The sequence below is a fragment of the Phodopus roborovskii genome, unplaced genomic scaffold, assembly GCF_943737965.1.
Source record: "Phodopus roborovskii unplaced genomic scaffold, PHOROB, whole genome shotgun sequence".
Classification (NCBI taxonomy): Eukaryota; Metazoa; Chordata; class Mammalia; order Rodentia; family Cricetidae; genus Phodopus; species Phodopus roborovskii.
Genome location: NW_026126567.1, coordinates 7991282 through 8113003, shown reverse-complemented (window position 1 = coordinate 8113003; position 121722 = coordinate 7991282). Strand labels below are relative to the sequence as shown.

Genomic DNA, 121722 nt, shown 5'->3' with positions numbered 1-121722 from the left:
AGCTAGCCAATAAGAAGCCTGAGCTATCAGCAGAACAGTTTGATTAATACAAGCTTCAGTGTTTATTTGGGGCTAATAGGCAGCAAGACCAGGTGGGAAAAAACTCCGTCTACACATCGGAACATGGGATGGTCAGGAGAGGAGTCTTCAACAACAAAATAGAAACTAAACCTTTCCCTGATAAAAGAGAGGGAGGGAGGGAGGGGACAGACTGACAGACAGACTCTTACAGACTTGGAGGATGGTACCCAGGGAAGTCACAGCTCAGAGGAGCAACGGGCTGGAACCTGTATTGTGGTACCTCCTCTGCCTGGACAATCCAGCTAGCCCTCTCATGTCCCTGTGGGTGGTCCCTGCTGACTATAATAATTTCCCCAACCTATTTTCCACTTGCACTTACCCTTCCAGGCACTCAGGCCAAAGGTCCAGTTTATTCTTCACTTTGTCCCTCACTGCCAGTTTACTGGGGAAGCCTATTGCCCTCACCTTCAAATCACATCCTGTACTTGGTCACTTTTCACACTTATTGCCAAACTAAGTTTTTGCCTCGATGATATCAACTACTTAACCGGCCCCTGCCATGCTCCCTCGGTGCCCTCTTGGGACTGCTGCGATGAGATGCCCTCTTGCTCAAGGCTGCCAAGTGAGCCTGCTCATCTACCCAGGGCAGGTGCTGGCAGATTCCGTTCAGGGCCAGTACATACTTTGGCCTCTAATGGCCATATGATCTTTGTCACAATTCTGCTCCTACAATGAACAAATAGCCATAAATAATATACATACATACATACATACATATATACAAATGAGACTGTTCAATAAAATTTTATTTATGAACACTGGAGTTTAAGTTTCATATACTTTTCCCATGCTACAAAATATTTTTTCAACTCTTAAAAAAACATTTGTTATCCTTATTCCCCCAACCTTTTAAAAATCATTCTTAATTCACAGGCTGTGTAGGTACAGAAGGTGGAGCCTGGGTACTGACCCCTAGGCTAAAGATTTTTTCCCCCACTGAATCTTCAACATGCAGAGTGTGAACCGCACTGCCTGAAAAGGCCCCAGCAGCATTACACCTTTCCATTTACTTGTACTCATTCACTCCATCCAAGCACTCACTTGGCAGCTATTGTGTAAGATCCCTCCTTGGGACACTGGAGGAATAGCACGGCTCTTCTCTCAAGCCTCGGTCCGCACAGCATCTCAACACTGTAATTCCTCAAGAGTTTCAGAAAAGATCCGTAAGTGTGAAGTATCAGGCTGTTTGTGAGACAGCTGTAGTCAGTGCTTAAGCTGACTGAAACAAATTGCTACCAACTAGGTGGCTTAGAACAGAAATGTATTTTCCCACCGTCATAGAAGGTGAAGTTGAAGATGAGAATAGCTCAGGGCCAGGCCCTCCTGGAGACCCTGATGGGAAATGTCCCATGACCCTCTTCCAAGTTCTGTGGCTCAGGAAATTTCAAGACATGTTCGCCTTTGCCTCTACCCTCCCATGACCTCCATCCAGGGTGTTTGGGGTCCCCTTCTTTTCTCTTACAAGGACTTGTCAGTGGGGTTAGGGCCCACCCTAATGCAGGATGATGTCATCCACAGGTCCATACATTCTCCTGAAAATGCTCTTCTTCCAAACGAGGCTTTATGCACGGGCTGTAGACAAACATGATGCAGAGTGCACTATTTCGCCCATTATAATACTGTTAGAGTACTCCTAGAAAACAGCCAGGATCATCCAAATGATGTTCAGGAGGAAGTAATCGAAGCTGACTTGTAAAAGATGAAAGCTGGTGTGTTGGTCAGACAGCCATGAGGGAGAAAAGGGAAATCAGAATCAGGTTGTAGCCAGACCAGAGTCACGAAGCAACACCCAATGGACAACTGCAAACCACAAGTATTCAGGCTTGGCTGGAAAGGGGTGTGAAGTGAAGCAGGGGTGAGCAGGAAGCCAGGGAGGTCCACGGCAGCTTTACCCAGTGCTGTGCGCTCCCACAGAGGTCTGAGGGAAGCCTGTGGTCCATTCCTTCCACGGCTAACCACCTTAACAGGCCACTGTGTCATTTAACCCCAGATAAGACTGAGCTAGACACCTGCAAGCTCCTTCTCTCAAGCACAACAGATTCCACGACTCAGGTTTTACCATTTAAACCGATGGGCTTCGCCTTCCTCTAGGAGGCGCTCCTACTGCTCAGTGTCCTCCACTGTCAAGGGCTCATCTCGCTCCTCAGAAACCCTGTGCTTCCTGTTGCTGCCCTTTCACTCCTGAAACTGAGAAAATGTGGTTCTTTCTACGACTACACTCACCCAGGATTAAATCAAAAGAGAATTCAAGTTAATGGCACAATCACTGGTCATCTTATATACAACAGTTATAAGCAGTTACACTTATGTACATAGACAAAAGTAAAGAAAAATACAACTGAAAAAGACAGAGCTATCCCCTAAGAGAAAGAAAAGTCATGTAATGTGTATATGCATTCCACAGAAATATATACAGGGGAAACTTCCAGAAACCTCAGTAAACAAGCCACACTTAGAAAAAGGAAAGCTGATTTTTATTTTATCAACAGCCATTCTTAAACAGGAACATGCATACGTAATATTCTACGCACACATCACAGTTTTTAACATTAGTTAATAAAGGTTAAACACACAACATACATCCTTACAAAAAAAAAAGTCAAAATGCAAACTTAAAACTTTAAACAAAAGTCTTACTAATTTAAAAAAGGTTTGTGTTGGGTACCATTTGTACAACACAGTTAATTTAAACATTTTCATTTTGGCTAGACATGAAAAAGCGGCAGTAGAAAATAAATTCATGAGGGTTTTAAATAGCAGAATAGGCAGTTTTGCCATGCAGGAGAAGCAATATTAAATATTAGTTTTCAAAAAAAATCCACATTTAAAAATATTTAGTTCAAGTCACAGAACTTTTCTCAGTAGAGACCTCGATGCAATGCATAATTAGCTGCCTTAGATGGCCTGTTGTGAAAGGACAAAATCCCTTTCAAAGTATAACTTTACTGATTTTGGCACAGAAAAGAAGTCTTGAGAACAAGAACATGATTAAAAAAGTGGGAAGGGGCAGAGGAAAGAAACCGAAGCAAGGCTAAGGAGGGTTAAAGGTGATCATGAAGGCCTGCATCCCAGTCACTGGAGAAGCCTGTGCTGCACCTGCAGCCGGGCCTGCTCCACCCTCAGCTCTCACTGCAGCATGGACCTAATTTGCTTGGAGGTAGTCTCATCATTCAAATGTTTTGTTGTGTACCTGTAAGAAACGGTGGCCAGTGTCAGGAAAGGAACGTCTGTATGGGCTCCGTAGTAGTCAGTCAATCTCACACAAATCACACCTTAGTGTGGCAGCTTTAACCCTCATGAGGATCACTCTGCTTCACTCCCCATCCCATAGAGCCGCCCGTTGCTGGTCACCTACTTTAAGCACCTTGCTGAAATGACTGGCCACACTCTGAAATAATCATGGACAGGAAAATTACACATCTACACCAGGTGCTGGCAATTATGGCCCCTGAATCAAACACTGCCTACCATCTATTTTTGCTTTACATGGAAGTTAAATACACATACTTTAGATTTTGGGTCTCTGAGTAATAAAAAATTAATGAATAAAACAATAGGCAATATTTAGTATTAGCATATGAAATTCAAATTTTAATGTTTATACATAAAAGTTGTATTGAAGGAGGGAATGGGTATAACCAGATGTATAAAATATATAAAATTGTCAAAGAATAGAAACATAAGTTGCACTGAAAAATACAAGTTGGTTAACGTAGGTACCTTCTCGGCACAGTGGAAGACCTAAACAGCTATGATACAAGCGAGCCTTCTCAGTCCGTGCATTTACTCACACCTGGGCCCCTTACAGTTTCACACTGCACTGTGCAAACACAGTGCCCTGCCAGGAGAGGCGGGCGGATGTGTGAGTTCCAGGCCAGCCTGGCCTACAGAGAGAGTTCCAGGACACCAGGGGTACAAGACCAGGGGTCTTGAAAAAACTGAAAGTCTCCTGAAGTATCGACAGTCTCTAAGTACCTTATTTCCAGGGTGGAGCATTTTGAATAAGCATACAAATCCAAATTCATAATGAACTTTGAAAAAAAAAATCCAAACTCCAAGAGAGCTATTTTAAGATCAAACACTTCAAATAATTCACTTAATTAATTCCTTCAACTAATACAACACCAGCAGGCAAAATATTTCCTGACACCAGTTGACTACAGAGATAGATTTACCCTTCACAAAAAAAAGATCACAAGATAAGAAATCAAGCTGAATGAGACACAGACACAATCCAGGAAGGAAGAGACCCCATGTCCTACAGTACAGCTGAAATTAAAATGTCATTTGCACCATAAAAGAAGAAAATTTCTAAATAACAGGTGTGTAGCCTGGAAGTATATGGATTTAATTAAACAAAGTTTTTTTTCCATTCTAATGTTCATTTAAAGTAGCTCTTCTGTACTCAGGCAGGAACTACTCACAGAGCACTTTCCATAATAAAGTCATGTGAAGGGTTCCCTTAGCTGAAATGAGTTGACATTTGCTTTCTGATATAAACATCACCACATAGCTATTTCTGAGTTCATGCTATTCTTTGCCCAAACCTCACATAATCAAGTATAGAAAACCAGCTTCTAGGCTGTGGGATTGTTTTAGTTGACTCTGTGCATTAAGATGTCCACTTACAAAGATGCCATGCAACACAGCTTGGTGACTACATCAACCAGGACTCCTCAAGTGAGAACAAAGATGACGCAGACATGGAATCGTGGACACGAATGGCTACCCAAGGGGAAGGAACTACTCACAGAAATTTTACACTGCTGTATCAACAGGCTAACAATTACACTGAGTTATGACTTTCCTCCACACGTGAAGGAGAAACCCACTAGGAAGTCACATGCAGCGGTGACATCACATGGTTTTTCTTTAAATTTCCCTGTGTGTGTGAACCCACATATATTAAAGTTGGAAGAAGCAATCCTACCTCAAAGAGGTAAACAGTAGAGCAAAAGTTTGGGCCAAGAAATGAAGCTGGAATTCTCATTTGTGGAAACACAGCCCTCATTATACAATACTGTATCACTGCTGAGAAGCAACATTACCAATAAGCAAACTTCCAGCTTAATCATTACTGAAGCATCTTCTAGTTGCTGTTCAAATATTTAACCCCCCTTTTCTGTCACATACCTGAGAGCATTAAGAAGACCTTCTACACTGTTAGGAGGTTGGTCCTTAAGTACTTTGATACAACCTTTCATCTGAGGAGAAAAGAAAAGGAAAAAGTAAATATCTGCTTTTAATATCACATCATTTCAAAAAATTGAAATTGAAATTGGAACCTCACTATAGAACTGAAGAGACCATATACTAGGAATGCCAAACTATTCACTCTTGTTGGTGGGGTTGTGGCAAATGCTATTATTTTCAGGCTCTCAGTGAGGCAAATCTTTCTGGGAATGCAATCAGTCCAAATGAAGTTCCTACTCAGACTAATGAACTAAGGGCAGACACCCTGAAAAGGACACTATATAGCGGTTGCTCTGTCCAGGAAAGAGGAGTTTCCCAGGGAGCCGGCAACAAGCGGACAATAGACAGGAACCCTGATGATTCAGGTAGCACTGACTGACAGGCCATCAGCAGGGACTTCTACAGGCTACTCATGGAGAGAAAACCTCAACAAAGAGTATTTCAACATGGGCCTGGGTGTCATGAAAGCACGCAACAGAGGCTGAAAGAGGAGATGTGGGGCTAGCCTGACGCTTGGCCACTGCCTAGCACTTCTACCACTTCGCCTCCTAAAGGGAGTGTCTCCGTGAAGGGGAAATCCTAGGACCATGTTCACAGGCATGTGGCAGCGATGTAAAAACTCTGGGACATAGTTAACACACAAGGAACCTAATTCTAACTCATTTTTCTTTATATAAAACATATACATACGCAAGCTAACAATCCATAGGTTGGATCTAAACCGTAGGAGTCTGACGTAGTAACAGAGGGACTATCAGATAACGCCCACCAATCACTAGTGAGAGCGCTGGTGTTCGAGAGTGGCCAGAGGAGCCCCGGCAGGCAGAGAAATGCGAAAACATGCTATTTTAATAGGGACGTCCAGGCAGACAAGGAAGGAGAAACCAGTCACAATGATTATGAATGGAGAAAGGAAAGATAAACAGAGTGCTGACTTTTAGTATACATCTCAAAATAAACCTTATCTTTGTTATTCACCAATGGCTCTGATTAGAAAGTTTATGTAATTATTAGAGACACTACAAACAATACTCAACATTATCAATTCAATCACCTATCAGTAATATTATCATCCAATCATTTAACACAGCTGCATATTGGACAGCAGCCAGAAATACAGGACAGTGGAGGAGAAGGGAGTACATCCACGTCACAGACTATGGTCAGTCTGTGAGTGCACCCTGCCACCCTTTAAACAAAACTTTCCGTATCAAACAATATGCGACTTACATCAATTTTGGAAGTTTTGGCAAATGCTCCCACTGGATGGACGTGGTCATAGAGTATTATGACACCCACCATTACCCGCAAGCAGAATGATACTGTCTCTTCATTGGTAAATCTGCTCCTGTATTCCCTGCAGGGCAGAGGATTGTATGGATACGGCACATCACAAAGTCTACAATGAACTGATTACACCTGCACTTGATCCTACTTTGATCTCTGAAAGGGACACCAATGTTACCCTTCCCACAAGGCCCCTAGGGAGAGGAAATGGAAGTGGTAAGGACTCACCACCCACCTACTGTGGTTCCCATATCTGTACCCCATGGCATTACATTACCTCTCCTACAATTCTAGAGAAAGCAAAAGTAACCGGGAAGCGAGAGTTTGGGAATGGGTGCTCAGCAATTACTATTTCATGGGTATCTTGATCTCAACAAACTATATATTACAGGGTTCACTCATAAAAAAAAAAAAGGAAACAGAATTCTGATCTGCGTAGAAAGCAGAGTGGAGTAGCAGCAGTCTGGACAGAGAATGGGGACACTCTAGTCCAGCAGGGGGTGAGTTGGCACTGTGTAACCCTTCATTTCTTGAACCCCATTCCCTTACATGGGAGAAAAGAGTGGGAGGCGTTTGTTTTCCTGTTCCATGGGCTCCTCAGTAACAGTGTATAAGAGCACGTTGGGAAATGAGTTCTCCCGTAAGAACCATATCTTTATTATCATCATCATCATTACTATTATTTAATGGGGAATGGATAGGGATAAATAGTGAGGAACCATATCTTACATTCAAGAATCCAAGATACATTCTTTCGCATGCTGATAAGAAAATCAAATGCCTTCTTATAATTCAGGTTTGTGAGAAAACAAGGACAAACTAATACTGTAAGAGTATGTGATAAACAGGATACATAGCCCTCTGAAGGGGACTGACCCCTCACTCCCCAAAAAAAAAAAAAAAAAAATCATGACATTCTTGTTCCAATGAGAATAAATTTATTTCAGTACTCAGAATCCAACTCTATGTTTCAAAAAGAAATGCACTAAGCTGACAAGTTAATTTGACTTTGTTCCCACATTCATGTCTCTTCCCTCACTGACAGGCTTGTATTTGGACATGTCTTACTGAAGTGAAAAAGATGGGTAATTAATACTCACGGTGTCTCCAGCATGACTCTGCACACGCTTGCCATGGTGCTTAAACAGTCTGTGGTATTTTCTATTGGTAAGTTCTTATTCTATGTACAGAGAACAAAACAAGTAAGTAAAGGTGGAAAACTTGTCACTTTTCATTTAAAACTTAACAGAATCCCCCAAACAAGCAAATGATCCAGATCTTATTGTGTCGTATTTATGGTATGGGGTACTCTCTTGTGCTATGATACAAGTGTGGAGGTCAGCAGAGAACCTGTGCTAGTCTACAAATCATCAGGCTCGGTGGCAGCCATCGCTCCAGGCCACAGGGAACAAGAGCAGAGAGAGAGAGAGAGAGAAGGTAAGAGGGTGGCAGTGTGCTCTGGCATGTCACAGGAACAGGGTAAACTCTTCATAAGCACAATGCACTTGAGGATCCAGCAGAGTGAACTATGGGGCAGAGGGATCTTAAGGCCATCCCTGAGGGTCTGACTGTACCAGTGCCACTGTTAACTGAGAAGGACAGGAGAAGGGGAGGGTCAGCAAAGGCAGCGCCATCACAGCAGTGCTACAACACCCCCCAGGGTAACTGCAACCAAGCGGGCAGCTGTGCCCACGCAGGCCTCGCCGGGGGGTGCTGAGCTCCTCCTATCTGCAGTGTGCGGAACAGCATCAGCGCAGAGAAGGGTCTGCGGCAACTCACCTCTGACACAAATTTTGTTGTTGCATCACTTAAGGTTTTCAGCATGGGGGTGGCCTCAGCATAAAACAAAGACATTCGATTTGCCAATTCATTATTTACTTCATTTTCTCCTTCTGCCTGCATGGAAATCACTTGACATTAATTCCCAAATGAGTAAATGAGATGACATCATAAAAGGTCCAAGAATATCTACTTTATTAAACCAATCTAGTAAACACCTTTAAAATTAAGTTCAGACCTTCATATACAAACACTACTTAAATACACGTTTTAAAAAATAGATTGAAAATGACATTAAGCAATTTCTAAGAAGAACAACTAACTATCCACTGAGCATATTAAGTGGTATTCTGGTATTGTAAAACCTAGATGGGACATCTCACTACACAAGAGACTGTTCAAAGGCTCTGGAAGACAAAAGGGTGGCTATGAAATTATAGCCTGTCCTCCACTACCAACATAAAAGGGCCCACACAACACCATGATAAAAGATAGGCAGACAGCAGGAGGGAGGGAGGGAGGGAGGGGGGGGAGGGGGCTTCACACTAGAAGAGACTTATGAGGAGGACTGATGAAGAGTTGGGTGTTACAAGTGACAATGAATATATAAATGGACAAGACACTTGTATTGGCAGAGGGAAACACATTTTAAAATGACTTGGCAGAGCACACTCTGACACACTCAGTACAATAGGGTGCAGCAACCAGTGGAAATTAAAGGGTGGGGACTGTAGGGGCCTTAAGTGCCACTTTAAGCTAACATTTTCCTTTCTATTTAAGGGAATATCAAGTAAATCTCTTAAGGCCAAAACAAAAAACAAAACAAAACAAAAACAAAAAAACAACAACAACAAAAAAAAAAAAACAAAAAAAAAAAAAACCCATAATAGTAGGCAGACTGTTCCAAAAGGCCAGAAAAGAAATGAGTTATGCTGCTACAAAGTAATTAAAGGGGAGAGGGAAATGGGTTGTGAGGTGAAGAAAAAAGGGAAAGGAAAGATAAAAAACAAGCTGGCCAAGAACCTGAGAGATCCCAAGGACTTCTGGCTTGTGTCTAGTTATAGCAGTGTAGGCCAGCGGAAGACCTCTCTAATGTCCTTGGCCTTTGAGCAGGGACAATGAAGGAGGGGAATGATTGGGTGTTGTTTTGATTTACAGGGCAGTTATTAAAAACACACACTATGGCCGGCTTCTCACTAAGCTGTCTGTATATATCCAGACTGTTGTAGAGAACAGAGAAATCCTTTAGCACTCTGGCCTGGTGCCCATTTGACAACAACCACTTCTTAAGAGATTTTGCAGTATTAATAAATACACCAATTACCACAATATGGGTCCCCTAAACACAATGTAGTATTTTCTTCATGTGTAATTCCTTGAAAGTAGCATAAAGTACTACACGGTTTGAGAGGACAGGAAGAGGTCAACAGCAGTAACACACCAAGAAGGGAGCTATGCTGCCAAGGCAAAAGCCTAGAAATGACTTTCTCTTTAGCATCGAGGCTCTGAGCTAATTCAGCAGAAAAACAATGCATGCTACATGGTTTGCTACAGTTTGAAGTCTCCTCCCACAGCTATGGCTACTGATAATTACTAGCTTTATTTAATGCTAGCTTTAACATCTGAATAAAATGGGCAAGGTGGTGCACACCTTTAATCCCAGTACTCAGGAGGCAGAGGCTGGTGGATCTCAGTGAGTTCCAGTCAGTGCTAGGTAGAGACCCTGTCTCAAAAACACAAAACAAAACAAACAAAAATTGGGTCTGATGAGTGGGTGAATGAGTCAACAAAGGGAAGAATAAAATCACGTTGCTCTTACCCCTACTAAATCTAACTCAAAGCATAAGCTTACCGGGACATTATTAATTCTCATCCGACTCAACGTTCTTCTGTAGTAGCTGAAGTCATTCTGAATGGCAGGGTTTGTCATCTAAAGAGGGTGACACATACAAAAGACCACGGTTATGTGTGGAAGACGACGGCTACACTCCAAATGCTAATGTAATGTAGTACATGAAACTCTACTACTACTATCTGAACTAACTAACGTTCTTATACAATTTAGCAACTATCTGGTATACTCGAGAAAGGGTGCAGTATATACTGAATTCTTCAGTGTATTTTTTCACTTTGAGATAAAGTCTCGCTATGTATTCCATGCTGACCTTGAACTCAGAGACTTCAGACACCCCAAGGGCTGAGACTAAAGATATATGCCACCACACCACAGACTATTTTTCAATTGTAGGCATTATGCATTCTTCCTTTTCAATAATTTTAGGTAATATCTTAAATGCTTGTTGAAAATAATTGGTATTATAAAACCAAACAGAAAAAATGAATGTAAGGGTATTTGTCTTGAATAAAAGAACATATATATGGTCTACGGGTTATTTCTCCAACAGACTAAATAATTTACATATAAAACCTTTGTGCTCAAAGTATTAGTAGTAGAGAATTAGCAGTTGTTCATAATATAATATGAAGTAACATTGTTGGAAACAAAACTTTCATTTTCTAGAAAAGGTACCCAAGATCTTGAAAAATCAAAGGTCCAAAGGTCTCATAATTTGAACCGAGGGTTCCAGATAAACAGTGGGTTTTTTCATTACAAAGATTTGCTCTGTTTAAAAACCCGAGACTTATGGGTATAAATATTAAGAAGGAGAGGACAGGAGTAAAAGAAGTGGTGCGGAAGGTTTTGTATTAAAGAAAGGTAAACTAGAAAAGGCCAAAAAAAAAAAAAGGAGCAATGATTCCTGGGTAGTTCGCTAGCTGCCACTCCACAAGAACTCTCCAGTTGGGCAGAAATCATTTAAATCCATGTTAACAAGGCTGCTCCTACTACTCCTCATTGAGGCAGGATTTCCATGAAAATGCACTACCTTGAGTTCATCAAAACGGAGTGTGAAGTGGAGAATCTCTGCAAACTGTTTAGCAAGAGCCTGCTCTCGCTCTAGATGCTGGGTGGGGGAGTACGGGGTACTAGTCAAGGCTCCCAGAAGACCTCTTAATGCTGCTTCTAATGAAAAGAAGGTAAAGATGTTAAATTGTCAGGGAGTGAACTCACAACCAACATTCAGATACAAACACAGCCTCCCTCTCCCCAGAACCAAGACAAATTTACACCTTGCTAATACTGCATACACCCAAACTGTCCACTACAGTTTAATAAAAACCTTAAAAGAACTAATTCAATAAGCTCAGATTCAAAATGATGCAGAGCACGAACCTGAACTGCACACCAAGAGCACAGGGTAGATAGCCCCTGTATCCCTTGTCGGTAGCTCTAGCATGCTGAACATCCAAAATGCTGAAATGAACCCTGAAACTCGATCAGGCAAATACTAATTTTTCTCTAACATCCTGTCACAGCATATTCTCATGACTTCTTTATGTTCTAAAAGCCCCCAAACTTTGCTTTCTAGTGACATTAACATTCATGAAGAATGAATACAGGAAAAAAACCAAAGCCCCCACCCTAAACCGAAACTATCGGTTTCCCCTTACTCATCGCCACATGTACCTTGTAAGGCACACAGGTAACCTCACATCCCAGTCTTTACATTGCAGATAAGGTAGGGTCATTACCCAGCTTAAAAAGTAGTTGTCACGCTAGAACAAGGGGGAATAGTATGACCAGAAGGGGAAGCCCCTGCAAAGAGTGCTCCTGTTAGAGACAACTGTCATCGATTCTCACCAAAGGCCACCATCCTATCATTCTCAAACACCAGACCTTGGATTATCAGAAGAAAACCCAAAGGGTATAACTGGGAGACGGACACGCACGCACGCACGCGCGCGCGCACACACACACACACACCCACACCCACACCAGCACAGCAGAATGGGGGTGAAACTAGGCTGAGACAGTGCTTGCCTAGCAGATATGAGGCCATTGGTTCAATCCTCAGCACCACATAAAGCTGGCATGCTTGCCTTAGCACTTAGGAAGTAGAAGCAGAAAACCCACAAGTTCAATAGCAAAATGGGGGCACATGAGGAGGGCACCCAACTCTCTGGAGGCAAAGGCAGGCAAATATGTGAGCTCAAGGCCAGCCTTGTCTACACAGTGAAAACATACCCCCTCCCCCAAAAAGGTTCAAAGCCAAAACCAAGAGACCAGGAAATCCACAGGACACAGAGTAGGAAATGGCAACTATTGCAATCTGACTTCTACAATTGTTCTTTGACACAAATAAACACACTTTTTAAAAAAGACTAAGTTATTTCTATGCATGTGTTTGCGTGCGTGTGTGTGTGTGCGCGCGCGCGTGTGTACCATGAGAGCCATGGGAATGAATTTACAACATGTGGGTGTTAGGAATTGAACCTAGGTCCTCTGCAAGAGCAACAAGTGCTCTTAATCACAGAGTCATTTCTCCAGACCCTAAATAAATACTTAAAAAGAAATCTCTCACTCTGGCAGTGGTGGTATACACCTTTAATTCCAGCACTTACAAGTCAGAGCCAGACAGATCTTTTAGTTCAAGGCCAGCTTGGTGTACACAGAGAGTTCCAGGGCAGTCAGGGCTACATGAGAAACCCTGTCTCAAAAAACCAACTGACCAACCAACCAACCAACCAACCAACCAACCAACCAACCAACCAACCACAAAAAATGAGAACAACCAACATACTGAATACACCCCAAAAGACCCTGGAACAGAAGACAATCTTGGTGAGACAAAGCATTGTGTCTACTGTCAACAGGGGTAGCTGCCTCAACAGAAAAGGCTCATAGGCCTGAGACCAACACAAATACAGAAAATTTCTCTGGACAATAAGACTGTCAGCAAAACTCAGTGTCTTCCAATTAGTTTGGCAATATTAGCTTATACTCTAACATGATGCAAACAAGCAAGGTAGCTCTCTTTTGAAGCACAACCCAGGATGGACACGCTGCAGCTAAGGCCATAAGTTCCTTCATTAGTACTGCAAGATGCTGAGGGATCTGTACCACTTGACAGATGTTGGCGATGGCATTCCCCAAACTGCTTGGTATTTATTCTCATCTCTGGCTCCATAATGGAGGGACAGGGAGAGAGCAAAGAAGTAAAGAGAAGCCTAAGAGAAAGAGGCTGAAGACTCAACAGACTCAGAAGTCTGTGGAGAATACTTAAACTCTGAATGAGATCAAGATTATTCAGCTAGCAAGAATCAAACAGGGCTGCCTCAAAAGCCTAACATGTATTAAAGACCTAATACATATTTGAGACACCAAAAATGTGTGCCATTAAAATATCAGCCACTTATTCAACAATATTGAGTCTATCGTGCAAGCCAATAAAAGCATTATCGCAGGTTGCTGCCCTGTGAGATAGAGTAATCCATTGCCCTCCTTCTCTCCTCCCAGCACCCCTCCCCCACCCCACTCTCCCCTCCACTCTTCCTCTGTTTCTATTGAGGAGAGCAGGCCTCCCACGGGTATCAACTGAACATGGCATATCAAGTTGAAGGCTGGATGAGTCAACTCAGTATGAGGAATAGGGTTCCAAAAATCAGCACAAGAGTCAAAGACAGGCCCTGACACCACTATTAGGAGTCCCACAAGAAGATGAGGCTGCACAACCATAACATAGATGCAGAGGGCCTATTTTAGTCTCATGCAGGTTCAGTGTCTGAGCTCCTATGAGCCCAGGTTAGTTGATTCTGTGGGTTTTCTTGTGGTGTCCTTAACAACTTTCTGGTTCCTACAATCCTTCTTCCCCTCTTCTGCAGGGCTCCTGAGCTCCGTCTAATGTGTAGCTGTGAGTTCAAAGTTTTACTTGTACTCATCATAACTCTGCAAGTCCCTAAGAATTCATTTATGAAAGGCACAAGGCCCACTACAACAGCAGGAAAACTGAAACTTTTGCTGCGAACTGTTATCATATCCTCTGCTGAAGGAGAACAGCATCCACAGGACACACTTCATCAGCTTAATTCCAACACCAAGAGACCACGACAACATCAGTAAAATCTGAGCATTTCAATTTCAAAAGAAGCTAACAGTATAAGGAGTTTAAATACTCAGTAGTCAAAATAACCAAGAAGAGACTACCTAAGCTGACAAAGATTACAGAGGATGCAAAACTACGGACCACAGAGATACCTGACTGAAAGGCAAATAACTGAAGAACTAACCTTCGTGCGTAGGAAAACAAACTACAACTAAAATTTATAGCAAGAAACATCTGGTGCACAAAAATGATTCAGATACCCAGATCCCATGTAAAAGCCAGGCATGGTGCATATGCCTGTAAGTTAGATGCTGCAGCAGACACAGACTGATCCCTGGAGTTTCTTGGTCAACCAGTCTAGCCTAAAGGATAAACTTCCAAGACATTCCAACAACCGCTGGCCTACACACACCCACACGATCCAGTAAAGGATTTGTTACAGATATGGAGAACAATTCTACCACGTGGGTTCTTATGCTGAGACTCCTAAGCATGCAAAGAAACCAGACTTCATTCTGCAAACCCCAATTTGCTGAGGAAAATGGTCTGAATCATTCCAAGGCCCGGGACCAAGAAACTCATGAGGACATTGCCACATGTTCAAGTACAGCCTGCCTTACCTTCACAACAGATACACAGCTAACACATACTGTGAACACAAAATCCTCTAAAAATTTCTAAACCTAATAAACATGACTTCTTGTTGTTTTACCAGGAAAGTAAACTTTACAAAGTTTTAGACTTACCTAGCCTCTGAGAAAATTCATAAAATTTCTTTAATTTGCCTACTAGTGGCACAACTGCACCCCATGCCTTCTCTTGCAACTTCTCATCTGCTGGGTGCTGGATTGCCTTCAAAACCAAGAAACCAAAATGTTAAGATTTATAAAAGTCACAGGAACCTTTTTTACATTAAGGCAAAGTTTAACAAATGGAGGAGATCCTGCTATTTAAGAGAGACTCAGGAATTCCTGAGTTTGGACCTTCTCAACTCCACAAAGGTTTTCCCAGTAGATGCAATATATAATAAAATGTTTGTTAACTATATATCGTGGTGTCATTTAGATCCAGAAAAGGAAAATGCTTTGTACAGTTAAAACTTAGGGCAGATTTTAATATTAGTGGAAGTTTTTATTCCTTCACTAGAGCTTTAGACTACAGAACATACTCTTCTTAATTAATAACTCCTTTCCGGGCTATATAGTTAAAATACTGATTTATTTATGTGTATATTTTGTTTCCAAGCATGTTTGCAAACCACATTCAGAAGCTGGGGCTGGGTCCCCTGGAACTGGAGTGAACCATCCTGTGGGTGCTGGTGGTTGGCCCAGGTCCCCTGAAGAAGAGCGGGGAGCGTCCTAACTGCTGAGTCACCTCTAGCCTCAGTCATATTCGATTTCAAAGTCATGCTCTACAAGTGTCGTTTTAATAAATATTCAATCGAATCATTAACACGCTACCAGGAAACAAACAGTTTGTGTTAATTCACATCAGGTCCTGTGCTACACTGTATATATGAAGGTTTTTTTTTTGTTTGCTTCCCCCCCCCCACTTGGTTTTTCGAGAGACAGGTTTTCTCTGTGTAGCCGTGGCTGGCCTGAAACTCACTCTATGGACCAGTTGGCCTTGGAGAGTTATGTCTGCCTCTGCCTCTGCCTCCCAAATGTTGGCATTAAAGGGGAATGCCGCCACCACCTGGCAACACGGAGTTTTAAAGTTTTATTACCACAGGAATTTTCCTAGTTGCTTCCATTTTGTTATAGTGAGTAAAGGAACATTCTTCTTCTTCTTCTTTTAATGTGACTTGCTTTTTTTTTTTTTTAATTTTTTTTTTCTTATTTTACATATTGATCCCAGTTCCCTCTCATCCCCCAATCCTCCATTGTCCCCCACCCCCATCCCATCTCCAGGGAGGATGAGGCCTTCTAGGAGGATCATCAAAATCTGTCAACTTATTTGGGGTAGGGTCTAGGCCTTCCCTTGTGTCTCTAGGCTAAGGAGCCATTATTCTTTACATTTACATTTTCCCTTATTTGGAACAGATACAAATACCTGGTTTAAAAGTATAAGTAATTTTAGTTGATTTTTTTTTTTTAAATACAGTGCCAAAATAAGCTCTGTGCAACCATTTCACAGCAGCACTTGCCTGATGGGAAATGTCTTCTGTATATGTTTGCCATATTGGTTGATGGATAAACCACGTTGGCCAATAGAGAAACAAGATAGGTGGGACTGGGAGAGGAGGAGGATTCTGGAAAATGTAGGCAAGGTCAGTGGAGATGTAGCACCCTGTACTACTTCAAACTGAGGGTGACAGAGGCAAGGGGACATGAAGAACAAAGCACGGGCATTACCTTCAAGAAATGTGTACAGAGAAACTGAGGCCTAGACGCACAGAGTTGGAGTACTGCATCAGAGCAGAGGGAGTACATTCAGAGGGGAAAGCAAATAAAGATGTCATCCAGAGACTGAAAGAGTAATTAAAGAGTAAAGTCCCGGATTGGAGCTTGAGGAGGATAAAGGGATAGCTGGTCCTGGAAGAAAGCAGGGGCATTTCAGCTCCTGAAAAATAGAATACAAAAGGAGAGGCCGGAAAGTGTGTGCAAACTCAGTCCAGAGCAGGGTGCACAGACACCTCACCTCACACTTCCCTTGTAGCATAAAACCCTTAGAGAAAGGGCAGGTGGAGAGGGGGCTGGAGGTGGAAAACCATCTTGGGTGGGACTGGGAGAAGCCAGAAAGTTAAATTCTTTCTCCACAAGAGGAAAGCATAAATCGTTCCCAAGGGAAAACATGGTATTCATGTGTGATTATAAGGGTCAGAGATGTTACTATCTATTACATACAGGTAGGTAGCACTTCCCTTTGATAACACCCCTCTGCCCATAGGTCACTGCAACCACTTATGAAATGAAGCCAAGTCATTATATATAAAACGTATATTATATATAATAACATATATATATAGAATTCCCATGACAAAAATCCAGAAAAGGACAGAAGCTGGCATGTAGCCAAGTTACCTTTCCTGAAAAGCGGCTGTCATAAATTATAAACATTACCTCTCGTATTTCGTGGCCAGCTCCTCTGTATGACTGCAAGTCCTCCAAGATGCCTTCCGCATCTTTTAATACTACATTCACCTGATTATATATTTCCTTCTCAGACTCTGTAGGCTGGGCATCTAAACGGCATGAAAGTACAAGAAAATTTACAGTGGCATGAATATTTTAACACATATATTAACTATAAGCAATTAACCCAAATTTCCAAAGATGAGTTACATTTTACTCAATGTTAATTTTGTACTTTTTTAGAAGACAAATTTAAATGAATTTCAAAGTCATACAAATTATAAAGAGTAAAACAAATGTTACCATATAATATTTAAGATATGAATTATAACTTGGTATATTAAGCAAATCTGAGAATTTGAATTAAAATTTAAACTGCTATTACTTATAGTTTTGTTTTTTTCAGGTATTTTCACCATATAGCACAGCCTGGCTCTTAACATATTTTATACACCAGGCTGCCCTCAAACTTGTAAATCTTCTGCTTCAGTCCAAGTGCTGGGATTATAAAAATGCACAGGCATGCCTCACTGTCACTAACGATAACAACAGTCGTAATGAATGAACAAATGATCAATGTTCTATTTTAATGCAATAGGAAGGAAACACACCTACTAAAGTAGCTTCTCATCTACAGCTTAAGGGCTAGGGCTACTTTAATCTCCTATACAGTTCATTTTATTTTAACAACTGAGGATTGCTAGGGGCCACCTGAAATGTCTAAACAATTGCAATCATGTGAAGTTATAAGGATAATGTGCTTCAGAACAAGTCTATGGCAGTGTCCCTGAGCTTCTCTGTTGGCAAGTGTGAAGGTCAGGACTCCTGTTCACACTACAAAGCCACTGCAAAGCTCCTGAGCAGCTGAAGGGTAAATACGTTAAGCTACAAGATCACCACTGACATTCTGAAATGCTAAATCAAAACCTGACTTTCTTCATACCTAGGACTGAGGAGAAGAAAGTGAAATTTCAGTTGCAAAAATCATAATCAAGAATACAAACATATGGACACCTTTACCACCATCAGTGGTGCTAACCAGAAAATATAAGTTGGCAGGTGGCAAAATCTGGATTTCTCTGCCAGACAAAAGGTAACAGAAATCCCATTTTTATAGCATGGTCATCTGTTCCCTCTAAGGTCAAATCTTTTTAATATACTCCTTCCTCTTTTAAGACAAAAAGGTGGATGCTCAAGCAAAGCCTTTCATAAGCCTTTCTAGCTAGAGCATACTCAAATCTATAAAACAGATATTTCTGAGATATTTTGGGGGTGGCGGGGGAAGAGTCAGTCTGAATTTATAAGATGAATTCAGAATATTTCTGGTCAGACTAACTGTTTACCAGTAATGTAAAACTGATCACTAGACTTTATATCTATTTGTCCCTTTATTTAGAAAATTAAAAAGAAAGACTTCACATGAGACTAAATGTGAAGACATCTTAAATTATACCTATCTCGGATGAATAATAATCCAGTTCCCTCTATTACCTGTCAACTAGTCGATAATACACAACACTTTATAATCAACAACCACAGTATCCAAGTTTAAATTCAATGTACACTGAATTTACAGAAATAGTAAAGAAACATTCACATGGAAAGTCAGCTTTAAAAATGTTTGGATATTCATTCACTTTAGTTTCATTACTTTTTTTTTAAATTAAAAATATATTAGAAGAGGAGCCAATTAAAATACTAAAAGATTGTGTTCAAAGCTACAATGGTTCTAAGAGTAAATACTGCATATAGATATACATAAATGTCTAGTTATAAAAAAAAAGTTTGTCATTTTAAGCAGTAATGCTTTCACATATAGATCATATTTTTCAAAGCAGCAATTAAGCACAACATTTGAAAAGAAGAAAGGAAGGGAGGGAGGAAGAATGAAAGGAAGGAAGGAAGGGAGGAAGGAAGGAAGGAAGGAAGGAAGAAAAGGACGCACACCCACTGCCTTTATACTTACACCAGATGCAGGATAGAGAAATACTGTGTACATGCAAAACTGAAAATTCGGTTCTTTCTCATACGGGTTGTGGAAGTACAGACACAACATCAACAGACACACAGCAGGGAGTTATGAGGTAGGGATTCATGACAAAGGACAGCATCTTATCTATTACATACCAGAGACATTTGTATCATTTGAAGACTAAATAAAATATGTACTTTTGGTGTGGTCACTAGGCGAGTAACATAAAAATGTGACACTGAGTTTACATACAAATGAACACTATCAAGTAGATTTAAATAGACCTTGTAAGTAGTTAATAACTAGCAAAGGTTTAATAAGTACCACGAAATTTAAAATAAAGGAGAAGATTCCAGTTTCCCTAGGGGAAAACACCCAGCACCACACTGATCAAACGTTTTTAGACTGTCACAGGAAAGTCACGTCTATAATTTTGAAAGCTGCTGAAGACTGCTGCAGAAATGAAGACGAACAGAAAAGAGCAGACAGATAAGCACTACTTTACTGAAAGCAAACCATGCAAAGGGTAAAATACTAGGGAGGGACAAGGGACTGCAAAATAAAGCATTTCTTTAAAAAAAAAAAAAATGGCATTATATATAATGCAACCAAGACTTGTCACTTTCATTTTTCATAGCTTTACTTTTCCAAGAAAAACACACCACATAGCCTGCTAACAAAATACTCATCTGAATGCAAAACAATGTACCTACTGATGGAAGACATATCCATTGCTCATCAAGCTTAAATGTATACACTGTTAATTGGAAATTAAGGCCGGTGTGAATTGTTCGTATTGCTTGAAGACATAATTAACTACTTTAATCATATCATACTGATTCCTATCGAGTAGAGAAAGAATTCCCTAGGAGGCTCTAGCAAAGAATCACTGAAAGTAATTACTAAAATTGGAAACTAATTTTTTTAAGGTATCAAAAACTGAGCTGTGAAAGGAGAAACTAAAGGAGTTAACATGAAAATTACAATTGTGATTAAAGAGCTTTCTGCTCCAACCTTATACTCGTTCACTCGGTCAAGTCTTCAAACCTATCTACCTAAGTCCCTTCCAGTTGGGGAGCATACTGCACACTCAGCTCTCCAGCACAGCATGTAAACTCAGTACTTGGTAGACTTTCTACAATAACGTCTGAGTGAATGGAAACACAATCATAAACGGGCCTCCAGCTTTTAATTAAAGGAGGTCATTACACATCTGATCACAGGTTAGTTTTCAAAAAATACTTTAGAGATGCAAAAGCTATTGAAAATACTCAAGAGATTAATGGGGGGAATACAACTCTTAAGAGTACCTACATTCATTTTTAAATAAAGAAGGAAGACAGGCAACTAAAGGATGCGAGAAGTATATGAGTCAAGGGGAAAGCACTATTGACAAGCAGAAAAAGTAGATTCCATTTCTCACTTATAATGACCATTTCCACAAAATGCTATCTTGATTTACCTTGATACATAAATCAAATTTAACAAATACTGAACTTCTAGGCTGGAAAGGGGCACAAAAACCAAAAAGTCCCTCTGTCCCATGAACCAGAACCGTGTGAAGCACTAACTAACGGTTGCTAAAAGTTTAATCTTAGAGCAAACTATCAACAACCTTAATAGTAGGTCACTCTAAGAATTAGAAGCTATACATACAATACTGCCAATTTGTTTTTATTATTTTTAAACATGCTATTGTTATTCTATCTGCTGTCAAATATTATGGAGCAATTCTGGGCTTATTATCTTAATAGAACTTAAGAGGAATTCCTGTATCTAAAGAACATGATGTTTTGTTGTGCATGCTGCTGCGTTTTTTTTTTAGTATTCTTCCTAAATGAGCTGTAGATAGTACAATTCACCTCCAACACCCAACTCCAACATCATCACCAAAAGTCAATGGTAGTGCCAAATTTAATAAATCTCACCTTCTGATCTACACATGGAGTGTAAATTATGTAAATGAGATTGTGATTCTTCACATCTGTCTATCCTACTAAGATCCCCACGGAAGAGGAAGAACAAAATCCTTTGCACACCTAGCACCTACTACTAGCTAAGTATACATAGACTGGAGTCTAAGCTTGCAAAGGGGGCATAGATTAAGGGAAAGACAATTTCAACAGTCTTCATCTGTATAATAAATTATTACATATCACAAAACTATGTTTAAAATGGATGTGAATTAGATACAGTCTGATGCCCAATGGTCAGACACAGAAAGGGGTCTATCTTAACACCACTGTGCACATTGCTACTTTTTTCCACTGTCCTCCCTAGCTGAGATGATATACAGAATTATTTCTGTGCAGCCCAATTTTGGAGATGTGTGGGGCTGGATCCAAACACTAAGGATGACAGGATTAACAGACCTAAACTACTTGGTGACCTGAATATTCATTCCATATACAGAAAAAAAGATACCCCGGGGGTGGAGAGATGACTGGGTGGTTAAGAACACTAGCTGATCTTCCAGAGGTCCTGAGTTCTATCCCCAGCAACCACATGGTGGCTCACAACCATCTATAGTAAGATCTGGTGCCCTCTTTTGCTGTGCAGGAATACGTACAGGCATAACACTGTACACATAATAAATCAATCTTTGAAAAAAAAGAAGAGGTAGCCCTCATTTTTTTAATCAAATGAGGCTTTATTAAAATAACAAATGAGAATTGGCAGATCAACTATATTTGACAACCTTGACTCTGGTATGTAAATAGTTAAAAAGAGGAGCCATCTAAAGGGCTATAGTCTCTATAGTAGCTTAATGATAAAGTTCCCAAGTTCACAGTTGCATAACTCTTTAAAAAGAGAAAAGAATGTGTAAGACAGTAAGAGATAAAATTAATAACCCACAAGTGTCAGGAGACAAAGAAAGTGCACCTGGGCATCTACACGAGGAATTGGGAGGAAATTCTAGCCTGGTCCACAGTGTGTCTTCATTGAGCTGCTTTTATGGTGTACCAGCAAATAACAACCCTAAAGTTGTACACTAGCTGACAGAAGCAACAAGCATCATATACAATGCTTGGAGCCGGAGAGTTGACTCCACACTTGAGAGCACTTCACTGCTCTTCCAGAGGACCTCCTGTCAATTCCCAGCGCCCACAGGCGAGCTCATAGCTATCGGCAAAGCCATTTCCCACAAGCAAAGATTAAGCAATCTTTTCAAAGTCTACATTTCAATTCATGGTTCATACTTTAACAAAACAGAATGCTAACTTTATAAAAATATCAAGTGCCAAGTCTTGAACAAGATCTTGACTATATCAAAGCCAAGATTCTGCAAATGTAAGACATTTGGGACAAAGGAAAAAAGATGACAGAAGAGTGGAGAACTAGAGAGGACCAAGTCTCAAACAGAGCAATAAACTAATACAGCTTTAATGTAAGTTGCCTCATCTGGAAGGACAATCTTCAAGTCAGCGGTGTGCTCAACATCCCCAAGCTGATTAAAATCCATGCTAAACATGCACTTAACACAGCACTGTTAAATTGTTGAGAAGGGTCAAGAAGACTAATATTCATCTAATGCATTTCCCTAAAATCCCAACAATTTAATGGTCTTGATTTTAGCCTTCCTCCTTACTAGCCTTCACACAGGAGCCAGATGGTAACAGATTTTGGTAGTCTACAAAATGAAGATATGTTAGAAATTGGCATGTTCATTTAAAGCACCTCAACTTAAAAGGATGTGTCAAATGGGTCATAAAATAGAGTGAACTATATAAAAACTAAATTGAAGGTAATAAACGACTCTCTTTACAAGTGATTTGTTTTTCAAAATCAGTCTTAAATTTTAAAACTCTGCTCAAATCTAAGGAATCACATGATTTACAGCTATCTCTTCACCCTTTCCTAACAATTTTTCTAACCATCAGTTAAAATAGCAACATTCACATTAAAACACCAATTTAAAATCATTTCTTCTCAATTTTACACCAGACAAACTAAAGCCAGAGCGGAGCATGCATGGAGCTGGATGACACTTACCTGCCACTCTTAGACCACAGTACAAAGACTCATGCAACACAGGACAGACACAAGGCAAGTTACTTAAAGGTCTGTGAACCTATTATTTTTCTTTTTACTTAAGAAAATAAAATGAGTTCCTGAAGTACACAGAATAATTTCGACTTTTAAAATTATCTGTAAAGATTAAATAATTTAGGTTCACACTTACCTTTTAATATATTGCCCAAATTACTGTGAGCTCTGAGTAGCCTTCATGAACAGATCCATGTTTAAAATATTTTAACTGTGAGTATGGAGTAAATGAAACCTAGTCCATTTTCCTCAAGTAATACAGTTTTTCCTCAAATAGCATTTTTATTAGTAGATCTTGAGGTAGTTTTTTTTTTTTTTTTTCAGTTTTTCACAAGTGTTTTCATTACTGTTGTTCTTAAATAATAACATAATAGCCAATTACTGTAATTTAATTTATAAAATCTGATTCAGTTCTAGAAGGCACCAGAAGTTTTACTCAAACAATTCACAGCTCAGTCATGCAAAGCAGTTAAAAAGATGGCCAAGTGGAAACATTCATTAGTGCAAGACAAACGCAGTCTACTGCAGGCAAAGAGAAATAGATATAAAACCATCTTCTCACTTTCAAAATCAAGGAAAAAATTTGGCCCCTGCTCAAGGTCTGTGCATGTCAAAACTTTAAGAAGATTCCCCATGTTAAGGTACCTGTCAAGACAAGAATGAGAAAAGAGAAAATATCCCTTTATAAAAAGAACAACTGAAATTGACTTAAAAGAAAAATATAACAGAGAAAATGTTCATTAGGCCATGAATTCATCCTTCAGGTTACCCAGACTGTGATCTGGCAGACAGCAGACCGGGTTCTCAGGGTTCTGGTGTGGAGGACCTAGAGGTGAAATGTGGTTTTTCCTGTACATAATGGACAACTGCTCCTCTAATTCTTCTCAAAATCCTCCCAAGACAAGTTTCATTAATGGCCTTATAATGAAAAATTCTGTAAGTATTCCAATAGTGCTAGTATTCTGAAAAAGAAAGTTCCAATCAAAAATTATTTACAAGTAACTTTCTAAGTATAGCAATGAAACAACAATTTATTTCAAGGCCAAATATTAAGAGGTTTGGCCAAAGCTCACCCTCACATCTCATTTTAAAATTAAAGCTTATCTTCCTATATGTCAATAAATATATCAGGTATCCTAACCAGATTTGATTTGTAAAATTTGTGGAAGCTATTTAAAGTATTCCTTTTAGTTATGCAGCACAGGTTTTATCTCTTAAAGCAAATTATTGCAGGATGATAAGTGAACAGACTTTGGCACAGTCACTAAAGCATACTACTAGAATATTCATCATAAGGCTACTTGCTTCATGGACTAATGAAAGGACAGCACTGGCTACAGACTCAACATGATTTCAGCAAATGAGAAACTAAAGAATTATACATATGATGGTGATGTTTGCCTGTAATTGAGGGACAGAATCATGCACCCTTTTGTCTGATCCCCATGTTTAATTAACATACTCTGCTGGCCTTCACTGTGGTGTGAGTATAATCCATCTTCCACCGTTACCATTAGCACCAGCTGTGAAGGGCTATGGAGACTTACTTTCAAAGTCCAAGAAAAAATGTGCTGCATTGTGGTCTATGTCCCTGGTTAGCACCTTAATGAGATTACCCATGCCAGCAAACCTAAAAATAAAAATGGCAACATCATTTAGTTCCAGTAAAAAGCTGAAGCAGAGGCCTGGGGCTCGGCAAGGCTGGCTTGCTCGCAGCTGCCAACAGGTGCGGGATTGCATGGCGTCACACTGATAACTTCACAGCTCTGTCCCCCTGGTTCCATATATAAGAAGTTATATAAGCAAGAGGGGAAAAGATTTTCACATATAACTTGAGATATTTACACTAGATTAATTTCTATGCTAATGTTTTCTTAAAAAACTTGAGATACATTTCCTAAATTTGAATTAACAGCAAAACTAGTTTTTCAAATATATAACTATCCAGAACATTATTTTTAAATTAATGAAGGTTTTTCATTCAGTTGAATGGAATCCTATTGGAAATACAAAGAAGACAGTATTCAAACCACATTTAACCATTAAAGAAAGCTATCAAGTATTTAACTACTAAAGAAAATTACTGTATAAATCTTTCTAATATTCATCAAAATTTCATTATTAACACTGAAATGAACATTTGGAGATACATATATCTACATATATAAAAATATATGATATGTCAGCAAACAGCACAGAACCATCCAACTGTTCCACTTCATAAGTATGCAGACAAAATTAGCAATAAAACAGGCAATAATCTCGCCCGAGGGTTTGCCATGGCTCTGTGAAGGTGAAAAGGTGGAGCCAGGACACCAGGCTGGAACCTGGGAGCTGAGTAAATGGGTGGCAAACCCGCAGCACTGTCAGAGCCACTCAGAGCCAGCCCCTTTTCCCTCCAACTGCAATATATTCCTTCTCCTACCGACACTGAGCTGCACAAAATGTAAAGCAACGGTATTTTTATCAAGGAAAGGAGATGCCTTATTACTAGTTCCCATACAAAAACACTAAAGGACTGGAACTTCAGTGCCTGTCTTGACTCATACCTAATCTCAACACTGGTTTGTGTCCTTGTCAGCCTCTCAGGGAGGAACAGATACATAGATGTAACAGTTTCCTATCAAAGCTCAAAGTCAATAAGACAAAACACATTTTGTATAAAATGTGAAAACATACTAAACTATATTCTATTTCTTTCAAACAATATTCCTTCCAAACCATCCCTTCTTCAACAGTGTTTGCTTGTGTACTTATGCACATGCATGTATGTGTGTATGTGAAGGCCAAGTGTCTCTTTTCCAACGGCTCTCTAATGTTTTTGTTCTGAGACATGGTCCTCCACTGAACCCAGACTCACTCACTATTCAGTAAGGCTGGCTAGCCAGAGCTCCCAGGACCCACCTGTTCCTACCTCTACAGTGCAGGAATTACAGCGGCATGCTTTTGCAACCAGCTTTTACGTGAACGCTGGGGACTCACACCCTTACAAGGCAAGCACATCCCCAGAGCTAACTTTTGGTTTACACTATTTCTATTTCACTGAATGTCTTGTTCAATAATGTTCAGCATTATGATTTTTTAAAGATGTTTCACACAAAATGGAAGAAAATTTTTAATAGTTCATTGTAATTATTTTATACATTATAAAAAGTTTAATACCAAGCTGTTTCTTTTTGAGAAAGGATCTCACAATGTAGTCCTGGCTGCCTGGAATTAACGATGTCAGACAGGATAGCCATATACTCTAATGCCAAACTTTCATATCCAAGGAAAAGGTAAATATTTTCCCTAAACCATCAAATCCAAATTACTCCAAATAGGAGCAGCAGGAGGAGGAGGAGGAACAGGGAGAGAGGGAGGAGGAGGGGAGGAAGGGAGGGAGGAAGGAGAGAGGGAGGGGGACGGAGGAAGGAGGGAGGGGAGAGGGTGGGAAGGAGGGAGGGGGAAGGAGAGAGGGGGAGGAAGGGAGGGGGAGGAAGGGAGGGGGAAGGAGGGAGGGGGAGGAAGGGAGGGGGAAGGAGAGAGGGGGAGGGAGGGAGGGGGAGGAAGGGAGGGGGAAGGAGGGAGGGGAGAGGGGGAAGGAGGGAGGAGGGAGGGGAGAGGGGGAAGGAGGGAGGAAGGAGGGAGAGGGAAGGAGGGAGGGGAGAGGGGGGAAGGAGGGAGGGGGAGGATGGAGGGAGAGGGAAGGAGGGAGGGGAGAGGGGGGAAGGAGGGAGGGGGAAGGAGGGAGGAAGGAGGGAGGGAGGAGGGAGGGGGAGGAAGGGAGGGGGAAGGAGGGAGGGAGGAGGGAGGGGAGGAAGGGAGGGGGGAAGACGAAAGAGAAGGAGGAGGAGAGAGGGCTAAACGTGGCTCTGTTCCTTTTGACATAAAATAGTGGTTTAAGTGAGAATGTCCCTGAGAGGCTTAGATATTTGAATACTTGTTTCCCAGTTGGTGATGCTGTTAGGATGGGCTTAGGAGACGTGTGTGCCCTTACCTGAGGAAGTATGTCAATGAGAGTGGGCTCTGAGGTTTGAAAAGTCACATACCACTCCCATTCGCTCTCCCTGCTTTCTACTTTCAATCCAAGATGTGAGCCCTTGGCACCCTGCTCCACCTGCACTGCCACTGCTAACCCTGCCACGAACCCTCTAAAACCGGAACCCTAACTAATCCACAGTCTTCAACTATCCATTTTAACATCAGTCTTTCTGAAACATCACCATCATAATAATACAGGAGGGAGAAGGAAGGGAACCACTGGGATATACCTGGTCTTGACCAACTCATTCCCCAGTGTGATGATGTAGGATGCCGAGCCTTTTTACCCTAATGTCAATGCTTGCTTTGAAAAGTGCCTGCTTATCTGGCATGGTGTTCCTCAAGCCTGGCACCTTTTGGCTGGGTTTTCTTCAGTTACTGAGGACTATCTTACAATTTGCATATTTAGCAGCATCCTCAGGTTCAACCCACTAGAAACCAGTTGCAAACTGAACACTTCCAAACATACAATGTGGTAATCCAAACCATCCCCCAAATGTCTCCTCAGGGCAAAATTATCTCTGGGAGAAAATGATTGATCTAGAACAACTGTTGCCCAATGCCCATTCACTATGGATGGCCACAGGCGTCTCCAAACATGACAAGTGTTTCTCAGGAGGCAAAAGGACTGTTGGTTGACAACTGCAGCTTTCAATGTATAACCATAAATACTAAATTGTCCTCAAAGTACCTATCCCCAAGGGACTACCCAAACTCTATATATACACATCATGCATGCATGCACACATACATATGCACACATACATATTCCTCAAACCTGACCCATTCTCCCATGCAAGAAATGACCTTACTCCATTTTTCACTTGCAAGTGCCTATGATTCCATTATTGAAGGGGTGGATCCAGTGGATCCCAGGAACTTGCTGGTCAAACAGGGTAAGAATAGTGATTCATGTGAGAGACCCTGACAAACACTAAGGAGGAGAGGGTTAAAGGAAGACATCCAATGTCTCCCCATCTTCCCCATGTGCACACACACCACACTTTGTGATATCACAACCTTTAACACTGTAACAAGGTTTCTTAGCTCCAATTCCTAGCCTTTTGTTCCAAGTATAGTTCTGCTTTAAGGGAAGAACTGAATGAGGCGAAGCTGTTCATGTGTACTTGCTTTATTAGTAACATCAGGCTCCTCCCCTTGCACCTATTTCTTCTGAACCCTGGCTCTGCATAGGTCACAATATCCTGTCTGTTTCAGTAATGCAGTCTGCTCCCTATCTTCTCTACAACAGGATTGGCAAGTACACCGACTGCCAGCAGCCTTCGCCACGTTTCCAACTCCCCATCTTCCAATCGATTCCTATCTGACTCTTACACCCATCATGACAATAAAGATGTCCTTGTCAGAAGCAGCTGTCATACTGACACTATCAATATAGTTTCTTGTCACAAGCCTAATGAATGACAGACTTACTGCTCACCATCCTGGTCCTCAACACTACTGCTTCTTGATAAGATTATTTTTCAAGGACCCTAAGTGGCTGCCCTGATTCTACATTTTTCTCTTCGGACAATCTCTTATTAAAAGACAAACTGGTCATTTAAATACATACATACAAACATCACACACACATATATCAGACCATGTGTCTTTTTCTCTTTATAAAACTACACAACAGCTTCCTGTCATAACATAAAATCTAAACCCTTATCAAGTCCTATACAGCAATGTGACAGCGACTATAGAGATGGCTCAGTTAAGAACACAGATTTCTCTCCCAGAGTACTGAGGTTCAACTCACAGTACCCACCTGGTAGCTCACAACAAAGTACTAAGTGTCCATTGTAGTAAATAAACTCTCACCATGACAAGATTAAAATATTTTAATTTAATATGGTAAAAAGAATTAAAATGGGAAAGTTGACTTTTTATCCTGAGTGTCTTACAATGTGTGTAAACTCATTTAAAGTAAGTTTACTTGTAAAACTGTGCCCTCCACTATTTCATCTGCACAGCACATGCACTGTATCTTTGCTATGGTGACATCTAGTGGATACTTTCAACTTGATATTTTACAATGAAGACAATTCAATTATATAAATGTACTCATAAGGACATGGAGTCATGTGTAAGAAATATAATAAACTGAGAGATCAGTTCATGGAAGTAGAAGTGAACCACAACCACGACATTGCATCACATTTTCATAGCATCTGAGTTAGACAGCAATGGCCTTCAGCCATTGTAACCCACCAAGATAGTATAAGTAAGCAATACAAGGGTATTCAAAATGCTGCGTCAGGGAACTGCTCAAGATTCCTCTTGAAAATATATATTTTCATTAAACAATTACACTATTCAATATTCATTTTCTTAAACTTAACCCTTTCTGAATTCCTAACAGTAATAGTTACATAATTATATTTCATTGCAGGAACTCAAAAGGATGTCTAATTCATACTACTCATATTATGAGTAGTATTCTGACCTATTTAAGTATGAAAATGTCACCTTTATTTTTTTGGAAGTAGCGTTATTCAATGAAATATGGATTCCTTTGTATGGCACACTGTAAAATAAATACATGCCAACAATTTTAATGATGACTGATCTGGAAACACAGTATCCTAGTATATACTACAAGACTGGTACTGCTGAGCAATGGCAAGGCAGCCAATGAATTGTAACTGCTATGGCTACTTTACGAAAGCGTTTGCTGTTCAATATAAGGCTCATGTGCTGTATGTACCAAAGACTTATAACAGTACAAATAAACCAACTCTAGCTACAGATTACTTCGATGAGTGAGAAACAACAGCAAATTCCATGGGACTGAATTAAAAGACATAATACATACAGTAGCTATTTGGGAGGATAATCGTTAACACTGGACAACTCAAAAGGTTCCTATAATGTTCAAGTTCTTCAATTATTGGTAGATTCAAGGGATTCTCTTACTTTTAGGTTCTTATGTACAAATAACGTAGGTTTCTTTTGTATTTACTAATAACTAAAAGTATTTAAAATGTGGTCAGGCACTACAGGCACACAGGCTTCATTCATATATTCCTAACCAAAAAGCTTTGGTCAGAATTCAGGTACCCACCCTACTTCCAAAATATATGCTACAAATCATAGATGATTTCTATTTTATTTATAAAAATATAAAAATATTCTATTTATAAAAATATGTCCCTCTTTTTGTATTTACAGTCCATCCATCTGTACTCATGGGGCTGAGACTTACAAGCTGTACTGCCACTATGGCTTTCTTTTTTTAACCACAGTGCTGACAATCTGTGTATGACATTTCCCCTAAATCCCTCCTAGCCCAATTTCTGCTAGGTTATGCCCATGGAAGGCAATGGAAGGTAAAAAAGAAGGCAGGAGGAAAAGGAAAGCGCCCAGCCAGACAGGCTGGCAGCTGCTGAATAGTGGGAATGGGAGGGTGGCGGCAGACTGTCTTTAGCTTTCCCTTTTCAATAGGAGGGAGCAAAGCGGAACCTAGAGCTTTGTGCATGCTAGGCACAATCTCCAGCCCAGCCTGCTCTTCTCCCCAGTGCTCCTGCCTCAGCTTCCCGGAAATCTGCAATTGAAGGCCTGTACCAGAAGGCATGGCTTGCTTTCCACTCACTACTCTTATTCCATCTGTCTCTCTGACTGTTCCAGTCTTTCTGACACCTCTGCAACCAATCCTCTGTATCACATTGATTTAAAATTCCCAGGTTGAGCTGTTTTCTTAACTCAACGCTGTCTACTGCCATTTTCCCTTCCAACTGAACTTTTAAAATTCTACATACAAAATATTTCTACAATATTAGTTTTTGATGCTTATAATCCAGGGGAATCTTCCTCATTAGCCTAACATTTCTCACCTTTGCTCACATGTCATTTATAGAAACGGCTAAACTTATCAAAACCTTTTCTGTGTAGTCAGTGCTTATTCTATAAGCAGCAATTCTTCAGAATCGCCTCAACTATTTCTGTCCCATAATTCTCGGTGTGACTGTCAAATTCTCCACAAGTCCTGAAGTGGGCTGGGGTGATATCAGTCAGTAAAGTGCTTGCCACCCAAGCATGAGGACCTCAGTTTGAACCTGTGAGTGGACCCCAGAGTCTCATGTATTTCAATGCTTAGGGGGTAGTATTAGGAGGTGTGGCCTTGTCACTAGGGGCGGGTTCTGAGTTTGCAAATGTTCAAGCCAGGCCCAGTGTTACTCTCTTCCTTCTTGGTGCTTGCCCATCTGGATGAAGAGCTCTCAGCAGCTGCCTCTCCAGCACGTCTGTGGGCTGCAACAATTCAAATTACCATGATGATAATGAAAACCTATGAGTGTAAGCCAGCCCCAATTAAATGTTTAGTTCTGTAAGAGTTGTCATGGTCATGGTCATGCATGGTTACTGCAATAGGATAGTAAGACAGATCCCCAGAACTCAGGTAAAAAAGCTGGACACAGACAGTAGAAAAAGGCAGATCTGATCTGTGGGATTCACTGGTCAGACAGTGAACCTACATCAAGCTCCAGGCCAATGAGATCTGGTTCTGAAACTCAAGGTGGATGGCATCTGAGGAGCGCGATCTGAAGCTGAACATGTACCCACACATACTGACAAAGTAGCCTCTTTTACTCTAACCCTACAAAATCCCAAAGAGACTGTGACTTCTTTATATTCAATATACACTTTACTGAGGCAGAACTGTCATCTTACAATGTCAACCACACTGTCACTTAATCTATGAATATAGTAAATTATTTTAATTCGTTTTCTACTGCTAAACAGCTTTTGAATTCTCTAGCATGAAACCATTTTTAAAGTGTCTATGTTGTACTCTTAGATTCAGTATTCAGTCTTTGCTTTTTGTGCTATTCTGCTTGCTGAGAGACAGGGTCTCACTAGATGGATCAAGCTGGCCTCTAACTCAGGATCCTCCTCCTTTAGTCTCCTGAGGGGTGAGATTACAAGTGTGAGTTATCATGCCTGGCTCTAGATTTGCCTCCTAATGTTCCACTTTAGATGTAAGTAAGATTGGTCTATAATTTCTCTTTCTGCATTTGAATGGCATTTTTATCAGGACTGGTCTATATATAAGTTCTTTGTATCCTCTAGAGTGGTTTATAAACTACAAAACATGTTACTTCCTCAATGTAATTCACAGCAAAGTTGAGCAAAACTGTAGCAGTGTTCATCCTTTTCATGTTTCAAACTGCTATATAGCAGACACACAGCCAATTTCAATAATAAATAATTTTAATTCACTTTTTGATGAATATGTCAAGAAAACTTAATCATCATAAAAGCAAATACCTAAATGATGGTCATCCCATAAAACAAAGTGCAAATTTGTAAATCAGGGAATAAGCTTATAAACTGTGTGACCGATAAGACTACAATTCAAAAATAAACACCACAAACATTAGGGAAATCAAGAATGAGGCTGGAAGGCTAATGTTTACTGCTAAGACACTAAGCTGGTTACCATCACTGAACTCATCATCTTCAATGGTGGCTTCATGTTTGTAAACATTAGAGCAAAGGCCAAAGCCCTTAACATCAACATTATCAAAAAGAGCACTATGTTTTAGTTTTTTCATGGAGAATTAGGGCTACAAAGACATTACAATTCCACGCCACACCCTCAATCTTTTGGGGGAATGACAGAGGAGCTAGGAAATCTGCCACAAGTCCCTAAGTAGGAATGTAAGTCCAGTGCTAGTGAGCCCCCAGATCTGAAACATGACTTTCAGATTTGAGCTTCCACTGTCTTGTCTTCATTTCAATGAAAAGGCAAATAGTCTCCTAAATCAGGCATCCCTTGTTTTCTATGTAGACTGAGGGTTCTCACATTAATGTCCCTGTAAGCAGTAAGATATCACATAAAATAGTTTTACATGTATTTAGTTATCAGTAAGTAAGAAAATCTTACACCAGGGAAGGGACCATCCAGGCTAAAATTGGAGGCTCAATCATAGCTAATTTTACCTTAATCTCAACTTCTCCTATCACATTCAAGTAGGTATCCAGCTGCTGATTAACTATCTTTCTTTGTAGAACTTAAATTTTAGCTTTTAGCCAATTTTGGGGGCCTCAAGAATCATGGAATCTGCATACTGAGCTGAAACCCCTCACATATGAATTTCTGTTTGCTCCAGTTCTCAGAGGCTACCCTTTCCTCACAACTACTGAAGAGTACTTGACGTACCTTCAAATATGTGAAAAGGAAGTGGACAGACTGCTACACACACCCACTTATAAACGTCTCCTAACTAGTAATTATGAGGGTTGGCTTTTCAAAGAGCAAAGCTTGTATGTTTAGGGGATGCTTACCATAAAGATAAAGAGTTTCTTTACCACTCTAGACTAAAGACGCAATGGAAGGCAATCTTTCCATGGTGTGACTGTGAACTGAAAAACCCAAACTGTCCTACAGATGACACAGGTACTTTATCTACTAAATGCTGGTGTAATGAGTGAAATTCAAAAATAATGGAGGGAAAAAAGCCTTCCGCAGAAAGAATGATTGTTACAGGGGCTAGAAAGTCCTTAACTTGTACTCAAGGGGGTTAGCACAGTGAAATTGGTTCTCCTGTTCTTACACTTAAAGGTTAAAAATCATTCTCCTAAATATAATTCCCCCATGCTCATCATAATCAAACAAAATACAAATACAAAAAAGTTCACGTACTCATCTCTGCTTGGTAATATGATATTATGCTATGTACCTGAATAATCTTCCATACGTATGGAGCATTTATGCTAAGTACCTGAATAATCTTCCATACTACGGAGCACTACTGCTGGTGATGATAATCAGACTCTGGTGATCCCATCCATTTCATGCTTATTTTGCCAAACAGGTGGTAATTACAAATACATTTTTTTTTATTATATCAGTTTTTAAAATACTGTTTTACTTCATTTGAAGAGTACAAACAAATCCCCTGGATAAATTTTATTTTATTTTATTTGAAACAGGATTCACCATGTAGCCAGGTTAGCCTCCAACTCTGAAGCATTTAAAGTGATAATGTAAATGCTGGTGGGTTTGTCTTTTTTAAAGTCAGATTTACACAGAGTATTCTCTTAGCAGAATAGAATCTTAAATGGTTTAAAACCATTATAAGGCCAAATGCATTGAGTATATATCATATAAAGTTAACAAAGATTGCCATAAGTAGTTATAGCCTTTAAATTTTCCCAAGCATTAAGTGAGAAATATTTATATAAGCCAAAACTCAACTCACTTACTGCTTTAATATTTCTGCCACATGTCCACAGTTGCTGGGAGGGATAAAAGAGGAAAGGCCATGAATGGGGAAGGATAAAAGCATGCACACACATAAGGGCGTGTGAAACGGTGGGGTGACTCAACTCCTGAACCTTATGAAAGGGAACTAAGAACCAGAGACACTTTTGTCAACCCTGGGACTGCAGCTTTGGGGAACATCTCTGAAATGGAGCACTGAGGCCAGAGGACACTTAGAGCAAGTGCTCAGTGTTACCACAGCATAGGTCAAAACTCAATACCCAACCCTGGCCCCTTGGAGACCACCAGACTCCATAGACCTGCCATCCCTACATCTGCAAATGCCTATCAAGTGCTATTTTCCAGAGGCTGCTGCCTCTGTTGTCACTGACCAGCGAACAGAAGCCTCTTCAAACTATTTCACAAACTTCTATCTTATACTGTCAGGGTATTTCAAAGGGATTGTCTCCCCCCCCCCCCCACACACACACACTACTTTACTGGAGACAAGGTCTCTCTACATAACTCAGGCTGGCCACAAACTTGCCATGCTCCTGCCTCAGCCTCCAGAGTGCTATGTTTACAGTCTTGTAGAGCCATACCAGGGGCAAGATCAGCTATATAATACCAGAAAAACTACACTCAGTGATGGAGGATGAGAAAGGAAGGAGGATGTGGTTTTCCATTGTTTTTGGAGTCCAGAGAGAATTCAATGATTTATGAAACTGAACAGGAAATGTTTTACTGAATTCTCCATCGAAGTCTTCCAATCAATATTGTAGTCAACAAGCTATAGTAGAAGTACTTTCTTTCCATGAACTTGTTACTAAGTAAAATTACAGGTATTTTCATATTACAACTATATTCATTCAAATAGGTGCCAGTGGCTAGCAGTTGTTCTAAAGCAGGGGCCCTTGTCCTTCCTCATGTTGTAACCCTTTAATACAGCCCCTCATGCTGTGGTGACCCCCAACCATAAAATTATATTCACTGCTACTTCAAAACCGTAATTTAGCTATAATTATGAATCATAATGTAAATATCTGCATTGTGCCCTGTGACCCCTGTGAAAGGATCATTTGACACTCCCCCCCCCCCAATGGTCATGACCCACAGGCTGAGAACCACTGTTCTAATGCTTGTTCTCTGGAAGAAGGAGGACCTATTAACCTATCGTAAATCTGCATTTCTAGTATTTGTGACTGTGTTTCAGTTGAACTGGCCTCCTCACACAATCCTGAGTCATTAGAACCATTACTGTGGAACAGAGTTCACAATTGTTTTATATATTATCAAAGATGCTCTTAGTGTAACAACCGGTGACACAGAGATCAGGAGGAAAAATAACAGCTCTGAGAGGTCCTCATGAGAACTGGCATGTCTACTCTAATGGCAATTGTTTGTTTAGGATTCATTGCTGCTAAGATTTTGAAAATACATTTACTTAACTTTTGCTATTTATTTAATATGTATGTGTACATGTACACATGCATGTTTGAGTGGGCACACAAAGGTCAGAGGACCACTTGTTGTAATCAGTCCTCTGGAACTCCAGCCAACTCAGGTTTCAGAGTCTGTGAAGTGCCTTCTTTCACATGCTGGGACAGGTCACTGAAACCTGACATTCTTTAAAGGACTAAAATTAACAAGGTAGAAGTCGTACTTAATTAAGATAACATATTCAAGTATCTTTCTTTCTAGTTCCCAGTGTAAAGGGCTCAAATTCTCTCCTCCCTCTCTTTATACTATTAAACTTATATCTTGAATTTTTATCGATGAGTCCTACTGGTTACAGATAAACAACGGAGAAAGGAATCCTATATATATATATATATATATATATATATATATATATATATATCCTATTTGAAAGGGTTGTATGTAAAAGTTTTTGTTAGTTTACATGTTCCCCTTTACTCCCTATTCTAAGCCAGAAACTACAGTATTATCTATATACTTTTAGCAATTCAATATTTAAGAAACCATTTCCCCAAATTGCATTTACTTAATGTAGTTTATATTTAAATAATTTTTAACTTATGTTTCAATAATCATTTCCCCCAAAGACATATTTACCTTCAGCCAGTGCTGGTGATTCTGTTCTTGTCCTTCTATCTGTTTAAAGAAAGAAAGAAAGAAAAAAGGAAGAGAGTCTAAAACATCATTGTACTTTCAAGTCAATACAGCTAACTGCACCCATAAGTACCCCATGGTCCCCAGACTCACATAAAGAGCCAAACATGGCAGTACATCCCTTATCACCTCAGAATCAGAAGTGAACACAGAGATAGACAAATTCTTCCAAGGTCACTGGCTTGCCAGCCTACCCAACAGAGCTTCAGTTCAGTTAAAGATCTCCCCACCACACACAGTAAGGAAAATTAGCCAACCTCTGACCTTCACATGTACACACAAGCACCGACACAAACACACACATATATTACATATACACACCACACGCTCACGAAATACTGTGACATACGTATTTCCTGGGATGAATCCAACCACTCTTTATGAAAGACCTACCTCGAGTAAAGTTTGGTATTAGCCCTAAAAGAACACCAACAAATGGTAAAAGAGCAAGGATGAAGCATTCAGTGCATTCAAAGGCAAACAGGAAATCAAGAGGATAATTCTTCCGAGTATGACAAGGTTAACAAGAGAAAGACAATCCACAGTTATCTGTATCTTTATCACTGGGGTCAAAGGGATTTATTTCTATCTTCTTACTATGAAGGAAGTTTACCTGGTGACACAGTCTTCAATACCAGTCTATTCAAGGTGCTAAAACTCACATTCTATGGTTAGCTGCCAATCATTTGCTACTGGCAGATTTGGCAAAACCAAAGTAAGCCACAAAGTGTTTTCAAGATGGGTCTTACCACTTTAAAATGACTTATAAATTTGTGACCAAGAACGCCTGTAAGATAACAAATATAACTGCTTACTTCACATGTAAAATTATCTGACTAATGTAACTACTCACTTTTATGTGCAAACTAAATTTCTTTCCTTTAATTGTTTATTCTGTAACTCAGGAGACCCAGATTGAACAAACACAATTTTCAATGAATATTTCTGGGTAGCACCTTGGCAGTTGTCTTCCCAGATGGCAAATGATCTTATGTTCAATACTGGCCTCTACATTTGAAATGTGTCTCATCTGATTTCTTTGTAATGAGTCTACAGATGGGAGCAATAAAGTCCATTCATGCAAGTCCCCAGGTCAGCCTTCTGTTTGCCCCATCCCCCCTTTTAAGGCCAGGAGTGGAAAAGAGAAGGTCGTCTTCCAGGTGACACAGGAGAGTGCTACACAACTCTAAGATGTAGAGGAGGGGCCGGAAACTAACCCTAAACACTGTAAGGCCCAATGGATGCCACGTCACAATGCAAACAAGAATGCAGCTACTGCAACTATGCTGCAGAAAGGATGAATCAACTGAAGGCACTGGACCCTTGAGTAAGAAGGCCAGGTCACTCAGGACAAAGCTTACTAAGGCGCTAACCAAAATCAAGACCAAGAATAAATATGGGGATGAGCGGTTTCTACTGACTGACTCCTGGTAGTCATCCATAGGGATTATGAGCAGCACCTAACAGACAGCACAGAGAGTAGGCAACACAGGACAACTCTTGGGCACTACACTCTCACTCCAGTAAAATCTCAGCCAATTCTCTGTGGCTCACTGACTGCTGTGGGATTTGTCTAAGAGATGCCCATAGATGTCTGAATGCAAAGAGATAGGCAAGTATACAACTTAAAGTGTTAACACTATGGCCAACTTTTGACCAACAGGACAGGAGAGCTGGTAGATAAATACTCTCTGGCTCCTATCTGAAAGCAGTTTTCCTGTCTTATCAAAGGGCTTCCTCAAGAACAAGTCAGTCGCTCACAAAGATGGCCTACTCAATAAAGCATCTTTGCATGGCCCGAGCTCCCATTTCACTGTTCCCACCGCCCAGCGATTTGTCAGTAACAGAGCCCCACTAAGCTTGGGCTGTTTCCGAGATGACAGCAGGGCATTAGTCTACTAAATCTGTGACATCAAGGACAGTCCTCCTCACTCCTGAAACAGACGTACCAGGGCAGTCCTGGTCCGTTGCTTCCTCCAAGATCTCATTCTGTCTCACAGCTTTATTAATAGCTAGCTAGACGGTTCAAGTTTGGCCTTTCTAACTACTAGTCAGTTTCTCTAAGGGACATTCAAACTTTCCATGTCCCAAACCGAACTATTCCTACTCAAATCTCATGTACTTGAAGCAGCTTTCATCTCAAGTGACACTGCCTTTCCAGGATCTCAGTTTAAAAAGTTTGGATTCTTCCACTTCTTTCTCCACACAACATGTTCTAATCTAAAAGCCTCACCCCATTAGTTGTATTAAATCTACAAACTCTTGAGGTCCTACATAAGTCAGAAAGGTTAAAAAAAAAAAAAAAAACAGAGCTGGGGCCACCCTAGATAGAGGGAAAACTAGGGCAAGCACATGTGCATGCTTTATCCAAAGAGGCCACTGCTGTTAACATGCACACCTAAAAATGTTGTCAGATATTCACACACAACAAATTTTATTTGCAGCAACCAAACAACTCAGTAAGGCAATAAGTAAACAAACAAACAACCCCAAAACAACTCTGCAAACTACATTTAGTTATTAAGTTGAAATTTCTGTTTTATAACTTCACACTGTCTAAATTTTAATAGCGTATTAATCCTAAATCATTCACTTCCATCTCTACATATGTGAGTCATTCATGATCAAATACTAACATCACCGTGGCTATCCACAAAAATGCTTCTTGGGTCAATGTTATTAATACTGTGGAATGAACAGCTTTTTAATTTATTTTTCTTGCAAAAGCTAACTACTTTCCCTAGTGACTACTACACCCACCCAGAAGTAAGTGGCCTGGCTAGCCACTCTAATGAGACACAGGGACAAACCAGTAAGTACCACATAACCATGAGGACCTTTCAGGTCACATTATCAAGTTCTTCATAAACCAGTACCTAATGAGATACTAACAATTATAATCATTCACCTTTAGAATAAAACATCAAGCCAAAACTAACATTAGGTAACATTCAAATTGAGTAACCCAAGCATCATTTAATATCTACAAACCTGGAGGCTTTCTAAGTATTTCCAGGAAAAGATAAAAGAAATATAAGCTGTGACTTGAGAGCATTCAGTCACTGTATCAGAACTACACAGCATTCAATAACTGGCTAACTGGCTACAAAACCTAGGTCCAAGATCAAACATAACTGAATTGGTTCATGAAACCACTTTCAAAATGATCTCAGAACAGAGCATTTGCTCAATGACCAGGTTTCAAAATCTGACAATACCATAAAATACCCTAAACTTGTTCAGAGGGGGGAAGGATTACGCTAATTGTGGAGGTTTGAATAAGAGCAGCCCCTGGATTAGGATGTGTGGCCTTGTTGGAGGAGGGATGTCACTGTGTAAACCAAAGTCTGCCCACACCCTTTCCCCCTCTTTCTTCCTCTCTCTGCTCCATGCTCGTGATAGATATAAGCTCTCAGATACGGATGGCTTCAAGGCCTTGCCCACCTGCCCAATGCCATATCCCCACCATGACAGTCATGGACTCTACCACCTCCTGAAACTGTGAGCCCCAAATTAAGTGCCTTCTTTCATTAGATACCTTGGTCATGGTGTTTCAAATAGTAGAAAACTAACTAAGACACCAACCTATAAAATTTTTATAAGAAACAGAATAGATGAGAAGGATTCATACAGAGAGAAATTAGAAAATGTTCCATTATATATAGCCATTAAAAAAAAAATCAAAGTTTACTCTGATAACAACTGAGCTCTCAAGAATCAGAGCACACTTTATTACGAAAGTTCAAATATAAAAGGTAAAAGTGTATTCTGAGAAACGGCTTCATAAAGTGCTCTGGCACACAAGACAAAAGTGTGTCTGAATTATACTTAGAGGTAAGGCACGGAAGGTAGGGAGCAGGAGATTTTCTGGTGCCTCATGAATTTTACAGGGTTTTGTTTGTTTGATTTGACAGGGCTCCTTTGTGTAGCCTTGGATGTCCTGGAACTCTTTCTAAAGACTGGGCTGGCATCAAACTCAGAGATCCGCTTGCCTCTGCCTCTTGAACCAACGCTCAGCTTAAGGTGAACTTTGCAGAATGGCTAGGAGTTAGAAAAGATGGTAAAGGAAACAGAGTCCACGAATATTCTATAGGAGAAGGGCATTGTGTCTGTGCAATAAAAGGAAAAATTTCTTTAATGAGTCAGGCTAGAATAATCTCATGGTAAACAGACTCTTTGCAGCCAATATATTTGTGGGTGGATTACAACTTGTTTCTCAGAATTCTCAAAAATATTATCTTATTATTACTAGCGGAATAATATATTAACATTTGAAGGATGATCATTTATAACCGGTAGCTATTATCAGTCATTTAAAAACTAAGTCAGTGCTGGAGAGGTGGCTCAGTGGCTGAGAGTGCTTTACTGGCCCTACAGAAGATCAGGGTTTGGTTCCCAACAGGCACATGGCGGCTCACAACCAATTTTAGGGCCAACACCCTCTTTTGAACTCCATGGGCTCCTACACATATGTGATGCACATAAGTCTGGCATACACAAAAAAAAAATAAATTTAAATGAAAAGTAAAGACTATAATTGTTAGTAGCTCCTTAATATTCATAGTCAGAAGGAAAAATTATAATAACTTAGATCAGGTAGGTAAAATAGTAAACACACATATAAAATAAATACATAAAGACTTCACATAATTTGCCAAGTTACCCCATTCACTATACAATCTTCACAATCTAGATTTTATTTACAGCCTGAATAAGCCCCAGGCACCCTCCTGGCTCTGCCTTTCCAGCTCTGGGACTACAGGCGTATGGATGCTGTACAGTGGGACTTTTCTGATAACTTCAACTAAGGAATGTTTTAGGATATCAACAATAAACCAAATGGTTTATTTACCCAATGGTTTATGAAGGAGGTACTCCAATCAGACCAAGCATAACTAAGATATATTCCCACGAAAGCAAATTAAGCTGCTCTGAAATGCTAGTGAATTCAAATTCTGAAAACTTTAGTGTAACAAGTACGGTTTTTCTGCCCACCACCTGCTCTTGTTCCGCCACCAAGCCCGCCCCCGCCTGCTCTTGTCCCGCCACCAAGCCAGCCCCAAATAACACACTGAGACTCTGTATTTGATCCAATGCTGTTGGCCCGGTTACTTGTTTCTTATCGGCTAGCTCTGCCTTAATTATTAACCCATTTCTGCTGATCTATGTATTTCTCTTACCGGGGAGCCGGTGGCATACTGCTTTCTCCAGACTCTCCATCTTGACTCTTCCTTCCTACTTCCTATTTCCTCCTTGTCTCCTAGTCCCTCCTATCTTCCTTTCCTATTGGCCAACAGTGCTTTATTATTAACCAGTATGAGAAACATATACAGAATGACATCTCCCATCATCTCCTCTTTTCTGTCTAAATAAAAAGAAGGGTTTTAACCTTAACATAGCAAAATATATCACATAACAGTTATCAAATAAGAATCACAGTTAACACTATTTAGTCCATTAACATTTAGCAATATTTGAAGAAAATATTTCATCATCTATTCTATCTTTGTGTGTCTAAAGTCTAAGTAACTTATCTTTAATCCTAACTAATGAAAACTATAACCATAACTATCTGTCTTCAACTCCTTCAAAGACCACAGAAGGATAATATATAAACTCTAGAAATGACAGAGACAACTCACTGCCTGGTCACCCAATGTTCTTTTGTAATCTTCCATCTTCAGCCCATAGGCCATAGTGTGTCTGGCAGACTCTTCAGCAATGCAGGAAACTTTAAACTGTCTTCTTGTATTCGCAGTTTGTCAGTCACTTTTCTCTGTGTCCTGCATACTGTCTCGCAGACTCTTCCATGAAACAGGAACTCTGTAGCAATGTCCATCTTGAATCAGCAGTCACTTTTTTGTGGGCCCTGCATGTCCAGTTTATATAGCACAAAGTCAAACAGTCCAGACAAGAGCAATTTCTTGTCCAAATGGCTAGTCTTTCCATATTGGAAGTAAACTCCATAATGTGTTTCTTTAATGTCCATCTTCCTTTTTGACGCAAGTGGTGTTACCAGGAGCATTTATGTCTCATTGTCAAGTAAAACCCTAAACCACTTTAAATGCCATATTCTGTAGGTCTTTGAAAGGTTTGAAGAATGCCTATTTATCTCAAATACATCTCTGTGTATCTTGAAAACCTAACTAACTTAACTCTAAGTTTTGACTATCATAGGTAATTATCTATAATCTGCAGTACATTATACAATATTTTTCTGAATGAACTATATAAACACAATACCTAAACAAAAGGAGAAATATATACATATCACAAAATTGTCATTAAATTGTATCAATAAATGAAAATCCATTCCAAAACAAAGTATTCATATCTATATCACTTTAGTACTAATGAGGAGATAACAGGTATGGCAATGTTGCTCATTTTCTCTCTCCTACATGCTCAAATGCTCTTATAAAATCTAAACACAATTCAATTTTTAAAAAAATATTATGTAATAAAAGGCACTGACAAAGGAAAAAATTTCAACTCCATATACAAAGAACTTTTTTTCCTAAGGGTGAACTTAGGAATAAGTCAAATAAATAGCTACCTGCAAAAAATGAATTTGCTCTAAAATAATTCAAAGGTTTTTTTTTGGGGGGGGGGGTTGTTTTTAAACCATGACAAAAGATCACAGCTTATTTCAGGAATGCAGTTAGTTCAGTCTATCTACAAACTATCTTTAGCCAATTAACAAATTAAAGAAAACCAAGCATATAAAGTAAAATAAAATCTACAGCAATAAGTTATGTACTTCGATCAAAAGCCTAACATAAATCTAAGCTTTCCCTTTCAAATTTAAAATAAGACAAGAACATCTGTCCATGGCCATCACCTCCCACTCAACACTGCATTTGAGGTAACAGTCAGTGTAAAAAGTTAAGAGAAAAAGGTTAAAAACACTGAAGTGATTTATTTGCCTGTTCTCTACGTGTGCAGTTAGTTCCTGGGCGTCAACAGGTACTGTAAGAGCACCATGTATGGCTGAATCATCTCTTCACCCCACTCATTTCTAAATAAGTGAGACTTTGTTTTCCACTAAGAGAACTACTTATACAGGAAACAAAACAAAACAAAAAAAAAACTTACTTCAGAACTCAAACATTTGATATGAATATACTACCAATACAAGAACAACCAACCATGCTTACCTCAAATGAAACATGAGAAAGATTTTTATATACAAATTTGCGTTAAAATCAGAACAAAGAATAGATCTAACAAAAGTTGAGCAGTATCTGCATAGAAATAAAGCCATAGAATATTACTTTATGGAAAAAAACATAACGACAAGGCCATGCTCACAACCGAACACAGGCTACGATAGCACTGACATACGCTGATAGATTCTTCCAAATTCACATACACGCTAAATACATTACTAAGAAAACCCCCCCACATACACGCTAAATACATTACTAAGAAAAATCCCCCTCACATACACGCTAAATACATTACTAAGAAAAATCCCCCCTCACATACACGCTAAATACATTACTAAGAAAAATCCCCCCCACATACACGCTAAATACATTACTAAGAAAAATCCCCCCCCAATTTTTGGTAGAACTTAATATTCTGAAATTTATATGAAAAACCAAAAATTTAAGAGCAGTCAAAAATGCCCAAGGACTCAAGTGTATCAGCTTGTCCAAACAGATTTCAGGACACAAAATAAGCTACAGTAGACATCATAGTACTGGTATGAAGGCAGACTAGCATAAAGAACATGTGTTCCTGAGAAAGAGGACACAGCCCAGACAAGCACGTGTACAAATACAGAGCAGGAGGGAGCATGTGCTTCATTCCATGTGCAAACACTGGAGAGAGGCCACTGGTGCACAAATGGGAAGGCTGTTATTCACATAAGAAAAAAATCCCTGCACTACACCATAAATAAAACAAATTCCTATAGGGTTTAATCCCACAGGAAAACCCCAATTTTTGGAATGAAATACAGAATGCTTCTTTGTGGTCCCAAAGTAGAGACCATCAATGAAGACACTAATCAATTTTATCAAACTAATAATATCAAGAACTTCTAAGACTAACATGGTGGTCCATGGACAGAGCCTAAGGCAAAAGGAATGAATTTAAAACAAGCCTGGAATACAAGGTTGAGACCCTGTCTCAAAACAAACAAAAACAAAACAAACAAAAAAAAACTGTTTAACGTGACACTTTAAAGAAAGCAAATAGTAAATCACTGAGCTATGAGATACTGGCAACACATATACAGAGGAAGGATCAGTAGCTAATATACAAAAAGACCTGCTAACTTGTAGGAAAAGATGGTTTTTTTTTTTTTCCAAAATGAACCACAGTTGTAAAAAAAAGTTTCAAACATACATACCCACAAAAAATAGGAAAAATATCTGTGGTCTGGACATTTGAATAAACAGAAATCGGACACTACTAGATGGCTCAGTAGTTAAGAACACCTAACTGCTCTTCCACAGGGTTCCAGTTCAATCCCCAGCACCCACATCAGACTTCCTGAAAGGGTATTCCAGGGAATCCCAGCCTTCCCCCTCTGTCTTCAGCGGCTCCTGCACTCACAGACATAAACAACTAAGAACTCTGACTATATCAAGTAGCAGCCACTGAGACTGCAAACTTTCACTATAGAAAACATACCACTGTTATTAACTAAAACATGGCTCACCTTGTGACTACTTCATGCTCAGCTATATACTCAGGCTTCAAGTGTTTATAGCCCCACACCACTACTGGTTCTCCCCCCTTTCTCCTGATGTGCCAACAAAATGTGATAGCCAGCTTCCTACTCCAGCCATCTGCTGTCCCCATTATGACTCTTATCCCTCTAAAATGTAAACTAAAACTTTCTTCTCTGCTTTAGTTGCAGTATTTTATCACAGCAACAGAAAGTAACTATAAAGTAGCTGTCCGGAGCCTGGATAGAGCAGATGATTTTGAAGAGATGGGATCAATTTTTTGACGGTTAATGGAGGTCCATGGCTAGGACTGCAGTGACAGTATCATGAAGAGGTTACTGACAGTAGAACTCAGTAGATTCTGTGCTTTATATGCTACTTAATGTCTGTCAGTTAAACAAATGATCCATGGACTAAACACATAGAAATCTGCTCAGAATACCAATTCCGAGACTCATCACAATCAATTAAATTCTACTACTGGTTTCTAAGGATCTGCATTCTCTAAGACCAAGTGACTATAACATACACTACTGTTTATAGTTTAGAACACTGGTTCTCAACCTGCGAGCCGTAACCTCTTTGGGGGTCGAGGTTGCCTAAGACCATCAGAAAATATAGGTATTTACATTACAGTTCCTAGTAGTAGCAAAATTATAGTTATGAAGTAGAAACAAAAATAACCTTACGGTTGGGAAGAAGTGTGCTAAAGGGTCACAGCATTAGGGAGGTTGAGAACCACTGGTCTAGAAGACATTCTAGAGACTGCCACAGGCGAAGCTACCGCAAAGTCTGGACATCCCCTCCTCATGGACAGGAGCACCTTCCTTCTAGAACATATCTACTCCCGATTTCAAAAAGCCTTGCTCTCTGACTCCAATTGCCAGAGAACTGAAATCTCTAATTCCCAAGCAAGCGCTCCACCTGGTAAATACTTGTGTTACCTCTCTTGTCGCTGCTCTTTACTTGAGTAAGACCCCACTTACTCAAGCAAAGACTTTCCTTCTCATTGTGACAAAATGCCGGACAGAAGCAACTAAAGGGAGGAACTTTTTATTTCCCTCGGTTTAAAATCGTGCAATCCTTGATGGCAAGAAGTACATGGTGGCAAGAGAGGCTCTGTCCTTAGCATAAGTGCACAGTCAGAACTTGACTGTGAAGCCTCAGCTTCAGTCCTTACCCTGCACTGATCCACCTCCACCATCCCAGCTCCTGAAGATTCCATAACCTCTTCAAAGAACACCCCTAAGCCCAGACGAGGGTTCAGTCTGTGTAGGACGAGAACACCCCTAACCCACGACCCCTAACCAGGGACCAGGGCTCAGTCTGTGGAGGACAAGAATGTCACTAACATTTCACATTCAAATCACAACTGTCATATTACTGAATGAAGACAAAGTCATGAAAGTTATTTAAATGTGTGTTTTAAAAACAGCACAAATCTACTCTGACTTACGTTCCACTAGCTTAAACCCATACGGAGGGCAGCATCACATGGTGTCTGTGCCCCACGGCAGTGGAGCCATGCTGAACACCTGCCACCGTGTATGTCACTGTTTCCATAAGCCCAGGTTACAAGTCCCAGGGTTACTCTTGCTTCCTTTGGGGGAAGCTGTGTATAGCACTGAGCTCAAAGCTCCCTTACACAAGCAAAAACGACTTTGCAGCACAGCCTTCTAGACATGGTTACCTTTCAGAAGTCCTGTTGTTACCAGAAATCCATGGGCCTCAAATGATACAAAGAGTTTTCTTATCTTCAAGTTTTAATTTTCTTTGTACCCTACTCAATATTTAGTACTTAGGTTACAAGAAAGGAAAGAGTATCACATAAAGGTGGCTCTGATACCAGTCAGATCTCAGTCTCAATTCTGTGCTGTGCTGAGGCTCAAACCAGGGCAAGTTCTCTTCCCTGAGCTGCAGCCAGCCCTAAGCCAGGCAAGTCCTCTCCCCTGAGCTGCAGTCAGCCCTAAGGTAGGCAAATCCTTTACCCTGAGCTGCAGTCCCAGGCCAGGCAAGTCCTCTATCCTGAGCTGAAGTCCATTTTTAGTAGTTAGCAAAAATACAAAGTAAGCATTCAATGAGTTGGTACTGTGATTAGCAATACTGACTTAGCATCTACACCTCTGCAGATACAGCAGCAGCTTCCAGAAACACACAGCTCAAGGATGCCCCCTTCAAGCCCCTGAGTTACTGTTGAATGATATTTACATGCATGTTGAAAGCATCAAATTCACAATAACCTGTCAACACTAGTGTAGTGGTTTGATTATGAAGAGCCCCAATAGGCTCAGATATAAAAGTTTGGTCATTAGGGAGTGACATTACTTGATAGGGATTAGGAGGTGTGGCCTTGATGGAGAAAGTGTGTCACCAGGTGTGGGCTTTAGGGTGTCAAATACTCAAGCCAGACCCAATGTCTGTCTCTCTCTGCTTGCAGATCTCAGCTACTCCCGAGCACCATGTCTACCTGCATGTCACCATGCTTCCTACCATGGTGACAAAGGACTAAACCTCTGAACTGTAATCCAGTCCATGGTCTCTTCACAGCAACAGAACTTTGACTACAACATGTAGATTATTGGAACAGACTACAGTTACAACAAATTCACAAAACAGACAGTGCTAAAGCAGAGTCAAGGGTGTATGCCAAGTACAGGCTGAGGGTCCACACTGAGTCACTAATGAAATCGTCTGATCTTTGTGATGAAGGGTCCGTTATTGTCACTGCACTCTATGAAGCACACGGACACACTACACTCTCCCGTGTGCATGGACACTCTATATGAGCCACACACTGCCACAAACAACGGGACAGAAGAGACTTCGAGAACTGCAGCTTATCTCTGCTTAAGGCCACAAAGACTGATCCTTCTGAAAAGATTTGCGTAGAAAAATACTGCCGGGCGGTGGTGGCCCACACCTTTAATCTCACCACTCAGGAGGCAGAGGCAGGTGGATGTCTGTGAGTTTGAGGCCAGCTTGGTCTACAGAGCAAGTTCCAGGACAGGATCAAAAGCTACTGAGAAACCCTGTCCTGGAAAAAAAAAAAAAAAAAAAAAAAAAAAAAAAGAAACCTTAAGTAAAATAGTTGGAAGTATCCACAATGGCTTTATAGGTGCTGGCTTTGACAGACTGCCAAAATAACTCAATTGCCACAAACTATCACTTTGGGGAAATACCACAATGTATTACTGCATGTCTTGATAGCATCAAAGAAATAATGTATTGAAAAATATTTAAAATGCCACGTCTCAACAGATTATTTTAAAGACGTTATTTGGTCAGTCCACAGGCAAGCCAAAGTGAAAAGACACAGAACAAATATATAAAAACAACAGCAAAATAATAAAAATGACTTGTTACATGATCTAAAATATGAAGTATTCAAAATCCAACCAAGATCAATATAGGCCCTGCCTCGCCAATAAACCAGATGCAAGGCAGCGCCAAACTGCTGAGTAGAAGGACCTGCCTTCCCTGAAGATGCTCATTGTCTATGAAATGACATGTAAACAGATTGCTACACTACAGCATAATTAAATAAAATGCAACACTAGAGCTCTATGGTTAAACTGCTATGGCGAGACAGACAGGAAGTAATTTAATTATGTCTAGAGAAGAGTTGAGAAGTGAAAATGTCAAAATTTGTCTTGTATATTTAAAAACACCACCAGAACTAACAACCTCCAAAGAGATCTTCCCCTAAAACAGGCATTTTAAACACTATTCATCTGATCACTAACAAAGGGATACATAATGAAATTTAATCCTTAAAAAGGCTTCCCTAATCTGTGTCAACAAAGAGTTCTCCGTAGCACTGAAAAATACAAAACAACACCGATCCCTCCCAACTTCTCCATCAGTAATCTCTCATTTACTGTGTATGCTTAAGCCTTCTACTTACTTGCTAAGAAGGAATCAGCCTAATTTCACATTTTGACTATTTAAGCCTGAACTTGAACTCAGATTGGGAGGAGACACATTCTAATACAGCTATGTACTATACCAGGTCAGGACTACAAACCTGTAATCCAGGCCATACAAAGGCCGAGGCAGGATGATTCAGTTCAAAGCCACTTGGACAACACAATGAGCTGTATCTGAACAACAACAAAAGTATAATAGGTAAGGAAACTCTAAATACGGAGGAAAATGGTGATTATAATAAATGAACAAAGAAAAGATTAATGGTTAAAAATCCATCATTTTTTTTAAGACTTATGTTTTTGTTGGTGTTTTGCCTGCACATACATTTGAGAACCAAGGGTGTACCTGGTGGCCACAGAAGCTGGAAGGCAATGGATCCCCGGGACCACAGTCACTGAAGGCCGTGAGCCACCATGTGGGTGCTGGGGATAAAACCTGGGACCTCTGGAAGAGCAGCCAATGCTCATAAAATGTTGAGCATCTCTCTAATACTCAATTCATCAATATGTATACAGTATTGTAATATTACACATTAACCAACTCTTCCATATACCATTTTTGAAGACAATGGTATTTTTTTAAACCCACAGTTAATTGTATACAGTCAACAGATATTACCCTGTATACTGTATATTAGGAAATAATGGCTAATGTTGACTAAGCTTCTCTTCAGGATGAGACTTATAACAATGGATCATTTACTTGTCTTTTCTGTAGTAAAAACTGAAACTAGAGTTAGTGTGAGTTACAGGATTTCTTGCTTGGTGCCTGTCTGTCCTCTCATCTGGGCCCAAGGTTTTAAGAAAACACACCACAGGCTCCGAAAGTGCTGTCACAGAGGAAAACCCTTGGAGAGAGATAGATTAGAGGTACATTCTGAGTGAGAAGTGTAACAAACAAGCACACTCCTCCAGATGAGACGCAACAATTTGAAAACTAAATAACCAAAACATTCAAGGAAGGAGGAAACAAACAAACAAACACAGCCATTACTTTTTAAAATATCCAAAAGAAGACTTCCTAGGAACACAGAAAACACTTATTTTACAGATATAAGAGCCTAGGAACAGCTGACAGGGTTTACTTTTTGTCTGTCTGTTTTCCTTTTTAGACAAGTCAGAGTGGATGGTTGCTCTGATGTGTTCTTGAATTCAGTTGTCAGTTTTTATTGAGTATTCTTGCATCCATGTTCACGAGGGGATTGGGCTGTAATTCTCTTTCTTTCACTGTTATCTGGCTGGGCCTGGAACTTGCTATGTAGACCAATCTGGCCTGGATCTCAGAGACCTGCCTGACTCTGGACACACCCTTCCTCTGACAGGGCTTGCATCTACTCCATTTATTTGTTTATTTATTTATTTTTACAAAGTAAAATATGTGGGTCTGGATGTAAAGTGCTTACATCCAGACCCACAAGAAAGAGGCAAGAAGCACACTGCAAATGAATGAGTTTTTTGAAAACTCAAAGTTCATTGCCAATGACACACATCCTCCAAACAAGGCCACACCTCCTGAAACTTTCCCACAAACTGGGGACACACACAGAAGCCTCTAGCTACCTGTGTTAGGAGTTCTTCTAAACCTTCATCTATACTGTCACTCAAAGGGACTTAAACTGAGAGCTACTGCAGTTTCATGTAACAGAGACACAGGCATCTCAAATCTTGCACACCATGGCAGCTTCTCGTCTTTCACTTCATCCTCCTGAAAAGACCACATATAATGAATACATACATACATACATACATACATACATACATACATATATATATATATATATCTCAAGATAGATATAAATAGAGAAAACGAACAGTTAGAGCTGAATAGATGGCTCAGTTGCTAAGGCACTTGCTGCAGCTTGTCTTTCAGAAGACCCAGGTTTGGTTCTGGGAGCCACACGACAGCTCACAACTATACTAGGCAAGCATGTGATACATGTACACACAAATGAGGCAAAACACTCACACAGTAAAATAAAAATAAATAAACCTCAAAAGAAAATGAACTTCAGTGACATGTACTGTGTTCTTCTTTGCCAGGAACCTTCTTAAAAGGCAGATATTTCAAGACAATTTACATATATACACAAGGAAATAGCATTCTGTAGCTATCTCTTTTGCATGTTGAGAGCAGGTACCAGCTGTCCTTTGCTCTGCTATCTTTCTAAGATTTTTTTTTCTACACAGTGAACAGCCATGAAAAATAAAAACCCTATCCCCTTCCACAAGGAGACAGGAGACAGGCACGCTTTCAGTGCCTTGTAAAAAACACAATGTGTCTCTCCAGAGAGAAACAACAAGCTCCCTATGAGATCTGGGTATCTAACGGCAGAACTTCATTACACCGTCAGGCCACTGTGTGTCCTAGTATTAGTATTACTTAGCACCCCTTACTCTGCACAATAAAGCTCATATAGTATTATCAGTGCTGACACTCTGGTTACCATTCCTTACTACAGAGGATATACTGCCCCCATTTCTGATACAAGAACTTTGTGTCTTCTGCCAGCATCCATGAAAATGGGAATGGGAAATTTAGGTTTGCAATAGTATTAATCTCAAACTAATAATTCTTAATAGTTTTGGCCTTGAGACTACAATGCTGCCAATATTCACGACTTTCTAAGAGAAAGGACAAAAGGCCCTGTGGACCAAGTTGTGTGAAATAAGAGAGCATCCTGAAATCCAAGTGCGACCGGGTCTGGTAGGGAGGATGGGAAACACGTCTCCATTCCCCTACCTATACAGCTATCCTACAAAAAGAAGCGAAATGTAAATCAGTGACATAAATGGTGGCCTGGCTACCTTCCCTTCTCTGTACTGAAGGAGAGAAGGATGTATGATGAAAATGGCTCAAAAGCCTTGTCAAGATGGCAGGTCAGAAATGGACTTGTACAGCCAATGAATCTCCTAAGCTAAAATAGGTGGCATAAGGAATAACTGCCTACAGCCAATGAATCTCCTAAGCTAAAATAGGTGGCATAAGGAATAACTGCCTACAGCCAATGAATCTCCTAAGCTAAAATAGGTGGCATAAGGAATAACTGCCTAGCTGTCATTTATACAGCGAACCAGAAGCACTAAAAGCTCCTTCGGTTAAGGAGAGGGAATCCTGTAAGTGAACAATCTTGACTACACTGGCACATTTACTCCCCCGCACCCTACTTCCAACCCCCACTCCTTGAAGGAGTGAGATGATTAGGAATATAACTGAGGAAGTCTCCCTGACTCTCAGAAGCACTGACACCCAGACTCATCTATCCGGGCTACCCAGCAAACTCTAAGGGTTTCAAACTTCCCAACTCTTTTAGATGCAGGCAACCGGATCACCACCCTATTTGGTCATGTGAAGGAAGAGACAATCAGATTCAGTCAAGAAGGATGTGGGTGGGGTTTCCAGTGAATGAAGTAAGCAAATGCCTATATGTGAGTTTCACTGGGTCAATTCAACCTGCTGCTATCACCTCCACAGCCTATACGGAGGAGCAATTAATTTGCTATACACCTGCACTTTATGGTACTTTGAATGAAAACAGTCCTATAGACTGATGTGTTTGGATACTTGGCCCCCAGTTAGTGGAACTGTCCCTGGGGGTGGGCTAAGCCCATGCCGTTCCCAGTGGATCCGGATATGACCCACCTCTCAGCTGTCTGACAACATGGATTGATTGTAACTCTCTGAAACAGTAAGCCCAATCAAGTTCTTTCTTTTATAAGTTCCTCAGTTCATGGTGTTCTGTTTCAGCAACAGAAAAGTAATTAAGACCCCACCAGAGAGGGTTCTTCTAATCAAGGGGGTATTTACAAAGAAGTGCTGGGGGGGGGGGGAGGGAACGGCGACAGGGTACCCTTATAACCATTTTGGCCTACCAGTCTCTGTAACTCTTCATTTTACTGACTGAGCTACAGGCAATGGCATCAGCCTTCACTTGGGGTAACCCATAGGCTTTGGACTCTGCCTCCTTTACACAGCTCAGAGATATATGCCTTTTGAAAAGCAGCTGTGGCTTGCTTCTGGGCTTATGTGGGTACTGAATGCCTGGCTCACAGAGACTCCCTGACTTTCTAGCCTGGTGTGATGATTTTAGGCTGGGTCAAGCTCATACTCAATGACTAACAATGGTATAGGTCGAGACCGGAAAATGATCATCTGAATAGCCCGAGGAAGCAGCATCTCAGCATTGAGAAGCGGCACTAGGGAGGCAGGGATAACTTTAACCTCTATTTTACCATTGGAAGCAAAGTAACAGACGCCACGAAGCCCAGAGCTAGGAAAAAAAAAAAAAATCTAATAAACTGAACATCACGGGTCATTATCAATCACTTCCTGAAATCTGGCCTCTTGTCCCCTGTCTTACCTCCTTCCTCTCAGGTCCATTGTTTCCTAAAGCAAACAAAACAGGTCCAACATGGCTGCACACCTGTCATCCCAAGGCCAGGCAGTCATATCCAAGTTGAAGCAAACAAGGGCTACATACTACACAAAGGCCAAAATGGGCTCTACAGCCCTGCCTCAAAAACTTAAAAATGAAATTAAAAGCAAAAGCAAAAAGCAAAAACCTCTCTATTCCTAATTTCCAAGTCAGAGGTAGACTCCGCCTCTTGCCTGGCATACAGATGCCTCAACACTAAGTCGGCACACTCCCAGCTCCAAGGCAATCTTCTGAAAAGTGTTTCACTCTTCCAATAAAACCTTTCTAATGGCCTCCCCACTGCATCCAGCCTAAACAGAACTGTTAGCGTGCCTCTTGCACGAGGCCTCCCACTTCCTTCTCTAGTATCATCCTTCCCAGTCCTCCTTTACACTCCTCATTACTGACACAGGGAACAAATGTAAGATTCTAATACGAGCTCTCTTCACACTCCCACACACTCGGCATTTGTCTGGCTGGTCCACTTCTCAGGCCCTACTGTGGATGGCAATATACACAGTAAGAGGGTTCTCTTTTATTCTCTACCACTAGAAACTACATACTGTATTAGTACCTAAATCACTGTGCAGATTAGAGTCAGCTGGGGAGAGGGACCCTCAACAAAGTAACTGCCTCCAGCAATCACACGGGCTGGTTAGCATGTCTGTAGGGCATCTTCCTGATCAGTTACTAGTAGGCCAGTCCACTGTGAGTGCTGCTGTCCGTGGGTCCTGGGTGATATAAGAAAACAAGCCGAATGTGTATAAAAAGAAATTCATGGCAGAGTTCTTCCCTGGTCTTCATTCCTGCTTTAGTTTCCTTCAATGGACAACAGCTTGTAAGCCAAATAAACCCTTCCCTACCCCAAGTTGTTTTGGTCAGTGTTTTATCAGAGCAACAGAGAGCAAACCAGGATGCTCACACTTTCTACTTTTTCTGCCTTCTATGAGAAGGAACCACAAATGATGACCACAAATGTTATACCCTGATTTGTACTCAACAGCTACTTGGGTAACTTAATGGCCATCAACATACCAAGTATTACACCATGTGTCAAAGAAAAGAGCATATATCCGACCTTCTCTGTTCTGTAAAGATTAATATAAAACTTTCATAGCAACAACTATGCATGGAGGCACACACCTACAATGCCAACATTAGGGAGGCTGAGACAACATCTCAAATTCGAGACCAGTTTAAACTACACAAGGCCCTGTCAATGATGATGATAAATAATAATGTCACAGGCTCATCAGGCAGACTGGAATTTCCTTGGAAATTTGTTCTGTGATATGGTTTCATGTAGTCAAGGCTGGCCTTGAATTTGTAACCCTGTCTCTCTCCACCTCTCAAGTGCTAGGGTTATAGGTGAGACTTGATACTCCCTCCCATTTTATCATCTCAGGGTCTTCCTGTTTCAGAAGGGCACAACTAGGAATTAAATGTCCTGTTTTATGTCCACATATACTAGTTTTTATCACTCATGAGCACTACAATTTCATATTGAAAAGAATCTTTAAGAGTAAAGTTAAAAAAAAAAAAAAAAAACCACTCCAGGTGTGTACTCCAAGAGACTAGGACGGTGGCTCAGTAGTACAGCATAGACCCCTGTGGAAGGCTCTGGTTTTAATCTTAAGCAGGGAGAGGGGGAAGGGGCGATTGCTCAAGACCTCACTAAATCTCATTTCACTTATATCAGTGCATTCGATTCTCTATTAGCCTCACTAAGAAGAGAAGGACAGCACAACTACTAACATTTAGGAATGTCATAATTCTTTTCCTAGCAAATCATTTCCAAAAGTGCTTACTCTGACCTAGTATTTAATATCATCTGAATTGCCTGAAAGCATGCCAACTGATGACTGGAAGAAGTGTCCCAGACACAGTGAAAAATCTGTATCAGTCCAAGATTTAACATATACCATATGATGCACTAGGCAGAATACACCAAGTAGGAATTACTGCAGAGGAGAAAAGAACGGCAAGTGATCAGTACCCCACACAGTACACAGCTGCATCTTTCCCCTGAAGAGTATAAAGTATGCTCCTCTACCTTTCCAACACAACCACAAAATTACGGTTTTGCATTAGATCTAAACAAAAGACCCCAAGAGTGTTGTTACCTTTGCAATCAGTCATTTTTCACCCACAACTGTATTATTCAGATGCGAAGATACAAGAAATGTACACATTTATTGTGTGTGTGTGTGTGTGTGTGTGTGTGTGTGAAGAGTTTTACAAATGTCACTAATTTGCATTCCATTTACTTCCCTGAGTTGAAAGGGGAGGAAGCTGTGACTGGGGAGCAGGGATGTACACACACTCAGAGAACACAGAACAAGTGAACATTGTCCACTCTGCTGTGGCTGAAAAGTTCTGAGATTGTTTGTCTGAAGAGTATCCTCTAAATTTTAATATAAAATATAAGACCTTAAGCTAGCACCTGGAAACTTCAAATTTAAAGGTCGTGAGTCATAAAGGTCACTCCACCCAGAAGCCATTTGAATAAGTAACCAAAGCTTCACTCTGCTAATGTTGATCAATGACTGATTAGAAGTTAACCTGTGTCTCCCAGCAAGGCAACTGAGTGGGTACAGAGCCCTGAGGTAGAGCAGCTGCTCAACACCACAGCCTAGCACCATGGTGCTGCTGCTCTGAGAGCTACTCTGCCTGATTCCTCACCTGCCAGCCAGCAGCACAACATGCATTTACCTAACAAGCCTGTTTTAAAGTTGAACCCCATCTTAGAGTACTACCTGACCAACACAGACAGTACAAGTGTCAGCTACTGGTAACATGCATTCCACTATACCAAAAAGCAATCTTTGAGTAAATTAATCTACTTTAGTGAACAAATATAGGGTAAGGTCACCCAACCAATAAAATCGTATATTACTGCTGGGAAAATATATGTACTGAATACCCATTCTCACTAAACAAACCCAGCCTATGAACTGCAACAAAACACAAATGGTGTGTGTATTCTACTATTCTACTATGTCCTCTAAAGATCTCAAAGTAACTTAAATAACCCAACACCGCAAATTCAAAACATGCAGGACATTTGAGAATTTAGAGCTCTGAGCAAAGAACATCTTTCTTTCTTTTAAAGAACATCTTTCTCTATAACTTGGCCACAGAGTTACAATGGTTCAAGTGTGGTGTTGTTATTATTATTATCAATTAATACACTCACTATACACCAGGCAGAGGCTATGCTAGCTAAGCTGTGCGGAAAAAGAAAAGGGTATCCAAAAATAGTAGAAGGATATAAACAACAACACAATTAAGTGTTTTTAAATATTACAGTCTTGTTTTCCTTAAACAGGGAAAGAGAAAGTTACAGGCTCTCTCTCACAACAGAAGCATCAATACTTAATAAGAATGATAATCTAGAGCTTTCCCTAAGGAGACCAGGAGTAAAATGAACAACCATCACTCTGCACTTCTCCATCAATCACTACTTACTGAGGATAAATATGAGCATGGTACCACTCCACAGCAACTATCTTCAGAAAGCTCAGAGAAAATGAACTTTCAAACTCCTTTAAATATCACTTGTAACTATGTAAGGTATAAATCAATGCCCCTCCCAGCTTTCCTCTGCACCTCAATTTAACACTTTTGCTGGGATAAGCAGGGGCAATTTATTAAGCCAGCTCCCTTGCTCAAAAGGTCACTTTCTTAGGAATGAAGTAACAGGTGTGCTCAGTTACATCTAAAACTACAGAGCCAGCAGTACTTTACATAAGGGCACCGGCCCTCCACGGCTGCTACTACAGTTAGAAGGGAATTCTAAAATCGTCTAGCAAAATCCCTTCTAACTCTAGTAGTGATAAATGAGGAATGACTCTCATTGCTGGGCAGGGTGAGATGGCTCAAGCCTGGCTACCTTAGTTCAATCCCTGAATCCCATGGTGGGAGGAGAAAACAGAACCAACTCCACAGAAACATACTCTGACTACACACACACTCACATTCATGCACACACACACACCCCAATTAAAAGTTAAAGAAACCTGTTCAGTGGCTGGCTATTCAAAAATCTAAAGACAGGCAAAACAAACAAACAAACAAGCCCAAAACAACAAAAAACCTAGTTGCCCAGAAAAAGAAAAGTACTAGAAAATGCGCTGTCAGTGTTACATGTGCTCCAACATGAACTGGAGTTCACTGTGACAGACTATGAAAGTCACAAGGCGGAAAGTGCTGTTATTTCAACTTTCACAGATGCCGATTAGGCAGTTTCAATTACACTTTACAATAGACTATCAAATGCGCTCCAATTATGGTCATTGTGGACACCGAGCTTCTATTCCCATTATGAAACACAATTGAAGATTTAAAAGGATCTATGTGCTTTTCTTGGGATACATTAATCTAAAATTATGTGCAATAAATAAGGTACTCAACACCCAAGTGAGCAGAGTTCCTTCAGCTTTAGGAAACCACTCATATAGAACGACCAAAGACTAAAAGAGCCCAAAATGACAGGCACACATTCCTCGGGCAGCAGAATTCAAAGGCGTCAAACTCAGAACACTTACACAAGAAGAGGAAAGTGTCAACGAACCAGAACACTTCGCAACGGCATTTTGTGGTTCTGCAAGGTTTAGGTATTCCAGCAGTATTTGCAGCGAGGGGAACAGAAAGGGACACAGGGATGTCTGTAAATGTTGACAGGTGAGACAAGAAAAAGTCCCACTAACAGCACAAATAGGAGATGCTGTAAAGCAGGCTTGGAAACACAGAAAGGAGCAGACTGTCTGACACGTTACACTCAAGAGAAAATGGGTGTCTCATACACAAGGGAGGTAGTGTGCCCCCCCCAAAGCCACGAGGTTACACATACACCCTGATGGCCACTCTCGTGAGACTTTTACAGACATAGACCTGGGTAATTACAGTTTAAAAACACTGTGTGAGCTGGAAGCACATTAAGACCACACCCCTGTGAGTGAGCAATCTGGACTTTAAACGCGGGGAATGAAAGTTAAAAGGTCTGCTCTCACAGATGACCTCCGTGGGCTCAGGGTGTTCGGAGGGGGGGGGAAGCTTAGAGTGACCAAGGAAGACAGCGGTGAGAACCCTGGGAGACTGAGCTCAAGGGAGCAGAGGAGCAGGGGGAGCACGGGGGAAGGGGAGCAAGAGAGCAAGGAAGCAGAGGAGGAGCAGGATGACATGGGAGCACCGGACAGGGAGCACAGAGACGGGAACACGGGAGACAGGAGCACGAGGGCAGGGGATCGTGGCGCAGGGAAGCACGGAGGGGGCAGGGGATCACGGGGACGGGAGCACTACGGCAGGGGAGCACGGGGCGGGGAGCACGGAGACAGATCACGGGGCAGGGGATCACGGGGATGGGAGATCACGGGGGGGGGGCAGGGGGAGCGCGGGGCAGGGGAGCGCGGGGCAGGGGAGCACGGGGACGGGAGATCACGGGGGGGGGGCAGGGGAGCACGGGGCAGAAGATCACGGGGGCAGGGGAGCACGGGGCAGGGGAGCACGGGGGGCAGGGGGAGCACGGGGCAGGGGAGCACAGGAGGCAGGGGAGCACGGAGACGGGGGAGCACGGGGCAGGGGATCACGGGGGGCAGGGGAGCACGGGGTAGGGGAGCACGGGGGGCAGGGGAGCACGGGGGGCAGGGGAGCACGGGGGGTAGGGGAGCACGGGGGGCAGGGGAGCACGGGGGCAGGGGGAGCACGGGGGGCAGGGGAGCACGGGGGGCAGGGGAGCACGGGGGGCAGGGGAGCACGGGGTAGGGGAGCACGGGGGGCAGGGGAGCACGGGGGCAGGGGAGCACGGGGGGCAGGGGAGCACGGGGGGCAGGGGATCACGGGGGGCAGGGGAGCACGGGGGGCAGGGGAGCACGGGGGGCAGGGGAGCACGGGGGGCAGGGGAGCACGGGGCAGGGGAGCAGCGCCCGCACGGGGCTAACCGGGTCCCGCACGCGCCACGGCCCGGGCGGAAGAGCGGATGCCGAGAATGAATGGGCGGAGGCCGGGCCGGGCCGGGCCGGGCGCGCGCAGGCGGCGGCGGCGGCGGCGCAAGGGGCGTGGGGGGCGGCTGTCCGGTCACTCACCCGCCGCGAGCTCGGCGCTCGGCCGTCGGCGGCTCCTCACGGCGCTGGCGGGAGCCCCGGGCCCGGGGCGGGCGGCGGCGGCGGCGGACCGGGAGCCCCTCCGCACCTGCCCCTCTGGCGGAGCCGCGGACGAGCCAGGCGGCGGCGGCGGCGGCGGCGGCGGCTCGGAGCGGGGAGGGCGAGGGACCCGGATGTGCAGGGTAGCGGCGGAGGGGGAGGGCGAGCGCCAGGAAGTGAGGGCTCCGGGACCTGTCGGGCCGTGCGCATGCGCCGCCCGCCCCGCCGCCGCCGCGCAAGGTAAAACCACGGCCGCCCTCCCCGCCCTCCTCCCCCGCCCCTCGGGAAAGGGGCGGGGCGAGGCCGGAGACAGGTGGTGCGGCGCCGAGCCGGGGGAGGGGGCGCGGCCACGCCACACCAGGCCACGCCCCCTCTTAAAGAGACAGCGCCTCTCCGCGGGAGGCAGCGCCCGAGTGATCGCGGAGCTCACGGCGGCGGGAGGCAGCGAGAAGTCTCGGCGGTCGCGGGCCTCACAGTGGCGGTGAAAGGCCACAGGTCAACGAGCTCGGCCGAGCGAACCGAACCCAGGCAGATGCTGCATTCCAGCATCCCGCACCTGGAGAGGCTCGGCTCCTGGCAGGAAGCCTTCCTTCCTTCCTTTCCTTTCCTTTCCCCTCGGGCCAGGTACTGAGCCTCCCTCGCGTTTCCAGATCCGGCTCTGGCGCCTAGGCAAGCTCCCCAGGGCCCGGAGAGAAGCACCGTTATCGCCTGCGATGCTATCGCGGAGACGCCCTAGGGAGGTGTTAAATGATCAGTCTGGGGACAGAAACGACATTCCACTCGATGGCCTGGCTTGCCACGCACAGCACTTTCAGATAAATCAGACCTGGTTTTTGGGGTCCACTGGGCAGAAATGTGGGGTGGGCGGGCAGGGAATGTGTGTGCGATGTAGGTGGAAGCCATTTAATTACTTCTCTGATCCCACTGTCACTCCTGGAAAATAAATGTTACCTACACACACACACACACACACACACACACACACAGTCTCATCTACTGGCTCACCCAAATCCTGCGGTAAAACTCTAATCTTTGCATTAGTAACTGAAATGTAGAGAATTAACACCGATACCTCTCCCGGGAGTACTTTCAGTAGTCCACTAACTGGAAGTAGTTACTTTCCACTAACATGGAAGTAAGGGACTTGGAACATTTTGGGGTTAAGGGCCCAGCTGAAAACCATAGGAAAGTATGGACTCCCCCCCCCTCACCCCCGCGCATGCCCGCACTGGAGCACCAGTAGGATGTATATATAAATGCAAGTCTGCATATGATTTCCAACTCATGAACTTAGCGACTGAATCTGGAAACCCTGAGAGTCCGCGCCCCCCCCCCAACATCCACTGCTTGAGAACCACTGGCCTTGACAAATGTGGCAAGTTAAGTCCAACTGGTGTCTTACGCTGTAGGGAGGCCTTTGTCCTGGTCAGCCTGTCTGTCTGCCTCCTGAGTTACATGTAGACCGACAGCGTGGTATGCAATACAGTAAGGACAGCCACCGGAGGCGAAGTGTCATACATTAAGGGAACGAATCCCATGTCTCGGATTTTTATACTTCAGGAGGTTTGAACTCTATACTAAACCTATCAGATTTTCATCAGTTTTGATTAAACTGAGCAACAGAATGAACCATCTGTCTTCACCATCGAATAAGGCTGGTCTAGCATTCACTGGTCTGGGAATATACGTGTTGCATCTGACTGGTGCTTTAATGCCAGTCCCAAGAGACCACACAACAAAAGCAGGGATCTCAAGGATGACTATCCACTTTAGCTGGAACATCCCCCACTGCCCAGCACTGCCTCTTGTCTGAGGAACCTCAGATTTTACACAGAGCACAAGTCTCACACCCAGCAATCTTCATCTACTGGCCTTAATGTTATCTGCGGATCAAAATAGGACACTGGCCTGAGGCACTTATACTCCCAAAGAGTCAGCTGAGGAATAATAACAATAAAATTGGATAAGTCCTGCACAGAACACAGAATGCGCACAGAGGACTGGGTGAGAAGTAAAAGGAAGCTCTACCACTATCCATGAGGAGAAGCTGGCGCAGGAAGCAAGCCCTGTACAAGAAGGACTAAACTTACTCTTCCCCAGCTCTTTCTTCATCCTTCTGCCTGACTGTGATCACATTTCAGCCGAGGCCAAAGGTTTAGAAGTTTTAAGTTACAAAAGCAAGCAAAGGGACACCCAAAAAGATGTTTACACAAGAGGCATGACCAGCCAGCAGCTCTGTAGCCACCGCAGATTTCTGAAACCCTAACCCTGCTTACACTGGGCCAAGCACTGTGCTCAGCCTTTGACTTGCGTTTCCTTCTCTGCTTTTCATAGACGCCCCATATGGTTCTGTTTTCATGTCCGCTTTGTAAATGAGGAATGCGGGGTTCAGTGTGCGACAGATCCAGGATTCGAACGCAATCTGTCAGCTGCAAGATCTGTCTGCTCCTGTATCACTACGCTCTGTCTACTTTCTCAAATTTCAAACAATGCCACGGCTTTCTTCAAGTGCTTTGAAGTTTCTTTGAGATTTTCATTATTAAATCAGTTTTAAAGCCCAATGATGATGATACGGCTAGAGATGTTCAGCTGTTAACTATTCTTAGACAGAACCCGGGGTTCAGTTTCCTTCACCCACATCAAGCCACTCACAAGTACACTACATGTCATGTCATTACAGTTCTAAGAGATCTGATGCCATCAAGGCCTTCAGACATCTGCACACATGGTGTACATAAACTTAAGGAGGCACGCATACGGTCTCCGTAAGTTTAGAATGTTAAGATAAAGAGATTGTCTTGTTCAATCAGCGTTGTGTACTATCTCCTCTGTTAGATCCCAGGCATCACGGGAGGTTCTGAGGTAGAGGACACATGGTCCCTGCTCTGAGGTCTCTGGGTGCTCCCTGAGAGAGCAAGGGTTGTAAGCCGGTAACTGTAACAGAGAGTGGCTACGTTGTAAGAAGGGGGAAGCCATCTCTGCTTGGAACAGCTCTGAAGGTTTGGATAAAACCGGGATCGTGGGCGCTGGTCTGGAAAAGATGAGGAAAGGACAAGAAAAAGGGTACAGTGGTGAAGGGCGAGAACTCTGGGAGCCACTATGGGTAAGAAGGTAAGATGATAAGACACCAAAGCCACCTCAATGTTTAACACAATGACAGGCAAAAAGATACTTGTAACCAAGAGGGAAACAGAATCTGGTTTTTTTTTTTTTTTTTTTCCTCCTATCAAGACCACTTGGAACACAGAGTCCAAAAGGCCTGGCAGGCCCACTGAAGGCTCTGGGAGGGGTCCAAGATGACCACAGCAGCTTGGAGCTGGGGTGTAGCTTAGTGGCAGGGTACTTGGCTAGCACGCTCAAGGTCCTGGAGATACCACTGCTCTGGCCAAGGAAAGAGTAAGTGCTAAAATTAAGATACGTACGCAGTATTTTCCTGAGTGTGTGACTGATGAAAAGAAGCAGGAGCTGTTTGTAGCTGAGAACATTAATTGGCTGGTGTCACAGTGGGGCCCCAATCCCCATGTCTCTCCTCCAACCTTTTGTGAATGCACACAGCTTTAACTGCTACCTTGAGATGAGTGTAACTATTTCCCAAGCCCTTTTCATATTTCACCACAGATGCATTTAGCATTTAATAGCTGTACAATATTTCATCACACCGAAATAGCTGTTTCCTTCCACTACTATGAGTCCATATCCAACATGCCAGCTGACCCTAGACCTGCTCACCAACGGGCATTTTGCAAGGGCAGAGCTAAGCCACAATAAAGAGCCTCTAGGCAATAGGTTTTGGAAAAGTGTAGCCTCGGAGCCAGCAAACTACAGCTCTCCCCAGAGAGCCTTGTGCAACCGTATTGCATGTAGAACTCTGAGAAAGAACCTACCATTCACGAGGCCCCGAATGCCTAATTCTCTATGGAAGCTGCTGTTGGTATCCTGACCCCTTCAACTCATTCTTCACATGCATTCTTGCGGAGCGCAGGGTAACAAACACAGCCAAAGCTACTTCAAAACTCTGGATTGTGTAGCCTGGGCAGCTTCGACACCTGCTCTAGAACGTACACAAATGCAACCTCTTGCAGCTTCGGTTTCTCCAACAATGTCTAACCACTTCCCTGCCTTGCTTATGATGCCTGCCACTGCAGCCTGCATTTCCAGGCAAGCCCGCTAGGGCAAGGACACAAGCACCAAAGCCCAGGGGCTGAGTGTAGCAGTGAACCAGAGTCACCCATTCAATTTCTCCCATTTCCTACCTGAGCCATGGGGACAAGAATCTACCTATTTTCTTGGAATGGCATGGAGCGCTACTGCATAGGAAAACACTTTGTGTGACCCCAAAGAGTTGTCCTTATAGCTGTTACTGGCATGGCAGTCATCTCTGCTTTTGTTGTTTTGCTTTTTGTAGATGAATGGTAACCATATAAATCCTCTGGATCATAATTTACCGGGTCAAAGAAACTGAACACATTTATAGTCTCTGACCTACACTGCGGAGCTGACTTACAGAGGACTCTTAATGCATGCCGCCTGCCTCGCCTCACGTGCACACCTGAGGCGTATAAGCACGTGCAGAACATCTCAGCTTGTCATTCCATCTAGTCCTCTGACAATCAGGGATCCGGCTCATTCATCCCACACTGCACTCTGGTACGGTGCTGGCCAGCAGCAGAGCCGAAGCCACCTCAGAACTCTGCATGTAGCCCAGTCGGAATTGAAAACCTGCTCCATAATTTCTCCCCTCCTCTTCCCAGGGTGAGCAAACAGGGAATCTTCGAGGCCAGAGGCTCCTTCCAACCATCTCCTCCACAGCCAGGGGTTCCAAACTAATAACTAAGTCTCCACAGTCCCCCCCCCCCCCGTGAATGAGGAGCCAATGAGTTTTTGATGAGAACAGGGAAAGAAGCCTGGGGGTCCCTTGGATGGGGCTGGACACTCATTTCACACTGGAAGAAGACATCAGAACTATCATTTCAAAAGAACCAAAGCAGAAGCCACCAAATCAAAACCAAGGCCTTCCTGCTATTTAATGAAAGCATTAACCAATTCCCAGAAGCCATAACGTCATCCTCATGGCCAAATTCCCCACAACTTAAAAGGTCTGTATATGAGCCCTGGTCTTAGTTCCAAATGGAACATATTCCTCACAGGGAAGGCTGCTGGAAGGCTCTTTCCCTAGCAACTTTAGTGACCTGCAGCAAGGGAAGAGGACCCCACTGGCCTGCGTCAGCTGTGCCTCTGAGAATCCCACACACACATTTCCCCCCATGGCTATGCCTCAGTTGTGAAGGTTCTTGCCATACTCATCCCTAAAGATGAGCTCCCAACTGTCCTTCATTCCCTTTAGAGCACTTAACGTTCATAAGCTGTTATTTATTTTCAATGCTTCTTAAAGTCAATTAAAAAAAAAAAACAAAAAACAAACCTGTGGGCTCGGCCAGACTGAGGCTATTATGAGCCCTGCAGTCCCTGCTACATTACCCAACTCCTAGGAGACCCTCCACAAAAACACAGAATGATTAAAAGGAGAGCCTGCACAGTCGATGAGATGCTGTGGCCCTCTATGCCACTAGTTTTTAGTATTATTTTTCCCCATTCTGTGTGAGTAATACTTTGACTGAAGCAAAACTTTGAAAATACATATGAGCAAAAAGAAAAACATATAAACACTCATGATCCAACCACCCACACCATGTGCACACCCTTCCAAATGTTATTATGTATCTATATAAAGATAAGTGAAATGTTATTATGTATCTATATAAAGATAAATGTATTTTTGGAAGAATGGCTCACATCAGAATACTAATCTGCTGCGTTCCCCCTCACAGACTCTCTTGGCTACCCCTCCTCAGTAAAGGTACTAGAGTTACATCACTGTTGGAGGCCATATAGCACTCCACATGAACTCACAACATGAGCTACACAACCAGCTGGGTCTGTGGTAAGCTAAAAGAGGGCTTTTTTTTCAAAGTCAAGGAAGGCAAGAGGCCTGATCACAGCATCCACCTTTTCATAGGCTCCCCATCCCCCCCCCCACCCCCAGCCCTGTGTTTGTATTGCCTCTGTGCTGTATTTCCACATAGCTCTATTCCCTACCGCCCATTCACCACCTGGGATTATTAGCGGCCCCATCACCCAAAGAAGCAAATTGTTTGTAACTGGAAGAGCTAAAATATGGGGACGTGGTGACGGTGCCTCCAAGTTCAGCCTGGGAATCTGCTGCTGAGACGGGCAGCAGGAATGGCAGGCGTGTTTCCGAGCCAAGATTTTAATTGGAAAAAGGAGGAAAGATCCTCCGCCCCTCTTCCTTCTAAGCCTGTCCCAGGGCAAAGTTGTCCCCATGCGGGGTGGGCCGGCACAGGAGCTACTGATACGGCAAGCAGTTTCCAGTCCAGATCCCATTGCTTTGTTTGCAGACCTGGTGGCCGCAGGACCACGCAAGAGAGCCACACTCAGGATGGGCTGCCCTTTGCCACAAACAGCTCTTTCAAGCCAGGGTGCAACTCAGCAACAGGAAGGACTGTTCAGCCCTGACAATCATGTGCCCTCCACAAGCAAGGACACGTGGTGTGGTCACTTTTAGGAAGGGACGAGATGACATGAAATCTAGGATACACCACAGCAACGGGGAAGGAAAATGTCAAGGTGGGCCACTAGCCCTAGCTTTACTCCACTGTCACCCTGAGCCCTAGTCTCTGCTGCCCTATTCGCCCACCTTCATAGCACATCCTCCGTGTCAGAGACCACAGCTTTGGGCTGGCGAGATGGCTGGGTGGAGAAAGGTTAGCAGGTCCCACAACCCGAGTTTAATTCCTGGGACCCACAAGGTGGGAAACGAGAACTGACCACTGGCAACTTGCCTTCTGACTTCCGCGTACACTATGCCGCCCCGATGTTACACCACACACACACACACACACACACACACACACACACACACACACACGCACGCACGCACGCACGCACGCACGCACTAAAAATAAATGAAAATACAGCTAGTCCTATAAACAAAGAAAATTCTTAATTGTAGACATAGTTACCTGTTTTAAAGAAGATTTTTAATGCATTTCACAGAAACATCACGCTTAAAGAACAGAGAAAATCAGCAGGTTTGACATACGGCGCCAGGTGGACCCACCTGCCCCCACCAGTTCCGGCTGCCTTACACAGGATGACTGACACTCAGCATCCAAGCCTCCCAGCACCACCATAAGAGTTTTTACTTCTGCTTCTCTTCACATGAAGAAACTGGGGGGGCGGGGGGGACAAAGGGCTCCAGTATCTACAGGAAGGTCATACAACCAGAGAAGCATGGGTAGGATGCTACCCCAGGCCTCAATAGTTGCTACCCCATATAATCATGCCCTCCCTCTCTTCTCTTCTATCAGCTAGATTTACTACATCCCCTGGCTCCCCTGCAAACCCTAACTAACTCTCACCCTAACAACAGTCACTGTGCTATTTGATGACTGGGCAAAAGAACAGGAACAACATTCAAACTGTGTTTGGCCATCGTGAAAAGAACAGCAATTACATAGAGTTGAAGCAAGAGCTTAAATGTCTGGCAAGCTCTTAAATGAATGGAATGGTTAACCTTCACTATCAGCCTGGATGGGTTTAGAATCAGCATGGACACACACTTTTGGGTGTGTCTATGATAGTTTATGTTCTCTTCCTCTAGGGAGGGATGATCCACACCACATGTGGGCGGTACCATCTCATGGGCTGGGGTCTCCTACTGAATAAAAGGGAGAAACTGCAAATTGGGCACCAGCCTTCACCTCTGCCCCCTGACTATGGATGCAATGAGGCTAGCTGACTTATGCCCCCACAGCCACAACCTCCTGGCCACGATACACTGTGCCTTCAAACCGTGAGCCAAAATAAACCTGCCCTTCAGAGCTTGAGAAAAGTAACTTATAACAATGGGTTCTGACATGGCTATTTTCATGCTCAGACTTGGAAGGTTGTTGATGACACACGCAGGCTTCGAGTCAGTCTGGGCTCGGGCGGGCCTGCGTGTGTGTGGAGCCCTAGGTTTTCTCACCTGAAGAGAGGAATGCGCAGATACTTGTTGCTGGAAACACGACACAGTACCTGAAACTATAAGAAGGCAATCAGCAATAGCCTCCCCTATTCTTTCCACTGTTTGTGAACTTCCTGTTTTTACTCAAGGGGTATTTGTACTCAAGGGAGGTTGCTCACCGCAGCAGCATTATTTACTATAAACTCCAGACAATAAAAATCAACTTCCAATGGTAGGGAAACAGCACAGTAGGGAGCTACAAGATGCCTTAGAATGAATGAAAACTGTCCCAACTGCCAGGTCTTGAGCAAGCCATTGCCTTTCTCTGAATCTGTTTGCTCATCTCTGAATAAAGGGTTTGTCCTCGGTGACTCACAGGTAGGTCTCTGTACACTCACAGCCCTGACATCCCAAACACACTACAGTGCAGTCAACAAAGCTCAGACGCGTTACTAAGTACACAGGAACACGAGGAGATACTCAGTAATTCTTCCTCAGAGACACTGTTTGCCCACATGTTGCTGCTCCTCACAAAGCACAAACAGTTTTTCTTGTCTCTCTCCATAAACAAGGCCTAGACTTAGACCTAGAATGACTGGTTTGTTCCCAGTCCCTAAAACAACGCCTGACACACAGTAGGCTCTCGTTTGCTGAATATTTAAAATTTCTGAATATTAGGGCTGAAGAGACAGCTCAATGGTTAAGGACAACCTAGTGCTCTTCAGAGGACCCAGGTTCAGTTCCCATTACCCACATGGAGGATTTCAACTGTGAAAGCAGGCTTAGAGGTCTCATATACGCCCAAGCCATGCCCAGTATGGCAGTATCTCCTTCTGCTACCTTTGGATTAAGATGCAAACTGCCGTGTCCTGCCATGATGATAATGGACTAAACCTCTGAACTGCAAGCCAACCCCCAATTAAATGTCTTCCGTAAGAGTTGCTGTGGTCACGGTGTCTCTTTACAGCAATAGACATGATCCAACACCGTCTTCTGATCTCTATGGCACACATATGATCACAAACATGCAGTCAAAACATTTACACACATTTTTTTAAAAAAATCTTTCAAAATGTTCTTTTAAAGTGTTATGGCTCTTGGGAGCTGGGAAAGTAATTCCTTTGCTAAAATGCTTGCCTAGTATACATGAAGCCTTGGTTTCAATCCCCAGCACCACATAAACTGGGTGTGGTGATACAATCTTGTCTAAGCTAATCCTAGCACTTAGGAAGCAGAGGCAGGACTATCAGATGTTCAAGGTCATCCCCAGCTAGTATATACTGAGTTCACAGCCAACTGAACTACACGAGACCTGTCTCAAAAACAAACACAAATTATGACTATTAAAAGATTAAAGCACAAAATCATCTACATAATAAGGTGCTATTTATATATAAAGTATCCATCCCTGTGGGGAAATGGTAGGAAAACCAGGGATGTAAAAAATCATTCATAAAAGGGTGTGAGCACGGATGAATCCTTTAATGTCTTGAAATATCTGTTGTTCAAAAGGATGGTGACTAAAATGGAGAGGCTTCAGGCAGGGCAAATGCAGAGGTGACCAAGAGATATGGAAAAGAGCTGGAAGGAGGCATAGGACATTGACGAGAGCCAGCGCAAATAGGTGGCTGGTAATCTATTAGTAGAGACAGGATCACAGGGGGGAAAGGGAATGTGGGTAATATGACACCAATAAAGAAAGCCAATGTACCTAGAAATTTTAATTACAAGCTAATATCTCTTAAATTATCCCCAGGCACTCAACTCCCCCCATTAATTGCCTTGATCAACGGAATCTGTGCACAAATAGGCACTTGGGGCTGTCGCATGCTACTGTTCTGAGTCTACGCTCTTTGGGAACTACTGTTGTAGATGACATTGATTTGAGTCCCTCACACGGAAGCTCGCCAACATGCTGTGGGTCCCACGCTGCTGGGGGGACACGCAGAGTTACATGAAGTAGCCTTCCCTCACAGGGATGAAAGGCACTCTATCTTACTCTGGTACAAAGCCTTGCAATTGACAAACGATACAGATGAGAGGTTCTCATTCAACCTGTAGGCCGAGACATAGATGATACAGCCTGTAAACTTCAAAAGTAGGAATTGGGGCTGGAGAGATGGGTCAGCAATTAAGAGCACTAGCCGCTCTTCCAGGGGTACTAAGTTCAATTCCCAGCAACCACATAATGGCTCACAACCATCCTGTAATGAGATCTGGTGCCCCCTTCTGGCCTACAGGCACACATGCAGACAGAACACTATAAATAATAAATTGTTCCTTCTTCTCAAGAAGTCAGGGGAGGAAGGGCAACGAGATGTCACAGGCACAACAAGCATGTACCTGGCACATAGCTGCAGCCAGCTGGTAGCGGCATACACAGCCATGAGTGCTGACTTACCCCAGTCCTGGGGCTGATGTCACCTAAGAGGAATGCGTAGAGAAGCACCCGCAAACAGCCTAAATGATGAAGTCACCAGCTATAGACACTAGTACTTGAAAGTCCTGACTTTAAACAGAACAACATGATAAGTCATGTACGAGCAAACCGTGTGGATGAACTGAGCTCCTCACGGTTGCTTTTTCCAGATAGAGAAAGAAAGATACTGCATAAGGCTTGGGGGGGGGGAGGGTCAGTATGGACCATGTTACAAGAAGCTCAACGGGTTTAGACAGCGTCCTCTCTAAAACCCTGGTACAGGGTTCATGTTAGAATGCAGACATCCCGTCCTCAGCTGGAATCTTTCAGGAGGCAAAGGAGGAGAATGGCACCTTGCCTAAGTTCTAGGCTTGCCTCAACCCAAGAATTAAGAGGAAAGAACTCTTGTAAGGTGAAATCAGGTTTTTTGTTGGTTTGTTTTTGTTTTTTTGAGACAGGGTTTCTCTGTATTGCTTCGCAGCCTGGAACTCGGTCTGTAGACCAGGCTGACCTCGAACTCACAGAGGTCTGCCTGCCCCTGCCTCCCCAGCGCTGGGATTAAAGGCGTGCACCACCAACAACCCGCAGTTTTTGTATCCATTTCTGTACTTGGCATTTTCATGTAACAGGTCACTGTGTGTGCCTATGTCTTAGTTTCCTTTCCTGTTGCTGTGATAAAATGTGCTGACAAAACCAATTTAGGGGGTAAAAGGGTTTATTTCAGCTCACGATTCCAGCTTACCTTAAATCCACCAAGCCTTATTTCAGCTCACCATTCCAGCTTACCTTAAATCCACCAAGCCTTATTTCAGCTCACCATTCCAGCTTACCTTAAATCCACCAAGCCATCAAGCAAGGAAGTCGAGGCAGCAGGAATTTGAAATGGCAACATGATTATAGAATGTATCTATTGCTCAGTGTTGCTCTTGCTGGATGTAGGTCTTAATTTGTGTATGTTTTCACTTTACTTCTCCTGGAAATACTTGATATTGGTTTGTGTATCGCTTTTTAGAATCAGGCTTAAAACCTTTAGACAAAAGGGGAACTGTAGTGGCATCTTGCTTTGCCCAGAACCTGTAGTGGTGGCCACACCCTTTGGGCGTGGTTTCAGGAGTAGATTTGACCCACTAAGGTAGAGGAGGGGCTGGCTTGCACTCTCTTGAGTTGCAGAGAGCATGAGAAGAGCAGAGACTGCATCCCCTAGAGCAGGAAGACCTCAGCAGTTATTTCCTCTTATCTGTGTAAGTGCTTCCCTGATAAACACCTACTTACCATTTATCTTGGGTCTGATGGATTAAACCCCGCCTTCACAGGACATCCACAGTCCAGAGCAGAGCAATGAAGTAGTGCAAGCATGCATGCCTGGGATCAGCTTGTTCTCTCCACTCGAATGCAGTTCAGGGTCCCCTCCCTGCCTAGGGAATGGTGCCACTCACAGTGGGCGGGTCTTCCTTCCTCAACGAAGGATGCCAAGATAATCTACCTACATCTATGCCCACATGATGGGGGATGTCCTTCTGTATATGTTTCTCTTATTGGTTGAGGAATAAAACACTGGCCAGTAGCCAGGCAGGAAGTATAATATAAGTGGGGTTACCAGATGAGCAGAATTCTGGGGAGAGGAAGGCAGAGGGAGATGCCATGTAGTGACTGGGAAGATAGGATACACCAGGCATTCCTTGGTAAGATAAAGCCATGCAGAAATACATAGATTAATAGTTATGGGTTAATAATTAAAAGAGAGCTGGCCAGTAAGAAGCCTAAGCCATCGGCCAAACAGTTTCTAATTAATAAAAGTCTCTGTGTATTAATTTGGGACAGCGAGACAGAAACTCAGTCTACATCCACAAGCCAATTTGATCTAAACAATCTAGATAGTCCTTCGCTGAGACTCTTTATCAGGTGAGTTTAGAATGTATCAACTTGACAAAAGTAACCACGCAGTCTGCAGAGTTTCCAATGAACTGCCTAATTTTAGAAGGAAAGAACTCTGGAAGTTATCTTTAGTCTAATATTTTACATTTAAACGCAACTGAGAGTCCAGGGTGTCAAGGAACTTGTCCACAAGTCCACAGCTGGATATGAGGAGTGAAATCAAAACTATCTACCCCAGGCCAGGCGGTGGTGGCACTTGCCTTTAATCCCAGCACTCAGGAGGCCGAGGCAGGCAGATCTCTGTGAGTTTGAGACCTGCCTGGTCTACAAAGTGAGTTCTAGGACAGCCAGGACTATTACACAGAGAAACCATATCTCAAAAAACCAACAACAACAACAAAAAAAAAAAAAACCATACAAAAAGAAACCATCCACCCTACCAGACATCAGACCTAGGCCATGAAGCTCACTGAGGTTTATGTCTACACTGCCAGAAAACAACTGAGTTCATCTTCAAAGGTCAGTCTGACTCCCGAGGCATGAACAAGAATCCTGTCTTTAAAACAACAACAACAACAATAACAAATAATGGCTCCTAATAAGCAACATGCCAACTTTGGTATGGTATCTGGTATATTTTCAGGGCTGGGGGGCGGGATGGGAAATCAATGACGTTACCCTTATCTAGACCTTCATCACCCAAATCTCTTCCAACACTGAAATAAAAAAAGTTAGGAGACATGTTTGTTGCATGATGAAAAACACAAGTAGAAATGCCCATTTGACGTACATTTCCAGGCTCCCGTGACAGTGGGGGACGGTGCTGTGCTTGACGGAATGCTAAGCTGACTGCAGAGCTCCTGCCAATGCTAAGCTGACTGCAGAGTCTCTGCCGCTGTGCCTCTCTCTGCCAGTCTCCCAAGCACCCCTTCCCTATCATTCTCCTACCTCCCAGCAGAACTCTCTAGAAATCTCCACACACAATCGGTGTGCATGGCTCCCCTTTCTTAACGTACGGCAATCCCCAGCCCTATTTATGCCTCCCATGCTTCTGGGAGAAAAATGAGGCATAAACGCAAGGCGATGTTTCATTAATTTATTTAATCCGGTTTCCTGAGACACATACGGCGGTTTTCACGGAAGAAATCAACCCACCCAAGATTAATAGCCTGGTTTACTGTGCTCTTTCTCTCCTTCCAAGCCACAAGTCAAAATAAACTCTCCCTCAATGTACAACTTTGCAAAATATGGTTTTGAATATTGACTCCTGAATCCACCGTGGTTATTAAAAGGACGGCTGTATCCACCGGGATGTGGACAGGTTATGCTGTGGTAACAACAACAGAAACCTCAATCTCACGCTACAGATAACCACAGCGCTCTCTCAGGGGCAAGCAAGATAAGCCCAGCGGCCTCCTCTTTCCTTCTTCACCTGCCAATCTGGGTCAGTCGACTCTACAGAGACCAGTTTGAAGCTCCAGCCCCTCCTGTCCTGCTCCAGTCCCCTACAGAGAGTGCATAGAGGACTAGTGGAGATATTTGTAAAACGTCAGTAAGTGGCTTGGCCTAGAGACGCCATCCAGCCAGTAAATGCCAATGGCCATGGCCATTTGTCACTACCATTCCTCTCCAGACCACAATCATGTTATAGTTGTCATACAACGCTGTTGAGGGACTTGTCTGCAACTGGGATCACACGAAAAGCTTACGACCTACTGATGCGGGTGGGGGAGTGGAGGAGATGGCTCAGTCAGTAAAGGGCTTGCCGTACACTCGTAAGGATCAGAGTTCGAGCCTCAGCGCCAACGTTAAAAAAAGAAGTCTGGTGCAGTGTGTGCACTTGTTAATCTCAGCCACAGAGAGACAGAGACAGGAGGATCCCTGTGGCTCAACCTGCCGACCTAGCTTAACTGTCAACTTCCAAGCCAGGTGAGAGACCCGTCTCAAAACTGAAGGAGGACAGCACCCAAAGAGGAACAACACACAAGGTGATCTGAACAGGTGTACATGTGTACACACACACACACACACACAGCGCACACACGCGCACACACACATACACACACACACACACACAATGTCTATTCCAGTCCCGGAGTTTGTAAATTAAATCTGTTAGTATGTTGTCTATAGCTTTGAATTTTAAGAGCTCTGTGGGTGATTTGACTCTACATACAAATCTGGAAACCATGGACAGAGGCAGCAAGATTTATATGCACATACATTATATTAGCATGTACACATGTACAGACACATGCAGAATGGCCCCTCCCGGGTTCTCTAGCAGCGGTGATTATAAATAAAGCCAGGTTCTGCTATAGTAAGGCATTCTCAATTTCATACCTAATGACAGCCACTGAAGTCATCCTCTAAGAGCACAAGCCCCAACAATCTTTTGTCTAGAGATAAAATGACTTTATCTGACATTTAACCCAAGTCTTTTACACACCGGCTTTTCTCACATCCTATTTACTTCACACCTTTCCTAGGCCCAGCTGAACCACTTTCCAGAGCAATCAGAATCCTAAAATGACATGGATGGGGACAGAAGGAAGTAAATCTGGGAGAGACTGCCCACCAACAGCTATTTATTAGGAGCGGAAGCTGAGCTTTGAACATCTCTTCATCCGTGACCCACAACAGTAAGCAGAGAACTTACGGGAAATCTCCACAGGTAATGAGCTGGGGAGGTGGCCAAACACAAGAACCCACACAAAAGCACCTAAGTTACTGTTGCTGTTCCTGTCAACTTAGCACAAACTTAGACATAACTGACAAGAAGGAATCTCAGCTGAGGAATTGCCTCTAGAAGGAGTTTCAACCTGCAGGTCGTGACCACTTTGGGGGCCAAGTGACCCTTTCACAGAGGTTGCATATCAGATATCCTGCACATCAGACATTCACATTACCATTTGTTCATAACAGCAGCCAAATTACAGCTATGAAGCAGCAATGAAAATAATTTTATGGTTGTGGCGGGGTCACCACACCGTGAGGGATGGAGGAAGGGAGGGAGGGAGGGAAGGAGGGAGGGAGGGAGGGAGGGACTGTGTTAAGGGCCCGCAGCATTAGGAGGGCTGAGAACCACTGACCTATGTGTATGTCTGTCAGGAATTACTTAATTGTTTGCCAATATAGGAAGGCCCGGGTCACTAGGAGCCATACCACCCCTGGCCAGGTGGCCCTGGGCGAGCGAGCAGGGAAAGAAAGTGACTGTAAGTGGGAGTCTCCCGCGGCCTCTCCCGCAGCTCCTGCCTTGACTTCCCCTGATGATGGATAGACCCATTCCTGCGAACCAAATACACCCGTTCCTCCCCCAACTGGCTTTTGGTCATGGTGTTGCATCACAGCAACAGAAACCAAACTAGGATACTTGCAAACACCTCATTCGTCAGCTAGACCCCAGCTACCATTTGGCTCTCCCAGCTTCTCGTTTCGTTTCTCTTGGGGATGAATGTGTTGACCCGGGTAGAAGAGAGGTAAGGGAGCCTGTGAACGGGCAGGCGCCCTTTCCCCTGGCACGCTTGCCACGCACAGGGCACAGCACTGCACAAAATGACTGCAGCACACCATCTTCCTGCCCTGTGGGATGCTGTCTCTGCAGCGTCTGGAGACAACCAGAAAGCCCAGTTTGTTTGCCTTTGCTTTGGCAGTTTAATTTAGGACTCCCACTAGCTTTATGTAAACTCTTTGCCAACATGAAAAGACACTCTGCATTGTTGAAGGCACAGTTAACTTGGGCCCAAGGGAAGGAGGCATTGTATAGATTACATAATGGTTACTCTACCGCTTTAAAAAAAAAAAAAAAAAACAAAAAACAAAAAACAAAAAACAAATGGCAGCCTCGGGCAGAAAAGTTGAAAGAAGACAAAACTCATTTTTGTAAAAGCATCTGAAGCCACCATGTCTTCTAGAAGCATTGTAAGTCAACAGTGGTTCTGCTTTTCTTGGGGGCTCATTCAATTATCTGTTACTTCCCCGAGCCTTGGGGAAGGAGATTTCCTCCCATCTACAGTCGCCTAACAGGGGAAAAAAGGCAGGCAGGATTCTCCTGTAAAAGCTGGAAATGAAAAGCAGTAACTACTCCCAAGGCCCTGCTTATTGTGAAGAATCATTAGAAACCCCCCTTTTAGGGCCTCTACTCAGGATCTATTTTCTCTACAAACCATCCCAAAAGGGAAATGCAGTGGGATCCACAAGCCCAGAAACATCTGGCTGGCTTCCTAGGGCCTGGCTGCCAGCAGCAACCTAACCTCCCTACACTGGTTCCCTCATCTATAAAATGGAAAGCATTGCCCACTTGACAGAAATATGATGAGAAGTCCCTGCGAAAATGTGTAATATGTTGAGCATCCGAAGAACTATCCATGCCCATTTGTCGGAAGGTGGACTTACTGTGAGAAGAGCGGCCACCGTCCTGACACATCTTTGTGTCTCCGCCCTTGCGTAGACACCACTTGGAGGCTGTCACTGCCTCTTGGTAGCATCTCCTCCCATCAGGAGCCATGCAGACTTGTCCCCAATTCTTAGAGTGGGTCCTGAATGGTCTAAGACAATGCTAACCCCTGTCCTCTGCCACCATGGTTGGTCTGAGAAACGGATACGGATCCTGAGAGGGTCCAATCACAGGGGAGAGTGATGATTTTGTTCAAGGACTCTACGGGAAAGATGGTAGCTCAGACTTCAGGTCTGAGGGCACAAACAGGTCTCAGTTACCCTGGGTCTTAGCACTTCATAGCTTTCCTACACATAGGCCCTCAATCAATCCAAATGAATGAATGGATTGGAGCTATCAAACAACCAAGCCCCCCCCCCTTCTGTTCCGCACAATGGGGTAATTACACCTATCTCCCTGGGGTTAAAGAAGCCATGAAAGGAACAGGAGAGACCATGCTCACACAGTTCATACTTCCCTCCCTTTCTGAAGCTGACCTTGCTACAAACCATGGGCTCTGCTCTTGGGTTCAGAAACCAAGGTCATATCTGAAGTACACAATGGTAGGCTGCACAGATAGCCCCAGGAAAGTGAGATGAGAGAAGGCACACACACACACACACACACACACACACACACACACACACACGTTAGGAGCAGCAGCCCACAGGAGTATGTACATTAAACAAGGTCTCCCAGCTATCAGCTGTGCCTTGTGCTTACACAACAGAGGCTGCAGACTAGTGTGGTTGTCACTATCACAGTCCAGCATCCTCCCAGAGGGATAACTAACAACCAGAACAGATGTGGAACACACCTATGCTCAAACTCCAGGGAAGCAGGGGCTTGCCTCATTCACTGGCCCAAAGAGCGCCCCATGAAATCATCCCTGAGTACTTGACCGGGTACCCGAATGAGTGGACATGCAGAGGAAACACCATCAACATTCTAAGAGTACATCTTAATGAAATCCTGTTGTATACAGTGCAGCCTGCCAGGCAGACAGCAGCCAACCCAAAACCCTAGAAACCAAAAGGAGGCCTGTGAGCCTGGCAGAAGACAGACTCTGGTCCCATCAGGGGCCACGCCTCTAAAGTGTCTTTTCCTGACAAACACAAATCATCAAGATTAAATAAGATGTATGTACGGTGGTGTGCACCTCTAATCCCAGCACTCAGGAGGCTGAGGCAGGGGGGCTGTGGAGAATCCAAAGACCACACAACAAAACTCAATCTGAAACTAAACAAGCAGATAAACGTGTAAGCTTCCAAATGCAATGTAACTAGAGGAAAAAGACCAAAAGACACATCCGGATATTAATTACAATTAGCCCGAGACAGTAAAGTTTATAAGACTTTCAGGATATGTTTGAGAGGTGGGGGTGAACATGGGGGGAGGCTAGAGAGCATGTGGCGGGAGTTGGTTCTCCACTTCTACCTGTGGGTCCCGGGTATTGAACTCAGGTGGTCAGGCTTGGCACCAAGCACCTTTAACCACTGAGGTATCTGGCTGGCCCACTTTTGAGATTTTTCTATAGTCAGCACTGATTGATTTCCCAATAAAAATTTAAAGTGTCTATCCCAGCACCTACGTAGGACACAGAGTAGGGACCCAACTGTAGCTCCTGCCCTGCCGATGCCCTTCAGACACCTAGAAACCGCTATCACGTGTCAGTCATTCTCATGTTTCTTGTTAATATTTCAGTTAATGGAATGGCTGGATTTCAAGGCTGTGTCCCCCTTCTCCGCAAAGCTCCATCTGTTAGACACGCGGCAAGTACCATACAACCAGCTCTCCCTCCTCCAGCCCTCCTCTGCCCACTCCGCCGTTCATTCACTCATCAAGTAAACAGGAATTAAAAACCCACCTACCCGCGCTGGACATCCTTTGCTCGCTCTTGCCTAGCCATCCTTCAAAAACTGTTGCCAGACTGCCTTAGGCACGGAGCACCTTGCTTCATTCTCTGTCCCTGTATCCCAGCCCCCAGCCTGGATTCTCCAGGGGCAAGCATTTGGCCTAGAATGTTCACAGTAATGAGCCTACTTGGCAGCACAGACCATTTCGGGGATGGAAATCTCAGACAGTAGGATCACTTCTGAGACTTTTTGCTGGGTTATTAGGAAGGTGACCTTGTTACAGCTACTAGAACTGCTAACTGCTATCTGATGCCACAATGTGGAAAGGAAATGTATTTCATCAAGAGATGAAAAACTGTCTAGACTTGGCAAGACTTTAAGCTTTTGATGCTCTACGCCTCAAATTCTATCTTTAAACATTTCAACTGAATAAACAATCAAATCTCCTCCCTGCAGAAGCCAGATCAAGCTGGAGTCATTTGGAGATGGAAAGAACCCCCGCAAGAGGGAACTGAATTTCTCTGAGTACAGGAAGCAAATTGATTCACGCCGCCTTTCTTTTATAGTCACAGTCTGACATGGAGATGGAGCCAGCCACCCTTTCCCATAGCTATGGAAAGCCAATAAGGTATCAGCCAACTTAAAATCTACCCCGTGCAACATGAGCCTGAGAAGTGGCATCAGGAAAGGGTCTCCCGGGGCAATGGTATTTAAACCTGCTTCCTTCCCACCTCTACTCTGGCAATGAAGACAGAATGGCTGTCCGAGGGGGTCAGGTAACATTGTTGATTTGCATCCATCTTTCAGTAAACTAAAACCCTGAGTCCCAGCTTGCAGAGCGGGCAAGGATATGCCAAGTGCATAATGGATCTCTGAATGAAACCCCCAACCCCCCCAAAAAAAACCCACTGCCTTGAGAGATATGAAAAATACCATGGCCAAATCATCATTTGGGGACACGTGACAGGAGATGGGGTTGGGCCATCTCCTGACTCTGTAAGCTTGTTGCTTTCCTACTTGGGTTACTGTTCACCAAATCACAGGCAGTGCCACAAAAGCCTTTCAAGATGGATAACCCACTTATTTCCAAACTGTGCCAAGGAGCACCAAGGGAGAACCCTCTGGTCCTACAAAACAGCTCGGGAGTTCCACATGTGGCCAACCACAGCAAACAACACCAACAATGAGCGCTCCTCTGGGGACATCTATTTTGCTAAGAAAGGCCATAACTGTTCTTTGTCAGTCTCCAGAAGCCAGTGTCTGTGGGGCCTTTGATGATACATCCTCTAGAGTCGGTGGGCAGATCAAATAAGTCTAAAAATGGATGACACAGGGGGACAAATTGCCGCCTTCATCGCTCCCTAAACACATCGGGGATTCATTTGTTCCAGAAACAAGAGTTCTTGCTTCCCAGAACAAATAGCTTCAAGTTGAGACAATTAATACTGACAGAATGCTTCCATGTAACACCTGGGGGTGGGGGAGGGGGACTACCAAGGATTAGTGAAAGGTAGCAGGGAAGCTTGAGGGACCTTCTGAACCCCTTGGATGGCTGAGCAGTGATTGTGTGAACTTCTTCAAAAAACCCTCGAAATAATTAATGCCCCCAAACTGCATGCAAGGACACACACACACACATATTCTCTCTCTCTCCCTCTCTCTCTTGAAAATGGGACTCGGAGATATTTGCCACCTATTTGCTGTATTGCTTGAGAATCCAGGCAGAGTCAATGAGGAGCTACAGTGGCATATGTATGGACTAGACCAAAAAACACAGAGAGATGCTAGCAAGCACTTAGCACTGACTTCCCATTGGAGACTTGCTAAGTCCCTCTAAAAACGGGAAGGACTCTCATGTGAGGGGCTCCCCGGGCAGTTTTGTTTTGCTCTGTAATAGAATTCCTCTATCTAGCCCAAGCTGGCCTTTCACTCTGCCCGCCTCTCCAAGTCCTGGGATTATCAGCGAAGTGTCTCCACACCTGGTCCTAAGTAGTCTCTTAGCTGATTCTTCATCAAAAAGCAAGACATGACCCAGCGTGGTAGTATGCTCTTAAAACCCCGGGACTCTTGGGAGGGAGGAGGATGGCAAGTTCTAGACTGTTCTGGGATACAAAACAAGTTCTATGTCAGCCTGGGATATAAAACAAGATTCTATCTTAAATAATAATAATAATAACTTTAAACCTTCAAATGCATACAAAAGGATATGCAGCCAGGTTCCATCTATTCACTACATGTTTCCACTCTAAACAGAGCCAAGCAAGAATGCATGCTGTATATGAAGGCAGATAATGTATAAACACCCATGCTTCCTTCCCTCTTTAACACACATGTGAATGCTTACATGTATACGTTTCCGTACATTGCAAAAAGATATCCTGGCTACCTTAGGAGCTGTTGGCCAGCGAAGCCCCAGAGGATACAGACTCTTGCCTCTTGATGGCCCGTTGAAACCAGATTGTAAGACCTTCCTGCTGAAGACACCACACACCTTGATTGAAAGATAGAAAACTAAAGCAGGAATTGAGCAGAAAACTTCCTCCCTGCCCTCTAGCTCTCACGATGAAAGATGCTATGCGGGCTACTGGTAAATAAAAGACATCAGTGGCTTTGCGCCGCTGAGAACCCTACAAATTACAACATTAATCTGCCAGGCAAGGTGTTCCTACACCTGCGATAGTGGCACAGTTGTTATGGGACACCCAACTGCTTTAGTTCATATCTCACACTGTAAATCCCATCCAAAACCCATGGCTGGGAGGTCACACACCCTGGGAAGATGGAACTTGACACTAGCGTTTAGCTAAGTTGGCGTGCTGTCAAACTGTCTCCTAAACCTTTATGTTTACATCCAGACACATGCTACTCTCAACCTGAGTCAGAGAAGTTCTCTTGGCAATGAATGAACAGTAGTGAAAGTAGAGACTAACGGCTGGTTAAGGTCCCAAGACAAAGGGACAGCTGGGTGCTCAGCCCTCCAAAAGACACGTACAGCCCTCCTTCTAACACTCTGGGAACACCCTGGAGCAGGGGGAAGAAAGGTATGAGGGTCGGAAGGTAGGAGGGAGGACTACACAATGCTTTCTCTTGCACACGACGCAGCAGGCGATGCAAGCATGAACTCACACGAGCACAGCTGCCGGAACTGGGTCCACGGAGGTCGGGTTCTGTCTACAGTCACGCACGGGTGGTAGAGGGATACACGGGACTTACCCCTCCCTGGGGAGCTACTGGCTACTGGTGGATCCTGAGGGAGAGGAGCCAGTGCCCTCGGGTTGTCACAGAACAAATTGAATTAACAACAACAGGAATGTATCTGGGAACTCAATTCTTCACAGCATACCGGCTTCACTATTGTGAACAGCATCTCACTTTAGGGATCCACATCCAATCATCCCCTTACTGATATATATCTAAGTCGCTCTCAGGGTCTTGCTGTGACAATTAAGTAAAGTACTTGGGGAACTGAGGCAGGAGGATCACAAGCTGGAGGCCAGCCTGGGTTGCACAGCAAACTCCAGAGAAACTTAGGCCTCGTGGTGAGAAGTTGCCGAAAAACAAAACCGTAACAAAACAAAATCTTGAAGCAGAACTGCAGAGTTGGAGAGCGTGTACGCTCGAAGCTCAGCAGATCTGCCAGGCTGCTCTTCAGAGGCGAAATAGCTCTCACTCTAACCAGCACACAAGGACTGCGCCAAGCCTCTGCCTACACCCACAGAAGGCTGCTTTCCTGTTTTGTTTTTTAAGTAAGGTGGGGGGAAAAGAAGGGCAGAACTCTGCTCCTGTCCCATTGTCTCTTCCCGCCGCTATGAATCACCCATGACATTACTACTTCCTGGAAATTCCACTCCAGATGCACAACCCAGAGGCACAGCCTAAAATAGCAGGAACATGTCAGCCAACGTGTGCTGGAACCAGGTCACGTTCTTTCAAAGAGACCCTGACCACGTTCACGCTTTTCAACTCCAGGTTCAGAGCCACTGCTCATGCTGGGAATGTTTACACCACAGAAATCAGCAAACACAGGACTCCAGGGTGGCTCAGTGGCTAAGAACACTGGCTGCTCTTCCAGAGGACCTGGGTTTGGTTCCCAGCACCCACATGGCTGGCTAACAACCATCTGTAACTTCAGTTCCAGAGGGTTTGATGCCTTACTGTGGCCTCCATGGGTGGTGCACACATGTGGTGTATGGACAGACAAACAGGCAAAGCACCCAAATGTATCAAAATTAAAATAAAAAATAAAAATTACTGGTCCATAAAGCCAGTTCCAGGATGGCTCCAAAGCTACAAAGAAACCCTGTCTCGGGGCTGGAGAGATGTCTCAGAGGTTAAGAGCACTGACTGCTCTTCCAGAGGTCCTGAGTTCAATTCCCAGCACCCACATGGTGGCTCACAACCATCTATCATGAGATCTGGTGCCCTCTTCTGGCCTGCAGACAGAACATTATATATGTTATTAAAAAAAAAAATCTAAAAAAAGAAAATCTAAAAAAAAAAAGAAATCATGAAATGCTACAAACCAGCTATTTTTTTTTTTTTCTTTCCCTTGATCGACTGCTGTAAACATTTACTGGCTCATCAATATAAACTACAGTGGAAACTGAGGGTGTGTTGATAGGAATGTCTTTCTGTGTATATATGTTTCTCTTGTTGGTTAATGAATAAAACACTGTATGGCCAATAACCAGTAGAGGCAGGAAGACAGGCAAGACTAGAAGATGAGGAGAAAAGGGAGAAAGAGAGGGAGAGAAGAGAGGGAGAGAGGGAGAGAGGGATAGGAGAGAGGGAGATGAAGAGAGAGAGAGAGCTTGAGGAGATGCCATGTAGCTGCCAAAGGAGTAACAGATCCAGACATTTCTCCAGGAAGCCAAGACCACATGGAAATACACAGATTAATATAAATGAGTTAATAATTAAGATAGAGCTAGCCAATAAAAAGCCCTAGCCATCAGCCAACAGTTTAATAATTAATACAAGTCTCTGTGTGCTTATTTAGGGGCAAATCAGTAGTGGAACCTGGCAAGACAAGAAGGCTCCAGCAACACTCTATAACCCTCTTCACTGAGTGTCTTCCCCTTAATACTGATCTGCTCACAGTTTCACAGAACTCAAAGATTACAGGACATCTCATTCTTAAGTTTTCTCACATGGCTTCTCCTTTAGTCCCACCATGTGATGACAAGTAGTATTCTCTATGGCAACTGCTCTTATGTCCATCAACTCTACATTAGTACTGGGAAGCGTCTATGCAAATCAGCTTGGTATTTCACATCCACCAGAAACTTCCAGCTCACCACATCCAATGAAACCACTCACCCACGCTCCAGTTCTATGGGCATTAAAATTATAGCTTATGGGCTGCCGGCGCGCTCAGCAAGTGAAGGCCCTTACCGTACAAGCCTGGGGACCGGAGCTTAAGCCCCAGAGCCCACATCAAGGTGAACGAAAAGAAGAGACCCAAAGGTTGTCACCTGATGTCTGCATGTGCATCCCCTCCCCACTCAATAATAAACACAAAATGTTTATAAAATGCAGCTGACTCCAGGTTTAGCATCTAATGTCTGCATGTAATATGAGAAACTGAAAAACCCCAAAGTAGGCCGAAAATCCCATGAGGCCCCACCCACACTGAAGACTGGCAGGTTGTCTTTTAGGATATACAGCACAGTCTTTCTTTTAGCACCGGACCAAGTTTCTTAAGCTGACCACGCATACAAAAGCCATTTTGGATTTGGGGGACATGTTGTGTGATAATTCAAGTCTAGAAATGCAGGAGACACTTGAGGGGACAAGATGCTTATATTTTAAAAGGCCCCCAAAACAAAGGCTAACAGAGAGTAGCAGATCCATTCCTCCTATACACACTCACTAATGCACCATCACCCTCCCTGCCCCGCCGCCACCACCGCCAGATGAAATGACACGATCACCTACGCGGTTTTTTTTTTTTTTTTTTTTGGTCTCCCGTTTGCTTTGTTGAACAATTATGTTTACATATGTGTAAGTTAAAAAAAACAGGACCACAATACAGATCAGCGTAGGAAAGAGATGGGAACCCTGAGTCTCCTGATTTGTGGCAGTTAAATTGGGTTACGACAGTCAACATCCACCCAGCTGTAAGATTAAGATTTATGTTTTACCGCATGCCCAGCCCCATTAAAATAAACATTAAAAGCACGCCAGAGCAGAGGCTGCTATGAGACACTGCAATGAGGGTTCCATGCAATAATGAAGCCTCACTCCAACTTGGCCTGCCCCGTAGAAAATGGAGAGCAGACCAAGAAGCACAGGAAAGAGAAACAGAAGGTGTCGCTAGGGGGTACTTGAGCGCAAAGGGAATGATTTTGTCACAGGTGCCCTCAGAGGGTGACAAAAATTACACTGGCTAACAGCACTGGCTTGCAAGCCAGCTGCAAATACTGACTGTACCCCCAAAAACTGAGGGACTGGGGCAAAGTACTTTCCCACTCTGAACTTGAGCTTTGTAGAATTGTAGTGAGAGCTGGCAGGGACAGTGACTGCACACAGTCCAGTTCCCTAGGACAGACAGGAAGTGCAAAAGTGTCACCAGCACCCCAAAATTAGTTACTGAAACTATGAATCTGACTCAACAGCCCGTGGGCTCTCAACACAAGAAAAAGGAAAGAAGAAGAAGAAAAAAAAAAACCACATTATGTGCTGTCACTTCAACAAGCCAGAGGCACATCTACCAAAGTGGAAGCCACCTCCTGGCCACAGCTGCCCATTCTGTCTTCCCTTCAGGGTGAGAATGGGGAGTGCAGGATGTGGGGGGTGGGGTGGGGGGAGGGCGCTAGGGGCCCAGGACAAGTCTGTTACTTACCAATGTGGTCACCTTGAAGGAATTGCTCAAACTCCAGGCCTCAGTTTCTCCTCCTGTAAAAGAGTGACAGCAAGGATTACATAAGCTACAGCAGACTCAGCATTCCAACAGCCCCCGGTAAATCCTAGCCTTCACCATTGTTACCTCCCCCCTCCCCATGCTAGTAACATGGCCCCAGAAGAAGAGTTTTAAACACCATTCATACAGACCATGGCAAAGCATCCAGTCTTTTCACACTGGTGACATGGTAACGTGGTGTGATCTACAAAGAACACACTCAAGGGCTGTGAAGTGCTGGGCAGGAGGATCTCTTGTGAGTTCAAGGCCAACCTGGTCTATATAGCGAGTTCCAGGACAGCCACAAGTTTGGGGTTTTTTTTTTTTTTTTTTTTTTTTTTTTATTTTGTTTTGTTTTTCCTCAACAAGGAAAAAGAATGTATGGAATCACACAAGGAAATCGCATGTTTGGAGTGGAGAGATCATTCAGTGGGTAAGAGCGCTTACTGCTCTTACAGAGGACCAGGGCCACTTCCCATCACCCACATCAGACCACCTGTCACTCCAGTTCTGGTCTCCACAGGCATGTGCACATATGTGGCACACATAAACTCATGCAGGTAGAAAGGCAGAGGCAAGTGGATCTCTGTGAGCTAAAGGTTAGCCAGGTCTACAGAGCGAGTTCCAGACCATCAAGGGCTGGACTGAGACCCTATCTCAAAAAGGAAAATAAATGAACAAAATCAGGCCTTTTTAAAATGCCATGTTTTAAGTAAGTTCTCAATTTTGTGTTGGGCTATGTTCAAAGCTATCCTTAGCTACATGATCCCCATGGCACATGTCAGGGATGCTAATCAAATATTTCTCTCAGTGCTTAAAATAGCTCTAGCCATCACAAAAGAAAGAGGGGCAGGGGGGAGAAGGGGGAGGAGGAGGGGGAGAAGAATGAGGGAGAGGAGGGGGAGGGAGGAGGGAGGAGAAAGGGGAGGAGGGGGAGAAGGAGGGGAGGAGAGGGAGGGGGAGGGGGGAAGGAGGGGGAGGAGGGGGAAGGAGAGGGAGGGGGAGGGAGGAGGGAGGAGAGGGAGGGGGAGGGGAAGGAGGGGGGAGGAGAAATGAGGCAGGGGAAGGAGAGGGGGAAGGCGGGGGAGGGTTGAGGAGAGGAAAAGGTAAGAGATATCGGAATGAGAAAGGGGGATCTACTTCTGAGCAGTAATTGGCTGATGGTTGCGCACTGCAACCATTTAGTGTAACCCTCATCACAAGTGGCATAGGCAAAGAGCATGCCTAAGCCATGCTCACAGCCACATCCTCAAATGTGTATGCATACATGTACATGAACTACAAGCACACGCCATACCACACACAGATGCACGCCATATACAAGTATAACCCACACTACAAATACTATACATGTCATATACCTGTATGTACCGCACTACACCATGCAACTACACACATACAAGCACAATGTACACTTAACACATCACATGCCATAACATACCACACATGTACAAATGAAACATGCACCACACACATATAAACATGCATGTCACACACCACACATACAATGAATATGCATCACACATATTCCACTTAAGCCCATACAACATTATCACATACAATGTGATCATACACCACACACATGCACATAATATATGCACATACCACATACATTCATACTACATATATGAATCACATATACAACTAACTCATATACCCTGTGTACATATCACATGACAAATATGCCATGAATAAACCACACATGCATAAATATACCACACATATGCTCAGCCATGTCATAGCAAACCACATGTACATACATACAATTAGCAAATTATACAGGTGTATTCGTACTACACACACACAGACACGCAACTGCCGCATGTTGTCCACATGGGAAACGTTTTAAGGCCTTGTAAAAGTCCTAGAAATGAGAAAAGGCATGGGAACTCTCACAAAAACTTGGCTGCTTGGTTTTCAGAACACTAAGGATGCTGGCCACTGTTTGACTTAGGTGCAAGCCCTGGACACAGAGTATCTACAGCAGAGGGAGGGTGGTATCTAAAGACAAGTCCCAATTTCTCGCCCCCAAGTTTCCTGCAGAGAGAACCTGAACTAAGACTCACCACCTGACCAAGGCCCCTCCGAGTTCCAGCAGCCTTTGTTATGGTGAAGATGCCCGAGTCCCCCAAGCACCCACAGGACAAGCAGTGTGGCTCCAGAGGGAGGCCACACGCTGAGCTTTCCAGCCACCAAGGGCTCTCAGATTGGGAGCAAGCGTAGAAGGGAAGCAATTACAACTGAACAGGCCAGGATGGCCAGAGCAGGTGAGGACAGGGGTGGACAATGGCATTCCATCAGCTCAGCCAGATGAAAGTGGTCAGCAAGGCTTCCCCAAAGGTGTCCTATCCACAGTGACAGCTACGAGACAAGTTGCAGCAGGAGGAGTCTATCCGAGCAGTAAACATCCTGCAGCACAAGAGGCTGCAGGTAAGAGGGATTGGGAGGATAGGTTACCAGAGGAGCCTGCTTGTCCCATGTCTGGGGTGGCCCCAGGCAGCCCTGGATCTCATTGGCCATCCAGCCTGACTTATTTGGTAAGAAGCTACAGGCCAGTGAAAGATCTTGTCTCAAAATACAAGGTGGAGAGGTGGTGAGGGTGTCAAGATGGCTGAGTGGGGTCAAGATGCTTGCTGTCAACCCTGATGATTTAAGTTGGATGCCCAGGACTCACATGGTAGCAGGGGAGAACTCGTGGTGATATTTCGCTTGTGCTCTAACAAATAAAGCTTGCCCAGAGATCAGAGTGTGCCGCCCTAGTGATGGGATGGGAGGGTTTGTGATCCCAAGTGCTGGGATCAAAGCTGTGAGCTCTGTTTCTCTTTTAGACTGAATCAATCTTGTGTAGCCCAGGGTGGCCTTGAACTCGCACAGATCCATCTGCCTCTGTCTCCGGAGTGCTGGGATTAAAGGTGTGTGGCACCACTGCCTTTACATGGTGTGGCTAACTAGTGGCTTAGCTCCGCACTCTGATCTTTAGGCAAGCTTTATTTGATAAAGCACAAACATAACATCACACAAGAACCGACTCCCAAAAGCTGTCCTCTGATCTCCACATTAATGTCATGGCATACCCCACATAAATAAATAAACAAACAAATAAGTATTTAAAAAAAAAATCAAAGTAAGGGCAACAAAAAGTCCAAAGGGTAAAGAAAGGTATTCGTCACACAAGCCTGAAGACCTGAGTTCCGTCTTTAGACACCACGTAAACGTAGGAGACCTGACTCAACAAAGTTGTCCTATGACTTCCACACTTGCACCATGGCACATGCTGGCATATGTGTTTGTGTGTGTGTGACATGTGGGCATGCATATACACTAATAAGAAAGAGGGCCAGTGAGACTGTTCGGTGGGTTAAGGTGCTTGCCACCACCACCCCTTGCCACCACCCCCGGTGACCTGAGTTCCATTGCCAGGACCCTAATGTTGGAGGGAGAAAACTGATGGCTGTAAATTATTCTGACACCCCTCCACCCCCACCCCCTACATGTGCAACTCCACCCCACACATGCACAGCCTCTTAGTATGCAAGTCACTATAGGATGTTGCTGATCAACACAGAAGAGGCGAAGGCAGACTATAAATTAACCTGGGAAATTCTGGAGTTGAAACATTTCAGGGCACCTTTGCTAGTCTGCTTCATTCCAAAATTACCCCGACGCTCCCTACCCCACTCTATGGGAGGCAGACAAAGGGTGTATTCCACATGGCACCCCCAACTCAGCTGCCGAACTTCACAATGGTTGCTTATCCATCCCTGAGAAGTTCAGGGCAGCATGATCTTCTGCAAGTGAAATGACTTTGCTAGCTTGCATAGAGTCTGGGCTGACTGCTGCTAGATGTCACTCCTGCACAGGTAAACAGGAACCCAGGGGAGGAAACCACAGTGCCAGAAGTCCCTTCTGCTCCCTAGGTGATCTCTTGGAGTAGCTGGGATTAAGAAACACCAGGCAGGCTAACTCATTAGGCCAGGGAAGCCCCTGGGAAATCTTATCTGCAAGTGAAGAACTCTTTGTAATTAAATAAAATAGCAGATGTAAAAGTACCCAGCAGTGCCTGCTACCCAGAAGACAATAAATGTTAATTAAACAAGCAACTATAATTCAAATAATTACTCCATCCCCTCTGCGAATTCATCTTGGAACTTTATTGACTTGTTTATCACCTACTATTTTTTTTTTCTTTTGGTGACCATGATTCACTCTATTCCCGTTAATAAAATTATAACCTTACACCCATAATCCTACCCCATTCCAGGAACCATGTAAGAGTCCCTGCAAACCTCAATCATCACTTTATTCACTTGGTAAAACTTTCCCCAAGAACAGGGCTAATATAAAGAATGGGACTTCAGACTTATTTTCACTCGGAATTCACCATCGTTTTCCTAAACACGGTTGAAACGCACTCCATAGCATTAGCAAGCTTTGGCAATAAACTAGCAATGATGTGGGGAAAGTCACAAAAAGAGCAATTTATGTAAATTAATATTTTTTTGCAATTTTTGGAGGGGGAGGGGTATCTTAAAGCCACGGGCGCATGGGCATCCATCCATTCAAGGCTAGTGCAGAAAAGACTCTCTCCTCAGAGTTACCTGCGAACCATGACACTACCATTACCTGCAAAGGGTCCCTCCCTCAATCTAACGTCTCCCTGTAGCTTCCAGAGGTTTGAGAAGCCAAGGAAATCCGTCTTGAAAAAACAAACCAACCAACAAACAAAATAAAAGCAAAAACAAAAACAGCCAGAAGCAATTTTTGCACCCGAAGAAGGTTCCACCTTCCAGGGTGAGGTGAGGGCATGGCCCACAAGGGTCTCCTGCCCAAGGGAACAAACACCCTGGCTACAGCAACACACAGTGACTATGGCTCAACATACCTGCAGACGGATGGCAGAGGCAGCACCAGCACTTGCCCTCAAAGAGAATGGAAGGAGCGAACAGTTGAAGACAATGGTAACTTTTTGAGGGTCTCCCTGCCCTTCTCAGCCACTTCACCCCTAATTTTATTGCTGTTTTCTATTAGCCCCTAGTATCCATCCTGACACTTTTAATTGGATCAAAAGCACCCCCAGGGTGGGCAGCCTGGCTGAGCAGTCACAGAAGCGTTCGTTTTTAATTTGGATAATATCAGTATGTTATACAGCTCGACACAGGAACAATCTGAATGTAGACCTAATTCATGTTTCATTTGCTCTTCTGGCCAGCCAAGCACTGAATTGCTAATGTGGGCTGGCTGTGGAGTGGCTCGCCCAAGGGGTTCCAATTGGTCTTTCAATAGAAAAGCTGCGTCAGAGGCTGGGGAGATGTCTGGGTCAGGGAAGTCCCTGCCACACAAGCATGAGGACCTGAGTTTGATCTCCAATACATGCACGTGAAAAGCTGGGCACAGGAGCATACACCTATAATACCTGTGTGGGATGGAAGGAGACAGCAGGCTGGCAGATACATGCTGGCTAGCTAGGCTAGCTCCAGGCTCATTGAAGACCCTGTCTCAGAAAGTAAGGTACAGGGAAGACAGCTCATGCCAACTTCCATTCACATGTGAACATATGAACACACACACACACACACACACACACACACACACACACCTCATCTGAGGTCTCTTTATTCTTTACAGTTAATATTCTCACACACTGTAATCTTGTCCACTGGAGACCTTAAGACAAGAGCCTCCTTTGTAAGGGTAAGAAAAACCCCAATATCATCTCTCAGGGCCAAGAAAAGTGGTGCCAGGACACCAGGCAGATCTTGTTCAAAGCTAATGCACAGCAACAGGGTCCCTTAGCTAGGTTTCTCTTTGTCTTTCCTTCCAAGCACTTGCAGAACACAACCTTGCATTCACAGTTTTCTGAGTCAGGCATAGTGGTACAGGTCTCCAACCCCTGCAGAAACAGGCGGATCTCTCTGAGTTGGAGACCAGCTAGATCTACATAACCAAGATCCACCAGGTCAGCTAGGGCTATATAGTACAACCTTATTTCAAAATAAAATAAATGCATTTTCCTATGGCACCAAGATCTAGTACTTGCATATGAAATTGTACTTGCAACTCTACATCCAAGCAAAAAGTCTGCCTTTACCCATTGTCCTTCGGGGGGGGGGGGGGGGAGACAGCAACTAGACACCAGATACTTAATATGTCGGTAAATGTTAAAAACAGTATGTGGGAGCCTCAAGCTAACCGTCTGTTTGACCTAACAAATATCATTGGTATTAACTGCACTTCAAGAAAGTCTGGTTCTGTCTGTGGTCCTGGGGACCGAGCCCACGGTCCATGGTCACTGCCCAAGCCCTCTACCATAGAGTTACAACCCTCAGACCTTATACATGACCATTCAAAACCCAACTCAACCGTCCTTTGACTTAATGAACATACTGTGGAGTTGAGGAGGAGACAGATAAGGATGGAAATACACTAGTACATACTGAATAGACACACAAGAGTCCCAGAAGCATCACAAGCAAACCCTAAACCTATGAGATAAGCTACCGTGGGAACAAAGGTAAATCCCCCTGGCCAATGAATAAACAGCAGTATGTTTTTGAATTAGTGGAGAAGTACTGATCAAATACCTTCTCGGTATAAAGATGGGATGCCTTTAAAGACAAGTCATCACTAACAGGAAAGATGGGTGATACTCCATCTAGGGACCTGGTCTACAGATGACGGGCTCTGAGGGACCATACTGTTTGAAATGTTTCCTGCGTTAGCAGCTCTCACTCTCAAGCTCTTCCACCAGTGAACAGCTTCCCAGGTCTGGGATCTCTGTGCCCTGCAGCTGGAGTGGGTCGAGAGCACACTCCTTCTTGTGCCCTAAGAACGGTAAGCAGTGGCATCAACATGGAAACTGTGTAGTGAACCGAGAGACCAAGTTGTCACAGACTTTCCCAGCTCTGGCCATGCAAGTCCCAATCAGGATAGCAGGTCACTTCCCCAATGGATCGCACAGGGTACCCCAGCCTGCTCAAGCCTTTTATCATCTCCAAACACACCCCCCATTCACAGACCTGGCTCTGACCCGGCACAGGGCTCCTGAGGTCAGTTGTGGGTGTCCAGCAGAAGGTAAATCATGATGCAGACTGTCTTCAGCTACACCGCCTGTGTGGTTACTGACTGCCAGTTGAGGAACAGAATTTTAACTTCTATTCCACAATAATCAATATACTCTTAAGTGACCCCATGTGGAAGATGGCTACCTGGTCTTTGCACATGAAATACGGCCTTGAATAGCCAGTCACCTCAAAGTGGAAGGAGCTCTGGAGTCAGGCAGACCTGCGTCCAGTGCGGGATCCACTTAACACAGCACTTGACATCTCAAAGAAACGTGTTTCTTCGTCTGCCATCTTGTTTGTTTGTTGTTTCTCTGAAGACAGGGTTCCTCTGTGTAACAGTCCTGGCTATCCTGGAACTCACTTTGTAGACCTCCTCCTGCCTCTGCTCCCAAGTGTACCGCCATCGCCTGGCTTCATCTACCATTCTTTAGGAGAACCTTTCCACAGTGCTCAGAAACTCGCTGGGCCATAGGAGAGAGTCTAAAAATAGGACTTCTCAACATGTAGCTGAACAAAATCCATGGAAAATGAAAAATAAAAATCTTAAACCGAACAACAACAGAACGCCAACATATGAGCACTTTTGGGCCAGAATTCCAGATCCCTGTCCATCCTCACTCAGCTGAGTCTCTGTGGCCAAGGCTGACTTCCGGAGTTCACACTTTGTTTTCTTTATCTCAGGCCTTCATCTTGCTGTCACCCAGTTTCCTCAGGAGACACCTAGGCATCATCACTGTGTACCTAATAAACGTGACTATGTTTAAACTCATCGAGATTTATAAGTTAAATATGGGCAATTTATGCATACCAGCTATATACACCTCAATAAAACCATAAAAATAGCCTACTAAATAAAACTGTATAGGACTCCAGATGGGGTAGGTACTAAGTATAACAGGGCCCCTTAACCTCAACCCCAGTGGTTGACTAACACTTCAGATGGCATACACCCTCTTCTTCTACGTATGTACCAGTAGCGGAGTCTAGTGACACTGTCCTCATGGCCTACTCTATGGTCTGGAGTCTGGCCACACAAATGCCTGGCTTCTCCCCTGTCTAACCTTCCCCTCCTCCCCACCCTGCAGGCAAGCTGACCCTGGCGCTCTTGGGTGCCTAGACCTTCCACGGGCAACGATGACCAATCACACGGCCAGAGGTACTTCATATCTCCCCAGTGCCCAGAACTAAGAAGAGACCATGTTCATACTTCAGTCGAGACTTCCAGAATTAATGTCAATATCTGTTCACTGTCCAAAGCCCACAAAACTGAACTGGGTGGTAAGAAGGGGTGGAGAGACACAGAACACCCGGGTGCAAATAAAGGACGGCTGGCTAAGGTGATCTGGCAACACCAGAAAGGAGAACAAGGCATACACCGTTGAGAGCCCGAGGGAGCAGCTACCCAAAGCAGTTTCCGCTTGTTGCTGTTTTTTACTCTTTGAGGGGCCCACCACCCAGCTCCCAAATAAATACAAGCCTGGCCTTAGCTTGGCTCGTTTCTAGCAAGATTTTCTTAAATTATCCCACCTACCGTCTGCCTCTGGGGCTTTACCTTTCTCTATTCTATATGTCTTTCTTTACTTCTGACTCCAAGACTGAAAATGTGGCTGGGTGGCTGGCCCCTGGTGTCCTCTCCTTCATCTTCACTCGCTCTTCTCTGTTCTCTTGAGCCTAGATTTCTCCTCCTATTTATTCTCTCTGCCTGGAACATCCACCTATCCCTGCCTAGCTATTGGCGGTCCGGCTCTTTATTAGACCAACCAGGTGTTTTAGACAGGCAAAGCAACACAGCTTCACGGAGTTAAACAAATGCAGCATAAAAGGAGGCAACACATCTTTGCGTCCCTAAACAAATATTCCACAGCATAAATAAATGTAACACATCTTAAAATAATATTCCACGACAGTCTATTCGGCAAAAGGCCCATTGGAAGTACTTGCAAGTTCGTGGTGTGGTGTAGGGGAGGGAAATCATTTTCTTCCCAGGCACATGGTGTTGTCTAACTAGCAGGAAGACTACCTTAGCTGCTCACTGGCCTGCTCCCCGCCCAGCTGGGAAGGAAGCGCTGTCTGTGGAGCCCGCCCCACTTGCCCACATGCCCTCACACTTGCCAGCATCCGGCAGAGAAAGAAAGAAAAACCCACAGGCCAGCGAGGTTCTCTATTCCCCTCCTCTCTCTGTCTCCTTCCTCCCTCCACTCCTCTTTCCCTGTCTCTCCTCTCCCTATTCATCTATCATCTACCTATCATCAATCCATCCATCCATCCATCCATCCATCCATCTATCATCTATCGACCTATCATCTATCTGTCTGTGTCTGTCTATCTATCTATCTATCTATCTATCTATCTATCTATCTATCATCTGTCAGTCAGTCTGTCTGTCTATCTATCATCTGTTGTCAGTCTGTCTGTCTATCTATCATCTGTCTGTCAGTCTGTCTATCTATCTATCATCTGTCAGTCTGTCTGTCAGTCTGTCTGTCAGTCTATCCATCTATCATCTGTCTGTCTGTCTATCTATCATCTGTCATTCAGTCTGTCTGTCTATCTATCATCTGTCAGTCAGTCAGTCTGTCTGTCTGTCTGTCTATCATCAGTCAGTCAGTCTGTCTGTCTGTCTGTCTACCTCGCCATAGAGCAGGAAGCGCACGCTGTATGGATAAGCAGACAAGAGAACTGATACTATCACAGGGACAGTGTCGCCCTTCCCGGCCATCAGTCCTGGGCACCAATGAAAGAAGGGGCATGAAGAAGGCAGCAGGGCACAGGCAGCCTCGGAGAAATGAAAAAAGAGAAGGAGAGAAAGGAAAAGGATGGTGGACTCCTGCAGCAGCCACCCCAACAAGGGCAGGCCACAGAACCAGCCACCCCTCCCTCCCCCCTCCATCCCCCCCATACCCACTCCCACGTGCACATCACCAATGCAGCAGAAGCCTCAGAGGCCAGGAATGGAAAAGCCCCTGGCCTGCCATGCACAGCTGCTGTCTTGACTGACAGCCCCATGCCCCTCTGCAGATGCACTCAAGTTTCCTGACTATTCCTCCCTCCGTGTGCTCCAGGGGTGGTGTGGCACCTAAGCAGATGCTGTCAAACCAAAGGATGCTTCAGGAACAGACCCGGGAGCGAGGAGCCTTCAGCCCAGTAGTTACTTGGAAGAAGACCGAGTTTGTGCCCAAGTTACTGTAACATCTTGCCGCCTGGAAGAAAGTCACCCGCTGGGTGACAGGAGACAGAAGGCAGCAAACGGGCCACGGGGCAGCCCCACACAGTCAGATTGCTGCCTGACACATAATTCTCTTTAACTTCAGCGACCCTGGCTAGCTGAAGCCCTGCCAGTGTCATGTGCAGTCCTGAGATCAACTGGTTCAATGTCCAGTGGGTGACAGGCTGCTGCCGCCCCCCATCCCCACTTCCTGTCCTGGCCCCATGTCAGGGCTCACAAGGAAGTGGTGCCCGGACATCCGTTCCGTCTCTCATCATGGAGCCCACTTTCATCTCTCTCTCTCTCTCTCTCTCTCTCTCTCCCCTCCCTCCCCTGTCCCCTCCTTCCCTCCCTCCCCCCCCCCCTGCCCCTTCTACCACCTTATCTCTACTGACATAAATCCTGCTATGGCTGCCTGCTGCTTGCAGACTGGCTCAAGGTCCTCTAACACGGCTTGCAAAACCACCAAGGAGTTCAACCCACAGACAAACATTCTCTAAGCCCTGGGAGGTCCTTCCACCTCCAGGCTCGGCATGTGTCCTGGTGCAAGGAAAAGGGAGAGTTTAGATCCTCATCTATGGCTCGGGTCCTTGGGTTAAAGCCCCAGGTTCTCACAGGACTGACTCCACTATGTAATGGCCTCCTAAACCCAGTTTTCCCTCCCAGGGAGCCCCAGGGCCTCCACTTGCCTGGCTTAGAAAGCCTCTGGGCTCAATAAACCTTTGTTATTTTAATTATTGCAAAAGGGGGTTTTACTCTGATAATTGAAAAGGGTCCACAGTTTACATTTCAGGCGGAGCCTATGAATGAAACTTCTCTAAGACACCAAACAGAGACAACACTCCCCTGCCTCCTAGGTGTTGATTCACCTGTTACTGTTTTAAGTTAGGGTTTCACATACCCCCCAGTCTGGCTTCAAATTCTGCCTAAGAACAACCTTGTCCTTCTGACCCACATCCTGCCACCTCCTGAATGCTGGCGTCACAGGTGCACACTCCCACCGACAGTTTATACAGGTGCTAGACTCGGTGCACAGCAGGCGAGCATTCGACTGAGCCCCACGCTTTAACAGAGGTCAAAGCTAAGATGCCAGGCAGTGACGTCACCTCTGACATCACATGCATGGGTGGGCAGCAGCTCCTGTCTGCCTTTCTCCACTGACACCTAGGAAAGACTGCATCTTCCTTTCAACATGTTTGAATCCCGATACTAAAAAGTGTGTGGCACACAGAAGATCTCTGGTCTTCTCTCTGGGCTGCATCTCCCGGGGCCCTGAAACATGGCATCTGTTTACCGGAGAGGGATGGTACCTTTCCAGGCTTTGGGCTTCATGTGGTTTCACACCCTCTGACTCATGGGTAAACAGCGCAACATGGGCAGTTGTGGGGGTGTTCTGTAAAACTCTCTAACCTCTCCCAGGCGCTGCACGTTGCCACATTCTGGGTCATCCCATCGTCTTAATATCTCACAGTCAACCCAAGGACGTCTTGCAAGGTCAACATGGCTCTACACACAGCCCAGAGTCTGATTTTCCACTGCCCCTTCACGGACAGTATGCACATACATCTCAGGAGTGGAAAGAGCCAGCAGACCCAAGCCACTACCTGGGTGAGTGGGGACTTGCACACAACAGAGCAGATCTCACTAAGAAGATACAGATAATAATACGGGGGGGGGGGGACCCTCAGAACACACTCAGTTAAAAAGATAGCCAAGCGCCTGGGCACGGTGGTTCACAGCTGTAACCCCAGCAGGAAGAGTAGGGTCAGATCCATCCTCAGCTGTGTACCCGCCCCCGGCTGCAACTGCTCATTTTCCGGCCCCCTTCTTAGGACTCTTGTGATGACCATGGCCTACAGGACAATGGGACAGAGAGAACTACTTGCTTCTGTAGGCTACACACCATTAGTGCCCACAAGGTGGGTACTGTATGTATGTTCAAAGAGTTATCATTCAATCCCACAAAATAAATGGGGTTGGTTTGTTTAACGGCAGGATCTCACTGTATCCCTGGCTAGCCTGGAGCTCTCTACATAGAGCAAAGTAGCCTTCAACTCACAGAGTTAGCCTGCCTGCATCTTCTCAGTGCTGGGGTTAAAGGTGTGGGAGGGACACCATGCCCAGATACACAGAGTAGTTACAGCACACGGCTATGCCCATGAGTACACGAACAGGCACAGAACACACTGTTTGGCTATGTCAGTGCACACCTTTAATCTCAGCACTAGCAAGGGCAGAGGCAGGTGGCTCTCTGAGCTCAAGGCTAACCTGTTCTGCATAGTAAGTTCCAGGACAGCCAGGGGTACACACAGAAACCCTGTCACCACCACTACTACCAAGACCAAGCTAAGGAGGTGACATGAAAACCCAAGGGACAGGGAGCGTCCCTAAGCTTTAGCCCAGTGTCCACCTGTGCTCAATAAACAGCTGTCACTGAGGAGGTGGCAAGAGAATCAGACATTCAAGCTCTTTCTCACCTACAGAGGGAAGTCAAAGCCAGCCTGGTATAAATGAGACTCTGTCTGTACTGGGGAGAGAAGTGTGCACAATGCCAGGCAGAGGCTGACCTGCAGGGCACGGGAGGGTCACAGCGGGTGAGGAAAAGCCCTGAGCACCACGGAAGGCAGGCGGGGCCGCAGGATCTCGGAATCCCCTTGGCTTTGTTTAGTGGGAACAGGGAGCTACTGAGGGCCACAGCAAAGCAAGAGCTGAGTGGTCCTTTTAAAAGATCTGAGGAGGGGCAGGAGACATGTCTCAGAGGTTAGAGGACAGGTTCCGGGGTCCACTTCCCAGAAGCGGCTCACATGTGTACCTCTATTCCCAGGGGATCTGACCTCCTCTTCTGGTCTCTGGGGATACCAGGAACACATATGGTACACGTCCATACAAGCGGGCAAAACATATACAGGGAATAAAGGGCATGGCAGTACATGGATGCTTGCCTTTAGTCCTAGCACTTAGGAGGCAGAGGCAGGCAGATCTCTGAGTTCAAGGCCAGCCCGGTCTACAGAGTAAGTAAATTCCAAGACAGTCAGGGCTACACAGAAAAACCCTGTCTCAAAACAAACAAACAAACAAACAAAACAAAAGACCCAAACAAACAAAACAAATTATAAATAAAAAACCTGGTGAAATCCGAAGAATGAGTTGACTAGAGGAAATGTCCCCTGGGCCTCTGACTTAGAATCACCTTCCTGTCCCCCACTCCCCACCCCACCCCCCACACCCATGTATAAAAGCAGAAGACACATAAACTAGGCCTCCCTGGCTCACTCCATCTGTCAAAGCTACGTCATGAGGGCAATATACCCACCCAAGTGCAGGAGGAGGCAGAGCAAGGACACTCAGGCCTGTCCTTCCACGCCCAAGATCGGCCAGCTCAGCCCACACAAAGAAGTATAGAACTTGTGCAACCCTCTGCTAGGGCACCCCAGAGTCCCTCACTGCCCACCAAGCCTATGTCCACCGCTCTTTATCCAGGTCTATATCTTCTCTCCAAAACAAACTTGAAGCAGTTTATAAAAAGTGCACTCTCGAGGGTTACAAACCGAAGAGGAAAAGGTCAGCGGAAGAAAACAACCTGAGAGCTGGCAACAATTGCTGTGGCTGAGTCCAGATGGGGCCCGGGTGTCCTGGAAGCTAAGGCCAAGAGATACAGAGCGAGAAGAAAGAGCCAATGCCTCTGTGGACACGGCATCTCTCAGCATGACAGTGATGACCACAGGGCCCCCCACCACAGTTCAAACATGCACCTGCCTACCAAGTGCAACTTCATTGTCTCACTCCAGGACACAGATTGCTGGGGTGCCTCCCTGTAACCTAACCCTCCCATCACTGCAGAGGTAGTGTTGTTCTAGATTTGCTAGCCTGACTGCACCACCATCCAGTGCACAGTCCTGCCTGGAGCATTCTTGTCCCACCCTCTCCCACTGGCAGGCAGCCACACAGAGCTTCAGGAGGGACTGGCATATCCCTTAGCCCCTGGCAGGTTGTTTGGTCCTGATCTGTGGTTGAGCTGTTATAGGAAGAGAGAAACCAGACTGAAGCCAATCAGGCATAAAGTATTCCCGTTCGCTAGGCTTCGGTGCACCATAAGAATGAGGAAAAGAAACAGCTGAAGTCTGGCGCTGCTGCAGCCATTTTATCACTAGGAGGTAAAGCACCTTGAAGACGAAGGTCACACACGAGGGCAGAGCTGAGAAACAGCGGAGAAATGAACCAGGGCTACCCCACTCCAACCGAAGCCCCTCAGGCCCAGGTCATTTCCGTCGAGTAGCTTCACTCTTCCCTATCCGGAATGCCAGCAGCAGAAGCCACCGGGTATGGCACTGGGGCGAACATGAGTAAAGCCAGTGGACCAAATCAGCCCCAGTATCTACTTTTATCAATGGTGTGAGAAGCAGCCACATCCACTCCAATATAGACTGTCTGTGGATACCTGGGTACCACACTGCCTATGGAGGCATAAACAGAGACAGCCATCCAGGAGAGCCCCGAACAGGTTCTGTCTTTACCCAGAGACAAGTCTGCGTCTCCTGACGTGGAAGTGATCATTCCTGGCTTCTGCTTCCTTTCCCTCGCTGGTTCACAGGCTTCCTGTAGGAAGGCCCTTCTCATTTATCCAGCCAGTTTACTCCCTTTATCCTGCCACCGCTGGCTCAGGTGGCAGACACTTGGAGGGTCCCTGTCAGGGTCAGGAGTCCTGGGAGTAACCCTATCGCCCTAAATAAGCTCCACTATGGCTCTACAGCAGCACAATGGCAGACACAGAAGCCAGCCAGGGTCACTGTGTGGACAACTCCACATTTGAGTTTGCCGTGGAGACAATGACAGAGGCCGGCTGGAGAAACACACACTTGAAAATCGAGCGGGACAGACAGGGCAGAGGGAAGAGGTGGCTTCAGCCAGGCCACTGTGTGTCTTCGTAGGCCCCACAGCCCAGAGGCTGCTGGGAAAAACATGCTCTGGTCTACCTCAGGGGCCTGCTGGGATGCAGCAAGACTCACACACCGACACTCTGTGCCCCCAAATGTAGGAAGTGTCCAACTCCCCAAACTTAAAGTCAGTAAACACAGAGCCATGAACCCAAGCCCACGCTGAGAAGGAAGGGGCCTAAGAATGAGGCCTCTGCATGTCTACACCACCCAGAGCTCAGTGTTGACAGAGGAAGTATTTCCCCATCGCTCACCACAGAGACCAAGCATGAAGCAGAATTTGAAGTACTGGCTATTTCAAAACAATTCAAGTGGTATGGAAAGGTCACTTCCAGAAAGAGCCTTCCCCCGTGACTTCCAAACCATTCAAGGGCAGCTACTTTCTGGAGAACTTAACGGCCGTCACCCGCAATGCAGTCACGTATTTATGCATTCATTCATCCTTCCCTTCATGCTGAAAATGATGCAGGTGTACCCGGCTCCCATGATGGAGACTAGGGTTCCAAAGAGCTGGATGCCATGCCCAACCTCCAGCCTTTTAGTGGCTTCAGAAGGGCTATGAGGTTTCCTTGGGGGGAAATGGCGATTATAATTAGAGGCCATCACTCCACTTCTCTACACTCACATCCCAATGAGTTAACTCCTCAGCAGTCACCGGCCCCAGGACCAAGATCCCAAGGACAAGGCTAAGTGGCCGGATAGAAGATCCTCATAGGAGAGGCTGATGACGGGGTTGGCTACAGGCGCCAAGTCCTGGGCAGTCCGTGTGTCCAACACGGGAGCCCCTGAGTGTCCTGGTACCCAGTGTACTGGACCGTGGGACAGACCCGGTCCTGGCACTGGCTGGTCCTCAGGAAATGAGAAGTATCGTGTGTTCTGTGACCATCATACCCACCATACCATACCATGGCACCACACCTCCTGCTTATAAAACACTACAGCTATGGTTGCCACCGTCTCTGAGGCACTTAGCCAGGATTGCTTAAAGCTAGGCATAGATGGCCTTGTCCTGATGCTTCCAACACACTTGTTGGAAGTCCTTCCCCTTACCCCCTGGGCTCAGCCCTCCCGGGTAGATCTCTACCATTGGTATCCCCAGTGCCTCCACCTCACATCCCGGCTGGAGTGGGACACTCGCTCACCTGAACCAGGCACTGCCGTATTTGCAGGGTCTGATATGGTATCTCAGTCACAGCAGGAGTGCATGGGGATCCTGAGACTCACAAACCAAGTGGGAAAGAGTCTGCCAGGGGCTCTGCCGGCCTCTGCAGGCCGGGGGCTCTGCCGGCACAGCTCTGTGCTTCTGTTTCCTCCCTCTCTGCACTGACAGGAAATGGCTCGGCTCAGACGACTTACCCAAGATGTTTCTGCAAGCAAAATGGCTGAGGCTCTGATCTCCCTCTCTGGATCAACTCTCCTTCTAGCCATCACTAAGAGGGTCCCTTCTCCCAGGGATCCAAGCAGCTTATCCCCTCTGTGATCAACTTACTGCTGGGGACAAAATGCATCCTGTACCATCCCCCAACCCAGAGTACTTTTTCCTGATTTCCTGAACACATATAAATATATAATATGTGTGTGTGTGTGTGTGTTTGTGTGTGTGTGTATTTGGGATATATAAATAAATTACATTTATTTTATTGTGTGTGTTGTGTCTGCATGCTTACGCCTAAATATATTTAAATGGTGTTGGGTTTGGTGGTATTCCTATTATCCTAGCAATGGGAAACTGAGGCAGAAGGATCATGACTTTGAGTTGATTCCTGGAACCCACAAGGTAGAGAAAGCCAACTCCCATGGGTTGTCTTCCAACCTCCACAAGGTATGAGCATGCACACATAACACACATACATACACAGAGACACACACAGACACACAATGAACACATGATAGATGAGAATCAGAAATAAATGTTTATAAAAAACATTTTCACTATGTAGGGGGGCAAAGGAAATGAAAAGGAAATAGAAGAAGGCCAAAAAAAAAAGGGGGGGGGGATCCGAGTGATGGAAAGGCAATATAGGTTTGTTTTAAAAACTCAGTAACTTGGGCCATTAAGATAGCTCAGCAGCTAGAGGTACAAGCCTGGCACTTGATTCCGATCCTGGAACCAAGGTGGTAGAAGACGGAAGGAAAGCAGTGACTCCAAAAAAAAAAAAAAAAAAAAATAGTTCTCTAACTGCCACGTGCATTCTGTGGCTTGTGCCCCCTCCAAATCATGCACGCGCACACACACACACACACACACACACACACACACACACACACGCAATAGCAAAAAAGTTTAAACTTGTAAAAACTAATACTGGTGAACAAATGAACAGAGTCCGGCACCTGCCTGGTGATTTTAGTCAAGGTGTGGTAGCTTCAGCTAACACAGAGCCTGTGGGGACGGAAGGCCAAGCATCCTTCACTCCCGTCCACCGGAATTCCCATTGTGGGTGTGGCTCTTGTCATGTCTCCCCTCCTGTCAAGAGTCGCCAAAGAGGAGGGACAGTGCCAGCTTCCTTTTAGGCTGCTGTGGGCTTCCTAATTAAAGTCTGGGGTGTGTGTTTATTCAGGGTTAATAAACACAGTCCCACAAAAAAAAAAAAAAAAAAGTGTTGAAGAGATGAAATGTGGGGCAAGACTAGCTAATAAAATCAGGGGATGCTGTGAATTTTCAATCGTGACAGCATAACTTGCAAGGAGCCAGGCCCAGAAGTGAGCGAGGTGCTGCGTTGCCAGGGTAAGATGCAAACCATCACTTCCTGCAAATTAATTGCTCCCTGGCAGGAGATGTGTGCACAGTTCCTCTGCTCTGGGCCAGGGGGATGATGCAGCCAATGTGGTTTCCTTCTGCCTGCCTCCCACCAGCATGCCAAGGCAACATTTCAAACTCCTGTGGACCTGCCTCAGGAGGAAGAACTCACTCATATTAGCAGCCTGCACAGAAGCTGAAGCTTCATCCATCTGTCAGTCTCCCCAAAGGGCCTCTGTCCTAGGTACCAACGGAGGTCCTTCACAGAGAGACTGCTTCCCACACCCTAGGTTCTGGGGCAACACGGAGCAGAGAGAGACAAACACCACTTCTCTGAAACATGTGAATGCAGCCTAGGTTGGAATGAATGGCCAAGATGCCCAGGAGCCAGGAGGCTGAAAGATTCCCCCAAGGACAGGGATGGCTTCCCAGACATCAAAAGGAGCCTGGGAGGGGTGGTGCCCAGGGCCAGCCTTAATGAAACCATAATGAACAAGTTTCCACAAATAAAGACAACAATGGTAGGGCAAGCAGAAGGCCCAGAAAACAGTCAATGTCTTTGATTAGGCAGCGATGAAATTCCTCATCAGGGCTTTCATCTCCTTCCCAAGGCTTTCCCTTGGCTCTGCAATGTTTTCAAAGAAAACCATCTTGAATATACATTACTTCCCAAGCCACTGAACACACAGCTTGGCCCTGCTGCTGCGTCCCAGCCCCAGGCCAGGCAGCAGTGTCCCAGATGGCCTCTCATGCCAGACAAAAGCCACCCCACAACGCTCAGTGAGCCATACCTCACTTCTGTACAGGACCACCTTTCTCATTAGCCCAACTGGCCCAACACTTCTGGGGTTACACTTCAAGGGAGTTTCTGCCAGTTGTCTGGGGTTTAATTCCACACTGAAGTAGCTCCCTTACTCATCTAAGCCAAATCTGGCTCCTGGTCAAGGAACTACTGAAGGATTGCTACAACTGATGAGATCCACCTGCAGCTCATCAAATGGCATCCCGCCTCCTCTGCTCACATCTGCCCTTCTCTGTCTATGAAATGCAGTTCCCAGCACTGACCGTCAAGCTCAGCCCAAACTATCCCTGTCTTTATGATCGCCTCCCCAAATCCTCCAGGCAGTTTGGCTCCTGAGTGACCTTGGCAAGCCCTGGGCATGGCTAGAAGTACATAGCGGAGGTTTATCTGTATCTGGCTGCATACCCTCATGGGCAGTTCCCAGATGAGTTTCTGTTCTATTTTAAAATGCTTACTGTACGATCTCTAAGATATACAAAGTGCATGCATTAAGAGCAACCACCTCTTACATCCACTCCCAGATTGAGTTAAGAAAAAAAAAAAAAAAAAATACAATGAACAGGTTCCCAGGCAGCCAAGTCATAGCCCTCTCTCTCCACCCCAGAAGTCCTATCCTCCATGTAGCATCTACCTCTTCTTAGTTGTGCACAAGCTAGGGCTTGGGATAAAGCTGAGTTGTTAGAGTTCTTGCCTAGATTGCATGAAATGCTGGTTCCAATCCCTAACACTCCACGAAACAAACAAACAAACAAAAAACCACAACACTGGTTATGTACCCAGTTGCTAGGATAAAATACGCTTACAAAAGCAACTTAAGGAACTGCTTAATTAGGCTCAGGGTTTAAGTGTTCCGCCCATCATGGCAGGCAGAAAACAGATAGTAATGAATGATGGCTGGTGCTAGCTAGCTTCCTCCCTTTTATGTTATGCAGGACCCAAGCCGAGAGGATGCTGCTGCCTACTTTCTGGGAAGGTCTTCCCACTTCAATTAACCTGGCCAAGGTAATCTCTGTGTCTAAAGCGTTGAGTTCTCAACCTGTGTGTCACAACCCCTCTGGAGGTCAATAGCCTTTCATAGGTCACATATCCGATGTCCTGAATATCAAATATTTACAATTTGGTTTAATAGTAGCAAAATTACAGTTATAATTTTATGGTTGAAGTGCTGGGTAATAATCTTTTAGTACACTGTGAAGATGTGTCTTTGCTAAGGTGCCTTCTGATTGGTTCAATAAAGAGCTGAATGGCCAACAGTCAGGCAGGAAGAGGTTAGTTAGGTGGGACTTCTGGGGACAGAGGGGACGGTGAATCTAGCCTATGGAGAGACACCAGAGGACACAGGGAGGAAACAGGAGGTCCAAGGTGGAAGAGAATTAAAAAGCCACAAGGCAAAAATGTAGATTAATATAAATGGGTTAATTCAAGTTATAAGAGCTACTGGAATACACCTAAAGCTACAGGCTGAGCTTTCATAATTATTAATAAGTCTCTGTGTTGTTTTTGTGAGCTGGTGGCCCAAAGAAAAATCCATCTACATTGAGGGGGGGAGAGGCCACCACAACATGAGGAACTGTGTGAAGAAGGTCACTGTATTAGGAAGCCACTGGTCTAAAGACTTTGTCCCCTACGTGATGCCAGATCCTGTCAAGCACTAGCATTAGAGCAGGTCTCTCACCCCAGAGAATCACAAGTTCACTACCCCAGCGACACAGTGAATTTTGCAGAGCCAATCTGGGACACACAAGATCCAAGAAGAACAATGACAATGACCACAAGGATTGTAAAGTGTGCTGTCCTTTGTTTAAAATCGCTCACCATTTTAGCAACTTACATATGTCCACAACCATCTTCCCTGGCCTGGGACCCTCTGAAGACAACACCTGTCTCCTGTGATTCATAACTCTATCCTTGCCCCTAATTCAAGCTTGGGCACAGTTCATACTTGCTCACGTACATGGAGAAATCCACGGCACAGGCTTACCCCACCCATGATGTGGGTTTACTCCAAAAGGAGAGGAGAGAACATGGGGACTTCCAGTGCAAGATCTACTTCCTTCTGAATGTCTCATCCCATCCTAGGAGCCTGAGGATTTCCAGGTTCCAAAGGCAACACCACTCAGAGTCTACCCCGAGGATGAGGCATTTACTCTTGAGTTTCAGAACTCAGAGCATCTAGCAATGGTTCCATAGCAATTGGGGTTGGGGGGATGCAGGGGCCAGAACTAGGTAGCAGGGGGTAGAAAAGTCCCCATTCAGCAGGGACATTTGTCCACTTCCGCCTCACCCCGCCTAGACTTGCAGCTCACTGAGCGCAATACAGCTCTGTGTGGCTTCTAGGATTCCAGGATCTTTGGAGGAAACAGTGTCACACAAAGGAGAAAATGTTCAAACAACATTCGAGAAGTAGACACACACACACACACACACACAGCCACCTTGAGAGAGAGAGAGAGAGAGAGAGAGCCACCTTGAGAACGGGCTAATTTTGAGCACAGGGAACTCCGCCAGACTTCAGAGCAAACAGAAGAATGCCCCTGCCTCCTTAAATGCTCTTCCCACTCGACTGTGGTTTCGACTTTGACACCCGGAGTCTTCACCCGCCTGTAGTTCACATGTGGGGACCTTGACAAGAGCCAGGGCTAAGGAAATAAAGCCCCTACCCTGGCACAGACCAGCCATGCAGCTTCCAACAATCCTTTCAACCTCTCCGAGTTTCCATTTTCTAAAAAGCTTCCATGAGTATTCCTGAAGCGTGGCCTCCTATGAACTTAGTCTGCAATCCTGAGCCCTGGGGTGTTTATCAGAGCAGGGCCAAAACCTAAGCACAAACCTTGGATGAGGCGCTCCAGGATGCTCAATTTAAGCCCCCCTTTGAACTCTTTGCTTCCTTCTTTCCGTTTTTAAGCTTCAGGACTTAGTGCTTCGTCACTGCTGAGGAGAACACAGGCCAGGAAGCCCATTTCAAATTCAGTGTCGACAACACTCAGCTCAACTCAAACCTGGCACATGGCATTCTCCGGGCACATCTATTCATAGATGCCTGTTCCTAGAGCAAGTTCTCAGTTATCCACGCTACAGAGGACTCTGCCTGTGCGTGAGACCTATGTGGTGACGAGAACACTGGAAAGCATGTACAGAAATGGGCAAGGCAACAGCATCCTTGGGTATGGCTGGATGTGGGAGGGGCCGGTGATCAAGGGCCTCCAGTGGGGAACACTCACTCCACCCCACGCCCCTCGAGACACAATATCCAGAACCAATAAGCCAGCGGACAATAGAATGTGTGGCACATAGTAGAGCTGAGATTCTGGTGTGCCCAGCATTCTTAGCAACTGAGAGACTCAATCACTTAGCCGTCTTGGTGCTGCCTCTGCTTCACAGCCTCCCCCCACCCCTTCACACACACACACTCCGGAGGACCAAGCCATGCATGTGACTGCTTCACAGCAGATGGGCGGCCGGCAGGGGTTTGCTGAGCTCATGGAATTCTCCAGTGGCGGTGGGTAGGGATGCAATGTGCTCTATCATCCGAGTTTTCCTTCTACCTTTCATCTTCTTCCTTGAAGAAATGAGGAGCTTGCATGACTCAGCTTGGAGAGTTAGGGGAGGGGGGAGCATCTCCTTGTTCACCTCAACACAGCCAGGGAAGCCAGGGACACCTCACTTCCTCTCCAAGGTGCTGACAGCAGGGAGCACAAGGCCAGGAGATCAGCAGGCAGTGAGTATAACTACTACATGTATTTCTTGCTGTGACAAGACACCTGGAAATCAAATCCACTTAAGGAAGAGGGGGCTATTCTGGCTCACAGGTTGATGGATTTAAGGAAGAGGGGGCTATTCTGGCTCACAGGTTGATGGATTTAAGGAAGAGGGGGCTATTCTGGCTCACAGGTTGATGGATTTAAGGAAGAGGGGGCTATTCTGGCTGTTTGGTAGCTCAGTACAGGTGCAGTGGGTGGAAGCAGTGGGCATCTGGTTTTAAATCCGATTCCCCCTAAAGACACAGGCAAAGACTACCAGGGCAGCATGACAGACAACAGAACCCAGGGGGAATTGCATTTCTACAGCACAGCATGGCCCGCTATGGTGGGACCCTCATCTGTCTGCTCCTCCTGGGCTGCTCCAAAGGCATGCATCTGTATCCCTGTGCATCCCAGAGCATAGAGTACCAGAGTCACCCAAAGACCTGAGGTCACCAGTCCCGCCGGCCATCCAACCGCCAGACAGAAAAACCTCTGCTCCTGCCAGTCAGCAGCCGTCACTCATTCCTGTCAGAAAACAGTCCCTACATGATTTTAAGGCCATTGCTGAACTGGGTACCTCCCGACTCCCTCAATCTAACCAGCTGCTCACTAGGAAGAAGCAAAATGATTCTAGAAGTCTCTCAGCCTCTCTCATGGAATGTGAACACTGCTGACTTCTGTGTAGATGTAGGAGAGGCTGGCCCCGGTGGCAATCATTCAAACAGATCAGCTGCCTGCTCATACTGTCACCAGACCTGTTGCTGTATTAACTCAAGTGTGTGTGTGTGGGGGGGCAAGTTTGATTAATTAACTGACTACCGTTAAGCCTGACAACCTGAGTTCAATCCTCAGGACATACACGGTGGAAGGAGAGAAATAATTCCTTCTAGTTGTCGTCAGATATCCACATTTGTGCTACAGCACACAATGTTCACACACACACACACATACACAAATAAACAAATGCAGTGACTATTGATTGGCTGGCTGGCTGTGTCTCAGTTATCAAGTGGTCTAAACTTGCTTTTCTCCCTTTCCCCTGTTTGGTAGTTTGAATATAGCTGTCTATCACGTGGGGAATAAGATTCACTGGGACACTGTACAGGTTGATGTTTATTCGGGGAGAAATCACTTACACCTAAAACAGATGACCACTCCAAGGACGCCACCCGGATGCTCTCTGAAACCCGACCAGGAAGTAGGAGATCGAGCTGGGGTCTGGGACCCCAGACCTAGCTTCCCCCAACACGAGCACCACACCTGTTCCCAGGCCCCAAATGGGCATGGTCAGTGCAACAGTACGGGCAGGGTGGATATCTCGCTACAACTGGTCCCCGTAATCTCACAGGGGGAGGCACTATTCGGCCTTGCTGGAGGAAGTGTCACTGCTGGGGAGGGCTTTGAGGTTTCCTAGGCTCAGGACACCACCCAGGGTCTCAGTGGACTTCCTGTTTCCGGCAAGATGTAGGAGTCTCAGCTCTAGCACCAAGTCTGCCTGTGCACAGCCATGCTCCCCCGTCATGATGGTAATGGACCGAACTTCTGAAGCTAGAAGTGAGCCACCCCAATTAAATGTTTCCTTTTTAAGAGTTGCCACGGTCATAGTGTCCCTTCACAGCCATAAAAACCTGAATTAACTAAGACAGCCTGGAAATGGTAAAGTGCTGGGATTCACAGAAAAAGAAAGGGGGGAGGGGAAGGGAAAAGAACAGGGTGTAATCACATCACAGAAAATATGCAAAACACAGGCACTCATTTGGATTCCCAGCACCACCACACCTTCTGAGGCCATTTCTGTACATTTCCCTCTGGCCTTTCCTCCTACTCGGCTGCTTTTCCAGCTCCTCTCACGTCCGTGGCCCTGACTTCCGGGGGCCCCAATGCCCATTTCAACCTTGTGGCCAAAAGTGACTTAGGGGTCTGGCCCCTACCAGGGTCATCTCCTTTCAGGTTGTGCAAGTAACAGCTGAGCTGAAGGTGCCTGGGCATCATTCTTTCCATAATTTCTACTGTGTCCTTAGGACAGATTTCCCCAAAGTGAGCCGGCATGATCTAAGTTATGAAGATGGTCAGCTCCTGACAATAATCCCCATGAGCATACAGAAGAGTCACTCCAGGACAGAGCCAGCCACCAGGATTGGAGGAGAGGGGGTGGGCCTTTGTGTGGTAACACATCTCACAGTACTGGAGCTTTCTCTACTAATCAGCTTGGGTGATTCAGGGGTCCCCAGTTCTCCCTTGATCCCAGGTGTTCCCTAGCTTTCCCTTGATCCTAGAGTGCTCCCTAGCTCTCCCTTGATCCTAGAGTGCTCCCTAGCTCTCCCTTGATCCTAGAGTGCTCCCTAGCTCTCCCTTGATCCTAGGTGCTCCCTAATTCTCCCTTGATCCCAGGTGCTCCCTAGCTCTCCCTTGATCCTAGGTGCTCCCTAACTCTCCCTTGATCCTAGGTGCTCCCTAACTCTCCCTTGATCCCAGAGTGCTCCCTAGCTCTCCCTTGATCCTAGGTGCTCCCTAACTCTCCCTTGATCCCAGAGTGCTCCCTAGCTCTCCCTTCCTACCTGGGAGCTCCACAAGACGTTGAAGAAAGCCCCAGAATATGGAATCAAACAGTCACCCTCCCTGGAAGCCGTGTGGGGAGGGAAAGGGGACATAAAAGACGAGGCTCCTTGTTCTGTTGAAACAGTTCAATGTCTTAAGGCAAAGAGGAGCTCACACTAGGAGAGAGATGCTTTGCGGCCACATTCCCCGTCATGAAGGAAGAGGCAGCTGGGGACCCTGAAGTCACCCCTACAGTGTTCCTCTACCCACTTCCCACATTCCCTTCTTGAACTCCGAGAAGCCGCAGGAGCAAAGGTTTCACTGGAGGGGGCCCTGTCAGCACCTCCAGGTCACCTCTCAGAAGGGACGAGAATAACCACCATCAGGAGACCCTCTTTCATAAAAACCACAAAGGCAGGCCCTGCCCAGGCCAGAGAGACCCCTCCGCTTGTCCTCTAGTATCCCTCAACAGACAGCCAGAACCCCTAAAACCCTCCTGAAGGGCCATCACGCTCAGCAGAGAGCCTGGGTGAGAGACGACAGGCACACCACCCTGGTGTCAGCAGAAGTCCCTGTACACTCACACTGACTTTGTCCCCTGTGTCACTGATAGACAAACCTTGCTCATCTAAGCCAGGTTCAACTACACTCAAAAACTATTTTTTTTAATTGTTTCTATTCATTTAAAAAAAAAAAAAGGGGGGGTAGGGGTTGTGATGTGGGTTAGCAGGTCGACTACAGGCCTATCAGGACCAAAGCCCTGAGTTCCACCACCCAAGACACCGCGCTAACGGAACAACACCTGGAATTCCAGCAGGCAGGGGGTGTAGGAGGGGGATCGCCAGTTCAAAGTCACCCTCACTGCAGCCTGGGCTACACGGGACCCTGCTACAGAAAAACGGGTGTAGCATGATCAATAAAAACTCAGAGACAGACATTGGGCTCCAAGCTGAAGATCAGAAAAGAAAAGGAGCCAAGCCACTAAAGAGTTCTCACCTCTACCAAGGCTCAGACCAAAAGGGGATCCTGTCCTCGGCGTGACTGCAGACTGAATACCCTCACTCCTATCTCCACCGCCTTCTAGTCCTCTCTAGTGCGGGGATTAAAGGTGTGCACCACCACCGCCCAGCTTCTATGGCTAACTGGTGTGGCTGCTGGGATTAAAGTTGTGTGCCACCAACACCTGGCCAGTACGGCTGACTGGTGTGGCTAGCTCTGCATTCTGATCTTCAGCCAAGAGCTATTTATTAGGTCAATAAACAAAATACCACCACAAACAGGAGCTGCTGATTTAGCCCAGTGGTAGAACTCTTACCCAACAAGGTCCCAAGTTCAACCCCAAACACAGGGGTGGGGGGGTGGGGGCCGTGAAAAAGAAGAAATGATAAACTTGGACTGTGACTGTTGCCCAGTGGTAGGGTACTTACTACACAAAATAAATATGAACAAATACAAGTGAGACTATAAATAACGTGGGCATGTCTCCTCTTGCTGTCAGTCACTACACGTGTGTGCGCGCATGTATAACTGAATCTGTGTGTGTGTTAATGTGTGTGTCGTGTCTCCGTGTCCCAGGTATACTGTCCGTGACAGTACCCTGTCTACTACAACTCCGTCTGTACATTTGAGTGTTGGCCTGACTCTACAGCATTCCAAACTCAGCCTCCTCTGGGGTAGGGCTAGGCCAGCGATTGCTGACTCTATGAAGTCTCGCTTGCTGGGGTGACTTCCACTCAGTGGTCACCCGAGTCTCCTCTCCTTTAGTATTCTCAGTCTTAAGCAAGGGCTGTCGGTCAGAGACCATTAGGAAACCAGCCTGTCTCAAGAGACAACAGGAAACCAATACTCCAGGCTTCCAGGGACACACAGGAACCAGTAACTTTCATACCGCTCCTCCCGATACAGCCTAGTCAAGAAAACTAGTTCTCCCTGTAGCCACACTGGCTGCATAACCCTGGTAGGGCTTCGGCCCCCTCCCCCACCCCACCCATCCCACCTCCACCCCTGCTCATTCATGAACATCAAGCTCCTCTATGACACTGGCAAACTCACATCCCCTCTCTGGGCTAAGGTGGCATGTCTAAATGGGTACCGCTTTGGAGGGGAGTCAGGGATTAGTCCACCAGGGGGTCACACTGTGCCAGGACCTCAACACTGGTCACAGTCGGGGCCCCAGGGTCAGTCTCCTCCCAAGGGGAGGTGCTTCCTCTCTCACTGTCAAAGCTTACTCGCCCCTTTTCCTGTGTGGGCCAGGGCTTGAGAAGTGCCGGGGACACTGCCTGATGACCTTTGGGGGTTTTCCTATCTCGGGCCAACTGGCCAAGCCCCCGCCATGAAGACTCGGAGAAATCTGAAAGGGTAATGCAGTAGTCCAAATGATCACACCTCTAATGGGGCAGCAGGGACCAGGCTTCAGCATCTCCTGGAAGTGCTCATTAAAGACAGGATTCAAGCTGGGCGGTGGTGGCGCTCATGCCTTTAATCCCTGGGAGGCAGAGGCAGGTGGATCTCTGTGAGTTCAATGCCAGTTTGGTCTACAGAGTGAGTTCCAGGACAGGTTCCAAAGCTACATAGAGGAACCCTGTCTCGAAAAACAAAAAAAGAAAAGAAAAATTAAAAGAAAAAAAATGGGGGGGGGGCATGTTCTAGGCCTGGGGTCACAGCCTAGGCTTTTAATTTAAGCTCTCCGGAAGCAGAGGCAAGTGATACACAGCCAGTTCCAAGTCAGACAGGGCTACACAGTGAGACCTTGTCTCAAAAAGGGGGAAAAAATTTTTTTAGGTGAGATTCTGGGTCCGGGGCTCAGTTGGAAGAATGCCTGCCTAACACACACAGAGCCCTGGGTTTTAATCCCCATCACCCCATAAAGTGAGCATGGCAGCACATGCCTATAACTCCAATGGCCAGGAGGTAGAGACAGGGATATAGGGAGTTTAGAGTAATCTTCAGCTACATAGTTTGAAGTCACCCTGAAAAAAGAGGAGCTGCCTTTAAAACAAAACAAAAACAAACCTTTTAAATGGTTGTGGGAAGACAGTTCAGACAGGAAAGTGTCTGCCATATAAGCATGGACCCCCAGCACAGTGGTAAACACCAGGCCGGCTGCTCCATCTGCACCCCAGCCCTAGATGAGCAGACACAGGCAGATCGTGGGAGCTCAAAACACCTAAGAACTATGGCTTACACGCACACACACACACACACACACACACACACAGACAGTGTCTCGAGAAGTCTTATTACTATGGTCAGTTTCCCACCAACTTTACAAAAAACTCTCTTCACAGAGACTAGCCCAGCAATAAGGAGCTCAGGGCTGGGTTCCTAAGGGACCTCTCAATCCCCCAGGGTGCGGGGGAGAAAACCTCCCCAAGAAAGCAGTCAGCATGCCTCTGCCCCAAGGGCATACTCTCTGAATTAGGTTCCCAGGTCCCTGGAAAGAGGCGAGAGAGATTTGGGGCCCAAAGGTGATGTGGCATGTTTGAATTCCTGCTGCAACTTGTTAGCCTCAATTTCTCAGCTACAATGTAACAGTAAAATGTAACAGTAAATACATCTGCCTCACCAAGTACCTGGAAAATAGGCTACCCACAACTCAAAGCAGAATACCCGCACTACTGTGTGTGTGTGAGAGAGAGAGACAGAGAGAGAGAGAGAGAGAGAGAGAGAGAGTTTTCACTTAGCCACCTGCACACGCTCTCCTTCCCCTTTTAGCCGAGCCCTTCCTGGTGTCTGAATGAATGAAGAAACCTGGGCTGGAGTGAGGCTGGGTGGCCTTGGGTCTGCTAGAAGAAATAAACCAAAACTGCGTCAAGTTCCACACTGCTCAGGCCCCATAGGGATCTGTGTGAGTGGCCACAGACACCGTCTGTTCCCCGTGGAGCCGCATCGCAGGCCTGGTACACAGCAGTCGCTCCCTCTGTCACTTTGTTGGATGGCAGGAGAGATTCCCACGCCTCCATCATGAACTAAGAACTGCAGAGCTAGGGGGCTGTGTTCAGGGAATGGCTGTAAAACCCATTTCAGAGCACATAGGGTGGCCATGTGGTGCAACCCTTCACAAGCCTGTTAGACCTACATGTGTCCCAAGCTGGTCTTTGGAACCCAGAAGAGTACGGAAGACCAGGGTTCAGAGAAGCAGAGCAGACCCTGGGGGATACGACTGCCCACGTTTCGCTTCCGCTCTGTCTTCCGTGTCCTGGTTCACTCTGGTTTGAACAAAGCTAGGTCAGGGGAAGACACCAGCCGTGCAGGCATCCCATGGTGCAGTGCTCCCCATCACTGAGTCCTAACCCTGGGGGTGCTGTACAGACCAGGGACCCGGGTGACAGAGCAGCCCCTGACACCCGACCCCAAGCCAAACCCATGGAAGCATTTTCAAAGAGCTTCAGCAGGCCGGGAACTTGCAAGCATCCAGAGTTGTGTAAAGCCACCTCAACCGCCTAAGAATGTCAGAGTCACAGCCATCTTGGTTCTGTAAGGAGAACCTGGCTCGGCTTTGTAGCCACAGGGCCTTGAGTCACAGCCCTGGTTCTGCCTCTTGAGCATGTCCTTTGCCTCTGGGTCAAGTTAAATGAGAAGACAGTATGCTTAAGGCCTGGGACTGTAGGCATGAAGTTCCTACTCAGGCTCGGGGGACCCTCTGGGAAGGGCAGCCAGCTCCCACTCTCCACCCCACTCCCTGTATCATCTCCAGATCTTCGAGGTCACACTGAGAACATACTCGATGACATGTAAAGGAGGGTTTCCTTTTCCATCGTCTACATGCACTCCATGACCAGACTGAGGTCTATTCTGGGACCCCATCATTTAATGACGTATTTTCAAAACACCTGCCTCTGCCACTAGCTGCCTTGAGGACCTATATGGGCATAATTCAGATGTGCATCCCTGGGGCCTGTCTTCCTGGTCTGGGCCAGTGAGGGGGAGAAGCAAGAGAGTAAGGCAGGATGATCTCCAAGTACACCTTACTGAATGTGTGGCTCACAGACCAGAGGCATCATAACCTGTGGTAAACACAGTCTCGGGCCATCCAGGCCTGACTCAGGCTGTGGGATAGGCCCAGTGACTCAGTGTGGGACACATCCTCTCCAAGGACCACCTAATGGCCTCTCAAACTATGGGGTGGGGCAGGACTCATTCTAGCCCATTACTAATAAAGAGTTTGGCCTTGGGAGCATCATCGAAGAGAGGGCAGAAGGGTCGTGGGAGCACGTGGATGAGGAGGAGGGCTGTGGAGCACTGACTTCCGGGCATGGCGTGGCCATTACACCACACACTCACAACAGCTGTGATGACCTGCACATGACTGGGCCATCAACAGCTGACAGGAAAGGAGAGAAGCTCACACACACACACACACACACACACACACACACACACCCAGCCCTTCCTGAACAGGTGAAAACTAACTACAGGCTGTTAAAGACTATTGGAAGAGGGAAGAGCATTTCCTGGTTCCTGGTTCTCCAGGATATATACAACCAGGAGTCACCGAAGCAAAATGCACGAGAGAGAGAGAGAGAGAGAGAGAGAGAGAGAGAGAGAGAGAGAGAGAAAGATTTTGTAACAAAATCCATTATGTATAATTAGTATGTGATTGTTCAAAGAGATTGGTCTTAGGAACCTTCAAGAACCTTTTGAGGAAGACAAAAATGGCACCTGAACTGTATATACAGCCTTGAGTCTCAAGGATGCTCAGGAAGTGTTCACACACTAGCTTTGGTAGCTGGCTGGCATTGGGCCCTGTCCTTTGAATTGAGCTATCCTCGCCCTCACCCCACCGGCAGGCAGATACACAGCAGCTGCCCACTGACCCCTCACGGGTCCTTCACCCACACCCCTTGCTGCCCGCACTCTCGCTATGAAAGGGCACCTTCCCGCACTCAATTTCAGATTTTTAATAAGGGCTGCAACTCCTGTAATGGTTTCAGATCATCTGAAATGTTGTAAAAAGCACCCGCAGCCACACTTATTCCAGCAGACCTCGTCAACTTCGATTATTTATATATTTATGAACGATGCTCTTGGAGCAGATGGCAGCTAGTAAGCCTTCGACAAGTGGGGGAAGGAAAAAAAAAAATCAATGGGACAGAATGTAAACTGGATGACTCGCCCATTTCGTCTTCCCCACAAGCTCCAACGGAATCGTCTCCCATCCAGTGGAAGCTCATACAACAGCCGGCCAACAACTGAATTAAAACAGTACTCTTGAACTTTCCAGGGCTTGCAGACTCCGGGTATCTTCTAGGACTAGCCTGCCAGTCCAGGGCTGCTTCCCAAGCAGAACTCAGTGGGGATGGGGCGGGGATGGGGGACAGAATGATGGCATCAGGTGAGGCCAGGAAGAGCCTCATAGAGGAGAAACAATAGACATTCACCAAGCACCGGCAGTGTGCAGTACACTCTGGTCCATCAACCTCTGTGTTGATCCCGACGCCATTTCCAGACGGCCAGCACTACTCCCCATGATAGGGATGAAGAAGGTCCAAAGAGAGAGGAAGGACTTTGCCCAAGGTAGCACTGCCTATAGGCAGCGAGTGTGGACAAGCCCATACCCTTAGTGCTTCTGCCAATAGAACAGGACGGTAGCAGTGGTTGGCCCTCACCTGCATCCTTGACTACAAAGTCATCGAGGCCATCCAACCTTCAGGACTATGTGAGAACTAAACTCTAAAGTTCTGCCGAAACCATCTGAAGCTGGTCCACCTGAGACCCAGGGGAAGTCAAGTCTTGGTGGGAAAACAGGAGGGCTCTATCTAGAAGGGATGGGGGTGTCACATGCACACGGAGAGTGAACGAGATGAGAGAGAGAAAGAAGTGAGGGGCTTGCACTAGCAAGCCCCTCCACCTGGAGCTATGGCTACACAGAGCCCACACACTGTCTTCCGCAACCTATGGAAAACAACCCCTTCTTAGGGAAGTCAGTGGTTCCCCCCTCCCCCCGCCCCTCCCACTTTCTCTCTGGAAGTTCCAATGCACTTACAACAGAAGAGAACTTTCGAAGTCATTCTGTCTGTGCTCTGAGAGGCCAGACTGCCATTACAGTGCTATAATTGTTGTTCTCCCTGGGGTTCAGTCACACAATTCTGATGAAGACACAGCCCACCCCAGGACTCAGCTGCCCATTTTACAGATAATACTGCACGGGAAACTTACACGTGCATGTGTCAGCAAGAAAGAGATGTTTCCAATGCAGATCCTAGCCTCTCATCTGGACACACTGGGCAATGAAAATGGGCTGGAACTATTTCACCTGTTGCCAGACAGGAAGACGGGGCTTCAAGGTGATACTGACCTAAGACTACATGTTGACCACACAGACAAACCTATGCTTTGTTGTTAGGGGTGTAGGTCTGTTTCAGATGGGCTCATTACATAACATAGGCTTGCTCTTGAACCAGGGACCTTCCTGGCTCAGCAACCCCAATGTTACAATTACACTTGGGCACCAACACACCCACAGCTCAAGTAACATCAATTTTAAATCTACACAGCACAGCCTGGATAGTTCTGCTCCAGATAACCAAGTACCGTACCACCAAAGTCACGAGAATGGTGGCCTTGCTGGACGATGGTGGCACACGCCTTTAATCCCAGAACTTGGGGAGGCAGAGGCAGATGGATATCTGAGTACGAGGCCAGCCTGGTCTACAGAGTGAGTTCCAGGACAGCCAGAGCTGTAACACGGTGAAACCCTGTTTGGAAAAACAAAAATAAACAAACAAAAAGAATGGTGCTCTCTACAACCAAACCTTTCTGGCTGCCAGACTCTGAGTTCTTACACAAGGCCTGCCAGGGACAGGGATTCACGACTTCATTTCAGGGAAAACCAAAGGACAACACCAAGGGCACTTACAGACCAGATGCTGACCTTGAGATGCAAACAGAATATATTCACAAAGAACAGAGTGGAAACCATCATCTTCTTATTCCTTCTGTAAGAAAACAGGTACATGGCTCCCAGTGTAAGTCAGGTGGCCCGCCAGGTGTCAGGAGACACAAAGGCATCCAGAAAGCTGCAGGGCACCTGGAACCCCAGGAGAGCTTTGCAGCCAGAGGCTTAGCTGATGACCCTGCACTTGTCTCTCAGGGGCTGGAGTTTGGGGAAGCCCTGGCCTCACTCCAAGTCTGTGGGAAAGAGAAGTCTCTCTTGCCACACAGGTAACTGTGGCACTGCCCCAGCAGACAGGCAACAGTGTAACCACACGGAGGAGCCTGCTCGCCTCTCTGAATGAATGGAAGTGAGCTGGACATGGGGACACACACCTGTAGTCTCAGGAAGCAGAGGCTGGAGCATTTACCACAAGTTCGGGGCCAGCCTGTGTTCCATGAGATCCTGTCTCAAGAACTTCAAAATCAAACAAAACAAATAACAGTAGCTGTCAGAAGTATCCCCAGTGCCGAGGTGAAACACCACCACCCCCTCCAAGGTCTTCAGAGAGGCGCTCAGAAAGATTTAGACGTGAAAAAGATCAGGGGTGGCAGTGGGAGGCAGCAACATTTCTTTAAAATCTCCCAAGGTGCACAAACGCATCTTAGGCCTTTATCCAAAAGCCATTTCGATGTTTCCCTCTCTAACACCCTTCAAGCAACAAGTACACACGCCTCATCATCCACACCATGCTTATACCAAAGTGCCTCCTCAGAAAGAAAGCCTACCCGGCTGACCAGTTCTGCATGCCCCACCACAGGAGAAGACCCACCTCTGCCCAGCCCTTCTTCCCAGTTACAAGGAATTGAGTCCCTGGGAAATCATCCCAGCTGGCAAGCCCACCAGCCACCTCTACTGTCATCTGGCTATAGCAGGAGAGAGAGAGAGAGAGAGAGAGAGAGAGAGAGAGAGAGAGAGAGAGAGAGAGAGAGAGAGAGAGAGAGAGACTGAGACTTCCTTTTTATGCACACTGAATACAACCTGACCCTCCAAGAAAAGGAAGAGTCTCGTAGTCACTGGGAATCAGTATTTCCTCCAGGACTTGGTGGACTTCTTTCTGTAGGCTGAGGTAGCAAAACATGGCTCTGGAGATTATGGGATGGAAATGAAAGGCAAAGGAAGCAAAAGGGGGAAGCACAGGGCTCACTTCTCCAAATTCACCATCCACCAATTCATTTCACAACTATCTGGGGGGGGGGCGGTTGAGGAGGGGGGCTCCTCTGTGCGCCAGGCACACTGGAGACATTAAAGGTGAGGTGACAGGCCCATCGTGTACCTCGAGGCCAGGAAACCTATTGTCACTTGCAGCAGGCTAACTCAAAGCAGCCCATTCTACAGACAAGGAGCTTAAGACCCAGAGACGGTCGACAACTTGCCCAAGGTCACAAAGCTAGAGCGCTCCAGGACCGGGAATTAGACAGAGGTGCACCGTCACGTGACTCTCCCCTGCTACGCCACCTTCATTCACTCTCAGGCCCTCCCCCACCTCTCCATTTCTAGCGGCAGGGTGGGGGAATCGAAGACAAACCCCTAGGGCTCTGCCAGCGAAGCAAGTCCGGGTTCCTCTTTCCTCCCGCCCCGGACACGAGACCCACATTCGGAGGGCACACTGGTTTCTTGCGGACCTACTGTGTGTGCACGACCCCCCGGGAAGCCCTGCAGGCTGCAAACGCATCCACCTCTGAACGCTGAACTTTCATTTATTAAAAAGAAAGAAAGAAAAGACGATGATGATGAAGATGAAGAAGAAAACATAACGGGCAAAGAGGAAGTACTGTTTAAACGCCGGCGGGGGTCGGCGCAGGAGGAAGTCGGGCCAGTGCGCGTCCATTCGCCCTTTTGGTTCCTCAATTCGGTCGCCTGGCCTGGAGAAAGCCCCGGTGAAGTTAGCGGGAGGGCAGCGCGCCGCTCGGGTCAGGCCCTGCAGCGCTCACCTGGCCTGCAAGAGGGGTGTGCCCGGGGATGGGGGACGCCATTCGGACCCCGCGCCCCTGCCTCGGGGTGCACGGCTTCCCGGGCTCTTGCTCCCCTCCTCCCCTGATCCGCCCGGTTGGATGAGGGCGGCGACGCCGCAGCGGGCTCCCGGAGGGCCCTGCACATACCTGGCGGCCCGATGGGCGGGCGAGCGGGCGGCGGGAGCCTGCGGTGCACACACGCCGCTTCCGGGTCGGAGGCTCGCGCGTCCCCGCCGCAGGTTCGCGAGCGGCCCCGCCGCGGCGGCAGCGGCAGCAGCAGCAGCAGCGGCAGCAACAGCAGCAGCGCCCCGGCCCCGGCGCGGCCAGAAATCGCTATAAAAGGAAGAGGCGGCGAGGAGGAAGAGGAAGCGCTGTTTACCTTCGCAGCCCAGCCCGGCGCCGCACAAAAGGAGGACGCGGCGACGCGCCGCCCCCCGCGCCCCGGCCCCGCCGCACCGCGGGCCCCGCGTCACCGCGCCCGGGCCCGCCCCGCGCCGCCCCCGCCCCAGCCCGCCGGGTGACCTTGGGCGAGTCCCGGGCCTACGACTCCCACCTGGGATGAGGGCTAGATGCGCGCGTGCCAGGCCCCGCCACCTGCCTGGCTGCTCCAGGCCCGCGGCTGCCGCGGGAACACCCACAGGGGCCAGTGGTGCAAGCCCACAGGGACCGATAAAGCAGGAGCGGTGCGAGGAGGGGCTCTGGGCTACCCGCGTGCTCATCCCGGGACTTGTAATCTAGTGGGGGGAACTTCCCAATTAACATCTCCTTGCTGTGACTCCCATCTGTTGTTGTGGGAAACCCTGTCTTCCCCCTTGTCTAGGACGAGTAAAAAACGGGCATCTTCTTTGCTCTCCTGCTCTCAAGCCTACGGCATCGTTATCTTGATATTGCACCAGATTTTTCCAGGAATAGGTAGTGTTATGTAAAATATCTTTTCCCTGACCTCTAACATGATATCAAAAGGGCTACACCCAACCCACAGCGTTCACCAACCTCCCTCTCCATTAGTCTCACCCCTTCAGCTGTGCTGGGGGTTTGAGGGTGTGCCCAAACAACATCAGGAACTGATGTTGTCCATCGCATCTTTTGGGGTGTGTGTGGGGGTGTACAGTTTCTAGAAAAGGTTTCTCTGCGTAGCCCTGGTTGGCCTGGAACTTGCTCTATAAGCCAGACTGACCTCGAACTCGCAGAAATCTGCCTGCCTCTGTATCCCGAGTGCTAGAATTAAAGGTGTGCATCACCACCTGTCTGGTCCACTTCATCTTTAATAGAGGTGTGTCCTGATTTTCCTTAACCTGGGCCAGTTCAGGGAGCTGGGTGCTGAAAGGCACTCCCGGAAGGCTCTCAAGGGCGTTTGGTTGGGAGGGAACAGTATAACAAACACTGTGTAGAGCCTCTCTTC

At 45.2% G+C, this 121722-nt stretch overlaps 1 protein-coding gene across 3 annotated transcripts; it reads right to left on the bottom strand.

Annotated features, from left to right (window-relative positions):
* Positions 1 to 2533: 2533 nt before the first annotated feature.
* Positions 2534 to 120613, bottom strand: Cyrib (CYFIP related Rac1 interactor B). Of its 3 annotated transcripts, XM_051202720.1 has the most exons (14): positions 120468 to 120613; positions 85353 to 85405; positions 36682 to 36720; positions 24923 to 25005; positions 23938 to 24020; positions 17345 to 17466; positions 15029 to 15134; positions 11226 to 11362; positions 10193 to 10270; positions 8341 to 8457; positions 7662 to 7741; positions 6505 to 6631; positions 5215 to 5285; positions 2534 to 3271 (listed from the first exon to the last, which is right to left on the bottom strand). In XM_051202720.1, exons 5-14 carry the CDS (start codon positions 24008 to 24010, stop codon positions 3208 to 3210), a joined length of 975 nt encoding a protein of 324 aa, XP_051058677.1. In that variant the 5' UTR covers positions 24011 to 24020; positions 24923 to 25005; positions 36682 to 36720; positions 85353 to 85405; positions 120468 to 120613; the 3' UTR covers positions 2534 to 3207. The 3 variants fall into 3 exon arrangements, with proteins under 3 accessions (XP_051058677.1, XP_051058676.1, XP_051058675.1); XM_051202719.1 differs by lacking the exon at positions 23938 to 24020; XM_051202718.1 differs by lacking the exon at positions 24923 to 25005.
* Between the last annotated feature and the right edge of the window lie 1109 nt (positions 120614 to 121722).

Bases quoted from the DNA above. Each gene is read 5' to 3' on its own strand.
- Cyrib (XM_051202720.1), bottom strand. From the start codon at position 24,010: ATGGGGAATCTTCTTAAAGTTTTGACATGCACAGACCTTGAGCAGGGG. The intron at 17,467-23,937 runs GTGAGAAGATGG...CATGCCGTTTAG, and splicing joins TTTTTTCCTTGATTTTGAAA to ATGCCCAGCCTACAGAGTCT. The intron at 10,271-11,225 runs GTAGTGCATTTT...CACCCTCTTTAG, and splicing joins TCCGTTTTGATGAACTCAAG to ATGACAAACCCTGCCATTCA.